General features: G+C 35.0%; 4 protein-coding genes and 2 non-coding genes across 10 annotated transcripts in view; 4 read left to right on the plus strand and 2 right to left on the minus strand.

Annotated features, from left to right (window-relative positions):
• Positions 1 to 10166, plus strand: part of LOC128240036 (uncharacterized) — a 12947-nt gene extending 2781 nt beyond the window's left edge. Inside the window, exons 1-2 of one of the 3 annotated variants that reach the window (XM_052956536.1) lie at positions 2411 to 2513; positions 8306 to 10166. In XM_052956536.1, coding sequence (XP_052812496.1) covers positions 8329 to 9420 — 1092 coding nt within the window. In that variant the 5' untranslated portion in view covers positions 2411 to 2513; positions 8306 to 8328 and the 3' untranslated portion in view covers positions 9421 to 10166. Of the gene's footprint in view, positions 1 to 2410; positions 2581 to 8305 lie in introns of those variants that run through there. The other 2 variants (XM_052956529.1, XM_052956523.1) reach the window with 2 other exon arrangements.
• Positions 10167 to 42570: 32404 nt separating this feature from the next.
• Positions 42571 to 70462, plus strand: LOC128232874 (polypeptide N-acetylgalactosaminyltransferase 5-like). Of its 3 annotated transcripts, XM_052946667.1 has the most exons (12): positions 42571 to 42697; positions 45101 to 45731; positions 47818 to 47971; positions 58253 to 58419; positions 61152 to 61316; positions 64790 to 65015; positions 65499 to 65802; positions 66874 to 67002; positions 67670 to 67774; positions 68950 to 69027; positions 69612 to 69662; positions 70264 to 70462. In XM_052946667.1, the coding sequence occupies exons 2-12, from the start codon at positions 45209 to 45211 to the stop codon at positions 70408 to 70410; spliced, it is 2049 nt and encodes a 682-aa protein (XP_052802627.1). In that variant the 5' UTR covers positions 42571 to 42697; positions 45101 to 45208; the 3' UTR covers positions 70411 to 70462. The 3 variants fall into 3 exon arrangements, with proteins under 3 accessions (XP_052802627.1, XP_052802635.1, XP_052802619.1); XM_052946675.1 differs by lacking the exons at positions 42571 to 42697; positions 64790 to 65015 and adding an exon at positions 62667 to 62886 and having other exon boundaries at positions 44986 to 45731; XM_052946659.1 differs by lacking the exon at positions 42571 to 42697 and having other exon boundaries at positions 44986 to 45731.
• Positions 70463 to 76898: 6436 nt separating this feature from the next.
• On the plus strand, positions 76899 to 101408 carry LOC128234588 (prostatic acid phosphatase-like). Its single transcript, XM_052948892.1, has 11 exons — positions 76899 to 77021; positions 83530 to 83625; positions 83855 to 83947; positions 85393 to 85545; positions 87723 to 87818; positions 88138 to 88227; positions 89345 to 89486; positions 89924 to 90009; positions 92560 to 92737; positions 97136 to 97264; positions 99444 to 101408. The coding sequence occupies exons 1-11, from the start codon at positions 76935 to 76937 to the stop codon at positions 99569 to 99571; spliced, it is 1278 nt and encodes a 425-aa protein (XP_052804852.1). The 5' UTR covers positions 76899 to 76934; the 3' UTR covers positions 99572 to 101408.
• Trnat-agu (transfer RNA threonine (anticodon AGU)) lies at positions 77133 to 77206 on the minus strand. The gene has a single exon. It is a non-coding gene; the product is annotated as a tRNA-Thr (tRNA).
• Trnat-agu (transfer RNA threonine (anticodon AGU)) lies at positions 77322 to 77395 on the minus strand. The gene has a single exon. It is a non-coding gene; the product is annotated as a tRNA-Thr (tRNA).
• A 1276-nt stretch (positions 101409 to 102684) lies between the features above and the next one.
• On the plus strand, positions 102685 to 103793 carry LOC128225875 (uncharacterized). The gene is made up of 2 exons (XM_052935776.1): positions 102685 to 102756; positions 103152 to 103793. Exons 1-2 carry the CDS (start codon positions 102685 to 102687, stop codon positions 103791 to 103793), a joined length of 714 nt encoding a protein of 237 aa, XP_052791736.1.
• Positions 103794 to 144179: the final 40386 nt, after the last annotated feature.

Here is a 144179-nt window from a genome sequence, read left to right on the forward strand (position 1 = left end):
CTAATCATTGGTACGTTTACCGCCATAATGGAGTAGTCATCGATACATTTCCCGCCTCAATGGACTAGTCATTGATTCATTTACCGCCTAAGTGGACTTGTCATTGATTCATTTACCGTCTCAATAGAATAGTCATTGATCCATTTATCGCCTCAGTGGACTAGTCATTGATTCATTTACCGCCTCAGTGGACTAGTCATTGATTCATTTACCGCCTCGGTTGACTAGTCATTGATTCATTTAACGCCTTAATGGACTAGTCATTGATTCATTTAACGCCTCAATGGACTATTCATTGATTCAATTACCGCCTCTATAGACTAGTCATTGATTCATTTACCGCCTCAATGGACTAGCCATTGATTCATTTACCTCCTCAGTGGACTAGCCATTGATTCATTTACCGCCTCAGTGGACTAGTCATTGATTCATTTACCACCTCAGTGGACTAGTCATTGATTCATTTACCGCTTCAGTGGACTAGTCATTGATTCATTTAACGCCTCAATGGACTAGTCATTGATTCATTTACCGCCTCAGTGGACTAGTCGTTGATTCATTTACCGCCTCAGTGGACTAGTCATTGATTCATTTACCGCCTCAGTGGACTAGTCATTGATTCAATTTCCGCCTCTATAGACTAGTAATTGATTCATTTAACGCCTCAATGGACTAGTCATTGATAACGCCTCAGTGGACTAGTCATTGATTCATTTACCTCCTTAGTGGAATAATCATTGATTCAACTTCCGCCACTATGGACTAGTCATTGATTCATTTATCGCCTCAGTGGACTAGTTATTGATTCATTTACCGCCTAAGTGGACTAGTAATTGTTTCATTTACTGCCTCAGTGGACTAGTCATTGATTCATTTAACGCCTCAATGGACTAGTCATTGATTCATTTACCGCCTCAGTGGACTAGTAATTGATTCATTTATCACCTCAGTGGACTAGTCATTGATTTATTTACTGCCTCAGTGGACTAGACGTTGTTTCATTTACCGCCTCAGTGGACTAGTCGTTTTTTTCATTTACCGCCTCAGTGGACTAGTCGTTGTTTCATTTACCGCCTCAATGGACTAGTTATTAATAAATTTACTGCCTCAGTGGACAAGTCATCGATTTATTTACCGCCTCAGTGGACTATACGTTGCTTAACTTACCGCCTCAGTGGACTAGTCGCTATTTCATTTACCGCCTCAGTGGACTAGTCATTGATTCATTTACCGCCTCAATGGACTAGTCATTTATTCATTTTCCGCCTAAGTGGACTAGTCATTGATTCATTTTACCGCCTCAGTGGAATAGTCATTGATTCATTTACCACCTCAGTGGACTAGTCATTGATTCAATTACCGCCTCAGTGGACTAGCCATTGATTCATTTACCGCCTCAGTGGACTAGTCATTGATTCATTTACCATCTCAGTGGACTAGTCAATGATTCATTTACCATTTACCGCCTCAGTGGACTAGTCATTGATTCATTTACCGCCTAAGTGGACTATTTATTGATTTATTTATCGCCTTAATGGACTAGTCATTGATTCATTTATCCCCTCAGTGGACTAGTCATTGATTCATTTATCGCATCAATGGACTAGTCATTGATATATTTAGCGCCTCAGTGGACTAGTCATTGATTCATTTACCGCCTCAGTGGACTAGTCATTGATTCATTCACCGCCTTAATGGACTAGTCATTGATTCATTTACCGCCTCAGTGGACTAGTCATTGATTCATTTACCGCCTCAGTGGACTAGTCATTATTTCAATTACCGCCTCAGTGGACTAGTCATTGATTCATTTACCGCCTCAGTGGACTAGTCATTGATTCATTTACCGCCTCAGTGGACTAGTCATTGATTCATTTACCGCCTCAGTGGACTAGTCATTGATTCATTCACCGCCTTAATGGAATAGTCATTGTTTCTTATACCTCCTCAGTGGACTAGACGTTAATTAATGGCTCTGCTTCTCTTTCGCTACTTGTCATCACAATATTTGAAACATGATTTAACGTCATCTATGTCTCGGTGTGCTCCCTGTATCTTTTAGTATTGTTTAAAGTTGTTTCAACTGACTGTCTATTATTTAAGCAATTTAGACCACTCTTTAAATAGTGTATAGTCCATTACTATAATAATGAGCGGCTTGTAGAAATAAATTCCCTTCCTCAGTCCAATAACGTAGTATACAGAATACAAAATTTACAATGGAAATTGTACATACATAACTCACCACTATTGTAGAAGATCTTTAAACGGTGTGCGCCTTCAATGACAATGACACACTACCCGAGATCCACTGTATTTCAAAGATCAAATTACAAAATATATACACCTTAATATTCACGTTTTTCATTCATGGTTGAATTCAAATCATGTTTATTGCACAAAAAACGCTCGGCAAACATCAAGCTAAAAAAGGATACTTATATATAAATCTTAAGACTGAATCCATTATGATGCTTAGAAACGCGTGGTCTGGAAGGAATAAAGGGCTAAAGGTGTTACTTAAAATAAGTTTCTTTAGTATTATTGTTATATTTGGAGCTGGAACACTTTTCTCAAATTGTAAGTTATAATTAATCTTATATATTGTATTAGTGTTTACAAATATCTAGTTTTAATTGAATCAATTTGCTCCCTGTTTTGTATGAAAAGTTCAAAACCAGGGTTGAACTCGTGTTATCCACTTTGTTAATCATTTATAGAACTATCTCTGAAGTTTTTTTCCTTGAAGGAATGAGTATCTTTCCAAATGATCGACACGATATGTGAATCGATTATAAAATATTTCAGTGAGAGGTACTGACGAGTAAAACTCGCAGCTCGTCAATCACTACATAACAGGAATGTTTTTTATACAGTTGTGTATTTCTCAAAGGTGTCCTTAGTGTGTTTAATATAGCTAGTCTTTAGCGAATTATGTTGGTTATTAATCCGTTAATTTCTCCATCGTTAGTATAAGTGCTTATAACACTAACTATAGTTCTGAATCGTGCGCCTTGTTTCTGCACTTAAGGGTTAACTTTCAGTCTTCTTGGATGAAAGTATGTGGGCGGCACCAGATAATTATGTGCTCTTTTCTGATGCCATCGTAACGCAAAATTCTGTGTTACAAACTGTTTCATCTTACTTTGGAATTAATATGTGATCCGCTGCCTCAATATGTTTTTTTCACCGATTTGATGTCGTCCGTTTTTGGTCAGTTGTTTGCAGGTGTTATTACAATATCTTGCTTGCGAATAAGCGCCCTAAAGGCAAAGTTTCCTCCTCTGTTGAGGTTAAATACATTAAATTGTATTATTTAAATGTACAGATCAAGATGTTGGTCATTTCCAAACCTAATTTGTGGTTCCAGAAACAAATGATCATACATTTCTTCTCTATATCACTTGTCATGGAAACAACTTTTGTAATGTCATGCGTTATTTACACTATAAATAGTATGAAAGAAGGCTCACCTTGCAAATGTCATGTTCTGTCGATATAAACAGTCTAAAAGGAGTTTCATCTCGCCAATGCTTTGTCTTGCCACAAATAACAGTCTGATTTCAGTTCCACCTCGTCAGTGCCATGTCAGGCCATAATAAACGTTCTGAAAGTAGTTTCATCTTGCCAATGCTAAGTCTTGTCGCTATAAACAGTCTTAAAGGAGTATCACATCGTAAATGTGATGTCTAGCCCTCTTTTGCCAATATAAACAGTCTGAAATGAGTTTCATCTCGCAAATGCCTTTTATTGCCAACATAAAAAGTCTAAAAAAAAAGTCACAACGCAATTGGAATGTCCTATCGCTATAACCTGTTTGAAAGGCTTTTCACCGCGCCTATGCCATGTCTTGCCACTTTAAACAGCCTTAAAGGAGTTCCACCTCGTCAATGTCAGCTCTTGCCACTAAAACATTCTTAAATGATTTTCACCTCGCCAATGCTTTGTCGGGCCACTTTAAATAGTCTGAAAAGAGTTTTACCTCGCCAATGCCATATATTTAAACATTCTGAATTAAGTTTCCCCTCATAGATATGTTTTTGCCCATATACGTAAACGGTCTAAAATGAGTTTCACTTAGTTAATGTTTGTCTTGCTGGTATAAACAGTCTGTAAGAGTAACACCTTACCTATGCCTTCAATTGTTTTAACATCTGAAAGGAGATTCATCTCGCCAAAGGTTCGTCTTGCCCATATAAACAGTCTGAAAAAAAATCAACTCGCCAATGCCATTTCAGGACGTTATAAACAGTTCGAAAGAGGTTTCACCTCGCCAATGCCATGTCATGCCACTATAAACATAAAACGAGAGCTTTACCTCCCCGTTTTCTTCGAGTGTTACTATAAACAGTCTGACAGAAAGTTTACCTCGCCTTTGCCTTGAATAAACAGTATGAAATGAGTTTCTTCTTGCAAATGCTTTGTCTTTCTGCTATAAACCCTCTGAAAGAGGTTTTACCTGGCCAATGTTATGTCTTACCGCTTTAAACACTCTGAAAGGAATTTTACTTCACCAGGGCGTTGTCTTGTCACTATAAACAGTCTGTTTTTTTACAGTCTAAATGGAGTTTCATCTTTCCAATGCCATGTCAGGCCGTTATTAACAGTATGAAAGGAGTTGCACATCGTTAACGCCATGTCAGGCCGCAATTAACAGTTTAAAAGGAGTTTCACATCGTTAACGCCATGTCAGGCCGTTGTTAATAGTCTGAAAGGAGTTTCACCTCGTCAATGCCATGTCAGGCCGTTATTAACAGTCTGCAAATACTTTTACCACGCCAATGCCATGTCTTGCTCCTATAAACAGTCTTAAATGTGTTTTTGTTTTCTCAAAAATGCGTTGTCTTGCTGTTATAAACACGATTGAACAAATAATAAAGATGGATTTATTGAATGGAAATATTATAAGGCTGGTATACTTAAGTCAATTTAGTCATAATGATTTGATAATTCATACACTCAAGTTCACTTCTATACGCCAAACAATAAAAAAGAAAAACATGTCTTTTATAACAAAATGTCAAATATTGTACATTGAAATAGTTAATAGGATAATTGGTGGTTACTATACTGACACGTTTACCATAGGCGACCGTAAGAGCAGAACTTAATTGTCCGAAATCCAAAATCAAAACAGCTGAAAACTTATCATTATAATTGTTTTGGCCTTTTAATTGTATTCTTTTGCAAATTATGGTAAGGGGCATGCTGTATTTTTGGCATTTTCCGATCTGCAAAAATCACTTATTAGTAATTACATCATTTAAGTTACACTGCCTTTCAGCACGTATTCCTTCACCAAAGATCTGCTCTGGCAGAACACAAAGTTCCACTTTCAGGTTATCCTGATGTTTAATTTCTCTTCAACAAACTTCAAACTTCCTGATTTTAACAACCCCTGGCTCGTTAGAAGATACTTCAAATAAAAGGTATTTGGAAATGTTCTTTAGTGGTTTGAACATGCCTTTGAAGAAGGTGCTCCAGTCATAGAATGACACTGGTTTCCAATTGTCATCAACAATATGTGGGATGTTGTGACCATTGCGGGATGGCATGGCCATATGGAAGACACCTCCTATATGATATTATGAAAATAGTTCAGGATAATTGGTGTTGACTATACTGACACGTTCATCATTGGCGACTGTATAAGCCGAGCACAGTTGTCCAAAATCAGAACTGCGGAAAACTTATCAAAGCTTCAAACATGTAAACTGTGTGATATTAGGAAATTATTCCAACTAGAAGAAAAAAAACTTGGAGGCGTAAAAAAGACATTGAAAAAAAGCAGAGTAGACGTTTGGCTTTTGGGATATGATTTTGTACCACAAATATATTCGACATAGAGTTGCAATAATTCAAACGACTGACCAAATAACTACCTCGCATAGGATTAAAATAGCAAATACACGAATCCCCGGACGCTGGAAATAACATCAAATCGCGTCTTCAATCTGTTTTACCTTGTATTATAAGTCATGATCAACAAGGACACACAAAAAAGAAATATACGTTTCATACATAAGGCAAATAGATATAATTGATAAATTCAATATGGACGGTGCAATTTCTTTTTTATATTTTAAAAAGGCCTTTGACACTGTTGATAAATATTTTATGTTCGATTCTTTGAATAAATTAAGATTTAAACCCTCATTTCTAAATCGGCTGAAACAAAGTGTAGTTAAATAACGTCAAACATTTCTAATAACGGATACATTTCTCAGATTCATTTCAACTACAACGTGGTATACGACAAGGCTGTCCACTTTCTTCATTACTTTTTATTATAGTAACTAAAGTGTTGTCAAGTCAATTAAGAAAAGATAAAACATTCCAAGGTATACACATACAAGGAAAACAGCTTAAACTTAATTAACTCGCAGATGACACTGATAGTAAATAAGGCAAAAGCACAAGGTATTTGGATTGGCAAATGCAAACTAAATGTAACGGATGGTATGCATTTTTCAGTTCAAATCGTGTAATGCCAAACAACTGTTTATTTTGGAAATGATAAAAAATGAATGTACGAACTTAACTTAAATGAAATATTAGTAAAATGTAACAAAAAATCGTAAATAATGGAATTAAACGATAGCTCACCATTTCCTTTTTCCAAAGCTTTCTAACACCTGATTCAATTAATCCGATTGGTAATTCCTTTATTTTTGAAAAATTTTCGATTGAAAATGGAAATAAAGTTACAGTTGTTGGAAACAAAATTGAAGGATTTTAAGACATGCCTGATTTGAGATATTATTTTAAAATAATAAGAATTGGAATGGATGAACTATTTTACTAATACAGTTAATAACTGTAATACTGGTGTTATACCATCATAAATATTGGATCAATTAAGGACAATATTCCTTATATACCATCAGAATGTAGACAGAATTAAAGCCATAACAAAAATAAACAAAAATAAATTGTTTTACAACTGCCAATTAATCAAACTTAAGTAATTATTAATAACACTAATATACCCAAAACTTACTACAATATTAAATAAGAAATAATATGGGGTAATCGATTTATAAAGATATTAAAAAATGAAAAATAAACTATTTTGTATTAAATAAGAATATTTACTCTAACATGCTTTACATAACACTATAGGAAATTCGGGCCACATCGACTAAATATTTTTAGAAAATGGAAGCATTTTTTTAAAATAAGCAATACCTATCATTTCAAATGAAACTTCAAGATCAACTGTTTCTACAAAAGCTATATGATGTAACAAACTTTAAGTAAGTTTTCAAACCAAGAAGCCTTTCGAAAACATGAGAAACAAGTAGATATATAAGATGAATACCACTTTCTTTTAGAATACACATTGCATAATGAACTAAGAGTGAGATATGTATATGTACATAGGTACTATAGACAACATCCTAGTATGTATGAGTAGTTGAGTTGATCAATACAAAAAAAACGTAAATATTTTTTAAATGACTGTGTTTATATACAAGGCTTTCGAACTTAGAAATATAACATTATATCCAACATAATTATAGATATAGATGTATGCATATAAAATATATAACCACTTATAAGTGCATTCATATGTATTGCTATAATTTTGATGGTATGTTATATGCTGTATGTATTGATTGATATTGCATATATATGTATGAATATGTACGCGTGTTTTAACTTGTCGCCATTGTATGATATTCCTCCACATGGGTGTTTCTGGTTAATAAGTATTCTGTTCCTTTCTATTTTAAACAATTTTATGAAAATCCATTTATCCCTGGTTAAAGACGATTACAATATCATATTTGCTGGAACTCTTAGTATACCATTGTTCATATATCTTTTGTGGACAATAAAGTCAAACAGTTTAATTTAAGTTAATAACAAAATATTATAAGAAAATCTAAATGGATTTACATGGAAGTTAAAAGATTTTCTTTATGTAGATATTATTAAAATGTTGATTACATAAACATATTTAGAACATTAAACATATTGTTCTAGGTTATAACTATGACGATTTGATAACTAATCAAACTCGTTTAATGAAAAGGCATTTCCTTCTAAATGATCGTGTCAAAAATATTGAAAGAATGTACCATTTACCACATACTGATATGTTGATGTTTTGACAAAAAACAGAATACCATAGACTGACAATTCCAGAAAGAAAAATTAACGCAATGAGATTCTAGTTTCATCAGTTTTCATGAATATTCCGGTGTTGAGCAAAGTATGAAATGCCACGATATAACATATATTTAACAATTGGTCAGAACGATGTCATTTGTTATATTTTTGAAGTCTTATCTCCTTTCAGTTGATATTCGAAGACGAATTACCATGCATTTGGACAAATTGGGTATGCGGCTATTTTTTAAATCGACAAAACCAGAGAACAAGACTCGATATGGACACATTCACAGAGAAAACATTAGTCACGCTCCTATTGACAGCATATACGCTATTGCAGATGGCTTCGAACCAGACGTTGTTCGGGATTTTCCCTCTGTTGAAGGCGCTGAGAACAGGATTCCTCGAATAATGCACCAGATGTGGATATCAGACGAAAATGACAATGATACAAGTGATATGATAAATGTACCAACACAGTTTGAAGCGTCCGTAAAGTCATTTTTCAATATGCATAGTCAAGCCGATTGGAACTACATGTTTTGGGACAGAAAAAAGGCCAGAAGCCTGATATCAGAAAGATACAAATGGTTTCTAGCCGTGTTTGATAGTTACATGGAAAATATTATTAAAGGAGACGTGTTAAGGTACATAGTTTTGTACGAATTTGGGGGTGTTTACGCCGACCTTGACCTTACATTTCTAAGACCTCTAAACAGGGTTACTGTAAAGTACCCTTGCGTGCTTACACTGGAACCCTTTGAGCATCCAGTGTTCAACAGTGGTCAACCATACAGATTAAATAACAATCTTATTTTCTGCAGACCAAAGCACCCTTTTATGAAATATTTGATCGACAACTTGCCGTATGCAAGAATGATGGTACATAGCTTGGATATATCTGGACCTAGCTTCATTTCTATGTGTTACCTTATGTATTCAAACATATCAAAAGATGAAATGTTCCATGCCAGTCAAATGAAACATCTTGATGGTGTAGAACCATTTCTTTATAAAGGAAGACAGCAATTTAGAGAGGAAGACTCGTTATATTTGGCTAACACTCAATATTTTTCTTTGCCAGTGGCTAACGCAGACAATGGCAAATGTAGCACTGACCGAACGTCTTCCCTTGTTCAAAGGATGTGTGCATATCTGAAGAAACGAAGCTTCGTAAGGACTCTGAATATGTTTACCTTTACAAAGCATGCCTGGGCAAATTCAAATGTCAGCCCTAAGAGATTTATGAAAACTGTCAAACTCAATAAGAGTTTATTATGGAATAAAACTGTATCAAATTGACTTTCATAAATACCCACTTATAATGAGTCGTAAAATTGTAGTATCTGCAGAAGTAGCATTAGCTGTAACAGAAGTAGTATCATTTATTTTACGCCTCTCGATAGTAAAGCGTGACATATGTCTATCTCAAAACGAGAGGAGTTACAGACAGGTATTGATTGGTATTGATTGGTAAGTCTTGCAGGAGCATTTTATGATGTAGGTGCAAATTGTTATGTAGTCATTCTACCAGTCGACTTCACGCTGTTTCGTTAATCTAATTTCTATTTTACAAGGTATATTTGATATAATGCCGTTTTGGGTCATATATTTGAATCCAGACGCATGAATGAGGCTAGAAAGTAATAATTTGTGAGCCGACTCTTTAAAACAAACTTACATTATGTGTCGGCATACAACGAAATCCCTTTCTTCGTTATATATAAAATGACTCCTCTTTACAACTTTATTATGAATTTCAAGGAAATAGTTTAAGGAGATTTTAACTGATTATGAACATTTTGTCTATTATATTAACACCAGAAAACCATATCAAGACCAATCCGTGTTTTGTTATCATTCTTTGTTTAAAGTCACTTTATATGACGTCCATGTGGCACAGTAGTGGCTGCATATCTTCGGTCATCTGTGAATCCATCCACCCAAGAAAGAGGTCATGCAAAATAGAATTCAAAACCACATTCATGTCTTTAAATATAATATAAATCATGTGTAAACTTCAAAATACATACAGAAATGCAATGAACATGGAGCATTGTTTTTTTTTAGAATTATTTTAATGATACAACGACCCTGAAGGATAAAGTTGTTTGCCGAGACTTGCATGTGTTTCTTTGCCATCTGCATGTACGCACTCAATAATCTGCTCGACTGGTACCGCATATATGTGTTGTTGTTTAAACGAAGTCATTCCAAGACTTGCAATAGTAGATGTAGTTGAACTAATAGTATAAGTGTTGCAGAACAAGTAAAAACGAATTATTCAAAATTTTGAAGTAGTAGATGTGGTTGTAGTTGTTCTTGTAATATTAGTAGTGATGCAGTACTTCTGCTACTAGTAGAGGTAGTGGTAGTGGTAGCGGTAGCAGTAGCAGCAGCAGTAGTAGTATGGTAGTAGTAGTATAACGTGCGACGTAACAAACACCAACAGATCCCTTCAGAGAAAAGCATGCTCGACCCTGAAGGGGTCCACTGGTCTTTATATACACTTAATTCTCTATTCACACAGAGCCCGGGCTTTGCTAATTTGCATATTACCGACAAAGTAAACATACGTACTATGAACGTACATCCGTCTATAACGAAATTATGAATGCACATCCGCCGCCTACAGCGGACCGTTACAGTAGAATAGAAGTAATGGTAGTAATATAGTAGTAGAAGTAGTGTATTAGTCGTAGTCGTAGCAGTAGCAGCAGCAGCAGTAGCAGTACGACCATGAAATTGTCATTTAATTAAATAAATGTTGAAAACCAATTAAAGAATATATACAATAAGAATATCAGCCTTGTTTTAAATCGGCAGGTTATTCTTCAAGGCTATGAGTATACCAACATCGAAAACAAAGACCTCTGAGTGAGGTGAGTTAAAGAGCTTGCACTGAAAACACTGCACGGTTCATTGACGTCATATATTATCCTTTCTTCTTCTTGATCAAACTTTATAAAATTGCAATATTTTCAATACAATTCATATGTAAAATTGAACACCTCGATAAACCTTAACTACTTCATCTTTCTTTGTGACCACACACTAACTAATCTCCGTATAAATTAGAAAGGTATAAGCAATAATGTTGAAAGCTAAGGGTTATTGAGTTTCTATTACTCGTGAAATATAACTGTTGGTGCTCACTCGGTGAAATTTATTACGACCTTGCACTAAAACAAATCATATTTCTTTTTATTATATGCCATAAAATGCGAATTAAAAGTCATTTTCATAGAAAAACGCGCAAATTGTCATGCCATGTAACGTCATTTTGGAACTAATACGTTGAAATTGTGTCCCAGCCCTGTGTCCATCGACGTTTGTTTGGAAACTGAGAGCGGCCTAAAATAATTAAAAAAGTGAAAAATATCAAAATGTTGTTACACTATTTTAAACAGTAAAAATACCATTTTTATTTCACTGATACATCTTTTATAAACCACCGGAAACCATGAGAAAAAAAACAAACTTCAGAACTATTCTAAGGATATGGCTCCTGTCCATGAAATCATAGTGCTGCGCTATCTTGCTTTCAGATTTTGAAAAAGAACAAAGCAAACATACGCATGCATCATTTTAAATAATAATGCAATATCAAAATATGAATAAAAATAAACACCGACGAAAGACAATGCATCACGGAGTCGACACATCAAGAAGTAATACATAATTAAATCAACACATCATGGAGACAACACATCATGGAGACAACACGTCATTGAGCCGACACATCACAGAGTCAGCACATCACGAAGTCGAAACATCACGAAATCGACATATCATGGAGTCAACACATTACGGAATCAAAACAATATGGTGTCAACACATCATTAAATCTACACATCATGGATTCAACACATCATGGAGTCAACACATCACGGAGTCAACACATCACGGAGTAAACACATCAGCGAGTCAACACATCACCGAGTCAACACATCATAGAGTCGACATATCACGGAGTCAACACATTTTTGAGTCAGCAAATCAAGGAGACAACACATCATGGAGTCAACACATCACTGAGTCAACAGATCACGGGGTTAACAATTCACGGAGTCATTACATCACGAAGTCAACACAGCATCGAATCAACACATCATATTATCAACACATAATTGAGTGAATACATAAAGGATTCAACACATCATAGAGTCAACACATCAAGGAGTCAACACATCACGGAGTCAACACATCATGGAGTCAACACCTCACCGAGTCAACACATAACTGAGTCAACATATCACAGAGTTAACATATAACTCAGTAAACATATCACGGAGTCAACTTATCACGGAGTCAACACATCACGGAGTCAACACATCACGGAGCCAACTCATTACGGAGTCAACACCTCACCGAGTCAACAAATCACAGAGTCAACTCATCACGGAGTCAACACATAACTCAGTAAACACATCACGAAGTCAACTCATCACGGAGTCAACACATCACGGAGTCAACTCATCACGAAGTCAACACATAATGGAGTCAACACCTGACCGAGTCAACACATCACTGAGTCAACACTTCATGGAGTCAACACATCACGGAGTCAACTCATCACGGAGTCAACACTTCACGGCGTTAACATATAACTCAGTAAACACATCACGGAGTCAACTTATCACGGAGTCAACACATCACGGAGTCAACACATCACGGAGTCAACTCATCACGAAGTCAACACATAATGGAGTCAACACCTGACCGAGTCAACACATCACTGAGTCAACACTTCACGGAGTCAACACATCACGGAGTCAACACATCATGGAGTCAACACTTCACGGCGTTAACACATCACGGAGTCAACACATCACAGTCAACACATCACTGAGTCAACACTTCACGAAGTCAACACATCACGGAGTCAACACATCACGGAGTCAACTCATCACGGAGTCAGCACATCACTGAGTCATCACTTCACGAAGTCAACACATCACGGAGTCATCTCATCACGGAGTCAACACATCACGGAGTCAACTCATCACGGATTCAACACATCACGGCGTTAACACATCACGGAGTCAACACATCACGGAGTCAACACATCACGGAGTCATCTCATCACGGAATCAACAAATCACGGAGTAATTTCATCACGGAGTCAACAGATCACGGAGTTAAAACATCACGGAGTCAACACTTCACGGAGTCAACTCATCACGGAGTCAACACATCACGGAGTCAACATCTCACCGGGTCAACACATCACGGGGTCAAAACATCTGACTGCTTTTAAAACATTGCTTTTCAAAATTTAGTGAATCATTTATCGTTTTTTTCCTTCACAAATTAGTTTTTCTAAGCATGTTATCAACACTTAGAACGAGCATACGGATAGGTATCAAATATAAACAGTGTTCCCAATTGTTTAAAACTTGGCTTTTGGGCTCAGTCAAAGTTAGCCATTATTGTTTTTGATTGGCCAAGAGTTATCCAATGTTTACTTGTATATTTGCAAACTAGCTGAACGATAACCTGTGGGTAAAATAATCCGCTTTTTTATTGCTAGTATTGCTCATGTGCAAAATGTGTGAACCTTCATTTGGTGTTACAATTTCATTTTGGAATTGGTCAAGAATGTGTACATAGAGTTGTTTTGGCCATTAGATAAGTAAATTTATTATTGAAAACATTTTTAAATAAAACAAATGAGAGCCTTAAATGTTTGTTTCATGTAAAATGCAATTAATCCATGGGTATGGCCTAATCCATCGCGCCATTTTCTCGAAACTTCTTAAGCTTAACTGCCTTATGTAGCTTATTTCAATTAGCAAATATACATACTTAGATATGATTTCGATAACCTAACAATGGTTTACTGTGAATATCATAAAGATGATTCTTTAATGAAGTCTAAAAGCCCTTGAAGCTGCACTCTCACAGATTGAACGTTTTAACAACTTTTTTTATTTTTTGTCTTGGAACGAGCCGTTTTTATGCGAAAGTCCATGAAAGCCAGAAATAAAAGACTGCTGACAAAAAATCAAATCGCAGATTTTTATATTTAAGGCCACTACTTTTATATAAATTGGTTTACAAAACCGGCGGGTCTAATTTTCCGAAAAGTACAAAAAAAATAAAAAATGAATTTCACTATTTTTTCAAAATTATTTTCCCGACCGTATTGATTTTGGTACGAAACGAAAGAAAAACGCACAGATAAGAGTACGAATGCAGTAGATCTCGACTGGTTTGTTGTTCCGTGGCCGTATTTGCCAATTTATAGTGGTAGCATGTGAGCCAGTCAACTGTTATGGCAGCGCCGATGGCAATGGCGGAATTGACGATAGTAGTCATTCTTTGTATGAAATAATTAATTAAAATATGCAGGAGTTGTTAAAATAACAATAGCAATAAACAGCCGACACAAACAATAACTGTCACGTGATTGTTGTTATTCCCCGCCAATTTAGGTCATGAAAATATTGTTGTTTATAGATAAAAAATAAAATTGTCAGCGGCTGCCATCGAATTAATAGACACAAATATCTGTAAATTATGTGTGAGAAAAACATTTTATGGTTAAATATCAAATAACAGTGCACTAAGTGTGAGTGGTGAAATCGAAAGTAAAATTTCTAAGTAGACACCGGTGACCTAGTTTCACAAGTTCGGTCGATGGTGTTTATGGATTTGAAATCACAAAATGGTTTGGAAATACTTGTTATTGAGTCAATGTAAAGCTTGTGTTTATTCTAGATTACACGTTTATTCATGTTTGGGTTAAAAGTAGAGTAAAAAACAATGACAGAGTTGAACACATGTGTCAATGACATTTTAATACTAATGCCAGGAGATGTGTGCAAAACATTTAGATAAAACAACACGGAAAACTATTTTGAATAAGTCCATTTCAATTTGTAATGAACTTGATATTTCACTATAAATGAGATTTGTTGTTGTAACCAAGAAATACTCTTTAAAATGAAAAATAAACAAGCATGAAGTATAGATGCCCTGTGAACTCGTGTGTACACAAAATGGCGGAGTTGGGAGAAGATGAAAATATCCGATACATAATTATGGATTTCTCTGTTACTATCATTGGTACATAATGTTAAGTCACATGCTAGATTTATTATTTTGTTATGTGATTTTTATGTACTGATGTGGTAATTTGCTGCAAGATTTGAATTTGAAATGGATTTGGTGAACATCCCATGGTAAATATCCCGGTCCGAAAATATCCGAACTTAGCATGGATCGGGTTACACACAACTAGGACCCACCATCGTAAAGGTTATTAAAACTTAAATCTAGGTCTAGTTTGGTTTTTAGTTTTTCAGGAATTGCTTTCACAATGTTAAAGCCCAAATGTCTTCATAAAATGTTACTTCCTTATTTACTAAATTGGTAATTATTTCACTTTATTGGCATTTTCCAATATTGAAATAACTGAAACAATGTTTAGAAAATATTATGTATTGTTTTAATACAGTGCATTTTTTTGTATTTTAATGCGTAAAATTGCCTTCTCTTTTTTTTTCAATTTAATATTGTTCAGTTTAGTGTTCTGCATTCACTTTTGCTTTAGCATACCCTTGAAGCTTAACAAATGTCTTGCTGAGTGATATTCAATGTATCTTTGATAAAAAGTGTAGTTTATACATGTAAACATGTTTTATAGTCAATTTCATTGATGTTTTATATGCACAGTATGTATGATTTAAACTGTGTGTTTAATTAGAACTTTGAAACTTTGAGTGTATTAAAACATGCATTAATAGCAGTTTAAAAATTTAACATGTCATGTAAATGATATAAAATTTCAATGTTTTTATGTTGTTCTCTGATTTTTACCCTTAAAGAGTATGTTTTTTTTATTTTTTTCCTTTTTTTTTTTTTTTTTTTTTTTTTTCGACCGCCCGGTGGACATTTTTCCCAAAAAATCTTGTAAACCAAAAAATAAAAAAGGAGTGGCCTAAGTTGGAAAATTGATATTTTATGCATTTTTAGATATTGAAATCACATTTAAATTTTACCATATTTGGTTTCACTTTTAATTTCTGTTCTACCATTGAAATATCTTGTGTTTATTTTATCACGATTTTAGCATATTCATTCAGCTTATCCTGTTCTCGTTAATCCATAGGATTTTGATGCTGTCAAAGGGAAAGACGTGACGTTCACTGCGATTTATTATAATAAATACAACCCCAAAAAATAGTAAAGAGTTTATTTAAAGCTGCCATTCCTGTTAATGATCTACAGCCAATAGAAGTTCTAAGCTTTAACTTCCCAAATAGTCGGAGGTGGTATAAGTTGTTCTATCGCCTATATCTCTCTACCTTAAAGTGAACGAACGAACGAAATTTTATTCAAGGAAAGGCCTCCAGCCCATAATACATGTTACAATGCAAATCAAATATAACAAAACGCATATATGTAATTAAATAGTATAAACGTTAAATGTTTAACCATCCGCTTTGAATAATATTCTCTCTCTCTCTCTCTCTCTCTCTCTCTCTCTCTCTCTCTCTCTCTCTCTATATATATATATATATATATATATGTGTCATTTTGTTGACACAATGTTTTATAATACAACTGAAATGATGTATTGTTAGTGTGTCTATAACTTGACTGAAATCTCACCGTTTGAAGAGTTATCGCTTCAGAATGACGTTCTTAAAATATGATATTATAACATGTAGGTTTTCTGTGCATTACATGTATTAAAAATATTATACAACTGAGCCATTCGGAACTCCTCGGCCATTTTTTTTAAAAACAACCTCGGATGTATTTAGACGGTTTACATACTAAAAAAGTCGTACGTTTAAGTCCGCTGCAAGTAGATCGCGTAGTAATTTTATTTAGCAGTAAAATTATGTTTGCAATAATACAATTCAATGGCAATCAATTTAAACTTAGATCAATAAATACAACTCTAACACACTACATTTAATTAATGATATAATTCAAAATTTTACGAACTACTTCAACTGATATACCTGCATACATCCGAGGTTGTTTTTGAAAAAAATGGCCGAGGAGTTCCGAATGCAACTGAGCTTGTCATTGAAGTTTTATCAAATATATAAAACATCGCAATGCGGGTCATACACAAAAGCGGACTGAGGATTGGTACACCAGTATGCTACGTGATAAAATGTTTCGTCGGAGGAAGGCAATGTTTTGATTAAAATAAACACTTTATAACTTTATAATACTAAATTAATTTACTATTTCTTCACCATTTTAAATGAAACAAAGCGCAGTCTACGCCGCTTACAGAGCCCCGCCTTTGCATGATGGAGCACTAATCATGTCTGTGAAGATGGCCTATGTAGCCGATGTAGCCTATGTAACCTGTGTAGTAAACAGGCTGCAACGTGCAGCCTATGTAGTCGATTTAGCTTGTGTAGTAAACAGGCTGCAACATGCAGCCTATGTAGTCGATTTAGCTTGTGTAGTAAACAGGCTGCAACATGCAGCCTATGTAGTCGATTTAGCTTGTGTAGTAAACAGGCTGCAACGTGCAGCCTATGTAGCCTTTTTAACCTGTGTAGTAAACAGGTTGCAACATGCAGCCTATGTAGTCGATTTAGCTTGTGTAGTAAACAGGCTGCAACATGCAGCCTATGTAGTCGATTTAGCTTGTGTAGTAAACAGGCTGCAACATGCAGCCTATGTAGTCGATTTAACCTGTGTAGTAAACAGGCTGCAACATGCAGCCTATGTAGTCGATTTAGCTTGTGTAGTAAACAGGCTGCAACGTGCAGCTTATATAGCCGATTTAGCCTGTGTAGTAAACAGGCTGCAACGTGCAGCCTATGTAGCCTTTTTAACCTGTGTAGTAAACAGGTTGCAACGTGCAGCCTATGTAGCCGATGTTGCCTGTCGTGACAGGTGAACGTGAAACAATCATGGGTATCGCAAATGGGTTTGGGCGCATTAAGCATGTGAACATTGCCTTACCATTTCTTCACCATTTTAAATGAAACAAAGCGCAGTCTACGCCGCCTACAGAGCCCCGCCTTTGCATGATGGAGCACTAATCATGACTGTGAAGATGGCCTATGTAGCCGATGTAGCCTATGTAACCTGTGTAGTAAACAGGCTGCAACGTGCAGCCTATTTAGCCGATTTAGCTTGTGTAGTAAACAGGGTGCAACATGCAGCCTATGTAGCCGGTTTAGCCAGTGTAGTAAACAGGCTGCAACGTGCAGCTTATATAGCCGATTTAGCCTGTGTAGTAAACAGGCTGCAACGTGCAGCCTATGTAGCCTTTTTAGCCTGTGTAGTAAACAGGTTGCAACGTGCAGCCTATGTAGCCGATGTTGCCTGTCGTGACAGGTACACGTAAAACAATCATGGGTGTCGCAAATGGGTTTGGGCGCATTAAGCACGTGAACATTGCCTTATGCATCGCTTAAAAGGCAGCTATGGGTCATGTTCGAGGCATTGACACGTGCACGCGAAACAATCATGGGTATCGCCACAATGCCAGGGTGGTAGGCATTTGGAACCCTTCAACCTCACATAGGCCAGTGTGCTGGGAAAACTCTGCTCGGCGTATTAAGCACGTGAACATTGCCTTATGCATCGCTAAATAGGCTGCTATGGGTCATGTTCGAGGCATTGACACGTGTACGTGAAACAATCATGGGTATCGCAATTATTCCAGGGTCGTAGGCATTTGAAAACCCTTCAACCTCACATAGGCCATTGTGCTGGGAAGACTCTGGTTTGGGCGCATTAAGCACGTGAACATTGCCTTATGCATCGTTAAATAGGCTGCTATGGGTCATGTTCGAGGCATTAACACGTGCACGTGAAACAATCATGGGTATCGCCACTATGCCAGGGTGGTAGGCATTTGGAAACCCTTCAACCTCACATACCTCACGTGTGCTGGGAAAACTCTGGTTTGGGCGCATTAACATTTAATCAATATGAAGCAAATAGGCTTTTGGAGCCCTTTCCATGTCCCAATCCCACATAGCAAGCCTAAAATCCTAGGCAATCCATATGTACTATCACCTAGGACTAGGTCTAAGCTACACAATGACATAAGTCCCTATGGTCCCCTTGCTCGTTTCTGCGAGAACGAGTCTTACATGTATGGTAGGGGTCAATAAGGTTAATATTGCCAATATACGCATAATGTTGGGCTAAGGACGGGGCCAGACTAAAATCCTCGTAGTATTTACAGTTTCCCCGAAGGTATCACACCGCCAGGTAACCCTTGGATACAGTGCCATTGGTCCTCTTGCTCGTTTTAAAGGCATCCGCACCATAACAGTGTCTGAATATGGGCCAGATTGGCATTGGGAATCGAGTTCATGTCCCTTTTCCGCATAGCCTGCCTAAAATCCTAGGGTATTCACATTGTGCCATCACCTAGGGCCAGGTCTCGGCTACACAGTGACATAGGTCCCTATGGTCCCCTTGCTCGTTTCTGCGAGAACGAGTTTTACATGTATGGTAGGGGTCAATAAGGTTTATATTGCCAATATACACATAATGTTGGGCTAAAGACGGGGCTAGACTAAAATCCTCGTAGTATTAACAGTTTCTCCGAAGGTATCACACCGTCAGGTAACCCTTGGATACAGTGTCATTGGTCCCCTTGCTCGTTTTTAACGCATCCACACCATAACAGTGTCTGAATATGGGCCAGATTGGCATTGGGAATCGAGTTCATGTCCCTATTCCGCATAGCCTGCCTAAAATCCTACGGTATTCACATGTGCCATCACCTAGGGCCAGGTCTCGGCTACACACTGACATAGGTCTCTATGGTCCCCTTGCTCGTTTCTGCGAGATCGATTCTTAGATGTATAGTAGGGGTCAATAGGGCTTATATTGCCAATATACGCATAATGTTGGGCTTAGGAAGGGGCCAGACTAAACTCCTCGTAGTATTTACAGTTTCCCCGAATGTATCACACCGCCAGGTAACCCTTGGATACAGTGTCATTTGTCCCCTTGCTCGTTTTAAAGGCATCCGCACCATAACAGTGTCTGAATATGGGCCAGATTGGCATTGGGAATCGAGTTCATGTCCCTATTCCGCATAGCCTGCCTAAAATCCTAGGGTATTCACATGTGCCATCTCCTAGGGCCAGGTCTCGGCTACACAGTGACATAGGTCCCTATGGTCCCCTTGCTCGTTTCGCAAATCTTTTACCGGAATTTCTGAGTAAAAAACAAAGGGCCAGCCTTTGCATTAAATGCATGATAAATTTATCCCACTTGCAAATTGCAGCTGGTTTGCTGCTTAGGAAACCTTGTATAAAGCTTCAATATTATACATTCAGTGGTTACTGAGTTATGAACTTTGAATTGTAGTTGCAAGAAATTGTTAACCAGCATTTCTATGTCCAAATATATAGGACCATAATTTGTATTAAATGCATAATAGAGTTATTTCATTTGCCTATTTAAGTTGGTGTGATCGTTGGGAAGCCTTGTAAAAAGTGTTAATATTATACATCAAGTACTTGCTGAGATAAAATGTAATCAGTACTTGCTCCCAAAACCTTAAGCAAGGCGTGACGTCGACGCCGGCCCCAGAGTGAGAATTATAGCCCTCCTCATTCTTCGATAAGTCGAGCTTAAAACATAAACACAGTCTTCTTATACATGTTGTTTGTATTACAAATAATAACAACAACAAGTTAGCATATAATCCAATTTGTTAAACACACTTGTTAACATACTTTTGGTAGAACCCATTCATAATTATCTTTTCCTGCATGATATATCCTGGCTTTTAATCATATAAGGGATGTACAGCCTATTTATGTTGTACCTTGTAGCTTGGTTACTACACAGGCTTCATATGCTATAAAGGCTGCACGTTGTAGCCTGGTTACTACACAGGCTATATAAGCTGCACGTTGTAGCCTGTTTACTACACAAGCTACACATTGGGTAATTTAAGAGTGGCGCGCGACGTATGCGTCCCTTTCATCCCTCTAGTGTAATGCATGTACACATATATTAAAAAGCTGATCATTTTTACTATAGTTGCTTCTGATAAATACAAATGTACGTGATAGTAATTGTATGTCATACAGAGTATTCTTTAATGTTTAACGCTCTCTTTTGACTAAGCATGTTGCAGCCTGTTTTACTACACAGGCTTAATCGGCTACATAGGCTGCCCGTTGGAGCCTGTTTACTACACAGCCTAAACCAGATACACAGGCTGCACGCTGCAGTCTGTTAACTACACAGGCTGCTTCGGCTACATAGGCTGCCCGTTGCAGCCTGTTAACTCCACAGGCAAAATCGGCTACATTGGCTGCCCGTTGCAGCCTGTTTACTACAGAGGCTAAATCGGCTACAAAGGCAACACGTTGCAGCCTGTGTACTACACAGGTTAAACCGGCTACATAGGCTGCACGCTGCAGCCTGTTTACTACACAGGCTTAATCGGCTGTATAGGCTGCCCGTTGCAGCCTGTTTACTACACAGGCTAAACCGGCTACATAGGCTGCACGTTGCAGCCTGTTTACTACACAGGCTAAACCGGCTACATAGGCTGCATGTTGCAGCCTGTTTACTACACAGGCTAAACCGGCTACATAGGCTGCACGTTGCAGCCTGTTTACTACACAGGCTACATAGGCTACATAGGCTAACTTCACAGACATGTGGCCTAGTCGATAGCCATGTACTTGAATATATATTATGTTTTTACGAAATTTATTATATCTTAAATAAAGAGATATCTTTAAACGGTGTGTACTTTCGAACAATGACGCACAACCCGACAGCTTTTGTATTACAAAGATAAGAATGCAAGAAAAAAACGTCTAAACAAACACATTTATCAGTAAACCATTTAAGTTTGGACCTTAATGGTTTGACTCAAATAAAGTATAGCCCCAAAAGACGTAAGGCAAGTGTTACGCTAAAAGAGGACTGGAGACTGAATCCATTATGATGCTTAGAAACGCATGTTTTGGAAGGAATAAATGCCTTAAAGTGTTACTTAAAATAGGTTTCGTTAGTATAATTGTAATATTTGGAGCTGGAGCACTTTTCTCAAATTGTGAGTTTTAATTATTCTTATATGTTTTATAAGTGTTAACCAATAAATTTTATTTTATATCAAATGACTTCCTCTGTTTTGTATGAATTGGCCAGATCTAGGTTTGAACTCGTTAGTATCCACTTTCTTTATCATTTATAGAACTATGCATCCATTTTTTCTTTTGCTGTAGTCCTCCTGATGGAGTATCATTCCTATTGATCAATACGATATGTGTATCGATAAAAAAGAGAAGCTGACGAGTAGAACTCGCAGTTTAAATTATAATATAAGAGTAAGGCTTCTTGTACAGTTTTGTGTTTCTAAATGGTGTTCATAGTGTATTTAATATAGTTAGCATTTAGCTAATTATGTTAGTCTATAATCTGTTTATTTCTCCATTGTTTGAGTGCTTATAATACTGATTATACTTCTTAGTCGTGCGCCTTGTTTCTGCACATCAAGGTAAAATTTCAGTCTACCTGTATAAAAGTATGTCGGCACCAGAGTGTTATGAGCTCTTTTGGGGTAGAAAGCTTAAGACATGCTTATTAGTTTAAAGCAAGAACCTCTTATAGCACTTCACCTTTTTTTGCGTTTGAATTGCATTTTTTGCAACTGATAGTAAGGGGCATGTTGTAATTTTGGCATTTTCAGATCTGCAAAATCTCTTATAAAATCATACAAGTAACACTGCCTTTCAGCACTAATTCCTTCACCAAAGATCTGCTCTGGCAGAACACAATGTTCCACTTCGCAGGTTTTCATGATGTTTATTTTTTTTTCTTCTGGCGTTACTATACTCATGGCCAAAAGTCCTGTCCGGTATGGGTTTCATTTATGCCTTGCAAATCCTCAATGCCAGTTTTCAACACATTATTGTACCGGCAGTACTGGCTCAAATTCCAAATTTCGTTTTTCATTGAATGCATGATTAATGTCCTCTTTCCATCGATACCAAATTTATCAGTGTGCGATATAAAACAAAACAGATATTGTAGTTTTTGTAGACCGGACAAGACTTTTGGATATTGTAGTTTTTATAGTATATACAAGACATTTGGCCATTAGTATAGAAGTTAGCTTAATAACTTTGTGGCCTAGATGTTGCTTCAATGACTGCCTCATTGGACTGTCGTGAAAATGACGTCACTGGTGCACGAGCTCGTCCACATCGTCGTGCAATTAATAATATCATTATCGCCAAGACGTCCGCGATAGCGTAACTGAAGGAAATAACTAGAAGTTAAACAATACACGCTGAAAACTATAAAATACATAAAATTTGCTTAAAATAAGATTTGTGTATGACTTATTTACGGCTAACATGAAGTAAAGCAATAGATTTGTCAAAAACCGTGTACTTTGTCTTAGATTTCAACTCTGAGAAATCAGTTGGTCAAGATTTTCAGGAAAACTTAAGGATATTAGAGAAAGTTCTTTATTACCGTGGATAGAGCTCTTAAATGCAGGGTTTATGGTCTTTATTTCACAAAAATTCTCCAGCTATTAAGAAAGTTATCTTTAAAAACCTTACCTGAATAGAGACTTGTTGACATTTGTTGCCGTGCACTTTACCAAATAAGTCACGTGGGTTCTCCACCGTGATATGACGAATTATAAATTAAGTGGACATATAATAGGAAATTTACTTATTATGAAAACAATTTGATACGAATATCCGGATAGTATTCGAATACTTGATACGAATATCCGGATACCGATTTGGTATCCGGTTTTCATCCCTAAAAGTTACATATGAATTAATTAATGATACTATGATGATTGACACGAATCGCAAATACCACAACAACATATTTGTAAATTTAGGTTAGGGATATATTGAATTCATATTTTATTTTAAACTATTACAATAAAAATAATAACCGCATCGACTTGTTCGCAATAAATTGTCGTAACCATAGAAATATACACATACATTTATAAATATTGGAGGGTGTCCAAAACGACCGATTTACCACTGAACAAAATAGCAAATATTTCATCCCGAATGAGCAGTCTGTTCAATTTCACAGAAAATAGAAAATGAAACATCAAATGGTTTGTTATCAAATAGCATTTATTATTGGGCCCCTAGCCTTTTTTTAAAATAAACGATATGTACTATGACGTCATCTTCGTTAGTGCAGTGAATAATATGAACTAAGGCACTGCCTCTACGGGCTTGAAGTGTTATTGCCGGACACATTAAAGTTTATTTAATGACTAAGTGAAACACACTAGGAGTAAAAGGGAAACGTTTTTTTGTATATGTAAATAAAACTTTTTAAATCACAAATAGTTGTGTTGCTGTTAGCAATTTATTAAGTATATACACAACCATCCACAATAATAGTCTATACAGTATATTTAATGCATTACTATATATTTTATATGAAGTTTGGAGTTATTCTTCTCATTTTACTTAAAATATAGCTACTATGTATTTGAGATTAAGTACACAAACACATTTGAAGAATATGTTACAAACAGAAAATAAATAAAAATAATCACATACCAATAATGTTGCACTGAATTATATAACAATCAGGGGTCATTATAATTTTAACTAGAACTGAATGGGCAAAAATCTATTTAAATATAATGGTAAAACATGGCAAAACATTTACTCAAAAGGAATTATTGATTGTGTATGAGAAAATTGTAGATAAGGAGCTCTGGCAAATTGTCTGCAAAACATCACAGTGAGAATACAGAATATATTCTTATTTGTTTGTTATACAAACATATCCCCCCCCCAAAAAAAAAAAAAAAAAAAAAAAAAATTGCAATATGTTAATTATGAACAGAAAATGTGTTGTTTAGATTTTAAGGCTAATGTAAATACTGCATTCATTGCAGAATGTAAATGATGCTTTCAATAAACTTTGCTTTCAAGAATTTGTGTTTGAAATGACAAAATGAAAAATGAATCTGTCAAACATCATGTCTAATGATCAAAATAATCTAAATTTCAATTAGTTAATATTTTAACAGCTTTGCTAAAATCAGGTTAACACTAAAAGAGATCTGTTTTAGACCATTGACAGTTAAATATTCATGTACACAGTTTATACAGTTCACCAACAGTGACCTTTTTGTCTTGCTTTTTGATAAAAAGTTTGTTGTTTTTACATCTGGTGGGAAATAAAATTGTATGAATAAATAAATGTTGAAATTTTCTAGACCTTTAAAGGCCCAATATGTTATGACCTCTCATAACATTTTTGGCATGAGGAATATTCTGAATTCAGCATGGAGATAGTCAAAACCATATTTCCATATCATGGGACTTTCTTAAAGACCCAGTTTGTTAAAGAACCTTAACTTATCAAGGTGTAATTACAAACAAATGAACTCTAAGGGTGATCTTAAAATAAATGATAAATTGCAATTACAATCAACATTTAACAGAGATGAAAATTTAGTAAAAAGTAATTAAGTCAGTGATATTATTGGAACACACCCAAATAAGAACCCAGTGAATAACTGCCAGCTGAGCTAACTAAGCACTTTTTCATACATATTTGCTCAGTGTACCAGCAAAAAGTGCAAGCCCAAATTTCCATTCCAAAACCATTTATAAATGAAAACAATTGGAATAATTAAAATGATTATATTATATTATTTATACAGAATGCCATCATGAGGCTATTAAATTATTCACAAATGCTAAAATGCACAAATTAAGGCTATAATTATCTACTATTCATTTATATAGATTTTAAAAAAAATGCTTGCAATATGTACAGTGCCTAATTATGTTAATTAAATTCTGTGTTCTCAAAAGCACAATCAAAATGTTCTGTTCTGACAGCTGGATCTTTAATATTTAATATATCAGTTCAACAACATACAAATAGTGATCTTGGATTCATTGACAGTCGAAACACCATAACTACTATATATACTGAACTGATTGCTTCTTGAAAAAATCATGCAATAAAAGAAACTGAACAAACAAGCAAAAACTGAAAGTATCTGGTATCTGGTTTTAAATGCTAAATTTGGCACAAAATTAACAGAACAAAGTTTTGCAATTGTCTTTCAGTTGCTTAATTATTACATATTTGTTGTAAATGTCACATTTTGTATTATTGCCACACAAACAAGTTTGACAGGGGTGACTAACATCTGCACTCTCTTGAAATATGGGATTCTGTGCTGCATCAACTTCAAGTTTCAGATTGTTTGACCACTTCAAGCTGCTGGCACATCAGAATCTGTAAATAACATAAATGCAATGTTTTAACAGAATGAAAGTACTAACTACTACTGTGAATATAGTTAATAATAATTCGAGGCATACACAATCCTATATGTAGTCATAAATTTGAATATTTTGCAATGAGTATTCAACTCTCCAAGGTAATTTACTACAAAGAAGCATTTTGGAGGAGTCAGAAATGCACTTGCTTAGAATCTCTTCTTACTTGAAGACATTTTCTCTAAAGGCGGTATGGATTTCCAGACAGAACTATCTTGAACATCATTGTTTTGTCCATAAAGGTCTTCTAGGGCTTCAGCAGCCAGGTGGCTATAAAAAAAGAAATAATACATATGTGTTTTTACAGAATGTTGAATTGTATTAAGAAGTATTGAAGAATAAGTCAAAAACCTTGATGTTACTGATACACTTTTTATGCCATTTGCCTTGTGATATTTTAAGTTTTGTTTAACTGCATATAGATTAAGTTCTTACTGTAGTTCTCAAATAAAAGAGCAAACAAATTAGTTTAAAAAAAATTGACAAACACGCAGAGGTTGCTGTTTCATTAGAAAATGATATAATCTCATGGCCGCGACCGGAATTCATTTATAACCGGCATGAAACAAAGTAATTTAGGAATGAAACAAACAGAAAAGATAAACTGAAAAGAATCAAACCCACGCAAACAATGCTACTGATTGGATACATTTTCGTGAAGAGATTGTGAAATACTAATTAATAAATTACAGCGTGATGTCTGCTCCAATTTAAGTTTGGCTGGATGGTCTGTCACCATCACCATCTCCAACCTGTTGCAAACAATATCAAATTTATAATAAGTTACTAAGGAATTGGATTACTAAAAAGATGCACTATACTTGGGTGATGAAATTACTAAAATAACTTAAAACTTATTTTCATGAGGACATTCACTAATGGCTTGGAGTTGGGTTGTTAACGCTGAAGTTTACACTAAATTGTGTTGGAGGGAGATGGGGGATGGATATCAAGTGTGTGTGTGTGGAAGGGGGAGGGAGCCACAAGAGCTATAAAGGGGTCTCAATTACTACTCGCATGACCAGGGAACTCTTAAATTCCTTATCATGTATATAATTTAAATATATAATTGTAAGTAATGGGGTGGAGGCCTTTGGTTTAAACAGGCACTATTTTATTTGGGAGGGGAACATCACACATAGGGAGTTGGACTCACTTTCCCACTTCACTCTGCAAGTTTCCTTGCATACCCGACATGTGTTTCCGGTCACGGTTTCAGTGCTGAAAAAATCTGTTATACACTCCCCCATGATAGATGAGTCACTTATTATTAATTTTATTGTATGATTTATGGCGGGGGGGGGGTTCAATTGGCAAGTGCATAAATTGTTTATATAAGATCAAAAAGACACATGAGTATTCAATAAATACGACATACATGTATTAAATTAGGTATTTAAATGAACGCTGAATAAATTCTCTTTCTGTTTAACAATTTGCAATGTTTGCCTGTCAATTAAAAACAATACAGCAATAAATAAGACTTGCCCAATCACTGTTCATTTTTTCACTCAGTAATACATTCAATCTTAAAAGGGAACATCATTGTGATTCACGTATTTAGAAAGTACAGAAAGTAACGTTTCTGGTTTGTTTTTGTGTGTTATGGGTCAGAATGCAGATCGTTCAGAATATTCAAAATGGCCGTCGGCATGACATTTAGCGTGAAGTTTCTAGTAAACCGTTTGAGTTTTCAAAATATGAAATTCAATAAAAAATAAAAAAAAACACGCATCTCTGATGAACTCACCTTTACAATAAAATCAAACTTATTTGCTCTGCTTTCAAACAAGGAGTAGGATTTGTTATGGCTCCTTTGTTTTTGCTGTTCCTTATTAACAAAATGGCGTCCAATGCTCTCTTGAAATCTTCATAAAGTTCATTGTAGTGTGAAATGCGGATTAATATATTCAAGTTTAATTCCATAAGCATTTAGTTTCAGCGATACTAAGTGATTTTGTCGGATGTAATAACAGCTTCAATGACAAAAATAATTTTGACACATACTGTATTGCACATAAGTAAAACACGCTATTAAATGCAGTGCTATTTTTAACTCATATCCATATATGAAAGTTCCGATCTAAAAAGTACATGTACCTCGGGTGTTTCCGTGACGAATTTTCATTGGTTTACGGAGGTCAAACCCCGCCAAAAACATGTACAATTTGGTTGCCGGCATGCACACGCCTTATATGAACAATATATGGCAAGCTTTTCTGGTTCTCATTTTCATGGTTCAGTGGTGCCCAATTTTTTCATACCTATTACTCCGGCAAAATGAAGTAGTCCCTTGCAAACACATACAAACCATTAGAGGGCTTGTACAGACAAACGCTTCAAGCCCGTATTAATTCGTAAGTTACACTTCTAAACTCGTTAAGTTCTTAAAAAGTTCTAAGCTGATCTTAAGCTTTCGGACTTGAATTGTTATATTACACATGTGTAATACAGAAAACTACGCCATAAAAGAAACATGACCGACTGCAATGCTAATAACACCGTCGTCATTCGTATCATCATGTTGTTATAAGTGTATACTTGATTCGCATTTTAAGCACACTTGACACATCAAACTAGCAACCAAAGCCAAAAAACGCAACAGGATACCTCATATATAAATTGTATGAATAGTTACGAGCACATAAAGTTTAAATTTACAAAACCTTAAGCTATCAATAAAAGAGCTTCCATTGATGTCATTATAAGTACGCTTACCACCTTAGTCGCCTATATCTTGCTTCATTTACTGCCCCAGTGGACTAGTCATTGATTCATTTACCGCCTCAATGGAATTTTCAATGATTCATTAACCGCCTCAGTGGTCTAGTCATTGATTCATTTACCTCCTCAGTGGACTAGACGTTGATTCATTTACCGCCTCAATGGACAAGTCATTGATTGATTGATTTACCGCCTCAGTAGACTAGTCGTTGCTTTATTTCCCGCATCAGTGGACTAGTCGTTGATTGATTTACCGCCTCAGTGAACTAGTCATCGATCCATTTACCGCCTTAGTGGACTAGTCGTGGCTTCTTTTACGGGCATAGTGTCCTAGATGATGCTTCCTTTACTGCATCAGTGCCCTAGACGTTGTCTATATACCGCCTCTGTGGCCTAGACGTTGTTTCATTTACCGCCTCAGTGACCTTGTCTTTGATTCATATACCTCCTCAGTAGCCTACTCGTTGCTTCATTTACCGCCTCAGTAGACTTGTTATTGATTAAGTACCGCCTCAGTGGACTAAATATTGATTCCTTACCGCCTTAGTGGACTAGACGTTGATTCATTACCGTCTCAGTGGACTAGTCGTGGCTTCATTTACCGCCTTAATTGACTAGTCGTTGGTTCATTTATCGCCTCAGTGGACTAGTAGTTGATTCATTTATCGCCTCAGTGCACTAGTAGTTAATTCATTTACCGCCTCAGTGGACTAGTCACTGATTCATTTATCGCCTCAGTGGACTAGCAGTTGATTCATTTACCGCCTCAATGCACTAGTAGTTGATTCATTTATCGCCTCAGTGGACTAGTAGTTGATTCATTTATCGCCTCAGTGCACTAGTAGTTAATTCATTTACCGCCTCAGTGGACTAGTCATTGATTCATTTATCGCCTCAGTGGACTAGCAGTTGATTCATTTACCGCCTCAATGGACTAGTAGTTGATTCATTTGTCGCCTCTGTGGACAAGACGTTGATTCATTTTCGGGCTCAGTGGACTAGTAGTTGATTCATTTACCGCCTCCGTGGACTAGAAGTTGATTCATTAACCGCCTTAGTGGACTAGTAGTTGATTCATTTACTGCCTCGATGGACTTGTCATTGATTCATTTACCGCCTCAGTGGACTAGCAGTTGATTCATTACCGTCTCAGTGGACTAGTCATTGATTCATTTACCGCCTCAATGGACTAGTCATTGATTAATTACCGCCTCAGTGGACTAGTCATCGATTCATTTACCGCACTTTGTGGACTAGTAGTTGATTGATTTACCGCCTCAGTGGACTAGACGTAAATTCATTTACCGCCTCAATGGACAGTTATTGATTTATTACCGCCTCAGTGGACTAGTCATTGATTCATTACCGCCTCAGTTGACTTGTAGTTGATTCATTACCGCCTCAGTGGACTAGACGTTGATTCAATTACGCCTTAGTGGACAAGTCGTGGCTTCATTAACCTCTTTAATGGACTAGTCGTTGTTTAATTTATCGCCTCAGTTGACTAGACGTTGATTCATTTACCGCCCCAGTGGACTAGACGTTGATTCATTTATCGCCTCAGTGGACTAGTCATTGGTTCATTTGCCGCTTCAGTGGACTAGTCATTGGTTCATTGACAGGCTCAGTGGACTAGTCATTGGTTCATTTACCGCCTCAGTGGACTAGTCATTGATTCATTACCGCCTCAGTTGACTTGTAGTTGATTCATTACCGCCTCAGTGGACTAGACGTTGATTCAATTACGCCTTAGTGGACAAGTCGTGGCTTCATTAACCTCTTTAATGGACTAGTCGTTGTTTAATTTATCGCCTCAGTTGACTAGACGTTGATTCATTTACCGCCCCAGTGGACTAGACGTTGATTCATTTATCGCCTCAGTGGACTAGTCATTGGTTCATTTGCCGCTTCAGTGGACTAGTCATTGGTTCATTGACAGGCTCAGTGGACTAGTCATTGGTTCATTTACCGCCTCAGTGGACTAGTCATTGGTTCATTTACCGCCTCAGTGAACTAGTCATTAGTTCATTTACCGCCTCAGTGAACTAGTCATTGGTTCATTTACCGCCTCGGTGAACTAGTCATTGGTTCATTTACCGCCTCAGTGAACAAGTAATTGGTTCATTTACCGCCTCAATGGAGTAGTCATTGATTCATTTACCGCCTCAGTGGACTAGACGGTAATTAACGGCTCTGCTTCCCTTTCGCTACTTGTCATCACAATATTTGAAATTTGTTTTAAACGTCATCTATGTCTCGGTGTACTCTCTGTATGTTTTAGTATTGTTTAAAGTTGTTTCAACTGACTTTCCATTAATAAGGCAATTGGGGACCAATTACAAAATAGATACGCCTTAAGATTCACCCGTAGATTATTCATGGTTAAACGCAAACAATGTATCTTGCACAATAAACGTACGGCAAATATTAAGCTAAAAAACGATACTTAAGTATAAATCCTAAGACTGAATTCATTATGACTCTATTAAACGCGTGTTCTGGAAGGAATAAATGGCTTAAGGTGTTTCTTAAAATTAGTTTCTTTAGTACAATTGTAATATTTGGAGCTGGAGCACTTTTCTCAAATTGTAAGTTATAAATAATCTTATATATTTATTAGTGTTAACCAATACCTAGTTTGTATCGATAATCAAACATTTCAGTGAGAGGTACTGGCGAGTAGAACTCGTATTAGTCAATCACAACATAACAGTAAGGTTTCTTGTACACTTTTGTGTTCTTAAATGGTGTTGATTGTGTATTTTATTAAATAAGCCTTTAGCAAATTATGTTAATCTATAATCTGTAAATTTAGCGATTATTTGAGTGCTTATAACACTGACTATAGTTCTTAGTCGTGGGCCTTGTTTTTGCCGTTAATGGTTAACTTTCAGTCTACCTGTATGAAAGTATGTGGGCGGCACCAGAGTGTTATGAGCTCTTTTCTGATGACTTGGTCAAGCAAAATTATGTTTACCAAGCTGTATCATCTTTCTTTGGAATTAACCTGTGATCCGCTGCTCCAATATGTTTCTTTCAGCGATTTGATATCGTCCTTTTTTGGCCAGTTGTCTGCAGCAATACCTTGCGTAAATTAAATATATTGTTATCTACGTGGTACTTCAGTTAGTAAGTTTCAATGCATTGTACACATCGATACCAAGTGTATCTCAATGTTCGACAATTTTCTTTTTGTTTCGCTATTTCATAATACGGAGTTAAGCCCCTTTAATTTATGATATCTAAAACCCTGTATTAGAAGTTTTTCCGTCATCAGTTTACTGCGAAAGCTGAAATGTCAAATAAGGAATAATATGGGGTAATAGATTTATAAAGATAGAAAAAATATTTTGTATTAAAGAACTAGATTTACTCTAACATGATTTACGCAGGTGACATTTTTGGAAATTCGGGCAACATCGATGTTATTACATTTTAAAAGTGGAAACATTTTTTTAAACAAGCAGTACCTAACACTTCGAATGAAACTTCAAGATCAAATGTTTCTACAAAGACTACATAATATTTCAAACTTTCATGAAAAAAGTTTTCAAACCAAGCCTCTCGAAAACATGAGAAATAAGCAGACATAGATGAATACCACTTTCTTTTAGAATGCACATTGTATAATAAACTAAGAGTGATCTTGCTATTGTTTGTATTGTGTCAGCAAGTCCCGTAAAATATAAATCAACATTTTAGAAAGTGCTATGTTATTATATTTAAAATGTTTTGTTGCCAAAAGTGTTTCAATTTTACGTTTAAAGGTGATTTCAAGTGGTTGATCTTTTCCCGCGTTATTGTGACGTCATTTGAAAAAAAATGTTTTCAGTAACAGTCGGGTCGTCCTATTTATAGAATGTGTTAGAAAGGATTACTGAAAGGTAATCCGAAATGAAATGAAGTATTTTTTAACGTTTCTTGAATAAAATAATGAACTATTGGTGTAAATATAAGGAATGAATTGCGAGGTGATGTTATTATCGAGGATATGAACGCAATTGGACTGGTCAAAATACGCGTGGAGTCCTTCGGACTCCACACACTTAGACCAGCCCAATTGCTTTCATACCCCGATAATGACATCAAGCCCGCAATTCATTCCTTAAGTATATAAACACGTGTTTTTACTTGTCGCCATTTTGTATGATATTCCACCACATGGGTGTTTTTGGTTTATAAATGATCTGTTCCGTTCTATATTAAACAATTTAATGAAATCCATTAATCCCTGGTTAAAGACGACATCTTGGAACACCATTGTTCATATATCTTTTATGGACAATAAAGTCAAAAGTTTAATTTAAGTTAACAACAAAATATTGTTGGAAAAATCTAAATGAATCGACCTGGAAGTTGAAAGATTTCATTTATGCATATATTGAAATGTAGTAGAAAATTATGAGATTGTTTGTTAAATGTCAGGCATTGTCGAAACAAATTCAAGATGTTAAATACAAAAAACATATCTAGAACATTGAACATATTGGTCTAGGTTATAGCTATGATGATAACTCATCAAACTCATTGAATAAAAAGGCATTTCCTTGCGTTTCTAAATGATTGTGTAAAAAAATTGAAAGAATGTTCCATTTACAACATTTATATGTTGACGTTTTTATGACAATAAAACATAATAACATAGACTGACAATATCATAAAGAAAAATTAACGCAATGAGATTCTAGTTTCATCAGTATTCCCGTGTTGAGCAAAGCATAAAATGCCACGATATAACATATATTTAACAATTGGTCAGTACGATGTCATTTGTTATATTTTTGTTATATTTTTGTGGTTTTATCTCCTTTCAGTTTATATTCGAAGACGTTATGGACACATTCACAGAGAAAACATTAATCACGCTCCTATTGACAGCATATACGCTATTGCAGATGGCTTCGAACCAGACGTTGTTTGGGATTTTCCCTCTGTTGAAGGCGCTGAGAACAGGATTCCTCGAATAATGCACCAGATGTGGATATCTGACGAAAATGACAATGATACAAGTGATATTATAAATGTACCAACACAGTTTGAAGCGTCCGTAAAGTCATTTTTCAATATGCATAGTCAAGCCGACTGGAACTACATGTTTTGGGACAGAGAAAAGGCCAGAAGCCTGATATCAGAAAGATACAAATGGTTTCTAGCCGTGTTTGATAGTTACAAGGAAAATATTATTAAAGGAGACGTGTTAAGGTACATAGTTTTGTACGAATTTGGGGGTGTTTACGCCGACCTTGACCTTACATTTCTAAGACCTCTAAACAGGGTTACTGTAAAGTACCCTTGCGTGCTTACACTGGAACCATTTGAGCATCCAGTTTTCAACAATGGTCAACCATACAGATTAAATAACAATCTTATTTTCTGCCGACCAAAGCACCCTTTTATGAAATATTTGATCGACAACTTGCCGTATGCAAGAATGATGGTACATAGCTTGGATATATCTGGACCTAGCTTCATTTCTATGTGTTACCTTATGTATTCAAACATATCAAAAGATGAAATCTTCCATGCCAGTGAAATGAAACATCTTGATGGTGTAGAACCTTTTCTTTATAAAGGAAGACAGCAATTTAGAGAGGAAGACTCGTTATATTTGGCTAACACTCAATATTTTTCTTTGCCATTGGCTAACGCAGACAATGGCAAATGTAACACTAACCGAACGTCTTCCCTTGTTCAAAGGATGTGTGCATATCTGAAGAAACGAAAACGGACTCTGAATATGTTCACCTTTACAAAGCATGCCTGGGCAAATTCAAATGTCAGCCCTGAGAGATTTATGAAAACTGTCAAACTCAATAAGAGTTTATTATGGAATATAACTGTATCAAATTGACTCAGAAATTCCCACTTATAATGAGTCATCAAATTGTAGTATCTGTAGAAGTAGCAGTAGCTGTAACAGAAGCAGTATTATTTATTTTACGCGTCTTGATAGTATAGCCTGACATATGTCTATCTCGAAACGAGAGGAGTTACAGAAAGGTATTGATTGGTATTGATTGGTAAGTCTTGCAGGAGCATTTTATGATGTAGGCGCAAATTGTTATGTTGTCATTCTACCAGTCGACTTCACGCTGTTTTGTTAATCTGATTTCTATTTTACAGGGTATATTTGATATAATGCCGTTTTGGATTATATATTTAAATCCAGACGCATGAATGAGGCTAGAAAGTAATAATTTGTGAGCCGACTCTTTAAAAAAAACATACATTATGTGTCGGCATACAACGAAATCCCCTTCTTCGTTATATGTAAAATGACTCCTCTTTGCCACTTTATAATTCATTTCCAGGAAATATTTCAGTTTTAGGAGATTGTAACTGATTATGAACACCTTATCTATTAAATTAACACCCGAAAACCATATCAAGACCAATCCGTGTTTTGTTATCATCCTTTGTTTAAAGTCACTTTATATGACGTCCATGTGGCACAGTAGTGGCTGCATATCTTTGGTCATCTGTGAATCCATCCACCTAAGAAAGAGGCCATGCAAAATATTATTCAATACAACATTCACATCTTTAAATATAATATAAATCATGTTGTAAACTTCAAAATACATACAGAAATCTAATCAACACATCATTAAATGCTACCTTAATGGAAAGAATAATTGTTTTAAGAACTATTTTAAGTATACAACGACCCGGAAGCATATCGTCGTGTGCCGAGATAATATATTGTATCTTGTGTTTCTTTGTCATCTGCATATCAGCACTCAATAATCTGCTCGTCTGGTACCGCATATATGTGGTGTTGTTTAAACAAAGTCATTCAAATACTTGTAATAGAAGATGTAGTTGAACTTGAAATAGAAGAAGTGATGCAGAGCAAGTAAAATCGAATTATTTAAAGTCTTGAAGAAGAAGATGTGGTTGTAGTTGTTCTTGTAATATAGTGATGCAGTATTTCTACTCCAAGTAGAAGTAAAAGTAGTTGTAGTGGTAGTGGTAGCGGTTGCGGTTGTGGTAGCGGTAGCAGTAGCAGTAGCAATAGCAATATCATTAGTAACAGTAGCAGTAGCAGTAACAGTAGCAATAGGAGTAGCAGCAGCAGCAGTAGTAGTAGTAGTAATAGTAGTAGTAGTAGTAGTAGTAGTAGTAGTAGTAGTAGTAGTAGTAGTAGTAGTAGTAGTAGTAGTAGAAGTAGTAGTAGTTTAGTCGAGGTCGTAGCAGTAGCAGCAGCAGCAGTAACAGTATGATCATAAAATAGTTATTCAATTAAATAAATGTTCAATACCAATCATCAAAAGAATAAATACAAAAGAATATCAGCCTTGTTGGCGCCGCACTGAAGTGCGCGCCTATTATGGAATGGGTATTTATTTTAGTTAGTGGTAGGAGCGGTTTTTAATTTGATTGACAGTTGGGTGTTACTGTTATTTTATTCGAACTTAGAAATATAAATTATATTCAACATAATTACAGATATAGATATATGCATGTAAAATATATAACCACTTACAAGTGCATTAATATGTATTGCTATAATTTTGATGGTATGTTATATGCTGTATGTTTTGATTGCTATTGCATATATGTGTATGAATATGTACGCGTGTTTTTACTTGTCGCCATTTTGTATGATATTCCTCCACATGGGTGCTTCTGGTTAATAAATGTTCTGTTCCGTTCCATTTTAAACAATTTATGAAAATCCATTTATCCCTGGTTAAAGACGATTACAAAAGCATATTTGCTGGAACTCTTAGTATATCATTGTGCATATATCTTTTGTGCACAATAAAGTCAAACAGTTTAATTTAAGTTTATAACAAAATATTATAAGAAAATCTAAATGGATTTACATTGAAGTTGAAAGATTTCCTTTATGCAGATATCAAAATGAGCACTTTTTGTTAAATGTCAGGCATTGTCAAGTTTTTAAAAATGTTGATTACAAAAACATATTTAGAACATTAAACATATTGTTCTAGGTTATAACTATGATGATTTGATAACTAATCAAACTCATTTAATAAAAAGTCATTTCTTTCTAAATGATTGTGTCAAAAATATTGAAAGAATGTACCATTTACCACATTCTGATATGTTGATGTTTTGACAAAAAAACAGAATACCATAGACTGACAATTCCAGAAAGAAAAATTAACGAGATTAATGAGATTCTAGTTTCATCAGTATTCATGAGTATACCGGTGTTGCGCAAAGTATAAAATGCCACGATATAACATATATTTAACATTTCGTCAGTACGATGTCATTTGTTATATTTTTGGAGTCTTATCTCCTTTCAGTTGACATTCAAAGACGAATTACCATGCATTTGGACAAATTTGGTATTTTTCTAAATCGACAAAACCAGAGAACAAGACTCGATATGGACACATTCACAGAGAATACATTAGTCACGCTCCTATTGACAGCATATACGCTACTGCAGATGGCTTCGAACCAGACGTTGTTTGGGATTTTCCCTCTGTTGAAGGCGCTGAGAACAGGATTCCTCGAATAATGCATCAGATGTGGATATCAGACGAAAATGATAATAATACAAGTGATATTATAAATGTACCAACACAGTTTGAAGCGTCCGTAAAGTCATTTTTCAATAAGCATAGTCAAGCCGATTGGAACTACATGTTTTGGGACAGCGAAAAGGCCAGAAGCCTGATATCAGAAAGATACAAATGGTTTCTAGCCGTGTTTGATAGTTACAAGGAAAATATTATTAAAGGAGACGTGTTAAGGTACATAGTTTTGTACGAATTTGGGGGTGTTTACGCCGACCTTGACCTTACATTTCTAAGACCTCTAAACAGGGTTACTGTAAAGTACCCTTGCGTGCTTACACTGGAACCATTTGAGCATCCAGTTTTCAACAATGGTCAACCATACAGCTTAAATAACAATCTTATTTTCTGCCGACCAAAGCACCCTTTTATGAAATATTTGATCGACAACTTGCCGTATGCAAGAATGATGGTACATAGCTTGGATATATCTGGACCTAGCTTCATTTCGATGTGTTACCTTATGTATTCAAACATATCAAAAGATAAAATGTTCCATGCAAGTCAAATGAAACATCTTGATGGTGTAGAACCATTTCTTTATAAAGGAAGATAGCAATTTAGAGAGGAAGACTCGTTATATTTGGCTAACACTCAATATTTTTCTTTGCCATTGGCTAACGCAGACAATGGCAAATGTAGCACTAACCGAACGTCTTCCCTTGTTCAAAGGATGTGTGCATATCTGAAGAAACGAAGCTTCGCACGGACTCTGAATATGTTTACCTTCACAAAGCATGCCTGGGCAAATCCAAATGTCAGCCCTAAGAGATTTATGAAAACTGTCAAACTCACAAAGAGTTTATTATGGAATGAAACTGTATCAAATTGACTTTCAGAAATATCCACTTATAATGAGTCGTAAAAGTGTAGTTTATCACGTGCTTACCCTTGTTTTCCGTGTAATATACCCATAACGAATATTTTCATTTTACATATGTGTAAGATAACAAATCGGAGAATCCTATTGGCTAGACTAATCACACGCGACCTAGATATCCCTCCGCATTTTTTGTAATATTAAAATGGTTTAAACGCCAACCAATACTTACCTCAATAATGAAGATGTAGGACTTCCTGAAAACAAATGGCTAACGAATCAAAGTCTCAGAAAGCATCCAGTTCAAAAACTTTCTGATAACAATGTTCCGCCAAACCAATTAATGTAGACCACTAGTCACAGAAATATCCAGTCAGTCAAAAAATACAGCCACATTAGTGACACAACACGAGAACATTTTAAATATCTCCATCTTGACAAACACATGCAATAAGCAATTAATGCCATCTGCTTGCCATTTTAATCAGCTGTCGTTTACCAAAAACACAAATACGAATACCGCAGCACAGGCTTCTCAGTCCAGTACGTCTCAGCACGGATTCCATGACGGCTAAAACATCATGTTCGCTGGAAACATTCTTGGTGGAACTTTTCAACATCAACATCCAGGCAGTACAGGATAAAGCTTCGCCGTAATCATCTGCATGTTGTGAAACGCCCTGTACACTACGAAAACGCTGCATATTCGTCGTAGAAAGCGACAGCGAATTACTTTTAAATCCGTGCACACAGTAAAACTTGACAGACCGATGTAGGTCACATAAACCGCGTAAATGCATGTACTCTCAGAGTGACGTCATCAAATTGTGTACTTTTGTGGTTTGATTAAATGTGTTCGTTATTCATGTTGTTGGATATTTTCCTACCCGTTTTTGGACTAGGGCACTTGTGGCCTAGTTCATAGCCGTAATCGTGATGTCTGCATTTTCAAGCCGAATCTGGGGGTTCACTGACGTAATGTATTCATACGATGTATTTTGATTGGATTGCCGTTAGCAAATTTGAATAATCAAAGTAGTACCAGAACTAATTACAATGAAAACATCCAATAAAAATAGTTCTCCTAACAAGACAAGCTAATTCTATGTCCTTTTAATGAAGCACAAGAAATGGGTACGTAGCGAGTGAGTTAATCGGGTTAACTACATGAATGTTCTTGCATACGGTCAGATTAAATGCAATAAGAATATGAACATATTGGAAAAGTACGCATCGACATTTTCCGTTCAAAGCTCTTGATTGATAGACTGGTTTATATTTGTGACTTGTTAAGCGCTTTATCAGAATTAAAACTTGATAACTGCTTGCTATTTTTGTCATTTTCATTTGGATCTATTTATATGGCGCATCGATGGCATTCCACTCTGAGAACTTTGGCTGTCAAACAATGGGTTCAGAAAGTTGAACTAAATTGGTAATTAAAACACCGTTTAAAGAATGTGATAAAAAAGATCTGACACGAGTTGTCATATAATAGAGGCTCGCTTACTAACAAATTTCGTGAACTCGTTTAATAAAATCTTGTATTTAAACTTCAAAATACATACAAGAATACAATGAACAAATCATTAAATGCTACCTTAATGGAAAGAAACATTGTTTTAAGAACTATTTTGATGATACAACGACCCGAAAGCATATCGTCGTGTGCCGAGACCATATCTTGTGTGTGTGTGTTTTTTTGTCATCTGCATATCAGCACTCAATAATCTGCTCGTCTGGCACCGCATATATCATATATGTCTTGTTGTTTAAACGAAGTCATTCAAAGACTTGTCATAGAAGATGTAGTTGAACTTGAAACAGAAGAAGCGATGCAGAACAAGTTAAATCGAATTATTCAAAGTCTTGAAGTAGTAGATGTGGTTGTAGTTGTTCTTGTAATATTAGTAGTGTTACAGTACTTCTGGTACTAGTAGAGGTAGTGGTAATGGTAGCGGTAGCAGTAGCAGCAGAGCAGCAGCAGTAGTAGTAGTAGTAATAGTAGTAGTAGTAGTAGTAGTAGTAGTAGTAGTAGTAGTAGTAGTGGTGGTGGTGGTGGTGGTGGTGGTGGTGGTGGTAGTAGTAATAGTAGTATAGAAGTAGTGGAATAGAAGTAATGGTAGTAGTATAGTAGGAGAAGTAGTGTAGTAGTCGTAGTCGTAGTCGTAGCAGTAGAAGCAGCAGCAGTAGCAGTATGACGATGAAATTGTCATTTAATTAAATAAATGTTCAATACCAATCAAAAGAATATATACAATAAGAATATCAGCCTTGTTTTAAATTGACAGGTTATTCTTCATGGCTATGAGCATACCAACATCGAAAGCAAAGACCTCTGAGTGAGGTGAGTTAAAGAGCTTGCATTGAAAACACTACACAGTTCATTGAAGTCGAATTTGTAACGTGCACCGTCAAACAAACATACACCAGATTACCAAGCGTTCATGCGTAATGAGGCAAACTCCAGCAGATCCCTTCAGGGAAAAGCATGCTCGACCCTGAAGGGCTCCACTGGTCTTTATATACACTAACTTCTCTATTCTTACAGATCCCGGGCTTTGCTAATTTGCATATTACCAAGTTAACATACGTACTACGAACGTACTTCCGTTTTATACCGATTACAGCGGACCGTTACACTTTTCTCTTCTAGAACAAACTTTATAAGATTGAAATATTTTCAATACATTGCTTATGTAAAATTGAACACCTCGATATACCTTAACTACTTCATCTTTCTATGGAACCACATACTAAGTAATATCCGTATAAGTCAGAAAGGTGTAAGCAATATTTTTGAGAGTTAGTGAGTTTCTAATACTCGTGAAATATAACCTTTGGTGCTCACTCGGTGAAATTTATTACGATCTTGCACTAAAACAAATCATATTTCTTTTTATTATATGCCTTAAATTAAAAATAAAAGTCATTTTTATAAAAACGCGCCAAATCGATTTCTATGTAACGTCATTTCGGAACTAACGTCGTTGAAACTGTGTCCCAGCCTTGTGTCCATCGATGTTTGTTTGGAAACTGAGAGCGGCCTAAAAAAATAAAAATAAATGAAAAATATCAAAATGGTATTTCACTCTCAACACATCACGGAGTCAACACATCACGGAGTCAACACCTCACGGATTCAACACATCACGGAGTCAAAACATCACGGCGTCAACACATCACCGAGTCAACACATTACTGAGTCAATACATCACGGCGTCAACACATCACGGAGTCAACACATTACGGAGTCAACACATCACCGAAACAACACATCAAGGAGTCAACACATGAAGCAGTCAACACCTCACGGAGTCAACACATCATGGAGTCAACACATCACGGCGTTAACACATCACCGAGTCAACACCTCACGGAGTCAGCACATCACGGAGTCAACACATCACGGAGTCAACACATCACGGAGTCAACACATCAAAGAGTCAACACATCACGGAGTGAACACCTCACGGAGTCTTCTATTTCATTTTTAATATTAATAATTTTTATTCAAGAACATGGGAAACATAACCAATTAAGTATGCTTTAGTATCTTTATTAAATTCGAACAAACACCTCCGAAAACAAATGTAAGTGTTCGTGATAATAGTGTCCAATAAGGCGGCAGTATTTTTAAAATTCGCCATAGACTTATTTGGGTTAACCATCAGTGAACAAGCAGGCAAATCGGCTGATTAAAGCAGATAATTTTAAACACTAAGCCGGTATTTGTTTGTAAATATGCCTTTATCAAAAAATAAAATTGTCGCCCGACATGAGACGTTACCGACCAGGTTTAAGACAAAAGCAAATTAGCAAACATTAACCTAACTCAAACGTTTTGAAACATACACAATTTTTGTGTACATACATGTTTTAATGCACCCTTTAACATAACATTTATCAATACTTCAAATAAGCATGGATTCATTTTCTACTTTAAAATCCGTAAGTACATTACGGCTGATAGATAACACATTTCAATATTGTCAAGGACCGTACAATAACACTACCCCTTATCAAATCCCCCGTGAAAGGAAGCTTTAACCAGGGTTTGGATCCATTTATTTGTGTATTATTGAATCTAGTCAATCAAAATGTCTTGTCAAAAGATATACAATTTTATAAATGCAGGGAACAAATTGCTTATTTCTTTTACAAGTGTGGAGCTTGGGATGTGCGTTTGCTACTCAGAAAAGGTATGTGTGTTTGAAATATAAGAAATTTAGCGTTTATATAACTTTGCTAACCATGGTTTTGATTTCCGCGTCTTGAGTTAGTAAGTTAATGAGATGATTTAAGAATAAAAGTAATTTTCGTTAAAAAAGATGATAGAAAAACGTTTCAAACGACTCGTTCGAAACACACCATTTATTAATTCAATTTAAACTCTATTTAATGTATTTTAACGAATAAAGTTATAACTTATACTTAGTCAGTCTTGTTGGCACGATGTTGCGCGAAATAGTATTTTTGTGACATAGGGGAAACCGGAGTATCAACTTGTCCGGCTTGTTGACCACAACCAAACCCACATGCGCCCACGCCGGAAATCGAATCTGGGTCGCCTAGTTCAATCGGAGCTCCTCGGCCATTTTTATCGAAAACAACCTCGGATGTATATGGACGGTTTACAATGTCAGAAATCGGGTCTTTTTAAGTCCGCTGCAAATAGATCGCGTAGTAATTTAAATTAGCAGTTAAACTTAATGACATAACTCTTGGGAATCTTAATTATGTTTGCAATAATACACTTCGCATGCAATCAATTCAAACTTAGATCAACAAATATAAACTAAAACACTACATTTAATAATAACATAATTCAAAATTTTACCAACAACTTTTATTGATGTACCGGCATATATCTGAGGTTGTTTTCGATAAAAATGGCCGAGGGGCTCCAAATGCGCCTTGGTAGGAAGGGAGTGCGCTAACCACTGCACAAACCGGACAACCAATTATTGATATGGTTATGCTGGAAATTACTTGTTGTAAAGATAGTATATTATGAACAAACACATCGTAAGGTAAGCAAACCAGGCGCGAAGTTGATTTTACGAGAGTACGCGGCTGAATCCTCATGATTCTGACAAAAAAAGTAAAAAAAAATCAGTTGCAGTATGCATACTTGACTACATGATCCTCAAACTGTCCATTTTCCAGTACTAAGTAAAGCACCTCAGAACGCCCAGAATGCACCTGATTGCACCATGGTTTTCAAAATTTTCCGAGAGGGCCTGCCCCCGGAACCCCCCTACCACAATTATGAATCCCCATGAATAGAGGGCTAGCTACGCCCCTGCAAACTATAGCGTTAAAGAGTTATAACAGAACATACAGTACGTCAAACGCAGGTTATGTAGATACTTTATTTCGAAAGTAAGATGTGTATATGCAGAACAAATTCTCCATCATTCTTACCACACTCCTTCACAGTAATCTCCCGTGACGAACTCACATCTGGATCTAAAGCTGCACTCTCACAGATATACAATGTTTTCAACTTTTTTTATTTTTTGTATTGGAAAGAGCAAATTTTTGCGTAAATTTCTGCAAACCAATGATAAAAGATTGTTGACAAAAGATCAGATCGCAGATTTTCATATTTCCGTTCGAAAATTAATGTTTTATGGGATAAACCGTCTCTAACGGTTGAAGAAAAATGCATAAAACATATTTTTTTAACTGAAATATAAATATCTGATATCTATTTTTTGTCAGCAGTCTTATATAACTGGTTTCCATGCATTTTCGCAAAAACATAATCGTTCCAGGACAAACAATAAAAAGGTTGTCGAAACGTTCAATCTGTGAGAGAGCAGCTTTAAGCTGAATCAGCCGTTATTTAAATAGTTTTTAACTGGTTTGTAGGATATAATCGTTTCATTTCCATTCAATAACGTTATGTTTCACTTTTTGAATGACGTCATGTGATTTTGATCACCACCACCACATGACATTCGTGGTGTGACAGTAGGAAATAACCGCTGTATGAATGATTGCCTAAGTGCTTATTAGTTAACGATTTGCATTTGTGATATGTTTCGCAATCTTCGTTGTTAAGCAAGCCAGGGATCACTGCAAACAGTCGTTATTCATAAATTAATAGAGTAAATACTGTCTTGAGGTGAGAATTCGAAATCTACGATTTCTTCCCTAAAATGTAATGGTGTTCTATTTGACAAAACACTGACTGTTAAAACTGTTAAATTACGTAATACGCAATATGACTTATCGGATTTCCCAGACGTATTTTACTACAGATTATAAATAAACCAGCCGTACAAACTGATTTTTGATCGAATATAAGCCTCACCAAATGTTGCAGCCGTATTCTGTAAGCAAACAAAAAAAACATTCAAACACTGGACAAAAGCTCCAGGATGTTACTCCGCCTATTGACGTGTAATGCCCTATGCATTGTTTTCGTATATTGATAGAGTAGTTTTTTGTTAAATCTCCAATGATATGAAAAGATAAGTTATTTAGTTAGCGTTTATAAATCATGATCATTGTCTCCACAAATATCATTCTTTTGATGTTGAAAAAACATGAAAGACTAAATTTACTAATTAAACTGCCTTTTTCTTTCTATACAGTAAGGTGCGGATTATGCTGATGATAATCACAGAAAACATAAAGAAGTTGAAGAGGTGGTAATTGTTCAAAATTCGGTAACATTTAAAAGTTCAAAGTAAACAGCAAAAATGTTTCCAAGACAGCTCCGACGCCTCGGCATACGATTGTGTGTAATAGTTGGACTTTTCTGGTTGGGGACAGTGTTTTTAGGATTAAAAAACACTATGGATTTAAAAGACAAAGAGGAAGTTTATGAAATGTTTCGAGCCGGTAAAGGTGTAAACGATAAGCCGTTGGATCATGTTAATATTAATAATGATAATCAAATAGACTTGAACGTGATTAACGTTAATGAAAAGCAAGACAAAATGGTACATAGAAATGCCAAAATTGACAATAATATAGAATCTCGTAAAAGGGTAAGTGCAATAAATATCAATGTTCAAAAAGCAAACGAAAATTCTGTAGAAAAACAAACGGTACTTAAACCTATTGAACAAAATCCAATTGAAGAAAATCAAAACGCTGCCAAAGACGTTCCTGACAAACGTCAGCCAAACGAACCCGATAAAGTTGCTAATGAGGCTGATGTGGCACAGATAGGAGCTCCAGTGAATCGAGCTGACAAGGACAGACCCCTCGATGCCCCAGGTAAGTGATCCTCTGTCTATATGTGTTATTAATTCATTAGTTCTACTGTTCAACTCCTTCTCAAATAGTATCGTCGCGGATATGTAAGAACATGGTCACAAGGAAAACAATTTCGTTCCTTTTATTATCTAATATTATTTTCTGACATCAGTCGTTTTGGTTATCGTGTCTCCTTCGTTTCGACCATATTTTGTTTTTTATTTCCAGATATTTAAGGTTTAGGCATAATCAAAGATAAATTGTGGTAATAGTACGTGTGCAATGAACTTGATATATAAAAATACCATTATTAAAACATAAGTGAAAAGGAATATTTTACCATTGAGTCACAAAGCACAGTAATAGTATTTTAACCCATTGATTCCATCGCATTATTAAAGGTAGTCTAAATCGGAATTATGCTTTATATTTAAAGCTGCACTCTCACAGATATACCATTTTTACAACCTTTTTTTGTCTTGGAAAGAGCAGATTTATGCATAAATATCTGCAAACCAATGATATAAGATTTCTGACAAAAAATCAGATCATAGATTTTCATATTTCCGATCGATAATTAATGTTTTTTGGCTTAAACCGAAAAATGCGTAAAACATCATTTTTTGAACTTTATTATAAAAATATGTGATCTATTTCTTGTAAGTAGTTTTATATAACTGGTTTCCATGTATTTTCGCAAAAAAAAATGGCTAGCTCCAAGACAAAAAATAAAAAAAAGTTGTCAAAACGTTCAATCTGTGAGAGTGCAGCTTTAAAGTGACACTCTTATTCCAAATCATTACAAACACATATATAACAAACATACATTTTGAGTGATAAACCTTTTACTAATAACTAAATATTGCATTTATTGAGAATAGCAATTACTGATTACAAAATTGTAACCACGCCTTTAATAGCTGAAAAAACACAAAACTATTAAATGGTTGGTGAGTGCTAAAAGATTAATTGTGATCTTTTATCGTCTCATGAGGTAGAACTATCTTTCATTCAAATTAAACTCGGTATCCATCATATGAACCATTGTTTGTTTTAATTCATTCATACTTTTTGTATATTAAAAGTTTAAAACAATTGTATTAATTGTGGAAAATCTTATTTGGGAGTTAAGAGTGCATCTTTTATAAGAAATATGCGTGCTTAGTGATCACATGATTTTTACAAACCCCTATATGGTTAGTAAAATAAAGAAAGTCTTATGTACACAAAATGTAGCTCCGAAAGTAGCATACAAAGGGCAGGTCATAAAATGTTTGTATGGATAACGAAGAACAGTCGACGCTAGAGTTATAGCTGAGCAGTGTGTCACACGATAGTTGCTGTTGCACACAGCTGTTCGACAAAATCAATCGGGTTAAATGTGAAACCGAAAGTAGATTTAAACGACTGAGTTGCACTTTTTAATTAATCGATATAAAACCAATTTTTCAACATTAAACCAATATCTATTTGAACAAACATGTTTATTTCAGTCATATTCTGCCGCGATATTTATTGTTACTTTTAATTCTGAATGTGAGTGTATCCAGTGTGTGAATGCCACGTGATAAATTGCGTCATATATGCTACGTCGGGAGGCAACATTTTGCTGAGAATGAAGACTATGCGCTATGCTTCATTTAAAATGGTGAAGACATAGTGAAGTTATCTATGTTAAAAGTCTTCATTCGAAGCAAAATGTTGCCTTCCGACGTAGCATTTATTACGCAATTTAACACGTAGTATACAGACACTGTTGTCTGTAAGAGTGTTTTTGTGTGTAATACAGTGTCTTGTTTGTTTACAACAAAGGCCCGTTTCAACTTTGATCTGTGCTGATCATAGTCATTATTATTATTTAAGTATCACATGCTTTGCTACCTATTGACTTATTTTGTGAAGTGAACTGAAACCAGTATCAGAATAACACACATAAATATGAGAAAAATAAAACAACATGTGGGCGCCCATTTAAACGTTCAAACATATTTAAGATGATTGAAGTTACGACTAAGATCCTTACATGAAAAGCAAACTAAACGTCTTGCAATAAGTCCTAGATATATCATATATATTTTATCTTCCAAACTCACTGGAATATTTTCAGGTGAGATGGGCAAACCCGTGTATATTGACAAAGAAAAACTGACCAAGGAGCAGCTAGCGGACTTCGACAAGGGATGGCTGGACAACGCCTTCAACAGATACGCCAGTGATATGATATCCCTCCATAGGGCACTTCCGGATATTCGAGATGAAGCGTGGGTAACATTTAGCCAATAACATAAGTTATGGCATAATATAAGTGTTGGAGTTAGCTTAATAAGGTCAAGTTTTTTAATGTTTGGTTAGTCATTATCAAAATAGTTTTTATTTGTAAAATTGTGTACCCGGTTACAAGAAGATACTTATAAGGCAAGGAAACATGGCGTACACCATAGTTTTATAACTATGTGTTTCATATAGACACTAACGTGGCTTATCACTTTAAAACACCCCAAATGAAAAACAAGTAACTGGCTGCTGTAGGACAATCCAAGACACAAATTTAATCACAAGAAAACACAAGATTAATGAGGTGTCTCACAAAATTGAGTAGAAATACACGATCCTGTGGTCAAGACGGAATGAGGCTACAAATAACCATTTTTCACAGTTCCACAGGCAATGCTTTTTTCCAATTTTTACTCTGAAAACTATCTTTCTTGCAATACAGTGTCAAATTATGCTAAGCTCTATCCAAAGGGACTACCCATTTCTTATCTTTCATTCAACTTTAATAATATATTGATACATGAACACGAGCACTCTTTTTTCTGTATTAAAATCCGGATCTTGGTCAACGGGGGCAGATATTGTGAACGGGGGCAGCTAACTGGGGTCATGAGCAAGGTCAACGGGGGAAGTAAACTGTGGTCATGAGCCTGGTTAACGGGGGGAAGATAACTGTGATCATGAGCCAGGTCAACGGGGGCGGATAACTGTGGTCATGAGCTAGGTCAATTGGGGCAGATAACTGTTGTCATGCACCAGGTCAACGGGGGCAGATAACTGTGATGGGCCAGGTAAACGGGGGCAGATAACTGTGATGGGCCAGGTCAACGGGGGCAGATAACTGTGGTCATGAGCCAGGTCAACGGGGTCAGATAACTGTGGTCATGAGCCAGGTCAACTGGGGCAGATAACTGTGATGGGCCAGGTCAACGGGGGCAGATAACTATGGTAATGAGCCAGGTCAACGGGGGCAGATAACTGTGGTCATGAGCCAGGTCAACGGGGGCAGATAACTGTGGTTATGAGCCAGGTCAACGGGGGCAGATAACTGTGGTCATGAGCCAGGTCAACGGGGGCAGATAACTGTGATGGGCCAGGTCAACGGGGGCAGATAACTATGATAATGAGCCAGGTCAACGTGGGCAGATAACTGTGGTCATGAGCCAGGTCAACGTGGGCAGATAACTGTGGTCATGAGCCAGGTCAACTGGGGCAGATAACTGTGGTCATGAGCCAGGTCAACGTGGGCAGATAACTGTGGTCATGAGCCAGGTCAACGGGGGCAGATAACTGTTGTCATGAGCCAGGTCAACGGGGGCAGATAACTGTGGTCATGAGCCAGGTCAACGTGGGCAGATAACTGTGGTCATGAGCCAGGTCAACGGGGGCAGATAACTGTGGTCATGAGCCAGGTCAACGTGGGCAGATAACTGTGGTCATGAGCCAGGTCAACGTAGGCAGATAACTGTGGTCATGAGCCAGGTCAACTGGGGCAGATAACTGTGATGGGCCAGGTCAACGGGGGCAGATAACTATGGTAATGAGCCAGGTCAACGTGGGCAGATAACTGTGGTCATGAGCCAGGTCAACGGGGGCAGATAACTGTGGTCATGAGCCAGGTCAACGGGGGCAGATAACTGTGGTCATGAGCCAGGTCAACGGGGGCAGATAACTGTGGTCATGAGCCAGGTCAACGGGGGCAGATAACTGTGGTCATGAGCCACATCTAACATTTTGGATTTTCACAAGGAGTGGAATCAATACGTGAAAGGCAAACTTCCATCACATTTTCTGTTAAATTGCATCCATCGTTAGCATTAAACGTCGCCAAAATTGTTATAGTATAAGTGATGTTATTTTGCCGCTCTCCACGATTCTGTGCAGAGGAAGACATGTGGTTTTAGTGCGAATGTCCGCCATACGTCCGTATGTCACAATTTTGTTTACGCTCCATATTTCCTAAACCACTTGACGGATTTTCATGAAACATTTTCGAGACATATATATCCTGACCGCCCGTATCTCCTTAACCCATGTAAGGATTTTCATAGAACGCGGGTCATTTGTTCTATACATTAACACGACATGCCGAATTCAAAGCAATACCAAAGGCGCGCTGGGAGAAAATTAATGTCCCAGTTTAAGGGCATAATTTCGAGTCATCGATTTTATGTCCGCTCCTAAACTCCTGAGAGGGTTTTCATGGACCTTGGGTAGAGTGTACACATGTACATGACAGACACAACTCGCTCCGACATGGCTTTTTTTTCATTGTTTTATATTTACTTTCGACAAGAACTTTTGTATAGGCGAAACTGGACATTTATATTGTATAACACGCAAGGAGTTACGACGTCATTGATTATTTCAATATAACATAAACATTAACATAAATAATTTATTTTGAATTAAGCATATATAGCTTATCATCATATACATATATCAGTAATTCATAAATACGCACATAATGAAAACTAACTCAATCACAAGTTAAGGCACTAATAATCTTCCTTATACGTACCATGTCACAAACTACAATAGAGAAGGAAATATATTACAAAATATATACTACTGTACAATATTGATAATATATTATACCTCACATAAATTTGTCCCTTTTTTGTATATATAAACTCAATCGGTCCGCATGTCATTGTATTTTGATGAAACTCTAGTTTAATGACGTCAGCGGTCCATATTATATTTTTGGCCGGTCCGGACCTCGCCAAAAATGTAATATGGACCGCTGACGTCATACAATTGGTAAGTGCGGCTCGCTATTTTCACAACGGCGAAAACTTGTCGCAAGTAGAAGTTTTTAGCTTTGTTCAATAAAACACATTTAAATCGCTTTAAAAGTATTGAATTGTAATGGCAAGTGTTCGGTATAACTTCGGGCCATATGGCATTATAAGGACCGTTCAGTCAGCCCCCGAAGGTGAATGGACCGAGGCGTTATACACCTTCGGTGGCTGACTGGCCGGTCCTTATAATGTCATATGACCCTCAGTGGTGTGTTATATTTCTTAAATATTTACACCTCAACTTCCATTCCTTAAATGAACTGCCATTCGGCAATTGCGTTCATCAATCGATGAACGAAACATCTTCGAATATGTTCGGATCGCAATTCATCGCATAACAATATACATGAAAACTATTGATCTTGTTATTGTTTGTATTGTGTCAGCAGGTCCCGTAAAATATAAATCAACATTTTAGAAAGTGCTAAGTTATTATATTTTAAACGTTTTGTTGTCAAAAGTTTTTTTTTAATTTTACGTTTAAAAGTGATTTCAAGTGGTTGATCTTTTCCCACGTTATTGTAACGTCATTTGAAAAAAAAATGTTTCCGGTAACAGTCGAGTCGTCCTATTTACAGAATGGGTAAGAAAGTATTACTAAACGGTAATCCGAAATGAAATGAAGTATTTTTTAACGGTTCTTGAATAAAATAATGAACTATTGGTGTAAATATAAGGAATGAATTGCGGGGTTGATGTCATTATCCTTCGGACTCCACACACTTAAACCAGCCCAATTGCGTTCATACCCCGATAATGGCATCAACCCCGAAATTCATTCCTTAAATAACGCCCCGACCGGATAAGCGCTACGTCGTTTAACCAATGATATACGACGTTACAAAAATCAGCTATTCTTTTAAACAAAGGTATGTAGTCGGTTACATTTATTTAAGAATAAATAGGCAGAAGAAAATGCTCATTTTTAATCATAATGAATACTTATTTAAAATGTCAATATGAGTATTAATCGCATTTTTCTTGCGTTTATGCTGTAGGACAAGCGAGCAAATGATCAAAAACCCTTAGCGCGCTTCATGGAATTTGCTCGCGCGCCCCACTGCGTTCATAAAGCATAAACATAAGAAAAATATATATATGATATAAAACTAATGAAATAAATGTTAGGCTGTGTGGTTGAGTACTAATAAAGTGGTTTAAACCAGTGCATTCTCATTTCGGTATTCTTATGAATCTTTATATTGATTAGTAAAGATATGTAAATCATGTGAAGTCTGTCTGTTTTTTGAGTATTTAGTGTGAACGTTAAATGTATATGATTCAATGTCAATTATGACTTAACCTTGTGCATTTATGCTGAATCTTCGATAAGTTGTTATCATCTTGAATTGTCCCTGCAGTTTTATATATTGTATATCTGTAATGGAGGTAAAGATTACGATCATTGGTTATGATTCATATTCGGAATTCACTTCAATTTTGCAGCAAAACAAACGTAACCGCTATTGGTTTTACATCTTTGTTTGTTGAGGCTGCTATATTGATGACGAGCACTGGCCTTCGTTATGAAGTGGCACATGGCAGATTTAATTACTTAAGCAACATATGTTCAAACCCGAGCATGACGTTGTATTCACAGTATATTTTAGTCGTATCGAAGTGATTCAAAACAAAATGCAATTTGCAGAGAATGATAAAACACACGCAACACCAGGACTTAGTTTCACCTCTATATAAGAGCTTTAACAAGTTCAGTACGAATTCCTCACATGCTTGTATGATTCAACTCAGGTTATTTCCAAAGACATTTAAAAGCTGTAATTTACAATCATTGCTTTGGAGAAAATGTGTTGACAGTTATTCAACAATCATGTGCACTTCATAGTAAATTTTTCACATGACCTTTTCCTTAAAGTGACACTCTTATTCAAAATCAATACATTTGCATATATAACATGACCTTTTCCTTAAAGTGACACTCTTATTCAAAATCAATACATTTGCATATATAACATGACCTTTTCCTTAAAGTGACACTCTTATTCAAAATCAATACATTTGCATATATAACATGACCTTTTCCTTAAAGTGACACTCTTATTCAAAATCAATACATTTGCATGTATAACATGACCTTTTCCTTAAAGTGACACTCTTATTCAAAATCAATACATTTGCATGTATAACATGACCTTTTCCTTAAAGTGACACTCTTATTTAAAATCAATACATTTGCATGTATAACATGACCTTTTCCTTAAAATGACACTCTTATTCAAAATCAATACATTTGCATGTATAACATGACCTTTTCCTTAAAGTGACACTCTTATTCAAAATCAATACATTTGCATGTATAACATGACCTTTTCCTTAAAGTGACACTCTTATTCAAAATCAATACATTTGCATGTATAACATGACCTTTTCCTTAAAGTGACACTCTTATTCAAAATCAATACATTTGCATGTATAACATGACCTTTTCCTTAAAGTGACACTCTTATTTAAAATCAATACATTTGCATGTATAACATGACCTTTTCCTTAAAATGACACTCTTATTCAAAATCAATACATTTGCATGTATAACATGACCTTTTCCTTAAAGTGACACTCTTATTCAAAATCAATACATTTGCATGTATAACATGACCTTTTCCTTAAAGTGACACTCTTATTCAAAATCAATACATTTGCATGTATAACATGACCTTTTCCTTAAAGTGACACTCTTATTCAAAATCAATACATTTGCATGTATAACATGACCTTTTCCTTAAAGTGACACTCTTATTCAAAATCAATACATTTGCATGTATAACAAACATCAATTTTGACTGATTATCCTGTAACTACTTACTAAATAATGCATTTATGGAAAATATTAATTACTGGTAACAAGATTGTAACCGTGTATTTAATAGCAGAAAGAGCAAAAATATTAAATGATTAGTGAATGCTTAAAGATTCACTGTGGTCTACTATAGTCTCACAAGGTAGTAATACCGCGTTCTTTGTTCATTTCCTTTAAATCAAACTCGGTATCATTCATAAGAACCATTGTTTTCGACATTTATTCATCCCTTTTGGAATATTAAAACAATATTTTTATTATTTTTTTTATTTTTTTTTTATTTTTTTTATTTTTTTTTGACCGTTCACTAGCTTTATTCATGATAGTATATCTTCCGGAAGTCCCGGTATCATATTACCAGCACATACATATAGAGTGGCGACTGAGAACACAACAATTGTCATCAATGTTTATATTTGCATTTGTATTATTTATGTTTTGTTCATTGCCTTCGCCATCTCCATGAGCATTTGAACCACTGTTGATATTTTTAAAATAATCATTCATTTTGCCCAGTGTTGCATTAGAAATATTAGATTTTAGTGCTCAAAAATTTCCAAAATTGTTTTGGATTATATATTTACTAATTGTCTTTAATTTATCTGATGAACATTAACAGAACAGAACAGAACAGAACAGAACTTTTATTAGGCATAAACATTAACATGTTCGTAGCCAAATGCATATATATACATTCACGGCGGTAATATAAAACAGTATTGACATTAATATTGTATGAGAAGAGCATAAATTCAAGAACATATATAAATATAGCTTTTCAAATACTAGTAAGCAATAATTAAATTAAATTAAAGCACTTTTGCGCTTTTCAGTGGCAATATAAACAAATTTAGCAAGTTTCCTTAATAATGCTGCATTTTCAGAACTTAACAAATTACATAGTTTTTTCTTGGTTGGCCAATGACAATAATATCGTGGTAAGCACATTTGTCTACTATCTTTATAAAATGGACATACAAGAATAAAATGATATTCATCTTCAATCATATTCATATTGCAATATATGCATTTTCTATCATGTCTTGGTATATTTCTATATCTGCCTTCTTCTATAGCTAACTTGTGTGCTGAACATCGCACTCTACTTAGAGATACTCTATGGTTAACATTAGTGACACTATCGAGATATTTTTCATAACAAAATCTTGTTTTTATATCTTTATAAGTACAAAGTTTGGACGAATCATTTAAAGTCGCATACCATTTCTGCATGTGCTGATCATATAATCTTTCAATAATTTTTGACAACTGTAATTTAGTGACTGACATATTATCCCATAGGTAGTTAAATCCTAAATCATTTAACAATTTTTTAACATCAGAATACCATGAGCTGCTTATAATTAGTGAACTACAATATCTAAAACATCTAGACAACAGTTTATCATTTGAATTTACAAGCTTATACCAATATTGCAATATCCTCTCTTGGCGTATAACATATAATGGCACTTTGCCAAGTTCACCATAAACAGTAGCATTAGTTGTTTGACATCTAACATTTAGTAATTGTTTTAAAAATTTCAAATAAACCCTTTCTATATCGGGAGCAGAATGAAATCCCCATATTTCACAACCATATGTTAATATTGGTAAAACCATTGAGTCAAATAATTTAAGTTTTTCATGTACATTTAAGGGTATCTTTTCAAACAATGAATTTAACGAAAACATTGCACGTAGTGCTTGTTCAGATAAAGCTTTCTGGGCCACTGAAAATTTTCCATTGGATGATAACATTACTCCCAAATAGCAAAATTTATTAACAATATCCAGTTTAACTTTGTTATAAAATAGACTGACATTTTCTTTCTGTGTACCTTTCTTGCATATCATAGCAACAGTTTTATTAGTATTTACAGTGATATTCCATTTTAAACAATAATCATGTAATTTATTTAATAACAATTGAAGGCCTTCCACAGATTTAGAGAACAAAACAGTATCATCAGCAAAAAGAAGCATAAATATCTGTAATTCTTCTAAATTTACAAAGTCATCTCTAACACTTTTTAACTGTGACTCCATATCATTAATGAACATAATAAATAGCAATGGGGATAATGTTTCCCCTTGTTTCACACCCATATAACTTTCAAACGAATCTGACAACTTTCCGTTCACTCTAACACAAATTTTAACGGACTCATACATAGATTTTAACATATTTACATATTTTAACGAAAATTTTTGTTGAAATAAAAGCTTGAACCAAATACCATTTCTATACACCATATCAAAAGCTTTTTTAAAGTCAACAAATGCAGAATAAAGCTTACCCTTGTCACGTTCTATTATCTTGTTAATTATATTTTGTAATACAAATATGCAATCTACAGTACTACGTTTATTCCTAAACCCGAATTGCAAATCGGACAAAGAATTATTATTTTCAACAAAAGACCGAGCCCTGCTGTCCAACAACAATGAAAATATTTTAGAAAACACACTTGTCAACATAATTCCTCTGTAGTTATCAACATTATTTAAGTCCCCCTTTTTTGGCACAGGAATAATAATTCCTTTAGTCCTATGATATAGGGTAATATTATTAATTGTGGTAATTCTTATTTGGGAGTAAGTGTGCATCTTTAATAAGTTTAATTACACTGTTCATTATTACAGATAAACAACGTTTTTGAACCGATTTTTTCACACATACGACCTCGTCACATGTTGTAAGGAAATCGTGCGAATTCTTCACAAATGTTTACCTCCAATAAAATTGCATTAATTATGTGTAAAAAATTTGTTTAAGTGAAAAATAACGTCAAAACAGCGTAATACCTTAGCAGCCTTTACAGTATTTTTCCGCTTCCAGTAATTTCTCGACCCGGAATGGAACATGAATTAGGCCCTAAACACTACGTTTTTACACACTTGATATTGAGTACATTTACATCATTTCCCCCCACCAACCCCTTTATTTTATTAATGCACTGTAGCCAATTGATCACTCAGCTCCCTGTACGTGTATAATTGTATGAAACTTATATTATAATATTTCTAGCACTGTGTACATGTAGAACAAACATCTGATTGCTTTTAAAACCTTGCTTTTCAAAATTTAGTGAATCATATCGTGTTTTTTCACAAATTAAAACGGCTATTTTTCTAAACATGTAAGTAAAAAAAGAACAGAACAGAACATATAAGTAACAATAAGAACAGAACATTTAAGTAACAATAATAACAGAACAGAACATGTAAGTAACAATAAGAACAGAACAGAACATGTAATTTTAAGTAACGGATAGGTATCAAGTAAAAACAATGCTGCAACCAACTGTATAAAACTGGGGTGTTTTGGTTCAGTCAAAGTTAGCCAAAATGTTTTTAACTGGTCAATATTCATCCAATAATTACTTTAATGTTCAAACTAGCTAAAATATAACATGTGGATAAATTATCCACTTTTTTACTTGTGGCTTCTATTCCTCATGTGCAAAATGTGTGTACATGTACCTTCGTTCGGCATTACCATTTCATTTTGGAATCGGTGTAAGAGAGAATGTGTACATAGAGTAGTTTCGGCAATTAGATGCGTAAATTTATTATTGAAACTACATCTGTATAAAAATAAACGTGGGCCTTAAATGATATGATAATCGCAAAAAGCTTTGGATTTCGTTTATCTTAACATGCTGTGAATATCCATGTGTAAAAATAATTTTTATTCAAACTCTTTTTAAGCCTTTTAAGACTTGTTAAACGTCACTACTTTAAATCGACTTAACTGGTTTAACCCCCAGTAAACTCCCGTGTGGTTTTGATGAGCATTCAGAAAGCGGTACCCCAACATATAGTGTCCCTGAGTTTTTCATTGTATTGTTGTAAAATTGTTACCCCACGTATGTATGACTTTTGGAATACTGTAATACCCAATATTATGTTTGCATTGTTTGAAAGGGTTTTGTTTGCAGAAATGGAAAAGTTAAAGTTGTACCAAACATTATATAACAAATAAGTTATTTTATCAACGATTTACCAAAGGTATCCGGCCCACAAATGTGTGACTTTTGGATGGCTGTTATACCCAATATTATGTTCTTTTTATTTAAAAGGGTTTTGGGTGCAAAAATGAAACTGTTAAAGTCGTACCAAACATTATATAACAAATATGTTTGTTTTGCCTTCATTAATTGCATGATGTCATTTTCGTCCGATTTCAGTTAAAAGATGTACTCTTACTCCCCAAAAAGATTTACCACAATTCATACAATTGTTTTAATATGCCAAAAAGGATAAATAAATGTCGAAAATAATAGTTCTTATGAAGGATACTGATTTTAATTTTTAAAAATAGTGTTTGTAATACATGTGTATGTATTGATTTTGAATAAGAGTGTCAATTTTAAATAAAGAGTATTTTTTATTATACAAACTGTAATAATTCGGTCATCTATTTTACACATAAGTAGTCAGCAGGCAAATACCTTTCTAATGATTCCAAATTTGGGCACCCAAGTCATCAATTTTAAAATAAGTGTGAATGGAGCCTTTAGAGAACTATATTTTTTGCGGATTCGATTCCTGAACACGAAGTACTTGAAAAGCAGTTCGTGCAAACACGCACATGTCGCGTTTTACAATCTACTTTAGTACGTACCTCTCTTCCTTTTCAGTTGCAAGACGATAGATTACGGCAAAAACCTCCCGTGTACATGCGTCATAATCATTTTTCACAACGAGGCTTGGAGCGTTCTTTTACGAACCATTCACAGCGTTATCGACCGATCCGAGCCAAACCTTTTAAAAGAGATAATTGTTGTGGACGACTTTTCTGACTTTGGTTGGTAGTAGACAAGCTACCTCATAGCATGGTTTCGGCGTAGAGCTAGAAAATCCTTCAAGGCCTTGGTATAGCCCATGTTTTATACTACACATTGTATGAAATTTTTGCTTGAGTTTATCTCCTAGCCTTTTCATCTTATATCTCGCGGAGCAATTATATTTAGATACATTAATCCCATATTTTTTTGGTTTCAGTATTTAATTGAAAGATATAAAATTCTCATTTACATTTTACCATTTTTGCTTCACTTTAAATTTCTGCTTTACCATTGAAATATCTTGTGTTTATTGTATCACGATTTTAGCATATTCATATTCATTCAGCTTATCCTGTTCTCGTTAATCCATAGGATTTAGATGCTGTCAAAAGGTTACACGCACAGTTCACTGCGATCAGTTATAATTATTAAAAAAACATAGAGTTTATCTTAAAGCTTACGTGGCTATTTGGATTGACCCTTAAATTTATATTTCATAGTATATAAACTAGATTTCCAAGATTAATTACACATGACCATAACATATATAATTGTGAAGTAACGTGAACACATTCTTGTCACTTATAAGTTTATGAACATGAAAAGATGATTACATTAGTTCAAAACATGTCGAGACCTACCTCAAAGTTAAAGAGACATATATCAGACTGCTATCGAAACAGGCACTGCAGTTCCTGCTCATTATTTATAGCCAATATAATTCTATGTTCTGGTGTCGGATAGACGTTCTAATCTTTAACTTCCAAATAAGGCGGAGGTGGTATAAGTTTTCCCATCGCCTTTTTGCTCTCTAGAATTATAAACGTTAAATGTTTAACCATCGGCTTTGAATAATATTTAAACCTTTTCAGGAACAATGCAACTGAGCCTGTCATTGAAGTTTTATTAAATAAATAAAGCATTCGCAAAGTCGGACTGAGGATTGGTATAACAGTATGCCGTGTGATAAAATGCGTCGGAAGGCAATGTTTTGCTTCAAATAAACACTTTTTAACACTAAATTATTTTACTATTTCTTCACCATTTGAAATGAAACAAAGCGCAGTCTACGCCGCTTACAAAGCCCCGCCTTCAATCTTTGATCAGAGTTTTATTGAGAGTTTAGTTTCTTACACTTCGACAATTTATTTCACAAATTTAAACCGCTCCATGACGGAGCACTTATACCCTTATCATACTCCGGTAATTAAACAAAGGCGGAACTCCTTAAGCTTCAAAGACTGCCGTTTGCTTCATTTGAAACGGTGAAGAAGAAGAAAGTTATCATTGTTTAGTTTATCTCGTCATTCGAAGCAATATGTTGCCTCCCTAGGGTGTGTAAAAAGACCGAAGGGAAGCATGTAACACATAGCATATGTAGCATCCTCAGTCCGACCGCTTAGTCCGTAAACTAATAATGGCCAGCAATGCCGTGTGTAATTGGTGATGTCATACCAAGCTTCTCATGCCAACCAGCTGAACTTGTATTTTCCAGATACAGTCGAATCCCATTGGCTCGAACTCCCAGGGACCGGCGAAAATACCTCGAGCCTCGAAAAATTCGAGCCAAGCGTGATTGCTTACGTTCTATATACATTAATCGGTCCTTAACATTCAGTTCGAGCCAACGAGGAATTAGAGCCAAGCGAGTTCGAGACAACGGGGTTCGACTGTATGTTGTGATACAGCATTCCATTGTTTAAAAATTCAAAGACTTTAAAAACTGCTAGCCTAGTTACGTATAATATGACGTATATATATATATATATATATATATATATATATATATATATATATATATATATATATATATATATATATATATATACGTGTGATATTTGTAGATACATAAAAAATATTGTTTAGTGTTGTTGTTGATTTTACACATTTTATAATTATTAACTTCTTTTTTCACTTTACATTAAACATGACTATAAATGTTCATTTCATAAGTAAGTAAACGCGAGTTTACATGTCGTGTATACTACATGATAAATTACGTCATAAATGCTACGTCAAAAGGCAACATTTTGCTTCGAATGATGACTTTAAACAAAGATAACTTTTCTTCGGGCAGTCTATGCCGCTTTAAGAGCCCCGCCTACGTTTTATTACCGGGTTTTGATAAGGTGATTAGTTTCCTCAAACACTTCGACAAACCTGTTTCCAAAATATGTTTGACCGTTCTCCATCAGGCGGCCGTATTGTGAAAAGGTTTGTCGAAGTGTTTTTAGAAACTAAACTCTCAATCAAACACTGGTAAAAGACCGAAGGCGGGACTCCGTAAGAGGCGTAGACAGCACCATGTTTCATTTGATATGGTGAATGAATAGTAACGTTATCTTTGTTTAAAGTCTTCAAATAAAGCAAAATATTGCCTTCCAACGTAGCATTTATGACGTAATTTATCACGTGGTATTCACACACTGGTATGGCCAACTGATATCAAGATATAAACATGCCATGTTCATTAAAAATAAATTATCTTACATTTACTAACCGTTCACAAAGTTCCCACATGGAAGGCCATTTTGTTTTAAAAGAGGTGGCGTGACATTTTCTGTAACGTTGTTTTCTCTTCATTGTTGGCCACGTCTTTTGATTTTTTGTTGTTTCCGGGCGGCTATCAAAAACTATTGACCGGTTGACGTCACATAAAATAAAAGGGAAATATGCAAATGAGTTATCATGCTATATTAGACAATTAAACAGTGTGTTTAGATACCTTACAAGAAACCTATGTATTTGTTAGATCACCTGAAGGATCCACTCCAAGAGTACATCGACAAGCTGGACAAAGTGACTTTGGTACGGGCAACTGAGAGGTCTGGGCTTATCAGGGCTCGGCTCATGGGCTTCGACAAGTGCACAGCAGAGGTGGCCATTTTCCTTGATTCGCACTGTGAAGCTACGGAAGGTAAGTTGATCGAATTGCATTTTTTGTCTAGGTTATGTGCTATTTATTCATCACGTTGCCAATGAATTACAGGTAGTTTTGCATTTCATATGCTAAATAAACTAGTTAATAAGTATACACGTGATTGAAAACTTAACAATTTGGATTTAAAACTTAACAATTTGGAATAAATTATTAAATTAGCATTCATTTAAGTTTCGGCCATTTTCAAAATACTTACTAGGAAAGCTTTTTTACCTATTTGGACTTTAAATACAAAATGACGGTTTACAGGAAAAGACGTCACATTAATAATTTGAAAAAGCTTTATTTGTTTCACTTTCTAAAAATATATTTTACTAAATGTTATCTATGAAGTAGTTTTTTTATACAATTTAACATTCGTACGCCTGTGCATCAATAAAAGTTTTGCAAAAAGTGTATTACATAAAATACAACATATTTTGTGAAAATAAACTCTTTATGCTGGGGGATCGATAGATAAACGTTAAATTCGAAAACCTTCTATGGCTCTGTACATGTATATCCGTTCTCCGCTGCATATACCCAATAACTGAATATATGATATACCAGAATTAAAACATCGAGAATAAAAAAAATACTCATTTAGCTCCATAGTTTAGTTTAAACATATTTATTTTACAACGATTGTGAAACAAGTTATTACAACATTGTATTAATCACTTTCGTTGGCACGATTTTACGCGAGAGAGTGGTCTTGTGTTGTGGGGGAAACCGGAGATCCCGGAGAAAACCCACTTGTCCGGTTTGGTGACCACATACCAAACTCATAGCTCCATAGTATGACTAACCACTGCTATACATGTTGTACGGTTTGTTTATGTACCAGTCAATTGTAACAACGCCCCCCAGGCCCGGGGAAAAGCAGGGACTTTGACTTTCTGTCCAGTCAAGCCCGGGCAAAATCCCCGTCCTGCGTGGACGAACTGCTGGTAAAAACCCCGCCAATTGCCCCTGCACCCTAGGGACCCTAGGTAAGGCCCATTCCTCGCTATACTTGGCGCATAAACAAAACCACCGCATTCACCCGGCACTGCGGGGCCACCTGGAAGGTAAAAACACGGCCCATTTTCCCGGCTATCCCCGGGGGGGGGGGGGGGTAACAATTGACTGGTGCATAAATGATTGTTCCATGTGTTTCGGGGCAATTAATTTCATTGCTATGAAAGATTATGATAGGCAGATAGATAATTTGTGACCGCGCTCCTTCAAATATTGATTATATTAATTCGTGTATATCCTTATGTCGACCACAAAAGACGACTTACCAGGTTAATAAGATTACACAATTATGAGACCCTCATCTCGCATACACTGCTTGCTAAAAAGGGTGGCTAGAACCGATGCTGTACCAGATCTACCTGAACGAATCAACAGTTGTTGTCCCTGTTATTGAGACGATCGACACGGACACGTTTACCATAGCTCGAGCTAAGGCCAAGGACATACAGGCGGGCGTGTTCAGGCTATCAGGGCTACTTTTTGATTGGGCAGTCGTGCCAGAGAGGGAGCATAAGCGACGAAATTACAAATACCATTTGCCATTTAGGTAGCCTAGACTAGTGGGCTGTTGTCTCTAGCTATGATGGGCAGGATATAATGCTATCATATTTTTGTTGGTTTATTTGTTGTTGTTTTTTTCTAATCTATTTCTTCAAATATATACCTGTCTTAGATAAATATGTATACAAACACATAGTATTATTTGTATTATTTTACATAGATCTCTATTTTATTCAATTGTTATTGCTTGCCATAGATACAATGTTAATTTAATATATACTATCGGGATAAAGTTACTCAGCATGTGAAACATACCATGTGTTGAACCAGGGTTTATATTTGAATTGATGACTAATGGATTTTGTTCCTGTAGTTTTGCATTGTATTTATACAGCTTTAACGACAGAAATTCAGAATGTATCACATATTTATCACATTGCTGGCAGTTTCTCTGGTGTATGGAATAATTTATATTAACAGCAGAAAATCATTGCACCAATAATTATGATCGTTTGTTACACACGTCTTTAAAAGACATAACCTACATTTCCAGCCAATGAAATTGCAGATAGGCAAATCAGTTCCAGGCTTAATCATTAAGAATTTCAACTAACAGGTCCGTCTACAGTCGTTCAACCGATACACAATCCCTGCGTTGTATTTCGCTTTGATACTGTGTCACCTTGTTAGATTATAAGTCAATTAGATGACCTGAATTAAAAACTTAAAGCTTAAGACGGGTTCGTTCGCTCCGCTCTGCCCAATATTAATCATTAAGATTTTACTTCATGTCATCTAACTATAACATCTAATCCTGTTACGTGTTCTGCTTTACTTTTAATCTTAGAATAATAATAGAGCATATGCTTCCGGGCTGGATCGAAAACTCCAGTCTGAGTACACGAATGGAAGCCATTATCTAGGCAGGAAGTGAGGTTGGTTATAACGAGGCGTCCACGAGGGTCAATATTTTCGATCTGTAATGGGAACACATGATTTATTTATTTCTTGCATACCTTAAATGTACAATTTGTATAAAAATATAAAGAAAATGAATTAATGGATGTTCGAATAACCGGCGTTTACTGAAGTAATCCTGTGTAGTAATTTTGTGCAATGATGACGTCAAATAGTTTCTCTAAACCATGGCTTTTAACATGATTCATTTCGTTCAGCTATTTTTTTGTTTAAAAATATATATTCAGATTGAAATGCCATAAGTTAGTTTACATACACTATAAAATAAAATGAATATAAATTGACGCGTTCTTGTGTGCGATTCATTTGGCACTGTTTGCAAGGTTTTACGGTTGCAAGGAGGATAAATCCGCAATAAAAGAATTATCCTATAAACAGAAATCTCGCAAGACATTTTGTTATCCAATAAACAGAAATCTCGCAAGACATTTTGTAATCCAATAAACAGAAATCTCGCAAGACATTTTGTAATCCAATAAACAGAAATCTCGCAAGACATTTTGTTATCCAATAAACAGAAATCTCGCAAGACATTTTATTATCCAATTTACAGCTATCTCATAAGAAAATCTATTAACCAATGTACAGAAATTTCGCAAGTGACTTTATTATCCAATGAACAGATATCTCGCAAGAAATTTTAATATCCAATGTACAGATAGATATCTCGCAAGAAATTTTAATATCCAATGTACAGATAGATATCTCGCAAGAAATTTTAATATCCAATGTACAGATAGATATCTTGCAAGAAATTTTAATATCCAATGTACAGATAGATATCTCGCAAGAAATTTTTTTATCCAGGAATCTGGGTTATTTATTAGATGAACTTCGTCTGATTTTGCATACATTAACTCTTTGGATTGCATTCGAGTCTTGGGTTATCTATTGATTCGGGTTGGTGTAAGAGTCTTGCGTATAATCCTTGCTTTGTAGATTGTCCTATTATTTGGACATTGTATCTTTAGGTTGGCTTCCACCTCTGCTTGCGCGTATCAACGAAAATGAAACAAACGTTCTAGTTCCGGCTATCGACGTTATTGATCAGGATACGTTTTCATACGGGTATAGACAAAACCAAGATGCTAAGGACATGTTTGTCGGTGGTTTTGATTGGGGGTTATTGTTCAACTGGCATCAGGTCCCAGAACTGGAGCTGAAAAGAATTGGCTATAAAACTTATGTACCTGTACGGTAAGTGACGGTTATCGATGAGGCTGGCTGTTGCTGGTGAAATTATGTATCTTGCATATATAAATAAAACATGAAACATGAATACCACTTTTTATGCATTGACCTAATTAATTAGATATAATATATTAGCCAAACTTATAACAATATATTCCTTCAATCTATTATTTGTTTGTTTTCTTTATGTGTGTTCTAGGTTATCTTTATTATTGGTATATTATTGGTGCTTTGGGGTTTTGATTTTCACATATTCATGTAAAGTTGTTGTTGTTGTTTAAAGCATCTGAAAATGCCATGTATTGACAAAATACTTGAGCTTGATTGAATATATATACCAAATGACAGTTTAATGATATTACAATAAAAAGTTTGCATTTTTACAAGAACAACAGAATATAATCTTGTCAATAGAAATAACGTTTGTTAAAAAAGGACTCGCCAGCCTTCCATTTTGAAACATAAATGTTTGCATCGACTTTTTTGTAGAACTCCGACAATGGCAGGTGGGTTATTTGCCATCAGTAGTAAATTTTTCACAAAGCTTGGAACATACGACAGTGGATTCGACATTTGGGGTGGGGAAAACCTTGAGCTCTCGTTCAAAACGTGGATGTGCGGGGGTACGCTTGAGACGATCCCCTGCTCACATGTTGGTCACGTGTTCCGGAAAAGAAGTCCATACAAGTGGGACTCGAAGAGGAATGTGCTGAAGAGAAACTTGGTGCGGCTGGCAGAGGTTTGGCTGGATGAGTTCAAGGAATATTTCTACCAAAGGATCGGGGGAGACCTGGTATGAAAACTGAGATTTTTTTTATATCTTCTTAATTTATTTGTTTATGTGTTAGCAATCTCCCGACCGACCCGCTCGAAATGATCCAGTTGACCTGATTTGGTTAAACAAATTCATATTTCGGATTTCATGATAATCAAAGTAAACAAAATTCTTACCGTTTGACATCTCTGAGAAATACTACCAATCAGGCCAATTTGTTTCGGAATTTACCAAGCAGGGTTTGGTACGTGAGACAAAAAATGCTGATAATATTGATATTTGTTTGATGTCAAATGACATCCACTGGCTTGTAAGAATAAAAATGGCTTTTAAGTGTTGTTTAATTGCAAAAAGAGCATATATTTTATTCACAATCAAGCATAAATTTGAAGAGGTTATTCCAGAATATCTATTTAAAAGCTGCACTCACACAGATTGAACGTTTTGACAACCTTGTTTATAGTTGTTGTGGGACAAGCCAATTTATGGGAAAATGTATGGAAACCAGTGATATATAAGACTGCGGTTAAAAAATCAGATCGCAACCTTTCATATTTATGTTTAAAAATTGATGTTTTTATGCATTTTTCTTAAACCATTAGTAACACTTCTAGCCATAAAACATTAATTTTTGAACGGAAATATGAAAGTCTGCGATCTGTTATTTCTTTAGCAATCTTTTATCATTGGTTTGCAGATATTTAGGCAAAAATTTGCTCTTTCCAAGGCAAAAAATAAAAAAAATGTAAAATCGGTATATCTGTGAGAGTGCAGCTTTAAATATTTCTATCGGTGATACCAAGACAGCGACGGTATGTTTTTAAACGATCGCGTAACATAATGTTGTCTGATTTTTAATCATGAACGGATTGTTATCAGTAATTAAAATTTTCCATAAATGCATTATTAAGTAAGTAATTAAAGGTTTATCATTAAAAAAATGTTTGTTATACATGTGTATGTATTGATTTTGAATAAGAGTGTCACTTCAATGTAAAAATACAACGCAGCGAGTTGGTGAGTGGCCGCAGATGTTCACTGGTAATTGGAAAGTACAATTACAACTTAGCGTTGCTTACTCTTTAACAGGGGGAGTACGGTGATGTGAGTGATCGCAAAGCATTGCGGGAAAAGCTTCAGTGTAAGAGCTTTAAATGGTATCTGAACAACATTTACCCTGAACTGTTCATACCTGGGGAAGCCGTAGCATCTGGAGAGGTATATAATGACATATTCTCCATATCGAATCAATACATTTAAGTGAGCAGTATCCATCAAGCTGGTGTCTTGAACATATTTCATTGTTTTTACATTTTTGCATCAAATGCCATACAAATATTGACGAATCGCTCAGAATTAAATGAAAAACATTCGTGTGTTTTACAACATGAAATTATTTATTTTTACAGTCATATCTCTACATGTATAGAATACTAAAATCAAAAGGGGTGTTTTATAAATTATGAAATGCAACGAAGGATGATTTTGCGGTGTTTATAAATAATTTTCTGACAGTCATTCCTAAAACATTCAGTTTACTATCTCAATTTATTAGTAGAATTTCAAAGCTGTTTAATTCGATATGACTGATAATATTACTATATAACATCGCAGCGACGATTGTCAATGCAATTATGACGTCATTAGATGGCGTAATTCGCGTGTAAAACAAAACATATTTTCAACGGACGCAGCTCGAATGCCTTGTTATAGAACTGTGAATTCGTTTGAAAGATACCGTTTCATAGTGATTGTATACTTAAACTATGTTGTTTTTTTAATGTCAATAAGTCCGTTTCATATTTGTCTGAATGTTGATGTAGCATTATTCATGTATCCGGCCATGTAACCTGCTATCAATCGGACTGTGCAAATTTTGTTTTAGATTCGCAACTACGATCGCTCAATGTGTGTGGACGCGCCCACGGAGCCGGGTAACGCCGCAGGGAAAATATCCATGTACCCGTGCCACGGACAGGGCGGAAACCAGGTATCGTGATTTAGTACTTATTGCATTATGGGACACGGGCAGGGCGGGAACCAGGTATCGTGATTTAGTACTTATTGCATTATGGGACACGTCCAGGACGGGAACCAGGTATCGTGATTTAGTACTTATTGCATTATGGGACACGGGCAGGGCGGGAACCAGGCATCGTGATTTAGTACTTATTGCATTATGGGACACGGGCAGGGCGGGAACCAGGTATCGTGATTTAGTACTTATTGCATTATGGGACACGGGCAGTGCGGGAACCAGGTATCGTGATTTAGTACATATTGCATTATGGGGCCATGAACAGGGCGGGAACCATGTATCGTGATTTAGTACTTATTGCATTATGGGGCCACGAACAGGGCGGGAACCAGGCATCGTGATTTAGTACTTATTGCATTATGGTGCCACGGACAGGGCGGGAACCAGGTAAGCATTATAGGGCCACGGACAGGACGGGAACCAGGTATCGTGATTTTGTACTTATTGCATTATGGTGCCACGGACAAGGCGGGAACCAGGTATCGTGATTTTGTACTTATTGCAGTATGGATATATATTTGTTTTTCAATTAAACATAAAAAAATATTAGTACTACGTCTGTATAGCATTTATATATATTTTGCATAATTTTTATGCATTCGGCTCCCCGTATGATTTTTCTCGGTGTTAATGCACAGCGCAGCACAACGCGGTAATCTAATTATTGTGTACTTATTTTACGTTTGTTGTAAACAAGACCATAATAAGTATTCAGCTACTACAATTGATACTGTAGTAAGCATTGCTGGTATTATAACAAAATTGTTGTCGTTTATGGTGTTGGTGGTGGTGGTGTTGGTGGTTGTGGTCGTCGTCGTCGTCGAAGTAGTAGTAGTAGAAGCAGCAGCAGCAACAGTAGCAGTAGTAGTAGTACTACTACTAGTAGTAGTAGCGGCAGTAGAAGTAATAGTAGCAGCAGTAGCAGCAGTAGCAGCAGAAGTATTAGCAGAAGCAGCAGCAGAAGCAATTGCAGAAGTAGCAGCAATAGCAGTAGTATCAGCAGCAGCAGCAGAAGTAGTAATAGTTGAGTTGGAGTAGTAGTAGTTGTAGTCGTAGTAGTAGTTGTAGTAGTAATATTATAACTTTAAATATATTGAATTCTAAATCAACACTATTCACTTTTGCAGTTTTGGTTGATAAGCAAGGAGGATGAAATCAGGCGTGACGAGAGTTGCTGGGACGCTACTGACGGTACATTGCTAAAGGTGTAGTGTTTTATTCATCACTTGTGAAATGAGAGGTCATATATCCAGGGCTTTGGAATCGTAATATTTTAAATTATATCTGGACACATGTAGGCGTGGATGTTTTGTGATAAATTTAGCAATATTGCAATTTTCACACAAAAAAAAATGAAAGAAATAAGAATGTTGCTATAACGACGCTTATAATATTATTGAGATATTGTAACTCAAAGCAAAGTTCGACAAATATTTGCCTATTTTAGAGATTAATTAAAACAGTAATGATGTTGTATATTTAAAGGAAGATTGTGATTTAAATTCGAGTTATATTTCAACAAATTATCTTGTCCAATCATTTGCTTATTGTAAACAAAATGTCATTCTGAGGTTCCGTACATCTACAATATCAGAATTCTAATACCGAACCGTATTATTATATTTGTGAAACTTTTATAATTATATGAATTGAAACACGAAATTTCCTGGAAACATGGGAGAGCACCTTTAATTACTGTTGTGATTTACAAGTTTATATGTTAGTCATTGCTTAAAACTGGGGGAATGCGATTATCTATATCTCCCTAATAATATATATTTTTCTACAGGTTATCCAATGTCATAGTCAGAAGGGACATCAGCTTTTCCTGTACAGGGAGGTAATTTATTCATCATGTTTTCATTTTTTGAATTTTGTCAGTTAATTTTCCATTCCAATAATTCCATTCGGTCCGTCGTTTGAATACCATTACGTATCGCCATATTCAACTAAAGAGTGATACCTATCCATCCCTATGTACACGAGGGTGACAAAATAACAAACATGCTTAATGGATACTTTACGAAAAAGTATTTCGGAAACGGGTTTGTCAAAGCGTTTGAGAAAACTACATTACCGGAGTTGGACTAGGTGGCTAGTTTTCTCAAACGCTTTGACAAACCCGTTTCCAAAATACTTTTTTGACAGTGTTTTAGAAACTGCGCTGTGTTTCATATACAATGGTGAATAAATATTAAAGTTATCTGTGTTTAAAGTCGGGGCTCTTTAAGCAGCATAACCTGTCTAGTGTTTAATTTACAATGGTGATGTAAAATAAAAGTTATCTTTGTTTTAAGTCATGATTCGAAGCAAAATGTTGCCTTCCGACGTATCATTTATCACGTAATTTATCACGTGGTATACACACACTCATGTATATTCCAAAGACCCACGTCAATTTAATTTTCTGGGTGTACATGGGTACCTGTGTCTTATTTCAGGACGACACTATCTACAATCCTGCGTACGACAAGTGCCTCGAGATGTCATGGGACGCCCAAAGTGTAAACATGGCGCCGTGTGTCGCTAGCAGTCGACAAAAGTGGAAAATGCAGCGCAAAAAGCCGGACCTACCTGGACGGGCGTAGAAATGAATTATGACATATTTTTAGTTTACTAAGTATTTGAAAATGAATTAAATTCCGTGAACCAACACAAATAGTTGTTGTTTGTATTTTTATTGCCATACAATTCATAAATTATTCATTATTCATTAAATTCATGCACTTTTCAGTATTGACCTATTTGCATACAGTCGTTGTAAGAATTGAATCGTCTTTGTGCATGCCTTCCTATGGTATTAATGCTTTGATGCGATCCGTGAAGCGCGTAAGAAAATACTTATATTTATGTAGACATGATAGATATATTCCAATGTCCTACCATGCGGAAGACGGGAAAAACAAATAAAGCATCAAAACCCGTTATTACATTTTGCGAACCTCTCACAAACACAGTTTACCATAGCCAGATTCCGACTTGGGAAATATCGTTTGAGAGATGAATGCTAACGTTTTTAAAGTGAAACTCGTATTCAAAATCAGTACATACACATGTATAACAAACATAATGTTTGACTGATAAGCCTTGACCTACTTACCAATTAATTTATGTAAAATATTAACTACTGATAACAAATTTGTAACCGTGAATTTAATGGCAGAAAGCGAAAAAAAAAATCAAATGATTTGTAAATGCTAAGATTTACTGTGGCTAACTATGGTCTCATAAGGTAGAAATACTGTGTTTTGTGCTCATTTCATTCAAATTTAACTCGATATCCTTTTTTAGAACCACTGTTTTTGACATTTATTCATCCGTTTTGGAATATTAAGACAATACCATTAATTTTGGTAAATCTTATTTGGGAGTAAGAGTGCATCTTTAAGAGTTATAAACCTTATTAAAAAAGGTTAATGATTTTTTTATTTCATTTTATTTTTGCATAAAATTTGCGATATTACCCTGAAAGAGATTTGCTTGATAACAAACAGATCGAAATACAACGTAAATTTAAAAAGATCAATAATAAATAAATAATATTTAATTTAACTGTTAAAACGGTAATGTATCTTTGTCAGTACAGTTAGATAATCATTTCTATAAACATGTATATAGATCAAACACGTTCCTAATATTTCTATGAGAGTTACTTCAAATCTTCCCGAAATTTAGAACAAGAAACAGAGTAACGGAAGACGATTAATGCATTGTTGGTATATTTCAATACGTTGACAACTGCAAATATACTTACGAAAGGTTTTTCTTGACTTCCGCCTGCATTTCCGTCCAGATCAGGAGGAAAATTTCTCCCACCTCAGATTATAAGTATCTTCCATGACCGAGAGTGTTAGATAGGTTAATTCCGACCCGAGCGTAGGGTGTTTTGCGGAAACGAGGTTTATCGAGAATAAGAATTTCTAGCATTGTTATATCATTGGATCTACTTATCTGAGGTGGGAGAAAAGTAGATCCAATAATTCAACCATGCTAGAATGTTAGTATCTACCATGGCCGAGAGTGTAAGATAGGTTCATTCCGACCCGAGCGTAGGGTGTTTTGCGGAAACGAGGTTTCTGGAACTCTTTTGTACTTAGTGAAACTAATTGCGTATGGAAATGCGATAATTCATGATTGTCATGGATATGCGCGCAGTGATATAGATTATGATTATGTTAATAGTCAAATCGGTCTTTAAATAGCTTAAGGAGAGTGAAGCATTATTTCTTAAAAGGTGCATGAAAACTGTTTTATGGTGACATTTGAAGCGAGAAATAATTAATCAGCGTTCTAAGATTCTGAGAAATTTTGTGCGAGATTACAAGATTTTTAATTATCATTGTTGTGTATTACAACTGTAATACAATTGAATGAATCAGCTTTTATAACTTTTCAAAAGAATAAGAAGAATAAAAGAAAACAATGGAAGGTGAAAATAAGAAGAGATACAGGCTAAGAATTCCAGGTAAGCTCTTTCATTAATAACATAGCAATTACTTTGACTGTTTGAGGTTAATGCAATTCAGGATATCGTATGTCTTTGACAATATGTATAAGCTGGCTATCCCAGATGTCAAATATGATAAAGAAATTCTTAAAAGATATGTATTATTTCTTTAAATTAGAAAATAATAATGTTGTTCAGTTACTATACATACATGTCCAACTTTGGTCCTTTTTCCTCGCAGATTTCAAAAACAACAGCCATCTATCATTTTAAGACAGAGGATTTTATGGGATGAACACCTTCAAGGACACAAAGGCTAAGGACGAAACAGTTCATAAAGTTTCTGACTGGATTGGTGAAACGACACCAATAATATTGCTGACGAGAAAGCCAACTGCCACATCATAACCCAAAACTTAACGGTGTACATTTTTATTAGTAAAAACAAACGGCAGTCTATAAAATGTTTTGCAATTTTTTGCCTCTTTCATAAACATCAAGCACCTATTCCTTTATCAAACAGTGAATTACAATCATGCACTTGAAGGACAACATTCAATACGTACATGTATTCAAACTGTGTATTTATTACTTCATCATTGACATTACCATTGACAAATTCACTGTTATTTCAGATTAAAATTGGATGATGATGAAAATGCAACATTGACATCAGATGTTCAGCCTGGTGGAAGCAGGGAAGACATTCTCACAGCGACCTTTTTACATATTGATTTAAACATATTTTATTCAACATGTTTATATATATAATAATCAAAGTTCACATTAAATACCGGTACAATATAAATATTACATAATGATCAACAGAGAGAGATTTATGACATGCTGAGCACTACTGACAAACTAAGTAACTTATATACAGGAGTCTCTTCATATTTAATGTTTCTAACATGTTATCAACGTGTAGAACCATCCGCTTATATTCACTTTTCAATCATGGTCATCGGGCGATGTATAGATAGCTCAATAAAGAAATTGAAAAAAATGTCAACTTTGTTTTTCATATTTTCCCACAAATATGTATATAAGTATATTGTTTCATTGTGATTGTCGTTTTCACACTAGATGAAAAAGTCATGTCCACAGCAAACGTTTAGGGCAATGACGCTGTTTCACACTGTACATTTACACATGAGCCATGTTCATTTCCTTTAATTCTATCTGAAATTAAAATAATATATACTGAGTCTAATGCTAAATTAAAATTTCATTTTATATCATAATACTTGAAATATATATCAAACAATTTTAGCGCTCAGTTTTCTTTTAATATTTCTACATGTACATTTAAACTACCTGACAATAATATGGATCTTTAGAATTTCTTCTTGATTTGTAACAACTTCCAGTTACCTTCCATACTGACTCCAGTGGCTAATCTGAAAAGAAGACATAACACAAATGGTATTTGAATGGTATGAAAATGTGATTTATTTACACAAACATACAGCAGATGCAAGACTCTAAGATGTTGGATAAATGAAGGATAAATATCCCTAATATTCAATTTGCAAGGCCCTCAATGTAAATAGATTATCAGATAGATGGTTTATAGCCACTAATTAGTCATGGTATTTATTTTGAGATTAGAGCTTTGGATCAATACCACTAAATACTCATCCACTTTCTCTAAATATGATAAGATTTTCTAGTGAATGAAGTTCCATCATGTATACATGATAAGGATTGACAAGTGTTCTTACCTTTAAAACTATGGACAAATCCCTCGATGAAAAAATTGTAGCTAGAATGTATTGATTCATTCCCAGAAGATATTTAATTTTCTATATCTTTCACGAAAAGAAAAGGTTATGTCTGGAATAATACATTAAGCCATTCTGCTTATCAGCAATGTTTACATCTGACCCATCCGAGCCTCGTTCTGGGCACCTCCTGTTTTATTCATGAGGTAAATATTAAGAAAGGATCTTCTTATCTGAGGTGGGAGAAAATCGTATCTTGCCCACGGGGGAGGCAAGAAATACTACAGCCACAATAATCAACGACCTAGCCGAAATTTTCTTTTTTACAAACCACGTTTGCTTTCAAAGGCAGCAAAACAATAATGACCATTTCGGTTGTAACATGTATAAACGTCCACGTCGTCATTCCAATAAATGAGTAGACATTCCAACTATGTAGTTTGCATGTGATGTAGCTTACCATTCGAATAGCAAACACAAACACGTCAGCAATCCATGTGCGGAGTTAATCAGTCCAGACGCATACAAGGTGCCAGACACTGTCAGAAAGGTGAGGTAAACCGCCGTTGAGTTTGGTGACTTCCCATGAGGAAACACCATGATCGCGAGAATGTTGTCGGTAGTATTGACGAAAATGATAAAGGGTGCTGCTATTTTCACCAGTAACTCTTCAGCTTTATTGACCGCAAAATCGTCCAGTGTCACCGCAGTCCTGCTGTTTAAATGTGTTATATTCATGTTTGAAACCAAGTATGATATAGGCTTGGCCACAGAGTTTAAATAGTTAATAGCCAAGCGATGCAGCAGGATTGAACATATACCCACACTTCTGTATTGTATACATCCAGCTGTTGCTTTTTAGAAATACGTTTTAATACTGATATATATATATATATTAAATCATTTTCCCTTTGTTGAATTTATGTACGATGCCCTTAAAACTGTTAAAATGATTGACACGTACAAAGATAAATTCTTCCATGATGCAGTTCAAAACCAATTTTTACTCAAGCTTGCTTAAGAACAGGCAACACTTTGACCTTATTTCAAAAAATGTTTAACTGTTTTAGTTTTAACTTCATAAAACGAACCAGTTTATCTTTATTTCGGTGACAATAAAGAAGAAAGGGACCAAAGCATAAAATCCTAATTGAAATAAGACTGAAAAATAAGACATTATGTAAGACACCAATGAAAACCAATGAAAACCTAGTTGCCTTTGAAAATTCGTTTTAAAACTTGGTTTCCCGGACGTCCATCTCAGACCATTGGCTTACTTCCATATTCATAGGTTTTGAAGCTGAATGGCTTTTGATTTCAAAAACAGGCTGAAGATGCTGGATCTCCTTGATCTGCTTATCTATTGTTTACATTTTTACCGCATATTTTATTTCAGTAAGGAATGCACATACATGGACATTAAAACAAACAAAAAATACTAAAAAACATATATTATAAATAATACATAATACACTAATACACACAATCATGCTATCATAAATAGCCATGACAGGCACAACGAACCAAAGATTACACACAAAAAAAAAGAGAAAACTCTTATTTCCATTGTGACCCTTTGTTTTGGCGGCATCGGTCCTTTGTTTTGGTGTCATCATATATCGTATAAGGAGGCATTGCATAAGTTAAATATTTATATAGCTGAAATTTAAATTGCACAATTATATTATAAGTAAGTCGTAATGCATTAAAATAACTATTACAGTAGCTGTTTCACAGTTACTTTACATAATAAGTTATAAGTTGAGCAATATAAATATTTAATTATCACATTATAGTATGAATAGCACAGTATGTAGTACTAATAAAATGCGAGCTTAAGTTTAATAGTTCCTCTACTGATAATCTTTGAATAAATAAATGAAAAAATATATGATCGATTCATTATATAATAATATCGGCAATTCTTTATTAAAGCTCTAATTGTGCTAAATGGTCTAAAAGAATATTCTTTACTAGCGATTTAAAAACAGGTAATGTCTCAGTCTGTGCTATACCAGGAGGCAATTTGTTCCATAGGGAAATACCAAAAAAGTAGAAGGACTTTAACCCAAAGCCTTTGAATGTTGGGACAGCAAAAGCCCCTTTCTGATTTAACCTTGTCCTAGGTGAATGTACAGTGTCTTGTGAGATAACATTGTCTCCCAAGTAGTCCGGGGCTATGCCATCTTTTATTCTAAAGACATGACCCAGAATAATCTGGTCTACACGTTTATGACAAGTATGATATAACCAGTTGGGTGATTTAAAATGTTCTGTGGTGCGACCTTGCATCAATATTCAAAACAAATCGCACTAAATAATTTGTGAGGATTGAAGCTTGGTTTTAAGTAAATTAAACAGAACATGATGCCACATAGAACAGGCATAGTCAAAATGACATTGAAATAAGGCCATGACGAGGGGTTTCTTGGTGTGTTTTGTAAGGTAACCATTCTTCAGATATATTGATATTTTAACCTTGCATTTGGCTTTTTTAATATGGAACGAACCATAGAATCAAAAGATAGGGTCTTATTATTAGTTGCACCAAGATATTTAACAGCAGAAGTTGGTTCAATAGTGGTACCATTAATATCAAGTGTCGACTTTGACCTACATGTAAAAGATTTCATGTTTAGACCCAAATAAAATTGACTCAGTTTTACCTAAACGAAGTGTTATTGTACTCGTCATCTTACCGAATACACAGTGGTAACTTTTTTCCAACGTTGTTTAACGTTAGGTACACAAGTGGAGTGTTCTCCCCATATATGGTGTTGGAGTTTGTGAAGCACCAGAAATCAGTGTTATCTTGCAAGCATCCATGAATTGGTCTACTAATATATTGGGAATTTATTTAGTGATCTGTAACCTTTAGACGTCCCGGATTTTATAGAACCCGGGTCACGGCATATGTAATTCCCCACTTACGGAAGCGAAAATGAAAAACAAATGGTGTCTATTTGTTGTGTTTTACGTATCATTTCATGCCTGTCTATGTGCAGAAACATTAAGACTTGTGAATTTGGTACGTAACAATTCGTTTAAAAACGGAAACTTTCTACATTTAATGATATGTTTGATTTGTCACATGTTTTCGCGATGCATAACAAGTAAAGTAAACCTGGGAGGAAAAGTGCGCCCGGTGTGGGGCTCGAACCCACGACCGCCGGAACACTAGCACGGCGCTCTAACCAACTGAGCTAACCGGGCGGCTGGTTCTTACCCACACACACTACACTCCTCCCCCCATTAACCTTTTTGGCCGATGGAGGCACTCCTGCCGTTTACCGCTGCCACCAGTAAAGTAAACCTGGGAGGAAAAGTGCGCCCGGTGTGGGGCTCGAACCCACGACCGCCGGAACACTAGCACGGCGCTCTAACCAACTGAGCTAACCGGGCGGCTGGTTCTTACCCACACACACTACACAAGAGATTTTCAAGATTTAAGATTTATTTAGATCATGGGTTATTACAACCATGTGATCAGAACAATAACGCTTTAACAAACAATTAATTAAACATATATATATAAACAAAGTGGACATATATTACATACAGTTTCCTATAATAGGAAATACTTAAGACAAATAAGTCGTATTGTTTTTAAAGGAGAATGACTATTTGACATTAGATAAAAGGGATTTACAAAATATAGCCAGTTTAATAAGTTCATTAATTGATCTAACTTAATACAATTAGAGTTACGACAAAAGTACAATTTAATATTTTTCTTTCTATCGTCTGAAAAATGTTGACATTCAAACAAGTAATACAAACGGTTATTTATGGATAGACTACTTATTAATTCCCTTATTTTTTCAGTGTGAAAAATCACACTTCAAACTGGAAAAAAATGTCATTTCTAACTTTTTACGAATATGACAACCCTATTTTGATTTACGCAATAAAAAGAGAATTCTTTGTGTTTTCTCCTAAGATATCTCCCATTAGGTGAAGTTTAACACCATAATTTGTTCATGTAATCCATTTGCCTTAGGCCTGGAACCTAAATACTCCCAGCTTAGGCCAATTTCGTTTTGCAAAGTTTGCAAAATTCTTATCCATCAAAAATATATTAATCTCTAATATTTTTATGTATTTTCTCTTTCTGATTGCAGGTATTGGACTAAATTTAAAGTATAATTATTAAACCCTATCATAAATAGCAGTTATAACTATTAATATTTTGGATTGCTCTGGCTGACTACGTTTGTACATGCTGCCATATTTATAGCGATATCGCTTAAATCTATCTGGCTAATTGCGCTGTTATGACTGCAAAATTATATGCGAAATTTTGGGCGAAGTCAATATCGCTTTGATGTTGCGAATGGGCAAGTGCAGAAATTTTAGGTGACTACTCCAACAAAGTCTCCCCCTCAAGAGAGCTCTGACTCTGACTTAAGCAGAATATTTATCTAAAAAAGCATAGTTATAATGTTACTTAAAGACCACTTTACACAATTGGCAGGGACTATCAGATCAAGGAAATTATTTTGCAGACTCGAAGGTGGTGCAAACAACTTGGGAAATTTTGAAGAATTACGGACACTATGGACCATGGACATTACGAACCAGACATTACGGACCAGACTTAGGAACACTACGGACGAGATTTAGGGACATTATGGACCATTTTCAGAAACTAACGGACCATGATTTAAATATTTTTTTTTGAAATTATTCACTCATTGGTTTTTAATTTGTTAATAAATACTTGAATATGAGTGCTCAGTATGACGTTATATCTTCCATATAACTATGAAAAATCCCGTGAAATTCGAATAGATCAATGATTCAATATAAAATCTTGTGAAATTCCAAAAGGTGTTAAAGACCTACGTATTTATAACAATTATGTGAATAATAATCAACGAAATTTGAAAGGTTGGCAGTTAAATCAATTAAAAGCAACAGAAGAAATATTTTCCAAAATAGTTTATTTCCCAAAATAAATCAAGAACATATAAGGACATATCAGTGTATACATGAATCGCGAATGCAATACAACAATAACAATACAGCGAATGTCACCAAAGCCACCATTCGTATCTAAACAGGCCCAAAAAGTCTCGCACATGCTTTGAGCAGACTGCTTGTAGACAACTCGTAAGCAGAATACTCCGCCCAAAGCTTTATGAGCCGGCCTTGTGTCAAGGTTGAAGTCTTGCGTTGGTAGCAGCACAGCTTCCTTTCCTTAACAAGCTTGCACATAATCGGTATTTCATGCGCCTGGATTGGGGATACAACGTGACAGCGCACTTTCACTGAACCTTTCAATTTAAACAAATGAAACAGAAAACAAACACATATGACGATCCAAAGTTTATTTCAGAAAGCAATCTATCACATGTATATGAAAACATTAATATTCACATTTACAAATACACATAAGTTGTATGTAAAATAATAAATCAATGCCCATAATTATCTCAATTATATTATTTTGTTCTTAAACAAACTGTGAGTAATGTTTAGTTCATGGTACGTAATGTTCCGAAATATGGTACATTATAAGATAAAAACATATTTCTTTCATTATTATTCACATTATTATAATAATTTATTAAAAATACATTGATGTTTAACATTGGAATTTCACGGGATTTTTCACAGTTACATTAAAGATAATTGTCATACTGAGCACTCATATTCAAGTATTTATTTAGACTAATGAGTGAATAAATTAAAAACAAATGTTTAAAAGCATTATAAATCATGGTCCGTAAGTTTCTTAATCTGGTCCGTAATTTCCCTAAATCTGGTCCGTAATGTCCCTGCATCTGGTCCGTAGTGTCCCTAAATCTGGTCCGTAATGTCTGGTCCGTAATGTCCATGGTCCGTAGTGTCCGTGACCCATTTTGAAATGGCAATCTTATCCTTTACTTTCAATTCTATATTTATTAATATTATTATTATGCACCTTCATGCCTTATTAGCTGAATGTTTGGCTTTTTTTAGGGCTGACTATCAGCTGACTAACCCCTATTCAAAAATTGTCCATTTTGTTTGCAAAGAAATCTTATTTTTTCACAAAAATGATATTATTGTTCCCCTTCTTACCTGAATTTGTTGTATTTTTTACCTAGAACTTCAACTTATAAAGTGCTTTTTTTACATATTTCCTATCAAGACGATCTTCAGAGGCAAACTTTCCGATTTTTTTGTACGCAAAATAGTGATATTTGTTTAAATTCTTTTCTTGTTAAGATTATTTTGCAGGACTCACCTTTTGTAGTTCTCCTTCAGGTATTAATTTCAGTTTACTTTGGACATTTCTTAATGTGAAATACACAAACATAAGCGTCATAATCAATGGATTATAATCTTCAGTAAGCAACTGTATTTAAGTTTCACAGCATAGAATAAAATAATTAACTACCCGGTGTGTGTTTTTTTGATTATCTCTAAATAATTTGGTTATAATAACGACTTCATCAGATTTTGAAATGCGCTGACACATGAGACAACCATTATATAAGCCATGTTGTCATGTGTCTGATTTTGGCTCACCAGAGCTATTGTGATCGCCCTGTGTCCATCGTCCGTTGTCGTCAACAATTTGACTGTTAAAGCTCTAGAGGTCTCATTTTGGGCACAATTTTAATGAAACTTGGTCAAAATGTTACCCTCAATTAAATTTTTGACGAGTTCGATATTGGGACATCTGGGGTTAAAAACTAGGTCACCAGGTCAAATTAAGGGAAAAGCTTGTTAACACTATAGAGGTCACATTTATGACTGTATCTTCAGAAAACTTGGTCAGAATGTTGATATTATTAATCTCTAGGTCAAGTTCGAATCTGGGTCTTGTGCGGTCAAAAACTAGGTCACCAGGTCAAATTTAAGGAAAAGCTAGTTCACAATCTAGAGGTCACATTTTTGAATGTTTCTTCATGAAAGTTGGTCAGAATGTTTATATTAATAATCTCTAAGTCAAGTTTAAATCTGGGTCATGTGCGGTCAAAAACTAGGTAATTAGGTCAAATCATAGGAAAAGCTTGTTAGCACTCTAGAGGTCATATCTATGACTGTATGTTCATGAAACTTAGTCAGAATGTTTATATTGATTAGCTCTAGGCCAAGTTCAAATCTGGGTCATGTGCGGTCAAAAACTAGGTCACCAGGTCAAATTGAAGGAAAAGCTTGTTAACACTCTAGAGGTCACATTTATAACTGTATCTTCATGAAAGTTGGTCAGAATGTTTATATTAATAATCTCTAAGTCAAGTTTGAATCCAGGTCATGTATGGTCAAAAACAAGGTCACCAGGTCAAATCATTGGAAAAGCTTGTTACCACTCTAGAGGTCACATTTATGACTATATGTTCATCAAACTTAGTCAGAATGTTTATATTGATTAACTCTAGGCCAAGGTCGAATCATGGTCATGTGGGGTCAAAAACTAGGTCATCAGGTCAAATAATAGGAAAAGCATGTTAACATTCTAGAGGCCACATTTATGACCATATGTTCATGGAACTTGATCAGATTGTTATTCTTGATGATCTTTGGGTACTCCTAAGTTTGTTTTAATTAAGTCCCCTCTCGTTGCACTTTCCATCGCCCTGAAAAACACTTATTCCCTCCCCCTGTCACAATTGCCCTTGCCCTGAAAACACTTATTTCACACTTGAATTGGATCAGGTGAGTGATACAGGGCCTTCAGGGCCCTCTTGTTTTTTTTAAAAAAATGCACTTCTCAGTAAACATATTTTTATTAATCAAAAATGTAATAAACTCTTGAACCTGCACTTTCACAGATTGACTGTTTTGACAGTTTTTTAAAATTGTTGTCATGAAATTAGCCATTTTTTGCGGTAATGTCTGAAAACCAGTGAAATAAGGCTGTTTAAAGATCCGATCTCAGTTTTTAGCTCGACTATTTGAAGAATATGGAGAACTATACTACTCACCCAAGCGTCGGCGTCGGCGTCACCCCTTGGTTAAGGTTTTGCGTGCAAGCACACATAGGTTAATATCTCAGCAACTACTTGAGGTATTGCAGTGAGACTTGATACAATGGTACTCAAACATCCAACCTACTCAATTAACCAAGTTAGATAACTCTAGTTTGCATTTAATGCAAATAATAGGCCTTTATTATTTGACTTAGAAATTCTGGTTAAGGTTTTGCGTGCAAGCACACATAGGTTAATATCTCAGCAACTAGTTGAGGTATTGCATTGAGACTTGATACCATGGTACTCAACCATCCAACCTAATTAATTAACCAAGTTAGATAACTCTACTTTGCATTTAATGCCAATAATAGGCCTTTATTATTCGACTTAGAAATTCTGGTTAAGGTTTTGCGTGCAAGCACACATAGGTTAATATCTCGGCAACTACTTGAGTTATTGCATTGAGACTTGATACATTGGTACTCAACCATCCAACCTACTTAATTAACCAAGTTAGATAACTCTAGTTTGCATTTAATTCAAATAAGAGGCCTTTATTATTCAACTTAGAAATTCTGGTTAAGGATTTGCGTGCAAGCACACATAGGTTAATATCTCTGCAACTGCTTGATGTATTGTATTGAGACTCGATACAATGGTACTCGACCATCCAACCTACTTAATTAACCAAGTTAGATAACTCTAGTTTGCATTTAATGCAAATAATTCCCCTTTATTATTCGACATAGAAATTCTGGTTAAGGTTTTGCGTGTAAGCACACATAGGTTAATTTCTACTACTCGATGTATTGAATTGAGACTTTATAGAATGGTATTCAACCACTCAACGTAATTGAATAACCAAGATATATAACTGTATTTTGCAAATAATTGCCCTTTATTATTAGACTTAAAAAATCTGGTTGAAATTTTCCATGTAACCACATTTATGTTACTATCTCAGCACATCATGAATTGCATTGAAATCTAATCTAACAGTGATCCATGCATGTTTGGCCAAAACTTTTCAATCCTTACACTGAAAAGCGGCGGAATAGTCGAGCGAGCTGTCTCTGTGACAGCTCTTGTTAATATTCGCATTTACTTTGATATTTTATGGCTAAAAGCACTACTAACGCTTTAATAAGAATGAAATTTTCAACAGTTTTCCGAACAGTTGAGACTTGTTCTAATGTGAGTTATCGTTTATGACTAAATTGAAAAAAATGATGCCAAAAATTAGCTGATTCTGATACAATAAATAAAGAGTTGTTAAGTTGATCAATCTGTGAGAGTGCAACTAAAATTAAGACATGCTTTTCAACTGCTATCTTGCCTGTTTTAGAAATAGTATGTATTTAATATGTAAATAACATCAGTAAAATCAGAAAATTATAAGTAAAATAACCATGTTCTTTTTCCCCAATATTTGGACTAATATTGCACTGATTTTCCTAATTGAAAAGGCACAGGCAGTCAGATTATATTGAAAAACAAATCACTGTGACATAAAACGAAAGCCTGTTAAATAATTGTCCCTAAATTTAATATTGCCCTGCTTTTTTACCAATATGAAAGTGGTTTCAGTTTAAAAGCTAAAACTTATAAATCTTATCTTCTGTACTGCAGGTGTACAGGCATGGGGACAGAAGCCCTATTGAGATTTTTCCCAAGGATGTCAATCAGATCGAGAAGTGGCCGCAAGGGTTGGGATGGCTTTCTAAGGTTGGAGCTATATCATTATGCTGGATTTTTATTTCCTCATTAAGTTTTTACCTTGCCGATTTTATAGCTAAAAACTGTTTGAATGGTATAATTTAATGTATTTTAAAACATTATCACAATTAGTATACACTTTTTGTAGGAGGTTAAAGGGGTCGCATTACGGCCCAAAAAAGGGCTGAAAAAAACGCTGTTAAATATATTCTTATTATATGTATTTCTGATCCCACAGATTGGTATGAAGCAACACTATGCCCTCGGGCAGCTGCTGAAGACCCGCTACATCGACACCGGCTTCATGAAGGAAGAATATAGAAGATATGAGGTTTGACTCCCATGTTATCTCTAAACAACCTTTAAAATTATTTTTATCAAAGATAAGTCCAAATGATTGAAAGCGATCTTACCTCATATGCAATGAAACACATCTTATAACTAAGGATGATATTACAAGACTTGTTTAGGTGAACAAGATATCAATTGCAATCAAATTTTATGGGATTTTTTTGTCTGTTAATAATTTATCCATTTGTTGCTTTATCTGTAATATTATTTAATTGAAGGTTTTTCCATTTGAATTGTTCAGCTGTTCATAAACTCTCAAAACTGTTCCCATTAATTATATGCTTTCAGGTGTTTAATACAGGTCTATCATTGAAATAAAATTGATATTTCACCGTTTCAAACAGTGAAAATATCAATTTGATATTTATCAATGTTTTGAAATTTTGGCTGGTTTTGCTATCCAAAATGAACATAAGCACCCACAAAGCTGGGACACAAAGAGAAGAACATCATTTCGAAGATAACATTACTTGGTGCTCACTTGGCGAAATATATTATGATCTTACCATGAAACGAACAATTATCTTCTATTTATTTCTTTAACCCCTGCTTGATCATAGCACTGAGAGTGCTGGAAGACTGGGGAATAGCACAAATAGTAAAAAGAGTGCTGCTATATGTTCAGCTTCTATCAAGCTCAAGCTAGTCTGTAGCTGCACAAAAAATAAAGATGGTTAAACCACAAGTTTCTAAGCCATCAGATCAGCAATGATTGCTCACAAACCAGTGTATACCTGCTTTGAGTTCTTAATAAGTTTTGGCCTTACTAAGGCGATCCCACACATTTACCATTTACTATTTTTTGTATTGGAATATATACATTCACCCCTTTTTTTCTTGCAAAACAATATTCTGCATGCATGCTGTTTTTCATAAAAACATAAACATATATATGAATTGTCTAACCAACGCATAATAATGCAATTCTGGCTTTCATTTTAATCTGATTCTATTTGTAATATACAAATGATGTTAGTTTAAAATGAAATGTTAAATTTGATGATTAGTATATGTTGAATAAAAGGAGAATAATTTTTTTTTTTTATTTCTTTCAGTGTCAGATTGTTATTTATTTCACCAAGTGAGTGTTACAAAAGCTATATTTCAAGTATGGTGTAGCCACGAGTGAATATTTACTTTTAGTGTGAATGAGGACTAAAATGGACATCTAATTGTAGCTTTTCAGATGGTGCACATATCAAGATCAACTTTTGATGAGGACTTCCACTTTATGAATGTTTCACCCTGTCAATTGTCAGCTTGTTCGCAAATAATTATGTTATGATAACAATAAAACCATAACTTTCAATCCTTTTTAGATCAGCATTTAACAATAACTTTAAATCTAAATTTAGATCATCATTGAACCATTAGCTTTCAATCTATTTATGGAGCATTGAATTATAACTTTCAATGTATTTTTAGATCAGTATTGAGAGTTCGGATGAGGACAGATGTTTAATGAGTGCTTACTCCAATCTAGCTGGTATGTATCCACCAGACGACGACCAAAAGTTCAACCATGACATCCCATGGCAGCCCATACCTGTACATACAAGGCCGGCTTATGAAGATAATGTAAGAGTTTACTGTAATACTATGGAGCATCAGAATAAAAAACAATGGATTTAACCCCTGTTTCATTGTATGAAGGAATTAAGTTATGTTTACATCTTACAGTTAAAAGTTCTGGTCTGAGATATAGGGCTTTAAACTAAGCTTACTTATCAGCTTATAAGTCCATCATTTTTTTCGTGCATTTTTGTGTATGAACTTATTTGGTTTTCTTCATAGAAAAAAATAATAATAGGAAATACAATGGAACCTATCGGGTTTTTTTGGGGGGGGGGGCGAAAGCAATTTCAAGGGCCAAGGTCACGATGGCCCTTTCAGATTCCCTAATACTTAAACCATACCTCGCCATTTCAATGATTCACCTCAGAAAGAGCAAAAATAACAGGGAATTTTACAAGTTTCGCAATGTTTAATATTACTAGCATCTTAATTATAAAGATTAGGAACATTGATTTGGAACAATCTGAAAATCAGTTGTACGTGTTGGCATGTATTTTAAAGTACTGTGTTACCACTGCGATGTAAGCTTGGGAAATACATTGACGGAATATATTATACTTAAATTTCACTTTTCTAGTTACAAGGCTGACATATGGTTGAGTATACTAAATTATTATTTTATGTATGTTGTTTAAAATAATATATCAGTATAATGCTACAGGAAGCTATTAGATTGTTATGTTTGTTTTTGCTGTAAATACTGTTTGAAGGCCCAAATCTTTTTTTCACAATTTTATTTTGAGGGATAATTTGTCATAACAAGTAAAAAAAAATGGTCAATGTGTCAACATCTGTTGATGTATAGGTTCACAATTTTTTCATGTTTACCGGTATGTGGAACATCATTTTTTTGTTGGACAGTAAATCACCCTTTAATTAATGCTTTGTAGTCATTGTACATTGTAGCCAGAACACTCCAAAAAAATAATTGTAAATTTGTATGCCATCTCAAAATGTGTTTGACAGCATTGATCTAGATCATCAAGCTATTGGGCCCTCAACCAGTATTAAATGAACCTCAAAGTTATCATTGAATACAACACGTAACATAAGTTATTTCCAATGATAATTTTCTTCAGAGACATAAAACTGTTAAAATTAATGATTATTTAGCATGACATTTTAAATCTTCATTTGTAGTTTGCTGTCTTGAAATACTTCCTTAAAGTGACACTCTTATTCAAAATCAATACAAACACATGTATAACTAACATAAATTTTGACTGATAAACCTTAAACTACTTACTAGATAATGCATATATGGAAACTGTTAACTACTGATAACAAGATTGTAACCATGAATTTAATACTGGAAAACGCTAAAATATTAAATGATTGGTGAATGCTTAAAGATTTACTGTGGTCTTCTGTAGTCTTATAAGGTAGAAATACCATGTTTTATGCACATTTCTTTCAAATAAACTTGGTATTCTTCATTATAACCATTTGTTTCTGACATTTATTTATCCTTTTTGGAATATTAAAATAATATTATTAATTGTGGTAAATCTTATTTGGGAGTAAGAGTGCATCTTTAAGGATTTCAATGCTTCTTTTCATTTAAACTCGTAATAAAACTATACTAACCTGGCCCCAATTTCTTCAAAGAAGATGGGTTTATTGCTTTGCACATGTTGGTTGGTCGATATGTCAGATAAGTCTGTAGGTGTGGACTAAAGCTTGTCCAAGGGATAACTAGATTTTGCCTCTACCTATTGTCCTTAAAGTTGACTTAGGGGTTTGAAGTGAACAGTAGATGACCCCTTGATTGGGGTCACCAGGTCAAATCAGCTGGCATTTTGGTCCATGCATATTTTGTTCAATTGTCCAAATATTCTTGACATGGCGCTCCTGAGGGCATAGGATTTGACAAACATCTCTTGTTTCTGTTTAATTTACCCACTTTCCTTTTCTGCGCATAAAGCCTTGCAAACAATAGCAATATAATATGGGGTCACCCAGCATCCAAAATTCACATATTTGTGGGTCAACCTTATAACCTTGTGGGTACCGTAAAATTGTTTGAGAAATTGAGCCTGATGTATTATGTCTTAGGACAGTACACCGTAATAGTTCGTTTTTTACTTTCCAAATATATGAGACAGAAATGTAATTCTTCAAAGATCTGATAAAAAACTGTCGAATGTTTGTTGAAACTTTTCACTTTTTATATTTTGTAGATGTTAAACATGGGTGAGGCGTGCCCACGGTATGACGAACTCCTGGAGAAAACCATGGAGACCTTCGCTATTCAGGAAGAGGAGAAGAGGAATAAGGTGCGTCACACAGGGTTTTCCTATGGATTTTTCATCATTTCACACTTTTTTCCCAACTAGATGACCCAGAGTTTAATTCCCAACATGGGCACATGTGGGTTTGGTTTGTGCAGGTCACCAAGCCAGATAAATGGGTTTCCTCCGGGTACTGCTGTTTCCCCCGGCAACACAAGAGCACACTCTTGCGTAACATCATACCAACAAAGCGAATTTCTTATAGCCTTGCCCATAAGACGGGCCCCCTACTTTCAGATTAGTGACACAGAAGAAATAGATTTGGAAAAAAATAAACAAAATATTTTTCTTTTATAAATTACAGATGTTCTATCAATACCTAGGCAATGTCAGTGGATGGGATCACGAGAATATTTCCAACATTTGGAGAATAGCCGACACCCTGTACTGTGAGGTAAGGCATTTGTTCTGTGTTTTTGACATGAATGTTATTAGTTGCTTAATATTTTGTGTGTTTTGACATTGCAGTTAATAGTTGCATAACACTTTTGTATTTTGACATGGATGTTAATTATAGCTGCTTTGTAAATTGTGTGTTTTGATATGAATGTTAATAGTTACTTAATATTTTGTGTGTTTTGACATGAATGTTAGTAGTTGATTAATACTTTGTGTGTTTTGACATGAGTGTTAATGGTTGCTTAATACTTTGTGTGTTTTGACATGAATGTTAATTGTTGCTTAATACTTTGTGTGTTTTGACATGAGTGTTAATAGTTGCTTAATACTTTGTGTGTTTTGACATAAGTATTAATGGTTGCCTAATACTTTGTGTGATTTGACATGGATGTTAATAGTTGCTTAATACTTTGTGTGTTTTGACATGAGTGTTAATTGTTGCTTACTAATTTGTGTGTTTTGACATGGATGTTAATAGCTGCTTAATACTTTGTGTATTTTGACATGGATGTTAATTATTGCTTAATACTTTGTGTGTTTTGACATGGATGTTAATGGTTGCTTAATACTTTGTGTGTTTTGACATGAGTGTTAATAGTTTCTTAATACTTTGTGTGTTTTGACATGGATGTTAATTGTTGCTTAATACTTTGTGTGTTTTGACATGAATGTTAATGGTTGCTTAATACTTTGTGTGTTTTGACATGGATGTTAATGGTTGCCTAATACTTTGTGTGTTTTGACATGAATGTTAATGGTTGCTTAATACTTTGTGTGTTTTGACATGGATGTTAATGGTTGCCTAATACTTTGTGTGTTTTGACATGAATGTTAATAGTTGCTTAATACTTTGTGTGTTTTGACATGGATGTTAATAGTTGCTTAATACTTTGTGTGTTTTGACATGGATGTTAATAGTTGCTTAATATTTACGACAACACAGATTGCATAGTGAATACATTTATAAGAATAGTTTGATGATCTTTTTTAATAAAGTATATGTTTTTGAATATATATATATTTTTAAGTAGTTTTATTTGAGGGTGAGTGGGATGGAGTTTCATCCACAACTGGCCTTTAAATATTAATATTTTGTAAATTATCACCAACAGAAGTCCCACAACCTGACAGTGAACACATGGGCAGACCAGAAATGGAACAATACTCAGACTGTGTTTGAGAAACTACGAAAACTGGAGAACTTTCAGTTTACCCTGCTCTATAATGGGAGCGAGATGAGCATGCTCAAGGGAGGTAATTTGTGCAGTTTATTTGCTCTATAGTAGAAGGGAGAAGAGCAAGCTCAAGGGAGGTAACTGTGTAGTTTATTATTTTCTTGATTGGGACGGGAGAAGAGCATGCTCAAGGGAGGTAATTGTGCAGTTTATTTTTCACCTTAGTTGAAGGGAGAAGAGCATGCTCAAGGGAGGTCAATTGCATAAGTTAACGGCTTTGATGTATTCAATATGTTGTCTTCTTGTGGCCATATTTGTGTGTACATGGATTTGTTTAATTGAAAGCAGATCACTCTTGTTTGTGTTTTGCATTTGGTTATCTGTTTTAAGTTAAAGAAAAGGAATATAAACACCTACACTCATCTTTGTATCAGGATGTCTATTTTGTATTAAATCTTACAAAACTGGCTTACCTTTAAAGCATAGCTGAATTCATGTTGAAATTCTTTACTGCAGGTCCTCTATTAGGTCGTTACATTGAAAACATGAAAAATAAGATGCAGTTTCTGAATGTTGCAACAAGGATGTACATGTACTCAGGGGTAAGTCCATATCAGTGTCTACTGTATACCAGCATAACTATATACTATTCAACCTAAGCTAAACATCACCTGATACTATTTTGGTTTCAAAATATCTATCTGTTAGTAGAATAGAAACAGTTCATTTAGACATTAGCAACAGTCAGAAGACAGACATTGTAAGCCAAAATGATTAGCAAAATTATTTTAAAAAATATGAATTTATGACAAATTCTGATGCAGCATATCAAATTGAAAAACACTATTTTTTAATTGTTTGTCAGATATGAAATGAATAGGATTAAAGTTTTTTGTACTTCATATCAGGGCTGCTTAAAATATTCAAAACGGGCCTAAAGACCCACCATTATTGGTCCTATACATAATCAAGTAGTACACATTTGGGTAACCTTTCTGGTGTTATTCTGTTACATTATCTTATGGATAACCCAATAAGCATTGTGTCTTAATGGCGAGTCCATGATTACCCCAAAATTGATGGCCTATAAAATGCTCCTGCTAGGCCTAAATAGCAGGAAGGAGCGCCCTGCTGCCCTTTTCCAGCACCCTGCAGCTTCTTAACTAAGACTTGCTGTGCCCTTTTGTTTGACAGAGCCCTCTTTGATGTTTATGATCTATATTTGATATTTATTGGACGTATTGTCAAGTCAATTTTCAGAAATAAGTATAAATATAATAAATATACACAATTTTGACACTTCAGTAGAGATAACAGCAAAGGTATTCATAATAAACCATTAGTATTGAAAGTAGTTGAACACACACATAATTAATATGAATTGACCATTGACTCTTGCAATTGCCCCATTAAGGCTCATTCAATGCACATCAAAAGTACCGTTTCTGACCTAGCACCCTGTACCCTTTCCAAATCCTGGCTGGAGCACTGCTATATAAGTTATGTATGATTTTATGGCCCATATACCATATAGATTTTCAGAAAGTTGAAAAAATGTTGTTTTAGAGCAAATGTTGAACTTGAGCACTTACTCATTTTTTAAAGAGTATTTTCATCTTTTTTTCATAATGAATAACCTTAGTAGGCAAGTTTAAGCACCAAATTCGAGTTAACATTTAAAGCAATAAAAAATGTTTAAAATATGACAGAACCATTATTCATTCTCTTTTGAGAAAATCATAATTTTTTGAAAACTTGATCCTGTTAATCCCATTAACTAGTTTTGAAAATGTTCTTCTTTTCAAGACTTTCAACTGTAAAAGCTGCACTCTCACAGATTGAACATTTTGACAACTTTTTTATTTTTTGCCTTGGAATGAGCCAATTTTTGTAAAAATGAATGGAAACCAGTTATATAAGACAAAAAAAAAATAGAGTGCAGATTTTTATAATTAAGTTCAAAAATTGATGTTTTATGCATTTTTAAACATTAATTTTCGAACGGAAATATGAAAATCTGCAATCTGATCTTTTGTCTGAGCAATCTTTTATCAATTTGCTCATTCCAAGACAAAAAATAAAAAAAGTTGTAAAAAAACGATATATCTTCGAGAGTTCAGTTTTAATACGCTATATATTAAATGAATGACACATTTGGTCAATGGGCAACCACTTGTAAAGTCCAAGTGACCGAGTATTGACCCCTTGTTTCCATATATACCCTGAGTGATTTCCGTTGCATTGACATTAAGTCTTTGAATGACCAATATTATATATTGGACTTTACTGTACTGGATATTATCAAGATTGGCATGTACTTCTGTATAAAAATTAGGGATGGCAAAAGTAAAATTGGTAATGCAGAACATTGATGATCGTCAGTCAGTACCAGACTATGATTGTGTATAGTATTCGATACTTGGACAATCAATCAAGTACCGGTAACCTTAACCATTAAAATTTCTTACCCTTTGTCTATCACTAAAAGGAGCACCAAAAGTTATATATTCACATTTGATGTTCATGAGGTGAAATATTTTACTATCTTACACTAAAATAAACAATTTTACTTTTTGTTGTATGGATAATAAGGATACTACATGTATATGACTGTTAATTGCAGTGTTTAAGAAAAGTGTGCCAAATTGTATGGGAACATAATTTCATTTCTGAAATGATGTTGTTGAAATTGTGTCCCAGCCCTGTACAGCTTAAGTTTGGTTGTGAGAATGGGCTTCAATGAAAAATATCGAATTGATATTTTCACTATTTTAACCAGTGAAATATCAATTATATTTTACTGATTGATTAACTCTCGGTAAACCATGAGAAAGCATATAAAAAAGGTTGATGCAAAAACATCTCTTTTCAATTTTAATGCATATCCTGTGTTACTGATTTGATGATCAAAACAAAGTATGATTTGTGTACAATTTAAAGAATATAAGCAATATTTTGGCACCTTTTGAACTTGGAAGTTTGCGGCCAAGGCGCTTTAATTCAAAAACACATTCATAAAGGCAAATATTTACACATAATTATCATATTCTGTGTTTTTGATCATTAAAGTCAAATGAATAAAACATGATTATAATTTTTGCATAAACCTATATTGTGCACCTTTAACATTAACAATTGTGAATGTTTTCCAGCATGACACTACAGTAGCAGCTCTGTTATCAGCGCTGGGTCTGTTCAACGACGTTAGTCCCCAATACACAGCAACAGTTGTAGTAGAGTTGCACGAGGATCCTTCAAAGTCTTTCTATGTCAACATTTTCTACAAGAACCAGACCTACAATGATAAATTTGTACCGCTAACTTTACCTGGTAAGTTTGGTTTCTGGGGCGGTATTCAATAAGCATCTTAGTGAATATTTTCAACTTTAATAGTGAGAATTTTGTAATTTTGACAAAGATTATTTTAAATACCCGCTACTTTTCATCAGATTTATTCATATGCATGTATTGTTGAGACCATTTTCTTGCTTATTTTCATATTTGTGGTTCACAAACATTGTTTGTTTTCTTAAAATTCAAATTTAAAAAAAAGGCAATTTTTCACTATTATTATAAAGTTGAAATTATTACTAAGACGCTTGATTAGTGATGAAACGATTATCGAGTACAATCGATTAATCATCGCTGACAATGCTATGTCGGTGACAATCGATAGTAGTTAACCAAAATCGATGTCGCTAATGATACTTCCGGTAACTAAATATTGTTTTAGTTTTTTGGTATAAGTCGATTAAATGACAATTTTTCTTTCCAGTAAATTCGTCGAGTTCATTTTTACAAGGGGGGTCACTCTTTTACACAAATGCGGTGATTGTAAACCCTTTTGCTTAATAACTTACAAGCTCTCCCAATTTTTTTCTTTAATTGTTTATATATTTCATAAAACCTTCTTCAATAACCTGTCTCTATGGTGTAGTGGGTCCAGTTTTCCCGTAAATACTGGGGATCCTGGCTCGATGCATTCCGTTTTTGAAACCTTTTTTGGAATCGCTTGTAATTTATTAATTTACTTTTTAGCGACAATTATTTGAAATTAAGATATTCTAATGAAATTTGCCATATAGCAGGTTAGTGAATGCAAAGCTAGTTCACAAATATTTAATATGCTTTTACATGGATAAAATGCTAAGATAACTTACTTGATGTGGTGTGCGTCATTTTGCAATTGATGTGCAATTATTAAGTATGTGTTTTGTTGTTATGCTTTTTTTTAAGTTATTAAACACAGAAAAAGTTAATGGAAATTTACTTACTGTTGCAAAAAGCATGACTATAGCATCACACGCACTGATTCCAGGTTTAACCATTAAAATGATTATGATGATACTATGTCTAAAGAATGTATTCCTTACTGATGTTATGAACTTTCGATTATTATTCGATAGTAAAGCGAAATGCTTAGTCTGATTCGATTCGATTATCGATAGCAAATGGAGTCCGATTTTCAAACACTACGCTTGATAAATATTGAATATGGCCCCTGATCAGTAGAATTCTTTTATAAATACAGCGGGGACCTCAAGAAAAACTGTGATATAAAGAAACTTCTACATATCCAAAATGGATCAAAAATGACACATCTGGCCTTTGAGGACAAATACACCAATTCTGAAGTGCCTACTCATTGTTGCAAACCTTATTTCCTTAAATTGACACAAGAAAGTGATTCAAATCATGGTTAAACCATCTCTGACCATTGTCTTCATTCCAAATTTATAGGTTTTGAAGCTAAAAATAACTTCTGGATGGAATTTTTAAAACTTCATTCAATGGTTAAGCATGATGAAAGCAAGTGCATTGTATGAAAACCTTGAACCTCTCTACACTTATTTTCTCCCACCTCATATAAGAAGATCCAAGAATTCGGCCATGCTTGAAATTTTTATCTTGCTCAAAGATAAAACAAGTACACGCATGGAACTTCTTTTTCACACAATAGCCTCCCGTGTTGAAAACTGTTGTCTAGCATCATGGAAACCTTGTCTTGTGGAAGATTGAAAATCCAAATTATTATTACTCGCTTCAAATGGCACCATAAAAAAGTTTTCACGCTCCATTCATGAAATAATCCTGCACTCTCCTCAGAACTATTTAGAAAAGGATTTGACTATATACATAATCTGAATCACTGTGCGCATATCCATGACAACCAGGAATTATCATATATCTATACGCACAATATTTTCACTTTGCACAAAAGAGTTCCAGCAAAAAAATATATTTTTACTTTATTTTGTTTAACTGTGATGAGAGAAAAAACATCTACCATAGCCGCTCATGTAAGAAAGGTTCATCCCGACCCTCACGCAGGGGGTTCTGCGGAAACTCAGTAAACCAGTAAACTCAGGTTGGGATGAACCTATCTTACACTCCCGGCCATGAAAGATACTTATAATCCTTTGTTACTTTTTCTTAACTACGGCATAATTTCTAAATTACTTAATGGATTTTAATAAAATAACATTCATTGAATAAGCAAAGTGAAGGGAAGTGCATTGAATGAGAACAATAACTATATCTTGATTAATTACAGAGTTATTGCCATTTGTTACTTTTCTTTGTCTACTGTTGAAAACTATTGAATGGAATTAAATGAAACTTCATACAATATGTATAATTGTACTAGCTGATTCTAAAATGTAACTTTATAGCATAGGCCCTCATAAGCTTCTTGTTTTACGGAATTATGGCTTTTTTTCAACTTAGCATTTTCCAAAACTTTGTTTTTGGAAGATGAATTATGGTACAATTAAAATTGATTTGTACACTTGCTTACGGTAACACTCTCAAATACAGGTTGCGTTAAAATTCTGCAATCTTTGATATAATTATACCCCCACAAACCAAGTTTGAGGGGGTATATAGGAGTGAGCTTGTCGATCGGTCGGTCGGTCGGTCTGTCGCTTTTCATGGTTTCCGGACGATAACTCATGAAAGGCTAGACAGATTTGAAAATTTTTTGGTACACAGGTGTAACATCAGAAGATACAGGTCAAGTTGATATTGGGGCTGGTGGGGCCAAGGTCAAGGTCACTGTTACTAAAAATAGAAAAACGGTTTCCGGACGATAACTCATGAAAGGCTTGACAGATTTGAAATTTTTTTGGTCCCAGGTGTAATATCAGAAGATACAGGTCAAGTTCGATATTGGGGCTGGTGGGGCCAAGGTCAAGGTCACTGTTACTGAAAATAGACAAACGGTTTCCGGACGATAACTCATGAAAGGCTTGACAGATTTGAAATTTTTTTGGTACACAGGTGTAACATCAGAAGATACAGGTCAAGTTCGATATTGGTGCTGGTGGGGCCAAGGTCAAGGTCACTGTTAGTAAAAAAAGAAAAACGGTTTCCGGACGATAACTCATGAAAGGCTAAACGGATTTGAACAATTTTGGGTACACAGGTGTAACATCAGAAGATATAGATCAAGTTCGATATTGGGGCTGGTGGGGTCAAGGTCATTGTTACTAAAAATAGAAAAATGGTTTCCGGACGATAACTCATGAAAGGCTTGACGGATTTGAACATTTTTTGGTACACAGGTGTAACATCAGAAGATACAGTTCAAGTTCGATATTGGGGCTGGTGGGGCCAAGGTCAAGGTCACTGTTACTTAAAAAAGAAAAACGGTTTCCGGACGATAACTCATGAAAGGCTAAACGGATTTGAACAATTTTGAGTACACAGGTGTAACATCGGAAGATACAGATCAAGTTCGATATTGGGGCTGGTGGGGTCAAGCTCACTGTTACTAAAAATAGAAAAATGGTTTCCGGACGATAACTCATGAAAGGCTTGACGGATTTGAACATTTTTTGGTACACAGGTGTAACATCAGAAGATACAGGTCAAGTTCGATAGATCCTTCGAAAACTAAATGAGCAAATATTTATCTTAAAAGTAATTGACACTTGGAAAGATGAACAAACAAAACAAATCCAGCATGCTTCATTTGAACCAGATGCCAGTGGAATACCAGCAGAACTTAAGTATGGCATATTTGCCACAGTAGTGCTTACTACAAATATTGACCTGTCAGATGGACTTGTTAATTCGACTACAGGAACAGTCCCGGGATTTATTCCCAGGTGGATAAGGATGCATTCAATCCCAAATATGTACTTGTAAAATTTGATGATGATCGTGTTGGAAGAAAAGCTCGTAAATGCTCTAGATGTCTTATTCCAGAAGAGATCAGCTAGAGCATCAGCTAGTTTTTCTTGTCAGTAGTGTAACTTCTAAATTACTCAACAGATTTAAATAAAACAATACATGCATGATAAAAGAAGATGAAGTGTGCAGTAACCTTGGAGTTATGGCCTCTTTTCAAAGGAATGGTTTGCCATTCCTGTGTCCAGGCGGCATTTGTGGGTATTCGTCACTCCTGTGACAGCTCTAGTTTAGGCTTTTTCTCAAAGAAATAGTTTGCTACATGTATTTATATGGCCACACAGCATTTGGAGGTATTTGTCTCTTCTGTGACAGCTGTTGTTTATATAGAAAAAGTAGGGAAAAATTTGGACCAGTGCAAAAATCCACTGTAGCATTAGAAATTTAATTTTAGATATCAGAGTTTGACATGATAAATTTCAAACATACGTCAGTCCCTCTACACTTTTGTGTCTGCTCTGTATCTCCATATAGAACAAAACACATGATGGTGATTAAGATTTTCAAGTAATAAAAATTGTGTTTTCTAATCATCAGGATGTGCATTCGATTGCCCCTTTGACCAGTTTGTGAAACTCACTAAAGGCGCTGTACCAACAGACTGGAAACGCCAGTGTGGGTACCCCGAACCAAAGGGTAAATCTGGATCCAGTGGATTAAGTACAGGTAGGTGGTGTATGTTTACAGACGGGTAGGAGTTGAATGTTATAATACAGGAACGTGTTGTATGTTATATAACAGGTAGGTGTTGTATGTTTACAGACAGGTAGGAGTTGGATGTTTTAATACAGGAACGTGTTGTATGTGATATAACAGGTAGGTGTTGTATGTTTACAGACAGGTAGGAGTTGGATGTTATAATACAGGAACGTGGTGAATGTTATATAACAGGTAGGAGTTGAATGTTATAATACAGGAACGTGGTGAATGTTATATAACAGGTAGGTGTTGATGTTATATACCAGGAAGAAATTGAATGTTATATAACAGGTAGGTGTTGATGTTATATACCAGGTAGGAGTGGAATGTTATTTAACAGGTAGGAGTTGTATGTTATAGAACAGGTAGATGTTGTATGCTATATAACAGGTAGGTGTTGAATGTTATAGGACAGGTAGGTGTTGATGTTATATACCAGGTAGGAGTGGAATGTTATTTAACAGGTAGGGGTTGAATGTTATATACCAGGTAGGAATTGACGTTTATATGGACAGGTAGGAGTTTTATATTATAGGACAGGTAGGAGTTGTATGTTATAGAACAGGTAGATGTTGTATGTTATATTACAGGTAGGAGTTGAATGTTATAGGACAGGTAGGTGTTGAATATTATAGGACAAGCAGGTGTTGAATATTGTAGTACAAGTAGGTGTTGAATGTTATAGTTTAGATAGGTGTTGAATGTTATAGTTTAGATAGGTGTTGAATGTTATAGTTTAGATAGGTGTTGAATGTTATAGGACAGATAGGTGTTGAATGTTATAGGACAGATAGGTGTTGAATGTTATATGATAGGTAGGTGTTGAATGTTATAGTTTAGATAGGTGTTGAATGTTATAGGACAGATAGGTGTTGAATGTTATAGGACAGATAGGTGTTGAATGTTATAGGACAGATAGGTGTTGAATGTTATAGGACAGATAGATGTTGAATGTTGTAGTACAAGTAGGTGTTGAATGTTATAGTTTAGATAGGTGTTGAATGTTATAGGACAGATAGGTGTTGAATGTTATAGTTTAGGTAGGTGTTGAATGTTATTGGACAGGTAGGTGTTGAATGTTATAGGACAGATAGGTGTTGAATGTTATAGTTAAGGTAGGTGTTGAATGTTATAGGACAGATAGGTGTTGAATGTTATAGGACAGATAGGTGTTGAATGTTATAGGACAGGTAGGTGTTGAATGTTATAGGACAGATAGGTGTTGAATGTTATAGGACAGATAGGTGTTGAATGTTATAGGACAGGTAGGTGTTGAATATTATAGGACAAGCAGGTGTTGAATATTGTAGTACAAGTAGGTGTTGAATGTTATAGTTTAGATAGGTGTTGAATGTTATAGGACAGATAGGTGTTGAATGTTATAGTTTAGGTAGGTGTTGAATGTTATAGTTTAGATAGGTGTTGAATGTTATAGGACAGATAGGTGTTGAATGTTATAGTTTAGGTAGGTGTTGAATGTTATAGTTTAGGTAGGTGTTGAATGTTATAGTTAAGATAGGTGTTGAATGTTATAGTTTAGATAGGTGTTGAATGTTATAGTTTAGATAGGTGTTGAATGTTATAGTTTAGATAGGTGTTGAATGTTATAGTTTAGATAGGTGTTGAATGTTATAGTTTAGGTAGGTGTTTGATGTTATAGAACAGGTAGGTGTTTGATGTTATAGAACAGGTAGATGTTGAATGTTATAGGACAAATAGGTGTTGGATGTTATAGAACAGGTAGATGTTGAATGTTATAGTTTAGGTAGGTGTACATTTATATAGTCTTGGCATGTGTTAAATATTTTAGTACAGAAAATGTTGTTAAATATCATTATACAGTTTGATGTATAATATGAAACTGTATGTACTCAATATTTATGGTATAGAACAGGTACTGTTTATTAGATATATTGTAGTTCAGGAAGGTTACAATATGAACAATCAGATACCAATTTACTTCGCACAGGTAGGGATCATGTTAAATAAGTATATCTGATATCACAATTCTAAAATAATTATTGGGAAGTATGTCCAAGGTTGCTATTAAGATGCAAATAATTGTATAACAAAGAAAATACGATCTGAATATCATTCTTTAAATTGTAATGAATCCTCCTTTTATTCGATATATGTACTTTTTCAGGCTGGATCGTGTCAATAGGACTTACTGGCTTGCTGGTTGTGGTTCTAGTTGTAGGCATAACATGTGTTGTGAAAGAACAAAGAAAACATGCCAACATGCCATATGGACGATTTGATGTCTCTTCATGATCAAAATAATTTTGTTACATAAGGCAAAAAAAATTGGTTTGGTTAGGTGCCTTTCAAAACTTAGGTAAGGTAGGCTTTTTTTTTTCATAGGAACTTGATTGTCATCATTGAAGAATGGCGTTACAGTTATATTCTGCATAAAGCTTTAAAGGTTTTAAGCCTCATATTAAAACGCACATATAAAAACGTATTTTTTTCATTTTTATTATTTTTATTTTTTCACAACTGACCCAAAAATGGCAGGGTCTGTTAACCCAAACCAAATGGTGCTTTTTTTGGCCTTAAAGAGCAAATGTTTATAATTTCAGGGCTTTGCGTATTTACAGCAAATGACCTTTCAATAAAAAGTGCCTTTTCCCTATTTATACATTTCATTCCTAAGAAAGTATTACTTAATATATATTTTACTTATATGTACTTGGTAATTTAAAATATTATGTCAACTTATGTTGCACAATAATAGAACTTTTGAAACAGCAACAGTGAAATTATGATGTTTAAGTTTGTAAGTATATAGAAAAAATAATTGTACTATCAATGTAAAACATTAGGGTTTATTTATGGAATGGTTGGTTTATGTCTCGTGCAGATTTTGTATACAGAATAACTTGTATTTGAGAATAAGGCAACTTTTATCTGTAATATTTGTGATATAAACAATCTCAATGTTCACAATTTTTACTTAATTAATTAATAGAAGGCCCAAATTTATTTTGTGTTTAATAATTTGTGTGTCAACTACTGCATTAAATGAATTTAAAAAGTTGGATTAGTTTTCAAGCTTTGTCTCGGCATCCAATATAAAGCCGGTTAAATCTTTTTTTAAAGTTAGCCAAAATGTTTATTGATAAGTAATATATAAAAAAGCTATGTTTTTTGGCCAATACAACCAAAAGCTTTTTCGATTATTTTTTTCAAATGCTGTGATTTTAAGAAGCCTTATGTATATAAAAATATTTTTATTTTTTATTTTTTGTCTACAGAAAATCTTACATTCAAATTGTTATAATGTCAGTGTTTATTTCAATGTTGCACTCTGATTGGATGAGCTTGATGTTATTTAACCAATGGTATACTACCTTACTATTATCAAATATTATTTTATAGAATGGAAGGTTTTCTTTTTTCCTTCTATACCAATAAATACTTGTTAAACTAATTTTAAATCGTGTTGAACAAATAAATATCAGTATTAATCACAATTTTTGTGAGTATATTCTGTATGAACATAGACGCATGAAGCAATATAAAACATTTATAACCTTATGGCTTTTTTGTGTAATTTTTCTCTGTTTTTCTTGAAAGAATCAAACCTATGTGGTTGCATGTAAGTTTGTATAATTTAAATGAGTGGGATCAGTTTCTTAAACTTCGTAAGTTTCTATTATTCTGTGAACAAAAATCATCCAAGTTATTTTATTCTTTTTGATTATGATGAATTAATATGTGCACATGTATACCATTCCAGTTGAACCATGACGAGCAGAAATGGAACTTGATATAAATTTATAAAAAAAAAAGTTTTGGGGTATAATATCAGACATATATTTTTTATGTATTAGTCTTTAAGCCAAGTATATTACTTATAGTACCCACACTGTTTTATACAAATAACACAATGGCAACAGCTGTTGATTTCAGTTACAAGAAATAATGACATCATATTTATTGCTTACATCATATTCCCATTGTCTGCTTGGGTTCACTTCTTTAAATCTGTTTATGCACTGTATTTGTTGACTTCTGTTTTTTCTCACACCTCAACTGTTTTCTCACACCTCAAGTGTCTTATTTGCCTCAGGTATATAAGAATCTGAATAAATCGTGATATCTTCAACTGTATTTGTTACATTTCTATTCTTACTGATAATATTCTCAATGCCATCTACCCTAATTAATGTCTTTTTAGGCTACTCATTGGAATAAATGGGTTTTAGTGACTGCCTGATTGTAATAAAAGGTTTTGACCTCTTGTGTTATTAATAAATGAGCTACATGTACACAAGTTCAACTGCTAATTTCTTAAAAAGAACTGTATGAATGCTTCTTGTGTTCAAAATTGCTTACCAACTTACAGGCCAGTGTTATTGTAAAATCCCCTGAATGAAATGCGGGTGGTCAAAAAGTAAAGGCCCACTTCAAAACAAAAAAGTACCAAAAAGGCATTGTCTGAAAATACTTCTGAAATGTTCAGATAACTACATGTACAAAATTTATAAGTAAACATGTACATATAAAAAGGATACATGGAAACATAAAATATATATCACTACAGTAACCATGGTTACAAAATAGGAGTGGATAATTCAAGAAAGTTTACCTTTTTTAATGGACACTGAACGTAAAAACACATGATTTGTACAATTATCAACCAAAATCATATATTTTAGTTTCATTGTAGTATTTATGCAATACATCCATGTTTTTAAGGGTAATGTTGAGATTTATTGCTCCATGAATGCATAAATATATATACATTATAGACATTTTCAGACTAGGACTTTTTTCACCAATCCTTTCTTGTAGTGGGCATTATTGATCAAGGACAGACAGGACAAAGTGTTTCATATAGCCCACACCACAACGTGGTGGGAGTATAACATATACATGTATATGGGATCTTTATATTGTCAGTTCATTATTTATGGTATTGCGTACACATACTTATCAACAGGTTGTCTTATGACACATTCAATATATGGCTGGAAGATACGTAGTGGGTTTTGAATCCATGTTTGTGAAAGGCCTAAAACTAAAGACCAAGTCAGTTACACGTGCCACATACATTCTTCATACATACATGTATATGTTACAGCATCATAAAATGAGTCCACAGTGAAACGAGACAATGAACAATACATAGAAATAATTGATTCAGTTATACATCACATATACATGTATGGCTTATATTAATGGTTCATGTATAATATGTTACTAGTAGTTACTTTTACATTTAAGCTTCAATTTGACTAGAGGACATTTGATAATACAAAAATTAACAGATAAAACAATGTATGTTAGCATAGACACACCTTTATACTATACATTTTATGGTAAAAGCAGACATCCAAGGTATTAGGAATGATTTATCGGACCTGACAGACATTATCACCATGAATGACTCCTCCATAGAAGATCCCTGGCCAAGACTAAAGACCATCATACACACAACCATTGAAAAGTGGGTACCTTCCTAATGGACAACATCATGGCATATCAATTCATGGATGAACACCGAAATTAAGATAAAAAACAGAGAGCTCATAAGAAAGCGAGAAGAACAAACAATAAACGGGACCTAGGCAGTTACAAGTGGTCACAGAAAGACGTGTAATGCCAAATACGCAAGGCCAACATGAAATATCTTATGGATAAAATCCGCAAAGACTTAAAGGACAAATCCAAGACGTTTTGGCCTTCGTCCAAAGCAAGACATCGGAGGTTATTGGTGTTGCACCTTTGAAGAACAAGGATGGTTTCCTCCAGAGCGGCAAAGCAGTCAGGGCAAGCAGTGTTAACGAACAGTTTGTCTCTGCATTCATCCGCGTAAAAACATACCAACATTACTGACATTGGACAGAGCGATATCCAGGTACCATCTGTCCCGAATAATTCAGTTATTTGGGAGGGTGTTGACAAGCTGCTGATGAACCTCAAATCCAACAAGGACACGGACCCAGATGAGCTTCAATCCAACAAGGACACGGACCCAGATGAGCTTCAATCCAACAAGGACACGGACCCAGATGAGCTTCAATCCAACAAGGACACGGACCCAGATGAGCTTCAATCCAACAAGGACACGGACCCTGATGAGCTTCAATCCAACAAGGACACGGACCCAGATGAGCTTCAATCCAACATGGACACGGACCCAGATGAGCTTCAATCCAACAAGGACACGGACCCAGATGAGCTTCAATCCAACAAGGACACGGACCCAGATGAGCTTCAATCCAACAAGGACAGGACCCAGATGAGCTTCAATCCAACAAGGACACGGACCCAGATGAGCTTCAATCCAACAAGGACACGGACCCAGATGAGCTTCAATCCAACAAGGACACGGACCCAGATGAGCTTCAATCCAACAAGGACACGGACCCAGATGAGCTTCAATCCAACAAGGACACGGACCCAGATGAGCTTCAATCCTTCATCCTTTAATCAGCTGCTACAAACTCAGCATCAGCCTTACCAACTCTTGCTTTACCTAGGTTAGAAATGATTTCTGCCAACATGTGCGAGTATAGCTGAATCTCAGTTATATAAACCTTTTTAAATGCTTATCAAATGTCAATTAATCAAGGTGCATTGAGGTTAAAATACAAAAAAATAAAGATAACAATCTTTACTGATATCATATTGTATGGTCACGTGATTATGTTGGCAGTGATTACTGTACTGTAAGAGAAGTACCACTGCGTGGATATTGCAATGAGATATATCAAATATTAGACAATAACCACTGGTGTACTTAATAACTTGACTATTACATCTACATTAAAAAATCTAAATAGTACTCATACTGTTATATAAATAAATCATATTAATAATACCTGCTCAGGTTACATAATTATCAGTTTGCACTAAAGTTTGTGCCTTTGCTGATGGCAGTCTAGTCCTCTTCGCGAACAATATCTTGTATAACTCACGTTCCAAGGAACGATTCCTTTCGTCATCACATTCACTTACATATGACTCTGCTCGCGCAACTGCTCGTTCCACATTCAAACGGCAGTTTAAAGGCACACAATATAGGTTTATGCCATTTTATTTTTTTATTATTTTATCTATTTTTTAAAATTACAGGTCAAAAAAAAAAAAAAAAGCATATGACTTTGCTACAGATACAAATATATAATGAATATTTTAGCGCCTTTTAACTGTGGAATTTGTGGATACATAGCTATTTATTAAAAAAAAAATTGTGAGGCTTATACATGTATTCTTTAATCTGTACCTAATTCATATGCATTTTTTATTATCACAAATGTCCAATGAGCTTAAACATGATAATGCAGTAATATTCAAAATATTTTTTTGCATCAACATGCAGTGCGTTCAGTAAAGATGTTTGAGGCGAACGTACGCTGTTTGGTTTCCCGCTTAACGTGTATGCGTAGCGTTGCAACAGGGATACAAAACAAAACGTTTGCGAGCGTTTTGTAAACGCTCGCCTTACTGAACGCACTGCTGATATTGGGCGCCCTTAAATTCAGCCAGTTACGAGAGTTTGTATACCATTACTGTTGTACGATTACAACACCAAGCTTTCATTGACAAAAACAACACAGCCACCCAACAGTGAGCATTGACCAATGGCAAATAATTAACCTCGAGAATTGACATATGACGTCCAGCCTGTCGCGAGCAACTCTGAGCAATGGCAAACGACAACAAACCAACCACGTAACTGTTATGGTGTGAGCATAGAAGCTCCGCCTCTATATATGCAAATCAGTAACCGCCCTGCTAAGGCACCAAGGTGGAACCCCTAGAAGTATCAGAGAGGCAGTATGGTTCAGACTATTGATGTACTCATATGTCATACACTTGTAGAATAAATGTAGTAAAACTTTAAGTGTCTTTATTACATACCTACATTGAAGCACAACAGTAACGAGCATTGACAGACGACAACCAACCAGTCGCGAGCATTCACAGACGACATCTAACCAACCGCGAGCATTGATAAACGATAACAAACCAACCACGAGCATTGACAAACGACAACCAACCAACCACGAGCATTGACACACGACAACCAACTAACTGCGAGCATTGACACACGACAACCAACTAACTGCGAACATTGGCACACGACGACCAACCAAACAAGATAATTGACACACGACAACCAACCAGCCGCGGGAATTGGCACACGACAATCAATCAAACGCGATAAATTGCACACGAAAATCAACCAAACGCCATAATTTGAAACACGACAACCAACCAAACGCGGTAATTGGCACACAAAAATCAACCAAACGCGAGCATTGACACACGACAACCAACCAACCGCGAGCAATGACAAACGACAACCAACCAACCACGAGCATCGACGAACGACAACCAAACAACCACGAGCATTGAGACACGACAACCAACTAACCACGAGCATTGAAACACGACATCCAACTAACTGCGAACATTGGCACACGACGACCAACCAAACAAGATAATTGACACACGACAACCAACCAACCGCGGGAATGGGCACACGACAATCAACCAAACGCGATAATTTGCACACGACAATCAACCAAACGCCATAATTGACACACGACAACCAGCCAAACGCGGTAATTGGCACACAAAAATCAACCAAACGCGAGCATTGACACACGACAACCAACCAACCGCTAGCAATGACAAACGACAACCAACAAACCGCGAGCATTGACACATGACAACCAACCAACCGCGAGCATTGACTCATGACAACCAACCTACCGCGAGCAATGACAAACGACAATAATCAATCGCAGTTATTTTGTAAAGTACGCATACTGATTCATTTTTCTACGCATCCCGAGTCCTTTACTATTTTTTTCTAAGCGCCACATAAACATCACCATGTGTATGAGCAGGATGCAATGTGTCCCATTAATATGGTCACAAAGCTAGGGACCACGCTTTGTAATTGAGTCCCGAAGGATGCCTTCAAGCAGAATTTAAAATGGATCACTGTCAGAAGTATAATGATAGTTGAGAAAAACGGCTATACGTCCTGCCTTATTCACATGTGTTTTTTGTATTATTTTTCTGATCAGCCATACTATGACATAATATGTCTTACCACGGACATATAAACCATTTACATGGTCTAACAATATCTACTTTCAAACTACCATGATAATAAACAAACAAATACAGTCCGATTAGCAGAAGAATTATATCTGACAGTTCTTTGAACTCTTGTCATTAGCTCGTTATTCAAATCAAGGAAAATCTATACCCCGATGTCCAGTTTACCTTGTGTAACCTTACTGGACGGTGGTCACTTGTGGTCAATGCCTTATGCTTGAATCATGCATAAGGTGAGTGGCCATGAATGCACCCTATGCAGTCAGGTTTGAGAGGACTACAGAGCCAACACTAGTACTTGAAGCCAGTCATGGTAAGGACGTGTATATTGCTCAATAGAGCAGTTGATTATTATAACAGGTGCTTGACCCTCGCGACGTACAATTGAAACAACTTCGGCTATTATTCAGAGAAGTATTCTTCTGAGCTTGCCGGAGATGGCCGAGTTTAGTAACGATTGGTAAAAGTACGGTGAAATATGAATAACAATGAAATGACTGGTGATGTTTACACGACCACCATGTAACACATTAATTATTATTTCTGTTGCATTTTTGCTTGTTGTAAACTGACTACTTCCTTGTCATGGTATGGGACCATAGAACTGAGTTACATGTAGGATACAAATGGGTCAGCGGAATTAATGTCAGATACATCACATGCAGTTTTAAAGCAGGAACAGTTATGCACCAATCAATTGTAACCACGCCCCCCAAGGTCTGAGAAATGGCGGGGAATTTGAGTTTCGGTCTAGCAAATCCTGGGTAAAATCTCCGTCCTGCGGGGACACACTGCTGATAAAATCCCAACCAAATACACCCGCATCCCCGGGACATCCTAGGTAAGGCCCATTTCCCATTATTTTCGGCGCGAAAACAAAACCACCATGCTCACTCGGCACCGCGGGTCACATTGAAGGTAAAAACATGGTTCATTTTCTCCGCTATCCCCGGTATACCCCAAGACCTGGGGGTGGGGGCGTGGTTACGATTGACTGGAGCATTATAATTAAGTGGCTCAAGGGTAACTACATGTATCATCGCCGTATGCATCGTCGGCAAACATAGTTCTTCCATGCATACCGTGGTCACGAAAATCGACTGATAATTTCTCTTTTAATGAATAAGGATGAGGCAGTAGGGGAACAACTCTTCTTTAAATGAAGTCGCATGTTATAATGAAACACTCTTCAATTACTCTGTAGTGTCAGTTGTCTCCGCAGTATATATGTGTTCTAAAATGTGTACTGATAAGGCGGACCGAGTTCAATTTAAGCTTTCACAAGAATACCTTCTTTATGGGAGAACATTAGTATGATTGTCTTTGCATATTTCCGCAGTGGTTCATTGCGGAACCAATGAAACTGCCTCATTAGTTATTCAAAATAACGATATTTTCCAAGTCAAAATCATCAACAACATTTACGCATCATCATTGTCATCATCGTTACATCATAAATAGTATCATTGTCGTCGTACCATCATCATCATTATTATCATTATATTCATCATCGTCGTTGTCTCTGCATTATCATTGTCGTCGTCAAACCACCATCATTATCATCACCTTAGTCGTCGTAGTCCTTGTATTATTATCATCATTATTATTATATCATCATCGTCGTTGTCGTCGCATCATCGTTACTATCATCATCAGCACCATGCTGCACGTTTGCATTTACTTCTCAGGGCAGTCATAATACCCGTACTTAAGCACCCATTTTGATGTCATATTCTTAGAACAAATGCCTTTTGAATACTCCACAAGCAGCACAACGCATAAGACTTACATTTAATTGTGAGGCGGCTTCCGATGGTTTCAATACCCACCCCAGTGGCGGGTCCAGGGATACATAACTGGGGTGTACACAACCGTAGAAAAACGCTATGTATGTATCAGCATTTTACCCGAAAAGGTATCAATTTAGGATTTAAATAAACTTCATTTTCTCGCTAACGACGGGGGGGGGGGGGGGGGGCACGGGCCATTGTGTCCCCACGATATATAGCCGCCACTGCCTCCAACACAATGTTCTACTATAGATATAAGTGTAGCATTAGCAGCAAATAGTCAATCAGTTTGTATCGTAACATTAATTGATTCCATTATTGGATGTATTATTATTATTATTATTATTATTATTATTATTATTATTATTATTATTATTATTATTATTATTAATTATAAAAGACAGGTGCGCTCACCAGTTTAATATGACGTGACGTCATTTTACTTCAGACTGTGTCACTCGCTTTAACGCTGAACTTGATCGTTATATTTTACGTACGACCGGAGAGTTTACGTGACGTTTCTGAAACGCCTATATGATTATCGTTAAATTGGTCGTTATTATGATCGTAAATTTACGATAATGGCAGATCGTAAAATCTATCTGAAACGCACCCATGTATCTCTTATGATAGTTTCGCAATTAGTGCGTAATAATTATACAATTTATTTAAAATCAACCATCTGTATTTTTATTTTATTTCAGTAAATGAACATATATCTCGTAGTTTGACTTCGTTCATATACAAAGTTTATACATGTACGTAAATATAAATTATGTATATACCTCATCAAAGTGCAGCCAAGAATGTAATTAAAGCCGCACTCTCACAGATTGATCGTTTTGACAACTTTTTTAATTTTTGTCTTGGAACGAGCCAATTTTTGCGAAAATCCATGGAAACGGGTTATATAAGACTGCTGACAAACAAAATAGGTCGCAGATTTTTATGTTTAAGTTCAAAATTGATGTTTTATGCATTTTTCTTAAACCGTTAGTAACGGTTTAAGGCATAAAACATTAATTTTCGAACAGAAATATGAAAATCTGCGATCTGATCTTTTGTCAGCAGTCTTATATCAGTGGTTTGCAGATATTTACGCAAAAAGTTTGCTCATTCCAAGACAAAAAATTAAAAAGTTGTCAAAACGGTAAATCAGTGTAAGAGTGCAGCTTTAAGTCGGGGTTTTTTTCTTAAAGAATGTTTCGGAAAATTAAAATTCGAGGTTATTTTGGCTCTGACATGTTTATTAAGAGAAATATGAAGAAGATACATAGCTGCTTCTGTTGCACATTTTTTTGAGTTAAGAAATTGTTCCTTTTGATTATATTTTAAAGATGCACTCTTACTCCCAAATAAGATTTACCACAATTAATAATAATTCCTTTCTAAAGAGAAAACCCTCTCAAAGAAGTAAATATTAGGCAAATCATTGAAAAACAAAAAAATAATGAGTTTACCTTTATCCTGTTATAAGGGACTAATGAAGTTTCGAAAAACAGAGGCCAGTTGTTGCTTTATGCCAATTGGTGCAAGCTAAGCATACTTCGGAAGGCAGTTTAAATGGAAAACGCAATCAAATTTCTAGTCAACATAAAAACTTAACTCTGTCATATATCCCAATAATAAATAGACAATATTGCCAATATAAAACAGATTTGTCATAATTAATCTTGCACTCATGTGCAAAACGGCCTTCAATCGTTAACCCCCGATTGTAGCGGTCAGACACCTATATGTTGATACTAAAGTTATGAAAACTAGAACTCTTTGGCAAATATTTGCAAACGTGAGCCAATACAATGAATAACTAAACCACCATCCCCCGACCACCTGTCTGCAAAATTTCATACCGATGAACTATGTCTAACCTCTACTGTTTTCTGGTCCTAATTATATATTTTGAAAACTGAGATTTTAAATAAACAATTCCACACATTTTTCTCTTGAACATGTTGGACATATTTGAATAGAGTCATATTTATTTAGTTCAAGCACCAATCTAAAGGGAGGTTTGAATTTACAGAAGTGTCAACACTTTCAGCGTTTTTGACGATGACGGTGATGATGATGATGATGATGATGATGATGATGATGATGATGATGATGACGACGACTGATGATGATGATGATGGTGATGGTGGTGGTGGTGGTTGTGGTGGTGGTGATGATGATGGTGATGATGGTGGTGGTGGTGGTGGTGGTGGTGGTGATGATGATGATGATGATGATGATGATGATGATGATGATGATGATGATGATGATGATGATGGTGATGATGATGGAAGGAAAAAATGCAAAATGTTTCATAAACAAAACATAGAAACTTAAGTTGTAGAACGGATTCGAATGATTCTGTTGCCGTTTTTTCATACTACTGGTTTTGCAAAATTGATGGTTTAAAATATTTGGAAGCGATTTTAAATTTCAGATAAATGAATCATTCATAGATCAAAACAACAACCAAATTACTAAGGTCCAATATATACAGTCATCAGCTGGATTCTTATTCAATATTAAAGCTGCACTCTCACAGATATATCGTTTTTACAACTTTTTTGTCTTGGAAAGCGCAAAATTTTGCGTAAATAACTGCAAACCAATGAGAAAAGATTGCTGACAAAAGATCAGATCGCAGATTTCAATATTTCCGTTCGAAAATTATTGTGTTATGACATAAACCGTTACTTAATATTAATCAATTTTTGAACTTTAACATACAAATCTGCGATCTATTTTTTATCAGCAGTCTTATATAATTGGTTTCCATGCATTATCGCAAAAAGGCTCGTTCCAAGACAAAAAAATAAAATAGTTGTCAATACTATTTTTTTGAGAGTGCAGATTTAAATCCAATAAAACATAGATAAATACATTGAATTATTGTACAGAGTGTTGTTACTTTCTATTATAATCGCCCTTTGAATGACTACATCAGCAAATTGAGTTGCCGTCGGCGAGTGGTCAGATTACAGGTTCGGGGGGTCTTTGAACCTGGCGATAAATATATATGCATGCACAGTTGAACCTTGCACTGGCCTACCAGTAAACTTTTATACGTCAAATATTCGTAAGATAGACTGGCGGGCAAACTAGCTTTCCATATCGGAACATCTCGGTCACTCTTGAATATTCCGAAGCTTGCCGGAAATAACCGAGTGGTTACAATTGATGAGCTATGATATATAGTTCTAAACGTTGATACAATTGATTATTCGATTAGTTAATCTGACATTTCTGCAGCTATTGTATACACGATATTCCTGACTATATTAGAGGACATTGAATTATTATCGATATACCACATGATGTAAATGATTAATCCAAAGTACACTAGCGGGCTCAGGGGCGGTCTTGGGTGAACGCTCAAAATGCACCATTTCATTCAAAAAGTTGTTAAAATTTTCTTGTGTAAGTACCAAAAAAAGCCTATAAGCATTTAAAACCATTTTGAATAAGGTTCTAAGGGAGGGGCGAACGTCAAAAGGTTACGCCGCTGAATTACGCCCACTGTAATCCCTTGAGCCGCCCCTGCAGTATGCCAGAACTTAGCAGAGTTGGCTCTTAAACTTTCCAGACGCTTAGCCCCGACCTTAGCTGTTGGGAGGGGTAAAACTGGTGCACAACCCTCCCTCTATTTTGCAACAAACTTATGACGTCCAATTGGAGGACAAATGATGTCATGCAACTTGTTAGTAACTAAAAGTATAATTACTTTTGTCGAACCCCATCACTTGGACTCAAACTGACCAGTACTGCTCTAGCCTAATATCGTATTTAACAAAGGGTCATTTAAAACATGAGCATAACCCTTTTTATTAATGAGTCAGATTGCATGTTCATGCGTTAATTACAATCAATTAATGCTATAAAATGGACCAACGCATATCCGTGTAAGAAATGGTGTTGTGTAACCACAATTTTTTCGACTTTGACGATGTGTAAAATTTGAGCACGTGGACGGGGCTGCGCAGAATATTACACGAATTACGGAGAATAAAGGGTACCAGAATAAGGATATGATAGGCGCGTCGGCGTCGGCGTCCGGTTAAAGTTTTAGGGCAAGTTGTTATTTTCGGATTTTCTCTTATAAGTCCAATACCCTTCCTTCAATTCACTTAATACTTCACACAGTTGTTCAGGGCCATCACATGATGAGGTTAGATAACTGCGTATTATCCTTTATTCAAATTATAGCCCCTGATTGACTTTGGAACTTGGGTTACAGTTTGCAGGGCAGGATGGGATATTTATTAATGACTTCTATACCCTTCATTCAATTGACTAAATACTTCACGCAGTTGTTCAGGACCACTACACAATGAGGTTACATAACTCCATACTATCCTTAATATAAGTTATGGTCCCTGATTGACGTAGGAACTTAGGTTAAAGTTTTAGGGCAGATTTAAAAGGGCAATTTGGGATTTTCATTTATAAGTCCAATACTCTTCCTTCAATTCACTTTATACTTCACACAGTTGTTCAGGGCCATCACATAATGAGGTTAGATAACTCCATATAATCCTTTATACAAATTATGGACCCTGATTGACTTTGGAACTTAGGTTAAAGTTTTAGGGCAGGTTGGGATATTTATTAATAACTTCTATACCTATCATTCAATTGACTTAATACTAATCACACAGATGTTCAGGGCCATCACACGAGGTTACATAAATCCATACTATCCTTAAAAAAAAGTTATGGCCTCTCATCGACTTCAGAACTTGGTTTAAAGTTTTAGGGCAGGTTGAAGTTGTAGGGCAAGTTTTGATTTTAATAAAAAAAACTTTTATACCCTTCATATAATTGACTTGCTACTTCGCACAATTAATGACAACCTTCTTAAAATACAGAGGCGTAGCTAAATATAGGCCTTGTAAGCCTGGGCCTACACTTTTTTTAAAGATGACAAAATGTAAATAAACCAAAACTGCAATAAAAACTAATAGCTGCTCAAACACTTTAAAGGGGCTGTACTCGGTATGAAAAAATAGTGAATAAAAAGAAAATTGTCGAAAACTGACATAAACTTGGCATCGATGTGTACAATGCATTGAAACTTACTAACTAAAGTACCACATAGTTTACAATTTATTTAAGTTTAGCAGTTATTTCGTATTTTTCCATTAAAAAAGGTTACTGGGTATGTCTACCAGGTAGAATTCATTCCTTATGCGTGATTGGCTAGTCAGTGTTATTACGTGATATTACCGAGGTAGGTGTATAGCTTAATTATGTCACCCAATCAGAGTAAGCCGTAGTAGCTCAGTGGATACGAGGCTTGAATGCAATTTTGGTGACACAGGTTCGAACCCGGTCTCCGTCACAATTTTTTTTTTTACATTTTGGTACTTTTTTTTACAATTATGATATCAAAGCGTAACACATTCTATTAAATAATTGTCCTGAGATTTGTTACAGAAAAAAACTTTTTTTGGTGCAAATCTGGTGTCCAAGTTTGGTGTTTATTGCTTGATTTCACTGATTGTAATCATTGCATATTTAATTAAGTGTGTGTAATGTGCATAAAAAATGGATGTAATTGTGCTTTTTTCCCCTGGAATCCTAATTTAGAAAGAAATATTGTGTGGGGGGTCCAAAATCACCTAGAACCATCGGGCCTTCAAGTTTTTTAGGCCTAGCTACGCCCCTGCAATAAGGTTAAATAACTCCATTTAAACCCTAAATACAAATAATGGCCCTTGATTGACTTTTTTTATTTTCTTTTTATTTCTTTTGACAGGCACATTTTTATATTCTTAACCAGGTTTTCACAAATGAAAAACAAGTTATTAGAATGACTTGCGTCATTGTCTGGGCGGGCTGTATGGAGGGCAGCATTGAAGTCACCTTATGTATCGAATAATTTTAGCTAATTTTGACATATAGTGACCAAACTTGGTATATAGGAAGAGTTTATGGAGACCTTTCATGGGATTGTGTGTGAGGCCCTTAAGATCAAGGTCACGGTCAAAATTACTATTAAAAGAAAAATGGTTGGTATTGAATAACTTTTAAGTAAGGGTTGACGTATTGCGAGCAAACTTGGTATATATAAAGAGTTTATATTGACCTTTAATGATATTGTGTTCTGGACCCCGAGAGTTATGGTCACGGTTTACTTTTTAATTTGATTTTTTTTATTGCTTTTCACAGGCACATACATCATTATTGTATTCACTTCTAAGTCAAAGCGGCGTAGTCGAGCGCGTTGTCTTATGACAGCTCTTGTTACACAAGTATTCTATAACTTTTTAACAGTATAAGATAATAGATTACTAGTTTAAATTTTTTTTGTTAGTTATTACTAGTTGCAGTTCCTCCATCATAAATAAGCCTGGAAATATCCTATCTTAGAATAAACAAGTATGTGCTGAAAAAGTTGTCTCAAATATTGTTAAAATAACAACAGATCACAAACATATCCATTAAACATGCAGAGCAGTTAAGATTTTGAAAGTTAAATAACAATGACATTAGTAATGCTGTTAACTTTAACAAATCCTGAAAAATTTGCCCATTTATAGCAATATTCTGACTAATAAAGCCAAACCCTTTGTTTCAACTGAACTCTCCCCCCCCCCCCTGCCCCCCCCACATACTGATATGTGTTGGCGTTCATGCATTCACAGTTTTATAAACGGATTGGTAAAAGACGTCAACAGCATATAATTGTCTCCGAAGATGTACAAGAATGGATTGTGGACAAACACCTTTGTGGTCAATATTCATTCACAACTCGGGAATACTCTGTATGTATATCACCGTTGGTATTTAGTAATTACAATAGTTATATATGTACATATATTGAAGGATTGATCACATGTTTTTGTGTTCATTCTACGTGACTACATACGAGCAAACAAGAGAATTCCATGATACTTGCAGGTACATCTTGGGAAATTTGCAAGAGTGCCCTCCTGCATTTGTACAGCATTGAATTTAACACACAAAACAAATGTGATCAATAGTTATATTTACATTTTAAATAATTATTCAATGTGATTAAACTATTCAGTGACTGAGTGATTATTGTTAAAGAAGAGTTATCAACAACATGTGTTTGAATCATAGAATAGCCAATAATTGTGAGGTTGATTATCATTGGTTAAATTAAGTCCTTCTTATCCAATCAGAGCGCAATATTGAAAGAAACAATGCAAGTAATACAGGAAGAAAATCATGTTTTCTCTACGCAATAGACGAGAGGAATGTAACAATTTAAGGATTTCGTAAGTGTATAAAAACATTTACATCACATAATACAAATACATAATATATGTATTTAATCAACCGGGTTTTCACTTAGTAAAACCTGGTTATTAGAATGACAAAAGCCGTTGTTCTTGGCGGTGTCAAACTGATTAACTTTAGTTAGGGTTGACATATCTTGACTAAACTTGGTATTTAGGAAGAGTTAAGGCGACACATTTATGATAATCAAAATAAGAGATCTAACAAAAAATGACTGTCAACGTCACTTTATTTATTGATTTATTTTATTTATTCATACAGTGAACCTACCATTGGTGGTGGTAGTGTTGCTGCTGCTGCTGCTGCTGTTGGTTTTCCATGCTCTTTTGTTGCTGCTGATGTGTGCTGTTGTTGGCTGCTGTTGTTCCTGCTGCTGGTAAGGATGGTTTATAGCACTAAATAATTGCTTATGCTTGTAATTCTTACAAATTTTAAATATAAATTTTTATGAACTTTGGATCATATCTGCATTTGATAATTGACAAATTTTTAATAATAATCATTACAATCAGCCGGCCATTGGTTTGATTTTTGTAATGGTTAAAGGTTGTTGGTATGTTCTTAAAAAAATGGTTTGATTCGACGCAGTATCTTTTTGTAAGTATTTACTAACTATCATCAAATGTTTTAGTGGTCTACATAATATTGTGTAAACTACCCACTAACAATGTTAACTATATCCACTGCTTCACAGGATTATAATCAATAGTATGGCTGACTGCTAATTTACTGAAATAAATGTATTGGCAAATTTGATGTATCATGCCTTCTCATTGGACAGAAAATAATATGGACCGCTAACTGTTGTAAATTCTTGTAATGTATATAATGACATCTATGGGCACATAATCCAGAAGATTGTGGCAACAAATAATCTACAAAAACCTTTATACATAAAAATTGCTTCAGTCAAGTTGTTTGACCTGCACAATCCTTGTAAATATATTGGCAACTTGCTAATTGCATTCTCACAATGTACTATAATATATGTACAAAGTACCATAGTACCATATAGTATTGTGGTTGTTGAATAAGCGGAGGTGAATGTCCTCAGTTGACCACTCGTCCACTTCGCTAGCATTTCAACTGGTGACCAGTCTAACTGCAAGAGTGGTTCAGAAAACTATCATTTCTCTGACCACTTTAGTTCATATGTGTTCCTGTAGATTTAGGATTTGTTGATTTTCTTCAATTTGATGAACAAATCTTTCATTGTTTATCTGATGAAGTGTGATTATTAAATAAATGGATGATTGGAGTATCTGTTTATATAGATGATTGAATGAGGGTGAAATTAATAAATGAATAATCAAAAATCTTTTCTGAGAAGAAATAGTTTGGGAAGTAATAATTGTTTTACGACATAATTACGACTATAAAAAAAATCAGAATTTATGCAAAAAAGTATTGTTGAACTGATTTGTTTCTGATATTAGGAGGCTGTGTTGAATTATAATTAAGGTAGATTGTACAAGAATTTGTTTGGATTGATTTTTGTGCTTCTTGCCTTCTTATTCATTTGGATGTAATTTTGTGAATTCTGTGGATTTTATTAATAAAAAATAGCAGGAATATAATCTTTGAAAATGGGTAAGTTATTTTCCTTTTCGATTGAATGGAATGTTAATTTTCTAATAAACTGGTTTATATAATTATGTTCTTACAGAACGAATTACAATTTAGGATTTCTGCTAAAATTTGGAAGAAGAATATTATGTTAAAAAAAACTTCTGACTTTTCAAACGCTTAGAATGCTGAATTTCCATATCCTTTTATTCTTGAGCTTATGATAACATGCAAAGGCAATATTTTGAAATATCTGAAGTCATTACAGGATTATTAGCTAAACTTCAAGTATAACCAATTTGGGACAGAGGCTGTATTCATAAAACTTTTAAGTCATTTTTTAACTTGAGTTGATTTCTAAAAATATAATTTCATAGTAAAATTAATTTCATAGTAAAATTAAAAGAAATAAGTAATATTAATAAGTGTCTTTAAAATGAAAGTATGTATTAATGATAATTATAAAATGTATTGAAAAGAAAGTATTTCAGATATTGTTCACTTATTATATCATATAATAATTAAGAGCTATACAAAAGTTAGGACAAATGCCTTAAAAAGTTTTATGAATTCCACCCCTGTCAGGTCCACCGTTTTCTTATATAATGGTTGTATTAATATGTCTGACTTTACCACTGGGTGTACATATTTCTTATGTATGACACCAATTTTAGTAAGTCTTTAAAGCTGCACTCTCACAGATTGACCATCTTAACAATTGTTTGCGTAAATATATAAAAAAACCAATGATATAAGATTGCTGACAAAAAATCAGATCATAGATTTTCATATTTCTTAACTAAACTTAAATATGCGATCGGATTTATTGTCAGCTGAGTCTTATATAACTGGTTTCTATGTATTTTCGCAAACATTTGCTTGTACGTTCCAAGACAAAAAGTTGTCAAAATATTCAATCTGTGAGAGTGCAGGTTTAAAACTCTGAATGTTTGAGTTAACAGTGTACAGTCACCACTTATACATGATAAATGCATTTGTATTAAAACGCACTTTACAATCATCGAAAAAAAATCAGAACAAATCTTTGGAAATTCCTTATTCTGCTTACGTATAATGGAACTCGATTCAATGATGTTCTTCAACATTTTCTAATGCTGGTGGTGACATGTTGTGCAAAATATTAGATATTTAAAAGGAATTAAATTGGAAAATAGAAAATGAGCGATAAATGTATGCAACTCTATAAAGCAAAAAAGATTTTTCACTTGTCAAATTCCAGCAATCTTGATGTTTTAAATCTCATCTAGCTTCAAGTCAGTGAATGTTTAAAAACATGTACTAAACATGTTGATTCATCTGATAAATCAGGGGTATTGCCTCTGTTGCATTCAATTATTTTAAAGGCTCATAAAACAGGTTGATGTTGATTTTTATTTGTTTATTTTAATGTATTTTCATGTTTAACTCATTTGACTTAAATGAGGAAAAACAAAAAAAATAGCTTATGATTTAGGTACAGTTTAATAAATTTTAACCTTTGTAAATTTCTTTTATAATTTAGAATAGCTATTTGTATGTAGCCAGAAATTCCGCCGATAAAAAAGCACCAAAATATCGCTAATATTTTTTTTATATCTTTGCCCAAAAGGTTTTCGGATTAATGAACAAGGTTTTTCGCTTATCCCTGTTTGTGCCAACCAGTTTACATTATAAATGGCCCTCCTTTTTTTTTAATTACTCTTATTCATTTACTAGAAATGTATATTAATATTAAAAACAAACATAAGCTTTTTAGACATTCAATCTCCTATTACTTTATTTCATTTTTTTTATCTGGCTTAAGATCAATGCTATAAGCTTTAAAGCAAATTTCCGGTCATTAAAATGTTCCCCTCTGGTTACATTATACTATATCAAGTTTAAAGGCGGGCATGTGAAATATTGTCAGGTGACTGGTTGTAATATAATCTCCATGTATGTTTGCACAGAGATCTACATTGCCCACCAGGGTCAGTCACTGGTCAAGAGGCCATCTCAGGACGCAGTACATAGCAGATATGTACTGGTCAACTGGTCTAGCAGACTGATTAGTTTAATACATGTGCAGTTGATACAATTTTAATGGGAGTCCAAGTCAGTTAATAGTTTAGTTAGTATTAAATTATATAAGCGTGCATTTATATCTTTATCAATGAAGAATAGTTGAGGTTTGCAATTTTTCTCTTTCATTTTGAATGCAGACATAAATTGCATGATGATTCCACTCAATATAAAAAATACATTAACATAAACATCATATAAATCACAGAATTCACAATCAGGCCTTCAAAACCCCCATTTCCTACCTACCTTAGGCCCTAACCCCAGTTTTTAGCTTGATTATTTGAAGAATACGGAGGCCATGGTACTCGCCCTGGGTATTGGTATTTGGTAAAAAATATATGGCAAGTTTGCATTTTATTGGCCCCTGATAGAATCAGGAAATAGATTTTAAGTTTTAGAGCATACTTAGTATAATGTCAGGTTCAAGTTTAAGGGCAAGATGAGATTTCTACTAATAACTTTTATTCCATTCATTTAATTGACTTAATAATACTTCACACAATAATTGATGACCATCTTATACAAGTTACATAACATCATATTAACACTTAAAAGTAGGGAGGCGTCAAACTAACCTGTGAAATAGAATAATTTTAGCTAGGTTTGACAGATACTGACCAAACTTTGTATATACATGTAGGAAGAGTTTATGGAGACCTTCCATGGGTACTGCATTTGGGGCCCCTAGGTTCAAGCTCACTGTTTCTAAAAATAGAAAAAAGGTTGGTACTAAAGAGCTGTAGTTAGGGTTGACATATGTGACCACACTTGGTATATAGGAAGTGTTCATGGAGACCTTTCATGGAATTGTGTTTGGGGCCTGAGAGTCATGGTCAAGGTCAAGGTCACTTTTACTAGAAATAGAAAGACAGTTTAAAAGTACTGAGTCACCAAACTTGATGGAGACCTTTCATGGGAGTGTGTTTGAGGCCTTTAGGGTCAAAGTCACTGTTACTAAAAAAATAAAAATAGTTGGTACTGTATTACTATAGTTAGGATGGACATATTGTGACTAAACTTGGTATAAAGGAAGAGCTTATGGATACCTTTCATGGGATTACGTTTGGGGCCCCTAGTGTCAAGGTCACAGTTAATAAAAAAGATTACCGTTTAGTGCTGAATAACTTTAGTAAGGGTTGACATATTGTAACCAAACTTGGTATGCAGGGGGAATTTAAGGAGGACTCCCATGGGATTGCTTTTTGAGCCATGGTGAATGGGCAAAATTGAAGACTTGATCAATAATTTGGAACGAAAACAAAGATTGCAAATATTTATTGACAACTATTATATTATTAGTGCCTACTAACTTTAAAATGGTTGTCTGAGTACAAATGAATAACCCATTTAGTATAATGGTTGAGCATTAATTTTGTTGGCCCCAAAAATATTGTCAATTTTATTCATTCCATATTATTGTCAATTTTATTGATCATTGATTGGCCTCTTAATGCTCCGTCTCACTGTTCCCTAATGTGTTATACTCACTGTCGTTTAAAGTTGAATCTTTTATCATTATTTGTGGTCAATATTTTCTTTTGTCCAATGAGAAGGCAGTTTCTCCCACCTCAGATAAGTAGATCCATTCATTTAACCATGCTAGAAATTCTTATCTTGCCCCCGGGCGAAGATAAAATGCCCGGATGGAACTTCTTTTAATGGTCACCACAGTGTAATTACCTCCCTTGTTGAAGACTGTCGTCTGTAGCGCATCATGGAAACCTTGTCTTGTGGCAATATTTAGAATGCTAGTTAATTTTATTTTCAGTAAATCAGCAGTCAGCTGTTATTGATTTTAATAAGGTGAAGCGGTAGATATAAACAGTAACTGGCCCATTTAGCTTTAACTTGATCAAAAACATGTTGTTATGGTGAGTAAAAGTTGCAAGTTAGATTGCACACATACAATGAACTGTAACAGCTGAAGGAAACAGCCTGGATCCCAAGGAATTGCAACCTGGTGACATGCTGCATTCAGAATAAAATCTTACATATAAAGTCGAATTTTATTGATGTACCATCTAAATTGTATTTTCTCACACTTTGTAAATAAATAGTTGGTTGGTGTTTATGGACCAATTCACAAAAATATCTTAATCCAAACATTCTTTTTAAGCCCTTAATTCTGAACTGAAGAATTGTCAACTTATAAAAAAATATTTTTTTTAACTGGTTGAGTCAGTTGATATATGTAAATATGTATTATTGGCCTCATACTAGCTCAAATTCACAATTCTTGGCTTGTTTTGTGAAAATTATGTATTTGACGATAATTGGACCATCTGGTGGCTAGACCTTTTTATTCTGTATAGTAGAATTGAAAAAATATGACCACTCAGTTGGCTCAAAAACTGTTGGGTCATGAGTATTTTTGCAGGTCTGTTGGGGAAAGCCAAACAAACTATTTATTAAGGGCCATTTCATACTTGGAAACCATTCAATATATTCAAACTTGACTGGTAAACATCTTGATAAATGTATATTTTAAAGGGACTAGACACCAGATGATAATTCATACATGCCATATCCCCCGGCGGGGGGAAAAATCCCCTGGAATTTCTCAGATATCATTGCAAGAAAAAAAAAATGTCAAAAACTTACAAAAATAATAAAATTGTTGTGTACAACGCATTGAATCTTATACTTACCAATGTATCACATGGCTTATGACAAATGTTTTTGCGTATTATGCCAATTCGGAATTAACTGGGTTAGTCTACCATGTAAATCCTAGGAAATTTAAAGATAGGGTCGATATATATGTATCTGTACTAGTCATGTGACTTTCACATGCAAAATAAACACACTTTAAACTGGTAAACAGTTATGTGTTTTTTTTTAATGGGTAAACTCAGCTGAGACAGCGACAAATATTATTTTAATCATGTAAAATGATATTTTATCGGCCTCATACTATTTCTCATTCATAATTTTAGGATTGTTTTGAAGAAATACGGTACCATATTTGTATGAAAACAAATAACGTAGTTAAATATTTCAATATTCAAAATTGTAAATTGTATGGTAGTTTTATGATTCTTAAAAAAGATAGACATGCAGACTGTAGAGCACTGTCAATGTGTGAAGGTGGGAAAAAGTGTCTGCCTCAAGGCAAATGAACTATACCAAACTGTTGCAATAATAGAGTTGTTCGTCCAGTTATACCACTCGACATCAACATCGAAAGGACAGAATGAAATTGTTGTTTATTGATTCTAAAAGACAGTATTGCAATTAACTAGTTATGTGCTATTGTAATTTCGATATTTTTTTTATCATTTATGTACATGTGCCATACTATTTAAATACCTTTGCCATTTTCTCGATTTACTAAAATCCGCTTAAACAAATTTGGTGAATGCCGAATTGTGACATTATTTTCACTGCCATATAAAGTTTTCTCCCTGATTTTTCTTGTATTTTTTTTGCCTACCTCCTGTGTATGCTAACGTCTTGGCTTTTATTGATACTCAAAAGTATTTTTGGCTTTATTGATGCTTCGAAATGTTACGTTATAATGGCATGGCCAGATTGTATTAATTTATTTACGCTATAGGTGTTAAGGCAATAGACATATAAAGATTAGCCAACATCAGCAGCATCTTTTTCCATAAGATATTGATTATCAAGTTTTTCAAATGGCAGTGTGACACAGTCAGCTTGAAGGGAGAAATGTCATACTGTTCTAGGCAATCTGATGTAGGCTTGCAGTGAAGTATAGTTGGTTATTTATTGGCTTCTTCTCTTTGAAATGGATTGTGCTTTTTTTCTAAACCATCTAGCCATTTTTGTATACAAAATCCTGGGGATCTCTTAAATCGTTCGAAGGTTTCACGTTTTTTTCTTCAGAGCATTTTCCAGAGATTTTATTGGTGAGTAGAGATGAGAGGTGGTTTTAGTGTTTGTACAAATAGCTGTGTAAAATTGGTACTAGTATTTTAAATTATCAGGCAGAAATACTATAGTTTTCATTGTCTATTTAAATCATTGTAGTTATTCAGTGTATGTAACATTTACATTTATTAACAATTGTATTTAAAGAATAAAGTGAGCAAATGGTGTAGATGGCCGAACCTCACCAAGTAGGTTGTTGGTTTAAATCCCACTGATATCCTCAAAACTTATGACTTATTATTTACATATTGAACTATGCCATCTTAATTTGAGCCCTTGACTAGTTCAGGGGCTTTGTGCAAGTCTGAAAACGGGTGCAAATGTGATTCATAAAAGCGTCTTTATATACAATACAGTATATAATTCGATGGTCTCATGTCATAACACAGAAGCTATAAAAGTCCAAATTTTTCAGTAGCATCATTTTATGTATTCTTTTGGGTAATTAGATCACACAAGGTTTGTGTACTAAAGGCAGAAAGAAATTCTGAGTTACCATTTCTGTAAGTTTGGCAATTTTGTTACTCTGTGAGATGTCCAATCATTTTTCAACATTTTGTTCAATTTCTCTCATTGGAGTATTAATTTGGCATATTGTTAACTCAGATGAGGCTCACCTCTATAATTTTAGTGAGATAAAAACATTGTGAAACCTGGAAAAAATGCAGCTTCGGCATTTTGATGTGAGGGCCCCTTGAATTATATATGTTTGTCAGTTTTTAAAAAATACACAAAACTTGCAAGTAAAATCTTGTCCAATAGCACTTTAGTGGTTGGTAAATTCTTATGCTAATATGTTAATCTTGCCCTTCAAATGCATGAAAGCCAATGTAAATAATAGTGACGCATTATTGCTGTGCTATGTACCACAAATATCTGACCGTTTGACCGGAGTGACCGCTCAGTCAACTTTTAAACTGGTCAGTAAATATTGATCAAGATATTCTTCTTACTTTTAAGGTATCTTTGTTCTATGATTAGCTACTTAAATTTCTTTTATTTAGAAAGTGGGAAGACTGTGTTTCAGATAAACTTTCACTTCAGCATTTTCTTAAGAGAAATAAGCTAATTTGATATCTCATTATTTCTGTTATTTGAACTTAACAACTGTGAACATTAAAGGGGCATAATATAAGTTTACTCTTGTCAGATGCAAACAGTCTTTTTATTTTAAAGGGACTTGACACCCGGTGATGGTACAATGTCAATACAATTGCAAGAAAACTTGCATAAATTGATTTTCTTGTGTACAACACGTTGTATCTTACTTACTGATGTATCATTTCGCTTACAACACATTCATTTCTCACAGTTTTTGTGAAGTCTTCCAGTTTGAAATTTACTGGGTTTGTCTACCACGTAAATCCCTGTTTAAAAATAGGATTGGAATATGTATTTGTACTAATTACAACACACTTCATGGCTTCCCAAATGGATGCACTGTGCAAGGAAGCGAAAACTGTTGCGAAACATTTAATGTAGACACAGAGCTTGGCAGATTTACATTGGTTATGAAATCTATTGAAGGATTTTTTTTTAAAGAGATTAACACTGCTGAAAATGACAGCAAGTTGGCTTTATAGGGCTTAAAGACAGGTTAGTGTTTGACTTGCAAGGTTTCAGAAAAAAAATCTGCCTTTTTTTAAACGAGGAAACAAGCTGAGACATGGGATAATATTGCCTACAAAATTGTTATGTTTATATTCTTTAAAGATGCACTATAACTCCCAAATAAGATTTACCATATTTACTACAATTGTTTTAATTTACCAAAAAGGATTAATTGATGTCGAAAACAAGGGTTCTTATGAAGGATACTGCGTTTAATCTGAAAGAACGGTGCAGAAAACACGGTATCTCTACCTTATGAGACAATAGTAGATCACAGTTAATCTTTTAGCATTCACCAATCATTTAATATTCTTGCGTTTTCATCTATTAAATACACGGCTATAAACTTGTTATTAGTAATTAATATTATTCATAAATGCATTATTTAGTAAGAAGTTGAAGGCTTATCACTCAAAAGTTATGTTTGTTATACATGTGTATGTATTGATTTTGAATAAGAGTGTCACTTTAAATCATGTAAAATGATGTATTATCGTCCACATACTAGCTCGTATTGACAATTTTAGGATTTACTTAATTTTGGACCACCTGGTGTCTAGTTCCTTAAATACATTAATATGTTTTACTCATTTGAATTTAATGATCAAAACAAAAAAGCAATGATTGGGGGTTTTATTTAATAGCTACAAGGCCACAAAGTCTTCAGTGAAAAAGCGCCAAAACACTGTTTATATTTGCTTTATCTGTTACAAATAATATTTTTTTTTTTTTTTTGTTTTAATCATTTAATTCAAATGAGTTAAGCATTATATTGCATTAAAATTCAAATAAATAAATTTGCTGTCAAATCTGTCAAGATGTTATGTAACCAAAAGGTGCCCCTTTAAAGTTCAAAGAAACTGTCATGTACTCTGAATTTCTATTTAAAAAATGCAATATATTTTGTTTGTGTATGGTATAAATAATATTTTTCCCCTGGGAATATTGTTTTTCAAATGCATGCTTCACTCTTAAAGCTGCACTCTCACAGATTTACCGTTTTTACAACCTTTTTAATATTTTGTCTTGGAAATAACCAATTTTTTGGTAAATATCTGGAAAGTAGTGATATAAGACAAGATGTCAGATTGCAGTTTTTAATGTTTACGTTCGAAAATTTAAGTTTTGTGGCTGAAAGCCTTATTAACGTTAAAGAAAAATGAGTTTTCGGGTAATAGTTTTCAAACGTTAATATGAAAAACTGAGATCTGATTCTTTGTCAACAGTCTTATATCACTGGTTCTCAGACATTTAAAGACTATTGATGTCATTGGCTATACACAATCAAATTAATGATGCTGGTTACCATAAATATAATGAGGATGACATACTGTTTATTCCATTATATGGATAGTGTAGGCAAGTCTATATTATGTAGATAGGTATACAGGCTAGTCTACATTATGTGGATAGTGCAGGCTAGTCTATTTAATGTAGATAGGACAGGCAAGTCTGTATTATGTAGATAGGTATACAGGCTAGTCTATATTATGTGGATAGTGCAGGCTAGTCTATATAATGTAGATAGGTATACAAGCTAGTCTATATTATGTGGATTGTACTGGCTAGTCTATATAATGTAGATATGGAAGGCTGGTCTATATAATGTAGATAGGGCAGGCTGGTCTATATTATGTAGATAGGGCAGACTAGTTTATATTATGTAGATAGGGCAGGCTGGTCTATATAATGTAGATAGGGAAGGCTGGTCTATATAATGTAGATATGGAAGGCTGGTCTATATAATGTAGATAGGGCAGGCTGGTCTATATTATGTAGATAGGGCAGGCTAGTTTATATTATGTAGATAGGGCAGGCTGGTCTATATAATGTAGATAGGGCAGGCTGGTCTATATAATGTAGATAGGGCAGGTTGGTCTATATTATGTAGATAGGGCAGGCTGGTCTATATTATGTAGATAGGACAGGCTGGTCTATATTATGTAGATAGGGCAGGCTAGTTTATATAATGTAGATAGGGCAGGCTAGTTTATATAATGTAGATATTACTGGCTAGTCTATATAATGTAGATAGTACTGGTTAGTCTATATAATGTAGATAGGGCAGGCTAGTCTATATAATGAAGATAGGGCAGGCTAGTTTATATAATGTAGATAGGACAGGCTAGTCTATATTATGTAGATAGGGCAGGCTGGTCTATATTATGTAGATAGGGCAGGCTAGTTTATATAATGTAGATAGGGCAGGCTAGTTTATATAATGTAGATAGGGCAGGCTATTTTATATAATGTAGATAGGGCAGGCTAGTTTATATAATGTAGATAGGGCAGGCTGGTCTATGTTATGTAGATAGGGCAGGCTGGTCTATATAATGTAGATAGGGCAGGCTGGTCTATATAATGTAGATAGGGCAGGCTAGTTTATATAATGTAGATAGGGCAGGCAGGTCTATATAATGCAGATAGGGCAGGCTAGTTTATATAATGTAGATAAGGCAGGCTAGTTTATATAATGTAGATAGGGCAGGCTAGTTTATATTATATAGATAGTACTGGCTAATCTATATTATGTAGATAGTACTGGCTAGTCTATAACATGTAGATGGGGCAGGCTAGTTTATATAATGTGGATAGGACAGGCTAGTTTATATAATGTGGATAGGACAGGCTAGTCTATATTATGTTGATAGTACTGGCTAGTCTATATTATGTTGATAGTACTGGCTAGTCTACATTATGTGGACAGCGTAGGCAATTTTACATTATGTGGATAGGGGAGGCAAGTCTACATTATGTGGATAGGGGAGGCAAGTCTACATTATGTGGATAGGGGAGGCAAGTCTACATTATGTGGGCAGGCAAGTCTACATTATGTGGGCAGGCAAGTCTACATTATGTGGGCAGGCAAGTCTACATCATGTGGATAGGGCTGGCAAGTCTACATTATGTGGATAGGCTGGCAAGTCTACATTTTATTGATAGGGGAGGCTAGTCTACATTATGTGGATATGTATGGCAATTCTACATTATGTGGAAACAGCAGGCGAGTCTACTTTATGTGGATAGGGGAGGCAAGTGTACATTATGTAGTTAGTGGAGGCAAGTCTATATATTATGTTGATAGGGGAGTCAAATCTTCATTTTGTTGATAGGGTAGGCAAGTCTTTATTATGTTGATGGGGCAGGCAGGTCTTCAGGAAGTGGATAGGACAGATTAGGGCCTTTTATTCAACATTGCATATACCTGATTAGATCCACTTGTTCATCAATAGTTTACCTCATGATATTTTGTTAGTATAAACATACTCCACAAAATGTGAACAGTATTATATTTGCCCTATGAACAAATGTAATAAAAGTGTTCTTACAATATGAAGTTGTCATTAAAGCGACAGTCCGCAAAAGTAACCATATTTCAAAAGTTTTTAATAAGTTCCACATTGTTTCAGACCGACTGAACCGCAATTATTTTTTAAAAAATCGCTTTAATAACTTAGATTTAACAAATTGAAAATTGCCGAAAGTTGCTATTTTTAGACGGCAAAAGAGAAAGTAGGTCTACGGTTTTTCCGACTACTCTTGGGGGCGATACTATTTCCCGGTCCCGGTCTCATCCGGTCCCGGTCTCCTCCGGTCTCTGTTTTATAGTAGCTATCGGGCGTGATCAAAAAGGTGTTAATGACCGCGGGGGGTAATAGGATTACAAAAGATTACAGTTGATTAAAACATTAGATATTTGATGATAATTATGTCACTATTTATTTCAAATTTTATATCAATAAACCATAAAATAAATTTAGGCAAAGATAAAAACATGAAATATGCACATGTACTGAAATTAATGTCATGAATAACAAACACATTGAGTGTGTGTTTTTTTCATATTAAATTCAGTTATAAGTATACTATTGATAATAGTAATACAAAAAATAACAATGCTTGACTACATGTAAATCAGATATGAGTCGGATATGCAAACATGGAATTTTTCAATTGTAATCATTTATGCTTAAAAATTTTTATGTCGGGGGGGGGGGGGGGTAAACATAAAAGGAAGAACAATAACATAACATAACATAATTTAAAAGGTGCAATTCTAAGTTACTTCATACTCTAGCCGTCCTCAATCTTTTATGCAAAAAACATGAGCATTTGTACTGCATCGCATCTTTCTCTACACCTTTAACACGAATTGCATAAATAGTGTATACCTATAAAAAATTGCATAAATTAAGACATAATGTTTATATATTTTATACCATTTTGTTACATATAAAAACAAATAAGATTGTCAAAATCGTGTTATAAACATCAGCAACACAATCCGTTGCCTGGGGCCATAAGTTATGAACCGGGAATTATGAGACCGGATTTTACGAGGAGAGACCGGGAAATAGTATCGCCCTGCGCATGCGCAAGAACTTTGGAATCCCACTGTTTTTTCTATTTATATAACCGTTAACTCTCGGGGGCCGATAGTTAAGAAGAGATATTGAAAATGACACGAAAAACTCATTTCTAGGTCGATTTGAACCAAAAAATTTTTGGATTCGTCAGTCAGGAATGCTTATCAACACATAGATGAATTTTTTTTTTTTTTTATGGCTAATTTGCCCGATTTGCGGACTGTCGCTTTAATGGAAAATAAATGTCAATTTTGTTGATTGTGAGTGACCAGCTGACTATTTTTGTGATGTTTGAGCTTGCTGACCCTATAACAACCCTCCCCCCTCCCCCCATTTTTTTGTTTATTTGTGATATTACATAACGGTCAATGCATTGAATTTGAAGAGTCTAGCATGACTGTGGTTATTGTTGTGGTCAGTCAATGACCAATGGTTCTTGGAGTCATTGACCAGCCGGAAGGCTAATGTCCAAATATTCACAAGTTTCTTGTAGGTAAGGTTAAGGCTTGGAATGTGGTCATTTGTTGAGCTTAATTTAAGGTCAAAATCTTGTTTGAAAATTGAAGTAAAACTGTCATGTGAGCAGTTGAAAAAGCTGTGAGAAAGCTGTGAGCTGCATTTTAATAATAGTTATTTAGCCAGCATTCTTCTTGGCCCCAACTTTATTTGATATTGTCCAAGATATTGTTCCCACTTAGTTCATAAATTGCAGAACAATATGCTTTCGATATTTTCCACAATGCATGATAAAATGTGAAGATGAGTGTGTTTTATAAAAATCTACACTTTAATTGATAATGAAGTCTTAAATTATAACAGCCCTGATTATTACTTTTTGAAAATTTTGATTTTAAATATCAATTTCTCCCGAATAGATGAAGGTTACACGGTACTATTACAATATCAAATATGTTTCTAAACTTCCTATGCAGTAATCTCCCTTGGCGAGCAGCAAAAAAGGGAGTTTTGAAAAATTAACATTAAGCTTTATAAAGTTTGTTTTGAAAATGTCATTTGAGAATGAATTCAAGATTATTCTGTCATAATGTCTTTTTTATACTCGTTCTATATTATCATCCATTATGTCCTTCGAACATACAAGTATGTTACCTAACATGTTATCGTTGAAGTAAATAATAACTTTTTTTTGGTTATCTGAATGCATGTTTTTCTTCTTATTTTATTGCACCAACTTGATGCTATGCATTATTTTTTTTCCTATTACATGTATTGTGATTAGACTCCTATTTCTCAGTTAAAGGGACTCCCTCATGTTTTCGGACCAAAAATGATTTTTCCCGGTAATGTTTCTGAAAACAGTCATTTTATCATTATTTAACACTTATAATGTACAGAAAAAAGTACAATGATAGTTCAAATATAAGAAAGTATTTTGGTTTTAGTGGGTTGCAAACACACAGTCCTCTTAAGTCAAGAAAATAAAGAGAAAACCGACGCCTTTACCACAAGGCCACCATTTGGCTTTTAAAAATACACTTATAACATCACATGATAATGTCAATCAATCATGCTTCAACAAATTGCTCATTGCCATTTTTAATGTAAATGGAAATGGTGGTCCTTAAAGATGATATTTGAGCAATTTGCTGTAGGGTTCCAACATATGGTTTTATCTACATTTAAACACTTGTAATGATTTGCCATATTTCAACTAACAAAAAACATAAGCAAATCCCTTTATAGACTATTCCTGTACGTGTTATTCTGACCTTTAATTAACTCAGTAGTTGTTTTAGAATGGACACTTTCTCATAACTTAAGCCTTAATAATGTACTGCTTTTTAACCCCATGAGAATCTATTGGTGGAAATTCATATAAATTTTTGAAGAATGAGTTTTTTTCACAGTGCAGACCACTTTTGCACTGATGCAGGAGAACATATTTATGCCAAGGTATTAAACATTTATTAACCTGCCATGTACACACACACATACACACATACTGCCTGGTGCATTGGCCTTGTGCTCATGAGGTCCTGTCAGGAGCTGTCTACACCAGCAGTTTGACACTTAGCTGACCTGAGATAACCCCACCTCACCTGGCCAGATTAAACTCTAGACTGGCTGCAGACCAGACTGTAACTCAAGCATGAATGACTTCATTATTATTTCCTGGCTGGCAAAAATTGGCAAATGGTTTGGTTTCAAGGTTAGGACTTGTTATGTGATTCAATGCATATTTAAACCCTTAGAATTATAGTAGTACCATCCATGGCCTTAGTGTTTATGATAATGGGATCTTTTGACAGATTCTGTGATTTAATCATTTAGAAAGCTTCTGACAAAAATATCCGCCAGTGTCTGATTGAGTTATTAATTTGTTTTTATTATATCTTTAAATCCCATTCATTCAATACACTGTCAAATATTTCTGACTCAGACAGGCACATATACCATCAAAAATGCAAGTGGGTTAACAGTAGTAACTTGAATGTTGGTCATTACTTAATAACCATGAAAAGTATTAACATAAAACTGGATACACATGTTTACAATTAAAATTGCATTTCACTCTATCTAACATGTGTCTCAGAAAAAAATGATTAACTTTGCCAGTCCTTTTTATGTCAAAGGCTTGACCAATAAGAAAGATGAAAACAAAAAAACCTGGTTTTTTGTCTATCAGTTTGACATTTAGGAGGAAAATGACATATACAGTATACAAAAAAAAATGTTGATTGCTTCTGAAAAATACTTTATCTTGCCTTTGTGTGCATTGTTCTGAAGAAAACATCTCAAGATCATTAGAAAGGAGTTCATAATTGAGATTTTTTTTATGTATTCCTTAGCTTTTAGATGGAATTGATTTAGTTTATGTTTCTTCAGAAATAATTTAGTCCTCTCATTTACTCTGCCCATGAGTTTCTGAGTTGAGTCCCGTGAGGTTGTGGGTTGGGCCCTATGAGGTTTGGGTTGAGCCCCATGAGTTTCTGAGTTGAGTCCCGTGAGGTTGTGGGTTGGGCCCTATGAGGTTTTGGGTTGAGCCCCATGAGGTTGTGGGTTAAGCCGTATGAGGTTGTGGGTTGATCCCCATGAGGTTGTGGGTTGAGCCCAATGAGGTTGTGGGTTAAGCCCATGAAGTGGGTTGAGCCCCATGAGGTTGTGGATTGAGCCCTATGAGGTTGTGGGTTGAGCCCAATTAGGTTGTGTGTTAAGCCCATGAGGTTGGATGAGCCCCATGAGGTTGTGGATTGAGCCCCATGAGGTTGTAGATTGAGCCCCATGAGGTTGTGGGTTAAGCCCATGAGGTTGGATGAGCCCCATGATGTTGTGGATTGAGCCCCATGAGGTTGTGGATTGAGCCCCATGAGGTTGTGGGTTAAGCCCATGAGGTTGGATGAGCCCCATGATGTTGTGGATTGAGCCCCATGAGGTTGTGGGTTAAGCCGCATGAGGTTGTTGGTTACGCTGCATTAGGTTTTGGGTTAAGACCTATGAGGTAGTGGGATAAGCCCCATGAGGTTGTGGGTTGAGCCCCATGAGGTTGTGGGTTGAGCCCCATGAGGTTGTGGGTTTAAGCTGCATGAGGTTTTGGGTTAAGTCCAAGAGGTTTTGGGTTGAGTCATAAGATTGTGGGTTGAGTCCCATGAGGATGTGGGTTGAGCCCCATGAGGTTTTGGGTTAAGCCCAAGAGGTTTTGGGTTGAGTCATAAGGTTGTGGGTTGAGCCCCATGAGGTTTTGGGTTGAGTCATAAGGTTGTGGGTTAAGCCCCATGAGGTTGTGGGTTGAGCCCCATGAGGTTTTGGGTTAAGCCCAAGAGGTTTTGGGTTGAGTCATAAGGTTGTGGGTTGAGTCCCATGAGGTTGTGGGTTGAGCCCCATGAGGTTTTGGGTTAAGCCCTAGAGGTTTTGGGTTGAGTCATAAGGTTGTGGGTTGAGCCCCATGAGGTTTTGGGTTAAGTCCCATGAGGTTTTGGGTTAAGTCCCATGAGGGTTTGGGTTAAGTCCCATGAGGTTTTGGGTTAAGTCCCATGAGGTTGTGGGTTGAGACCATGAACTTTTGGGTTAAGCACCATTAGGTTGTGGGTTGAGCCCCATGAGGTAGTGGTTTTAGCCCCATGAGGTTTTGGGTTGAGACCATGAGGTTTTGGGTTTAGCCCCATGAGGTTGTGGGTTTAGACCATGAGGTTTTGGGTTAAGCAACATGAGGTTGTGGGTTAAGCACCATGAGGTTGTGGGTTGAGCCCATGAGGTTATGGGATGAGCCCCATGAGGTTGTGGGTTGAGCCCCATGAGGTTGTTGGTTAAGCTACATGAGGTTTTGGGTTAAGCCGCAAGAGGTTTTTGGTTGAGACCATGAGGTTGTGGGTTGAGCCCCATGAGGTTGTGGGTTGAGCCCCATGAGGTTTTGGGTTAAGTCCCATGAGGTTTTGGGTTAAGCCCCATGAGGTTGTGGGTTGAGCCCATGAGGTTATGGGATGAGCCCCATGAGGTTGTGGGTTGAATCCCATGAGGTTGTGGGTTGAGCCTCATGAGGTTGTGGGTTGAGCCCCATGAGGTTTTGGGTTGAGACTATGAGGTTTGGGGTTAAGCCCCATGAGGTTGTGGGTTGAGACCATGAGGTTTGGGGTTAAGCACCATGAGGTTGTGGGTTAAGCCCCATGAGGTTGTGGGTTGAGCCCCATGAGGTTATGGGTTGAGCCCCATGAGGTTTAAGGTTGAGCCCCATGAGGTTGTGGATTAAGCCCTATGAGGTGGGTGAGCCCCATGAGGATGGATGATTCTATGAGGTTATTGTTTGAGACCATGAGGTTTTGGTTATTAGCACCATGAGGTTGTGGTTTTGAGATCCACTAGATGCACATTTTCTTGGCCTCTTAAAGGAGTTCAACAGTATCAATTGTGTTTTCTGGTCCTGAGCAAACAGGTTTGGGAGTGATTTATATCAACTTTCAGTTTATTTCACAGTTAAAATAAAATAGCATTAAAATGTATGAGAGCCATTCTATCTGTCTACAATATATCTTTTGACCAAGGTTAGGTCAACAAGTATGGATGAATTTATATAAATCTTTTCAAGGTTAATAGTCTCCAAGTGAAAAAGGTAAAATAGAAGCTTAATAGGTATAATGTGCAATTTGGTAATTTATTGTAATAATTATGTGAGGAATATAATGAATAATTTATTATTATGTTTTGTGAAAGAACATGTTTTGAGGTTGATTAACAGATATCCTGGTTGTCACTTACAATTCTCACTTAAATCCTGGTCGTCCCTTACAATTCTCACTTAAAACCCGGGACCAATAACAAATCCTACTCCTAATTATGGCTGATGGATCATTTATTAGTCAATGGGTTAATTGCACTAGGATTTGGCATCTGCCTCCCTCCCACCCCCCACCCCTGAAATTGTCCAAGTGAACTTAATAATACACCAGAAAGCATCATTTTAATTTAGGAGAAGGAAAGCTCATAACCCCATTAATATCATGTTGTCTAGCTTTGGGAAAGGGGCGTTCCAAAGTTTCACTTGTTCCTCCTACATAGTAAACTAACCCCCCACCCCATTTCCTCACACCCCCTCGCCATATATAAACTTAATGTATGTGTGTAGAGTTTTGATTACTGTCTGACTGTTTCATAAGCATGAGACTCATATTCTATACAGGAGACATTTAAAAGTGCACCATCATTAGTGTGTTGATTTAATAGCTAGATGAACAACTTGAAATCTTTGTTTATGAACTTATCCAATTTCATACCCACTCAAAATATCCATGAAAAAAGTATTAAAAGACTTTATTACCTTACAGTTTGTTAACAACCTAAATATCCATGGAAAAAGTAATGTTTGACAAGACAAGGTTATTAGTTGAATTGATAGCAAACTAAACATTTATGGAAAAAGTATTGTAAGACTTGATATGTTTTTTTTTTTATAATTTACCCAAATTTATTGCCAATAAATAATACTGTGTTGGCTGTGAATAACCATGGAAAAATATTATCATACTTGATAACCTTTTTTTATGAATTTAACCACATCATGATGGCCAATTACAGTCACCTGTCTTTGGGTTGGAGCCAATTAAGCTACCTGTACCTGAAGGTATTTCTGGCAGACGTTTATCAGTTTGACCAGGGTTTGACCGGTCAATGGCCATGCTTGTGTTATTACACTAACTGGGGATTGGCCAAATATTGATCATCACAAGGCCATGTACAACACTGCAGATTTCCATAAAGTTGTGATATTATTTTTAAAAATCATAAGAGTATATAATATGTTCGTTAGAGTTAAAACTAAAAGTTGGCGACCTACAGAAAATAAAGCGGGCGTACCTCGGTTGAAGTGTCTATTGATCATCAAAATGGACTCTTACTTAAAATTATTTGGTGTTTGTGCATTCGTCAGAATCGATCTAACAATAAAAAATTTAATTAAATTATTGAACAGAAAATTAAAAAAAATCTTTGTTTGTCATTGGCCCACACAAAAATTCAAACTCCAAATTCTTGTTCCCTTAGGATAATTTAACTTGGGCTTAAGATTGGCCTCACTCTGAGGCAATGGTATTGCAACGTTAAAATTGAGTTATTGTACATGCTTTTAAGAACAATTAAACACTAACTGACAGTTTCTCATTTGATCTTAAGTTTGTATTAAATTTCCAAGCCTAAAACAATTAAATTTTCGAAAGAGTTTCTTTTTAAACAGTCAGTAAAAAAGGAACATTTTCGATAACATTTTTAAATAATTATTATATGATTGAGCTCCAGTTTGAACGAGTTATTTAGGGATTTAAGTTTACTAATTTGCAAAACCGATATAAAAAGTGAACTTAGCTTGCCATACTAAATGCCCCTGGCTAAAAAAGTGTACTCATTGACAGAGTTATGGTTACTGTGAATATTCAATTAGAATACTTTAGTTTAAACCACTATGGAAGTAATGCCTTGTTAAAAGGATACTGTTTCAAAATAAAATACTGGAGGACTTATTTGTAAAACTTGTGTGTCCAGGAACCATTCCATTTTGAGTGTTCTGGATTTTTTAAGTAAAACATGATTGATTTACAGTATAAATTGGACTGAGGTTTTCATGAATGAGAACAGTTCATAAACTTAAAATAAAAAAAAAAGTTTTCAATTAACTTTATATTGTCATTCTCATTGCAAGTCGAATATGACGGAATTTGAAGAGTGGTTGGTCTAATGATTGCATAGAAAAATTAAATGCCTCCACAGAATTTCCAGGTTATTTTATAGCTACATTCCTGCATGGGAAAAGTTTGTTCTGTTTATAAAACCTCTAATAACCGACACAAGAATTAAGCTGTATTTAAAGTGACACTATTATTCAAAATCAAAACATACACATGTATAACAAACATAAATTTTGAGTGACAAATGTTCAACACCTTACTTAATAATGCATTTATGGAAAAAATTAATTACTGATAACAATATTATAACCAATTGTATTTAAAAGCTTAAAACGCAAAAATATTAAATGATTGGCGAATGCTAAAAGATTTACTGCGATCATCTATCGTCTTATAAGGGAGCAATATTGTGTTTTCTGCACATTTCTTTCAAATTCATCTTCAGGTATCCTTCAGAAGCACCATTTTTTCGACATTTGTTCATCCATTTTGGTATATTAAAACAATTATATTAAATAAGTTAAATCTTATTTGGGAGTAATAGTGCATATTTTAAGTCAGGATAAGAATTGTTCAAATCCAAGAATCAGACTAAATGCTCACTCTGAATAAGACACATATGCACACCTTTAAAGGCATGTGGTTCTTTAAGGACAAATCATACCTTATTCATATGCACTTTTTGGTTTAAATCATTTAAGTTAAATTAGTTAAACATGAAAATGTATTATTATTATTTAAAAACAGATGTTTTTTGCATCAACCTATATTGTCAGGGCCTTTTGGTCAGTCTGCCATATTTTTTCCAGCACATATGTCTAAGTCTTTTAAATACCCACTTCCCGTTTATACTATGTAAGGTTACACACAACTAGAATAAAAACTAATTTCTTGTTCACAATTTAGTGTGCAGGGGGGTAATTTTTACACAGGCCCTGCACATCTTTTTGGACAAAAATGGTAGTATAAACTAAAAACTTATATGGAAAATGTTTCTTTTAAGCTCATTATAGCATGAATCGTTCTAAGTCAAGAGTTTGTCCTCAACTAAAGCCAATAGCTTGTTGTTAACTAAAGCCAAAAACTAGCTCTTACCTAAGTTAAGAGTTTATTCTTAACCATAGGCCATTTTGTACTTTAAATACCCCCATCAGACACACTTGCAATTACAACGATCGCAGCGAGGACACAGTCAAATTCTTAAAAAATGCTTTACTTAAATTTATTACTCATCCTTAATAATACATTTTCATGTTTAACTCATTTAACTCATTGCCAGGCAATCACTGCGTCTCATACGTTCCAAATATGTTCTTACTGCGTGTATCTTCATGCATCATGTCAAATGCATTCTTTTGAGTTTTTTTGTTTAATTAAAGCTACAAGAGTTTGTTCTTCACTTATTATAGCCAAAAGTTTAACAATAGCTAAGAGTTTAACAATAGCTAAGAGTTTAACAATAGCTAAGAGTTTAACAATAGCTAAGAGTTTGTTTTTACCTATGGCAAATAGTTTGTTTTAAGCTGCAGCCAAAGTTTGTCATAAATTACAGCAAAGAGTTTGTTTTAAACTTTGGCCTATCATGTTTCCAGGTGAGCTGCTAGTCCAGTGTTCGGTGAAGAATCAGAGTGCCCAGTGCCGCTATGTGTCACAACCAGTCACCAGTCCATGTTTGTAGGAAACGGAAGCACCAGTCTACAAAATGCATGGGCAACATATGGACATGTATCTTGATCCAGTAATGGGCAAAAGTAAGTCTCGCTGAGTTAAGCAAACAGATTATATAAAAGTTTGATGACCTGAAGAAATTTCCTAGTGGTAAGAATGGGCGGAGTGAGCATAGCGAAGATATTGCTATAGGTTAACTAATTGACTTAGAATACAACCTCATTGGCTAACACAATGTCAACACAAAATCTGACGCAGGGATTGTGTATCGGATAAGTGTCATTAGTTGGACCTTTCGACTTCCAGGAATTCATTATGATTAAGTCTAGCACTTAATAATTGCCTATCTGCAATTTCATTGGCTGAAATGGAGGTTTTATTCTAATGTAGATTGGTTTACTTTTTGCAAAGGTTTTTGCTAAACTATTTGTGATTCCGCCATTGTTGAAAAAATATTCAATTGAGAAATACTTATGGCATACAGAAATGCTTCATAACATCATGGTGACACATATAAGATGTCCCCCCATTTATGTTTTATTCTGAAATGTAATTTAATTTAGAAAAATTTCTTATTGCATTTTTCAAATGAAACCCTGGAAATACGCTTCCATTATTTTTAGTGATATAATCCCTTGTTTGTCAATGAAATCTGACATCGCTGGTACAGATGTTATTAACAAAGAAAGGATAAGTTCATGTCGACATTTCTCGTCTGCCAGACTCAATAAGAAAGCTTTCCGCCTTGTTAGGGTAAGCCGCTCAGTAGGGCTTTCTGTTAAAGATGGTGAAATTATAGATTGCCTCCTTGCAAAGGATATAATTGAGTCTATCAAATCTGATGTTTTCATCTCGGTGCATATTTCTGCAGTTGTGACATTTTAATTAATAATGCGGAATTAATAATAATGGATAATATGGTGAATCTGGCAATGTAATTTTGTCTTATTAAAAGTTCTGCTCTGTCTTAAACGGAGGGGACGACAAGCATCAACATAAGGATAGCAGGTCAAATTTCAGGTAAATAATACATTAGTTTATATTAGGCAGCCAATCAGGTGATTTCATGTAAAAACTGTCCATATGACATTATTATTGCCCCTTACTGCAAGCCCCACGGTATTCCATGTGCATATTGTCCACTTGCCGGATCCCTCGTCCAAATCAAAATATTGAAATAGAAACCATATTCAAGGTATCCTCTAAAACAATAGGGAAATATATGATCGAGATGAAATATTATAAAAAAATTATTATTATTGAAAAGTCACTCAATTTCAATAATTGTAAGTGTTTTCCACATTTACAGATTCAAATGTGCAATCTTTAAAAAAGCTTAAAATTATTTATTTTTTTTGGAAATGAACAGTATTTAACTCATTCAATTTTAATTTACACGGACACATATAGGAATTATGGATACTAGCAGCCTGCTTTAAAGGAATCTTGAAAGTTGAACATAATTAAACACCTAAACTAAGAATCATGGTGATAATGGCTGAAAGCCCTGCACTTTACACCAGGGGTTAAGGTTGTCGAGATGGGCACCTTGGTGGGTCCAGGGTGACCCACGCCTTTGTGGGGGTGTAACATGGGGTAAAGGTTTCTTTAAGCCCCTGGGTTTGAAGCATCTGATTGCATTTAAATATATCTTGTATGTAATTATATTTTAGAGACCAAAAAATCCCAGAAATCCACTAATCCGGAGAAGATTCTCATTCCTGAGGAAAGTTTTAGTTTTTGTCTGTAGCATGTTTGCCTGCAGTCAAATTACTTCGTCAAAAATCAATATCGGTAAAGGAATTGGATTTAAGATTCTTCCAAACCTCTATTTTTTAAAATGCCTTGTAATTCACATCTTGAATTTTAAACATGCACTATCTATTTATTACATTAACTAAAAAAAGTGTTCCAGAATAAAATTGTTACTATCTATTAGATTGTTTCACTCACGGCTGATTGGAACAAGTTGTTTATCAAAAGCTTGGTTTTCAATTTGAATTTGTTAAGATCTATATATACTATTTTAATTTAAGCATATTTGTTTTACAATGATTGTGAAACAAGTTATTACAGGATTATATTAATCACTCTCGTTGCCATGATTTTATGCGAGAGTGTGGTCTTGTGTTGTGTGGGGGAAACCGGAGAACCCGCAGCAAACCCACTTAATTTGTCCGGCTTGGTGACAACTAACCAAACTCATATGCTACCAAGCTGGGAATTGAACCTGGGTTGCCTTGGTGAGAATCGAGTGCGCAAACCACTGCACTAACTCAGGACAGCCATACATGTACATTTAAACTATTTTGTTTGATACAGCGCTCCAAGTTAAGATAATAATGATATTAACATTCAAAAGCTACCATGACTCGATCTACTTCAAATCTTAATCTGAGAGAATAAAGTCAGAGCAGCCTTTGAATGAAATATTAACAGCCCTTTTCAAGGTCTTCTCAGGGTCATTGGGGTCACTTCCTTATTATCTTCACAAAGGGACTGACCTTGGTCAATAGATCATCACGGAGTCAGCTAAACCTTACAGATTTAATATGCCCTTTGTGTGTATTTCGAACTAATTCATTGTTGAGGCCCTCATTATTACAAAAATTTGCTACTAATAAAATTTCATCTTAAGTTACAAAATTTAAAGATTTTAACATTTTGTATAAAGGGATTTTTAATAATTGCTATATAATTATAATAAAGTTTTGTCATAATACTTCCCTTTAATATATCATATATTATAATAGTAGCATCAATGAAGCATTGGTGAAGGCGTTCGTTTGACGTATGCCAAAATTTCTGCTTTCTCCTGGTCTTGAAGGGTCATTTTTTCCAAAATATGTAAATCTGTTGAGAATTATACTGACCTGGGCGGGTGAGGTGAGGGGGTGGGGGACGGGGGGGGGGGTATGACCCAACCCCTCCTCCAAATTTAGATAAATAATTTCTCACAGGTCAACAAAAAGAATTATTTCCTTTTTGATAAATCTACAAGCAATTCACTGATCTTGCATGTGCTTGTTTCAGCATGTGCACTTTTTATTTTGTTTACAGAGATTGCCAATTGTTTAATTCTAGCCACACTGACTTAATTTGCTCGGAAACCCTTGCAATCATAAGGTTATGAACTGTATACGTTGTCATCATTCTTCTAAAATGATCATTTTAATTGGCTTGCTTGATTTTGTCAACCAATGGCTTTTATTTCTTGAGAATTGTTCTGAAATATGTCTGACACTATTCTTGACACTTCAAATTGAGCCGCTGGGAATAGTTGTCTGAGAACAAGACATTAATAAATGATATTAATGTGTTTATCTTTCAATGAATTGTTTAAAACTAGGGTACAAAATATCATTTAGTCATACTTTAGAACAAAATAAGGCAGGATTAATTCTTATTTCAAAGTCAATTTATTCTCAAGAAAGGCATTGCCAACCCTTTGAAATCCTTAATTCCCTGAACCACTTGTCAGGCTTTGCTCTGGACCCACCGGGAACCCCTAGCCCCAAGCGATATTTTCAGATTTTTCATAATTTTTAACTTTCACCTATGTAAATTATTAAAAAAAAGTCATCTATGCAAAAATAATACAGCGGTTAATCAATTACTTTACACATAGAAATTATCTTGATGTTAATATTTATATTGCACAAACAAATCTTTGCTGCCTCATGATGGAAGTCTTACCTTAAAATTTAATGCACTAACACATCTTTGCATTCTAATTATGGATGGCTTACCTTAAATGCATCCTCATGATGCCATTGATGGCTTACCTTAAATGCATCCTCATGATGGATGGCTTACCTTAAATGCAGCCTAATGATGGATGGCTTACCTTAAATGCATCCTCATGATGCCATTGATGGCTTACCTTAAATGCATCCTCATGATGCCATTGGTGGCTTATTACCTTAAATGCATCCTCATGATGCTATTGATGGATTACCTTAAATGCATCCTAATGATGGATGGCTTACCTTAAATGCATCCTCATGATGCCATTGGTGGCTTACCTTAAATGCATCCTCATGATGCTATTGATGGCTTAACTTAAATGCATCCTCATGATGCCATAGATGGCTTACCTTAAATGCATCCTCATGATGCCATTGGTGGCTTACCTTAAATGCATCCTCATGATGCCATTGATGGCTTACCTTAAATGCATCCTCATGATGCCATTGGTGGCTTACCTTAAATGCATCCTCATGATGCCATTGATGGCTTACCTTAAATGCATCCTCATGATGCCATTGATGGCTTACCTTAAATGCATCCTCATGATGCCATTGATGGCTTACCTTAAATGCATCCTCATGATGCCATTGATGGCTTACCTTAAATGCATCCTCATGATGCCATTGATGGCTTACCTTAAATGCATCCTCGTGATGCCATTGATGGCTTACCTTAAATGCATCCTCATGATGGATGGCTTACCTTAAATGCATCCTAATGATGTATGGCTTACCTTAAATGCATCTTCATGATGGATGGCTTACCTTAAATGCATCTTCATGATGGATGGCTTACCTTAAATGCATCCTAATGATGTATGGCTTACCTTAAATGCATCTTCATGATGGATGGCTTACCTTAAATGCATCTTAATGATGGATGGCTTACCTTAAATGCATCTTAATGATGGATGGCTTACCTTAAATGCATCTTAATGATGGATGGCTTACCTTAAATGCATCTTCATGATGGATGGCTTACCTTAAATGCATCCTCATGATGGATGGCTTACCTTAAATGCATCTTGATGATGGATGGCTTACCTTAAATGCATCTTCATGATGGATGGCTTACCTTAAATGCATCCTCATGATGGATGGCTTACCTTAAATGCATCTTAATGATGGATGGCTTACCTTAAATGCATCTTAATGATGGATGGCTTACCTTAAATGCATCCTAATGTTGGATGGCTTACCTTAAATGCATCTTCATGATGGATGGCTTACCTTAAATGCATCCTAATGATGTATGGCTTACCTTAAATGCATCTTCATGATGGATGGCTTACCTTAAATGCATCCTCATGATGGATGGCTTACCTTAAATGCATCTTAATGATGGATGGCTTACCTTAAATGCATCTTAATGATGGATGGCTTACCTTAAATGCATCCTAATGTTGGATGGCTTACCTTAAATGCATCTTCATGATGGATGGCTTACCTTAAATGCATCCTAATGATGTATGGCTTACCTTAAATGCATCTTCATGATGGATGGCTTACCTTAAATGCATCCTCATGATGGATGGCTTACCTTAAATGCATCTTAATGATGGATGGCTTACCTTAAATGCATCTTAATGATGGATGGCTTACCTTAAATGCATCCTAATGTTGGATGGCTTACCTTAAATGCATCTTCATGATGGATGGCTTACCTTAAATGCATCTTCATGATGGATGGCTTACCTTAAATGCATCCTCATGATGGATGGCTTACCTTAAATGCATCCTCATGATGGATGGCTTACCTTAAATGCATCCTCATGATGGATGGCTTACCTTAAATGCATCTTCATGATGGATGGCATACCTTAATGCACTAACACATCTTTGCATCCTCATGATGGATGGCCTATACCTTTGATGTCAATATTGTAAGAAGTAGGTTAAAATCAATTTTCAAATCTGAAAATTTATCTTGGAAAGAAAGTGTGTTTCGGTCACGGCCTAGATTTTGGTGTAAGGACTTTGTAAATCATTGAAATTCATGATCCGCTGGGCGGGTATTCATAAAACATAAACAACTTGTTTCTTAACTTTAGTCAAATTCCTAAATTTTCTGTAGTCAATATAAACAAAAGTATTAGTAATTTTGACATAAAAGTATGTTTTTTTAACCAAATCAATGACAATAAAGTATTTAAGATATTATGAAGCCATTATTTCATATGATAAGTGAGAAACTTCTGGAAATTTCTTATAAGTAAGGAAATGACTTAAAATGTTTTATGAATGCTGGTCCTGGGGTATATAGTCAAATGAATAGAACAGTAAAAGTGTTTTTTTACATAAAAGTTTGTATTTTTGATAAATTAATTGAAATATTTACCTTACTATATCATATAAAAATACAGATTCATAAGTTAGGAAAATGACTTAAGTTAGAGTATTAAAACTGGCCCTGATGTTTATCAAGGGAGCTAACAAATACAAGTATACTCTATGCAACTTTGTCATTCATTTTGTAGTTATTTCCCTTACATAATGGATTTATCATATGCACACAGTAGTTCGATACCATGTTTACTTAACTCTTTCATATTTTAAATTTATTGGTAGTTTTTTTTTTCTGTATATTTATTGTTTTTTTTTATTTCAGTTTAATATCATTATTTACACGTTTCTTATATTTCTCCTTGAGCCATATACATAATATTAATGTATTTTTAGAGCCATGAAACTACTGG

This window comes from Mya arenaria, chromosome 1 (assembly GCF_026914265.1).
Source record: "Mya arenaria isolate MELC-2E11 chromosome 1, ASM2691426v1".
Taxonomy (NCBI): domain Eukaryota; kingdom Metazoa; phylum Mollusca; class Bivalvia; order Myida; family Myidae; genus Mya; species Mya arenaria.

Bases quoted from the DNA above. Each gene is read 5' to 3' on its own strand.
- LOC128234588 (XM_052948892.1), top strand. From the start codon at position 76,935: ATGAAAAACAAATGGTGTCTATTTGTTGTGTTTTACGTATCATTTCAT. The intron at 83,626-83,854 runs GTTGGAGCTATA...CTGATCCCACAG, and splicing joins GGTTGGGATGGCTTTCTAAG to ATTGGTATGAAGCAACACTA. The intron at 83,948-85,392 runs GTTTGACTCCCA...ATGTATTTTTAG, and splicing joins AAGAATATAGAAGATATGAG to ATCAGTATTGAGAGTTCGGA.
- LOC128225875 (XM_052935776.1), top strand. From the start codon at position 102,685: ATGAATGACTCCTCCATAGAAGATCCCTGGCCAAGACTAAAGACCATC. The intron at 102,757-103,151 runs GTACCTTCCTAA...GACATTGGACAG, and splicing joins ACACAACCATTGAAAAGTGG to AGCGATATCCAGGTACCATC.
- LOC128232874 (XM_052946667.1), top strand. From the start codon at position 45,209: ATGTTTCCAAGACAGCTCCGACGCCTCGGCATACGATTGTGTGTAATA. The intron at 47,972-58,252 runs GTGGGTAACATT...CTTCCTTTTCAG, and splicing joins CCGGATATTCGAGATGAAGC to TTGCAAGACGATAGATTACG. The intron at 67,775-68,949 runs GTATCGTGATTT...TCACTTTTGCAG, and splicing joins ACGGACAGGGCGGAAACCAG to TTTTGGTTGATAAGCAAGGA.